Source organism: Pempheris klunzingeri, chromosome 16, assembly GCF_042242105.1.
Source record: "Pempheris klunzingeri isolate RE-2024b chromosome 16, fPemKlu1.hap1, whole genome shotgun sequence".
Lineage (NCBI taxonomy): Eukaryota > Metazoa > Chordata > Actinopteri > Acropomatiformes > Pempheridae > Pempheris > Pempheris klunzingeri.
In genome coordinates this window covers 17,356,185-17,486,220 of record NC_092027.1, presented here as the reverse complement: position 1 = coordinate 17,486,220, position 130,036 = coordinate 17,356,185, and the positions used below count along the sequence as shown (strand labels likewise).

Genomic DNA, 130,036 nt, shown 5'->3' with positions numbered 1-130,036 from the left:
CCCCCACATAAATGATATTGCATTTCTTGCACTTTATTCCATAGACCAGGTTGGATGTGTTTAGGTCCATGATTTGCCATACCGGGGATCCCGTCCCTGTTCTATTATTAAAAACAAATTTGGGCTTTGAAAGGTATGCGTGATGGGCCTGCAACCGTTCACTCCCCCTAGTTAGGCTGGAGTGCACCAGGATATCCTTTAGATTTTTATTTCTCCTGAAGGCTGAGATTATTTTGTATCTCTCCAGGTCCCCATTATCCGCCTGGGCCTCACGGAAGTGGGACTTTATTTTGGAGCTGAGCCTCACCAGGTCCTGTGAAAAAGTGGCTACGAATGGTATAATGGTTTTGTGATCCGGTACCCTGATATATTGTCCCTCCCCTTGAAATATTTGCCTGACCTCCCCTTTTATGGTCCTCAGGAATCGTTTGGAGTATCCCTGGGGCCTGAGCGCTGTAAATAGTGTGGATGTTGCCACCTCCACGTCCTCTGGGAAGCTACAGATTCTATGGAAACGGATGAGTTGAGATTTGATGAGTCCTCTGTAAGTGTGTTTGGGGTGAAAACTGGATTTATGTAATAGTGCGTGTCTGTCTGTATCCTTAAAGTGTATTCTAGTAGCCAGTTTATTGTGTGTTTCGTTGTGTGGAGTGAAAAAAACCTGTGTGTCCAGAAATTCTATTTTTTCGGTGTGTGTATTGTGAGTAGTGGTGATGGATGGGTGGTGTGTGTTCAGGATCTGGAGGAACCCCTCGAACTCTGTCTTGGAGCCCCCCCAGATCCCAAATATATCGTCAAGGTATCTGTAATATGTGAGTGGTAAATGTATGCATTTGGTGAAGGCTGTAGCTTCCCAGAGGCACATGTAGAGGTTGGCATAGGCCGGGGAGAATTTTTTGCCCATGGCCGTCCCGTGTATTTGTAGGTAGTGTTTATTGTTGAACTGGAAATCGTTCCTGGTGAGGCTCAGCTCCAACAGCTCCAGAATATCCCCATCCGGGCGTTTAGGGTCAGGGAATTTATTAAAAATTTCCCATATGGCTTGGAGGCCCAGGGTCGTGTCGATGTTTGTGTAGAGGGAATTGATGTCTATTGAGAATAAAAATGCATGATGTGGTACCTGGATTCCTTTGAGTTTATTAACGAAGTCATATGTATCCTGAATGTAACTGTTATGTTTTTGAGAAAGTGGATTGAGGTAGAAGTCGATGTATTCTGCTACTCGACACGACTGAGCCACAATCGCTCACTACGGGTCTGCCGCACGGGACCTCGGAGGGGATCGTCCAACTCACAGGAGGCTTATGGATCTTGGGTAACAGGTAGAATGCTCTGGCTCGGGGGATGTCCGGGCCTGAGAGATAATGTAGTTGTTTTGTTGTTATAAATTTATTGTTATGTAATCTGAATAAAATGTTATGAATAAGTTTCTGAGTTAATGGGATGTAATGTTTGTTATTGTTTAATTGTCTGTGTGCTTCATAAAGATATTGATATTTGTCCATTATAACTATTTGTGATCCTTTATCGGCCGATTTGATGACTATATCCTGATTGTTGCTAAGTGATTTAATTGCCTGTAATTGTGCCGGAGAAAGGTTATACTGGGTGGGTGGTCTGGGTCTATAGTGGCTGAAACTATCTAGGTCCTTGTGGATGAGTAATTGAATGGAATCTGAAACTGAATCTAGCCTAATACAGTTAACCCCCCTCACATGTTTAAATCCGCCAGCCACCTTTTCAGGATTTTGGTTGCTGTGCCCGGTGTCCAGTGGACCGGGTCGTGTGGCTGCGTTCTGAAAATGAGGGGGTTAATTTCAGGTAAGAATTTGCATTTCCTGCTGATATTCTCATTAAGAGCCTCCAGGAGGGTCCGCTGCTGCACATCCAGCCTGGGGGAGAAGTTAATGACAGGGACATACACGCATGCATTAGGGAACCTGCTCGCAGCCGTCCTCAGCAGTTGTAGTAACTGCTTCCAGGTGGTTGATTCCTGCTGTTTTTGCAGGCAATTATTAAGGCCTGCTGAAATGACCAACTTTCGGACGTCAGGATTTGGACCGAGCTTTTCCAGGACCCCATTCAGGTGGTAGAACGTGGCCCCTGGAAAGCTGTCGATTTGGACCTCCTCGTCTTTAAAAGAAGGTATTCGTGCCAGATTAGAATCTCCCAGAATAAGTATTGGTTTGTGCACCATGAGGGACCATTCTTGGATTTTCCTATGCGTGCGTGGGTGTATGAACGGTACCCGGTGCGCAGGTGGAGCGGTCATTTCCGGTGAGCCAATTTAGCTTGTGTTCGAGGAGGACTCAGATTGGGTTTTATTCAGACACGAGTTATTGTCTTTTGTATAGCCCATCATCATTTTTGAGTGTCCTCCCGACGTCATTATGGCTATTTCGGGTGACCGCTCCACTGCTGGCCGGGGTCCCTCTGGTGCGGGGTCTGGAAGAGAGGCAGGCAAGATGGAGTCGTTATCCATGGCAATAACGTTGGAGAATGAAGTAAGTACTGTTCTATTATTGTTGTTCTTGTTTATTGGAGTGCTATTACAGGTGAGGGTTTGAGGTAAGTGGATTATCTGGTGTGGGGGGAGGTGGATGCTAGCCGGTGGGCTAATTGCTAGGGCCGGTACCGAGGCAGCAATCGGTCCAGGTGTTAGCTCGGTCCCAATTACTGGATCGGCGGACATTTTGTTTCCGATCGCTGCGTCGGTAGCCGGGCCAGTCTCCAAACTAGTAGCTGAGCTAACCCCGGCTGATGTTGTGTTCCCCCGCAGGGCTAACGGGAGGTCCCTGGGTCTCACTATTTCCACCGAGGCTTGGACCAAGAGCGACCTCCTGGAGGTACGCTGTGGCCTGGGGGAGGGAAAGCCGGTGCCATTTTCTGGTCCAGGAGAGTTTACGGGGCTTCGAGGACCAGGCGACCGGCTTGGGTTCACTAGTGGTGAGTGAGTATGGGGGAGAGGTTTGCCTATTGGGTGGTTCTGTATGGTGGTCCTAGTAGGTGAGGGTTTCCTCAGGGCCTGTGCATATGATAACTGCCCAGTCGGTAGGTTGTTCCGGGGCAACACCGGGGCCTCTGTTGGGGTATGAACCGTGGGGGGAGTGTGAGTGGGTGGGGGGCCCTGTGGTGGTGATAACAGAGACCTGAGAGTGCTGATGGAGGTGAGGGTGAGTTTTCTTTTGTACCGGTTTTTGCCCCAGGTTATAGCTTTATTAAAGGCTTCTGGGTGAAATGGGAGTGATTTACTGAGTGCTGTGGCTATAATAGTGTCGTAGTGAGTGGTGAGGATATGGAGGTTGTTAGATAACCACTGGTTGGTATTCTGCTTGACCTTTGCCAGGGTATCTTCCGAGGGTGATGAAGGCTTGATGAAGGCCGCGAGTCTGTCCGCCTGCCTCTGCATGCCCACCGGTAGGGAACCTGTGCTGAGTACATTATTCAAAATCTCAGCATGATGAACCGCTCGTAGTAATTTGAAATAACCCTTGCACGTGGCCAGGTCACTGGGGGACAGAGGTGGTCGATGGTTGATTTTACTCCTGGACTCACCCCTGTTTGAGAGTTGGGTTAGTATCCCGTATCTATTTTGTAGTGGGATAGCCATTGTGACGTTTTCTGGCTGTTAAAAGCCGGTAAAAGGCAATAAAAAAGGTTCTGTGCAGGAGTGGCTGGACGGCCGGGAGCAGGTCCCCTGTTAAAAAACCAAATAAAAGACCTGGGGATGAAGGGAAGGGGGGAAGAGGAGAGATAAAAGAGACACACAGGGGTAATAAAACACAATTAAAAATACAGGATAAGACAAACCATAAAACCAAAATATAAAAATAAAAGACAATAAAAAACACAGTGCTTAAGGATCGGTTATGGTGGAGTAAGATGGGTTATTTTGTGGCCTAGTGGACCCACCAGAGGCTCCTTCCAGGCTTGTGTCCTCCCGGAGTAGGTGGTTGGATCCCCTAATCATCCAGGTAAGTTGATCTTCATGTGTACACACTCTTTGATCCTGATTTGGTAGATGCCTTACCTGGAGTTCTTGTTGTTTGTAGAAGTTTTATTGGGAGGATCCAGTTGGAGGGGAGGAATGAAGCAGTCCTGGATCTTAGTCCTCAGTAAGTCTTATTCCTTGGCCGTTAAAGGGCCACATAAGAACAATAAAAGAGGAAGCTAGGCCATTCCATAGAAAAACTCACTCATAAAAGAACCATTAAAAACCGTGTAAAAACAATTTAAAAGAAAGATAAAAAAGGTTTTCTGACGTTTCGCCTACATCGGCTTCTTCAGAGAAAACACACAAGGGAGAGCCCCAGCACCACTGGGGGTTTAAATTTTAAAATTGGAGGGAATGCTTCTGATAGGTCAGCTTTCCCATTGGTCCTTTTTTCCCCTCCCATTTTGTTGTTATTTCCTTTGTAGGATACCACAGCCTGTGCCCCCTTCCGCCCCCTATTGGTGCGGAGTTCCTATGGCCTCTCAGGTGTGTATATATTTTATGGAACATAAGTTTTCACTTATGTTTATATATTTTTTTATATATGGATGGGAATTTATAGTGGTGCTGGTGCTTGTGCCTCTCTCAGTCCTCTCCCCCAGGAAGGAAGTCGTGCCCGGGGGGATGGCAGGAGGGGAGCAGCTGGAGGCCGCCCTGGGCACGGGCTGAGGTTAGGTTCTGGGTCTTCACAGGGGTGGGGGGTGGGGGGAGGGGTTAGGAGGGGTTGAGGTTAGGCATAGAGGGGGGATTGGGTTAGGGTTAGGGTTAGGGTTAGGTAAGGGGGGTAATAACCACGATCATCAATTTGATGGTCCTCTTGTTGGGTGATAACTGAAGAACCTTTTGAGCTAGAGAGTTGAAGTTTTTCCTACCCCCCCCATTTTCATTGGCTGTCTTTCAATGGGTGGGACCCCCGAGTCGCTGTGACGTCGGGAAGTGGGCGTAAGTAGCGAAAAAAACGTTATTTTTGTTGTATCTCCGGAACGGAAGGTCGTAGAGAGACGGGACCAAGCCTGGCGTGTTCAGAAGGGCCGAATTATGGCAGGCGGAAGTGGTTTGCAGGTTGTAAAGTTATAGGCGTTTGAAAATTCCCCATAGAGTTGAGTGAGGTAAAAATTTTTTTTTTTGAAAAAAGTTCCCCCAGAAAGTGTTTAGGAGCGTGTTTCAGGCCATTTGGAGTTGATTGGAGGCCTGGAAAAGTAAATAAACACTACCTTTGGAAAAGTGAGTGACCAGTAGTTGGCACTATGGAGCTGAAATTAGAGAGTCAAGTAGCTTGGGTTAGGGTGAGTCTAGGCATACTTGAATGGTGTCTGTGTGACATTCCTAGCCAAAGTTATGAACTTAAGATGGATTGATTTTAAGTGAAAAGTGTTTTTTGTAAAAAAGAGTGTCCAGAAAGTGTTCAGGAGCATGTTTTAGGCCATTTGGAGTGGATTGGTGCCTACTCTAACCTGAGTGTTTTGAAAAGTGAGTGACCAGTAGCTCAGCAGTATTAGGTGCTATGGAGCTGAAATTATAGAGTCATGTAGCTTGAGTTAGAGGGATTCTAGGCATAATTGAATGGTGTCTGTGGGACATTCCTAGGCCGAGTTATGAACTTAAGATGGATAAATTTTGATGAGTGAAAATTTGACCATGTTTTTTGGAAAAAGGTGTTTCCAGAAAGTGTTTAGGAGCACATTTGAGGCCATTTGGAGTGGATAGGAGCCTATTCTGGAGAGTGTTTTTTGGCAAGTGAGGAGGGGGTTAGGCATGCATTAAAGGAGCGTGGTTAAGGTAAGGGTAATGGAGAGGGAGAGCTTAGGGTACAGGTACAGGTGTGCACTGGTCACAGGGCTGCCCTGTCCATAGGCTGCCCTCTGGGGGCCTGGATTTAAAAGAAAGGAAAATAGTTCACAGACAAACATGGGGAGGGGGGGCTGGCCAGACAGGGATGAGAGACAGACATAGAGGGAGGGGGAAGGGGGGGCAGGCTGCCTCAGAGGGGCCTGTCTCACAGGGGAGGGGGGTGGGGGGAGGGGTTAGGTGGGGTTATAGTTAGACGTAAGGAGAAAGTGGTTAAAATTAGGGGTGGGTGGGGTTAGGGGATAGGGGTGTGGTTTAGGATTAAGGATGGAGGTGAGGGTTGAAAGTGGAGGAGACAGTGGTTAAGGTTAGAATAGGATGAGGTTAGGGATAGCGATGAAAGGTTAGGGTTAGGGTTGGGTTGGGTTGGGGATTCTTATGCAATCCTAATAAAAGGAATGATAAAAAGTACAGGCACAGGACAGTGTTAAATTATGTTTTGCTCTCACTTGTTTGGTTATATACAGTTCCACAAAATATAAGGGAGAAAGGGGGGGAAAAAAGGAGGAGGGAAAAATTAAGAGAAAGGAATCATAAAAAAACTTGTTTAGGAGTAACAAAAGATACTTAATTAATGTGTATCCCTCCTTCCTCCTCCTTCACCGTACCTCCCTAAACAAAAGAATTATTATTTTAGGTGAGAGAGGGTGTGAATAGAGTTTAAACAAAAAGGAGGGAATTCATAAAGAGAAGTTTTATTGATGGACCAGCAAGGTGTCTGAAAAGGAAAATTGTGATTATGATTATGAGCAGGTGCAATGGTTATGTTTAGAAAAAAGAAACCGGTCAGATATACAACAACAGATGGTGACTGGGTGAGATTAGTTAAATCTCTGGTTGGATGGCACATAATGGGGAAAAAATTTAGGAAAAGTTGGTTAAAAGTTGGAAAAAAAGGGGGGGGTAAGAAAGAGGGTTCTGATTAAGGTTAGAATAGAGGGAAGGGGGGGAAGGAAGAGAGGAGTTAAGGTAAGGGTTGGGGGAGAGGGATAAATTAGATGAAGAAGAAGAAGAAAGGAAGAAAGGGGGGGGTTAAATTAGGTTAAGGTTGGGTTAAATCAGAGATGAAACAAGGGAGGGAGAAGGTTAAGGTAAGGGTTAGGGAAGAGGGATAGATTAGATAAGAAAGAGGGAAAAAAAGGGGGGGGGGGATGGTTAAGGTTAGGATAAAGAACAGATGAAATCAGGAAGAGAGGAGGTTAAGGTAAGGGTCAGGGGAGAAAAATAGATGTAATAAGAAGACCAAAACTAACAAATAGAAAGAATGGATAAAAGGAAGGGAAAGGAATATGAGGGAGAAAGGAAAAAAGAACTGAGCCTAAGAAAATAAAGTAGAATCCAGCCATCATGTCACATCATAGTCGAGCTCAAGCAGAATCTGCATAGAAAGATGGACAGTGAGGGAGGTGGGGCCCTGGGAGGGGACGGGTTAGAGTCAGCAATAGTGACATTAGGCCGTGTAAACGTTCCTGTGCTTTTGTGGCCCCAAGTCCCACCAAACGACAGTAGCACAGCTAGCAATGTCGAAGTCTCTTAAGAGGGTCTGGACTGTTACATAACTTGTGATGTGCTGATGTGAGGGAGAGCAAAAAAAGAAGGGGGGAGGGGGAGAAAAAAGGGGGAAAAAAAGGAGAGAGAGGATGGGAAAAAAAGGGGGGGAAACTAATATGCGCCCGCCAGGTAGTATGATTTGACATGATTATTAAAAGGCAAATACTCCATCCCATCATAATTAAAAGACAATAGCAATGTAAATCCATACACTCTGTGAAATAAATTAAGTTAGAAAAGTAAAAGGTTAAAAAGGTATAGAATTATAGTCATGCTACATGAAAATTGAGTAAAATTAAGTGCTGCGCTGATAAGTGTTGGTAATTCATTGTACAGTAATCAGCTTAAAAAGTGGTAAAACCTGATTGAGAAAACAATTCATGCAATTATTTAAAAAACAGGGGGGGGTTAAATAGAGCATGCAAAATTCATAATTAAAGTACAAAATTGATACAAGCAGATAATTTAATCATGTAGGTTATATAGACAGTTCATAATTCTTTAAAAAGGAGAGAAAAGGAAGGGGAAAATTTCATAGAGTGTTAAAATTGGCCAAGTCTTCCTATAGAGGGGATAAAAAATTGGGAGAGTAAAAAGTCTGTTCAATAAAATCAGGTCATCAGTCATCAGTTAAAATATCTCATTCAGTCCTGTTGGTTCTATTGTTTGTAATAAATTAATCCAGTATCGTTCTTTCTTCTGTCTCTGTGTTTTTGTCGCTTTCCAATCCCATACAGACCAGATCATTGAGACTATGTTCTTGAAAGTGATCATAAAGCGCTGTAGATTTATTATGTTTCCTTATGTGATGTGTGTGTTGATACATTCTCGTGCGTAAACTATTTCCCGTTTCCCCTATATAGATCTTTTTGCAGACAGTGCACAGGATCGCATAAACTATATTACAAGTATCTAACGAAAAGGACTGCCAAATGGGAGTGCCAATTCCTGAATGTATATTTTCAAGGTACTTGTACATGACAAATCGTCTGTGTGACGTAGTCTGGACGGAGTTAAATGACGTGCGCACCAGGAGGTCTTTAAGGTTCTTATTTCTCCTGTTTTGAGCAATACAATAAATAAAACTTGAATTAAAGAAAACTCCTATGTGACATCTCTACTTTTTAATGTGTATGTTGCCTTTATGTTCTATTATACAATATGTTAACACATACTGTATAGTTGCACCATGTGGTTGTCAGTTAACTAAAACCATGAATGCATTTATCTCTAATGGTCTGAAGCTCCTTCTGAAAGCCTCTGGAGTGCAGACAAATCCCAAACTCAGCACTAGATGTCAGTATTTTACAGAACATTGTGTTATTATTGCCCAGTGTTACAAATCTGCCCTGTGAGACCTTGCTATTCTGGCACATATTGAAATCACATGATTTAGCGTAACTGAAAGGCAGTGTGCCCTGTGGAGCTTGTGCAGACAGGCAGAAGGAAGAAAGCAGGGGAAGACAGAGTTACAAACTGTGCCGTCAGGTCTGAGTCTCAGGGCACTAACTGGAGTCATGAGATAACACGGCAACAGCTGAGGTGCCAGCAGGACATAAAAACGCTCAGTGTGTGTGTGTGTGTGTGTGTGTGTGTGTGTTTAGTTCACAGAAACAGCTGAGAGACAGTGGAAGAGAAAACGGGTCAGCAGGAGAGGATATTTTCTAAAGATCACTTTGTGGGATTTTTTAGGAACTGGCTGCTAATGGTAATCATGATGCGAGGATCAAATGGAAAAATGTTGATTCTACAGGACTGAATTTAACTGTTTTTGGTTGTTTTGTCACCATTTTGGCTTTTGCAGATGTTGATCTGATAGTATCATATATAATATCGACTGATACTGGACTTGAAAAACGTACTATTATTGATATTTAAACTGATGTTTAAAAAATCTAATAATGATATAAACACCATTATTCATGACATGAACTTGACTTGAATGTTTTTAAGGAGCTGTAACCAGGTTGAGGATGAAGAAGTCTGAAAAAACTGAACAAACTACAGTTTATTTAAAGTGAGGCTGAACCGACAAATTGTTTTACATATGCATAAACTTTAAAGCTGTCCCTTCCTTATCTGTAGCTGTTATTGTGCACCTTGCAGTGCATCACTTTGAATATGTGATCTTGAGTTTCAGACTTTGAACCGACCTTTTTCCACAACAGCAAATAATATATCATGTTTTCACAGGTTTAGGCCTCTAATTCCTTCAGCTGCAGCCATTCTGATTCAGCAAAACTGGTTGTTGAGACTGTGTGATATCAATGCTAACAAGATCTTTCTGCAGTCTGTTAGTTTAACTTTAAAGTAGTGTTTTCCAGGCTTCTGAAGAGCTTGATGATGAGCTGATCAGTTGAATCAGGTGTGTTGGAGCAGGGAAACATCTAAAATATGCAGGTCAGTTGGCCCCCAGCACCGGTACTGGGAGGAACATTAACTTCCAGGAGTATAGTTCTTTTCTACACAAGTGCTAACAGGCATTGGCGAAGACTGATATAAAAATAATCTGTTATGTGCGACACGTTTATTGCTTATTTTGTGTTAAACAATAACAACAGTAACCACAAAACATTGTTCATATACAAGAATACAGGGGTATAAATATAGAATATCTGTACTACCGGGTAGTATTTGAACGTTTCTCTAAAACACAACAGACACACACTTAAAAAAATCATTCGCGCATGTATCGCCACCACCTCAGATGGTGTGGGCTGCACTCAAGAATACATTCACTCCCTCATTCAAAAATCCAAATGGAAGACCACTTCTGTCCCCAAAGGTCCAGTCCCGTCTGAAGACAGTCTCTTCTTTAGTTTAGTGCTCAGAGTACTGCTTCCTCCAAACTATTCGCAATCCAACCTCGAAGACACCTCATTTTGTCCCATTTTGATCCTCATGTGGAGATTCAGATCCAAAACAATGTTTACATTAATACAAAATGTCTCTTAGTGATGCCAACTGTAGCATATTAACATGAACAAATGTTTAACTTTGACACGTAACGATAAAGCTGCAGACAAGTTACACCATTGCTGAGAGGAGTGACAGCCTCTTCAATATGTGAAAAGAGAGAAAATTTGCCATACTGCTGTACAACACAAATGTCTTTATGGCACAATGGACGTGGGTGTCTGTTAGCAGAAACAGAGCGAGTGAGATCAGATCAGTGGCAACAAGCAACATCCTCTTTACAACAGGAAGCTAGAAGGTTTATGGGAAATGTAGTCTTTTGTACAACACGAGCACTAATTAGTCTGTCCCTGCTCTCCGTTGTTTACAACACATCCACATGCGTTCACGATTTATTTGACGATGATGTACTGGTGTTCAAATACGCTACGTATAGCACCTTTAATATGACACCATCTGATGCTTAGACAATATGGGGACATAATATCAGGTTGGTTGGAGCGAGTGTTGTGCGCTTCATCCCATCCTGCTCCATACCTCCTGCCACAGAGTCCAGTTTGAGGCTTGAAGCTGGGCACGGTGAGTGTTTAAAGTAAGACAACGTTCATTAGACACTGTTGAGTAGCAGAATGGCAGTGGCCGTGCTGGGAGAGGATATTTCAGGGTTAATGTAATGGGGGTCTTGTTCATCCCCGGAGTCCTCCTCTTGTTTTTGTGCTACAGTCAAGGTTAGCTTGTTCAAACCTGCTTCCAGCGACGCCTCTGCTCCCTCTGCTCTGTCACCTACAAAGCACGCAAGAACAGAAAGCACACAGTGGTGAATTTATCTGCAGGTTCAAGTTAACCAAGGAAACACTAATGTGTCTTTACTGCTTGATAACAAAACACTTTCCAGTCAATGTCATCCACCTCTAATATGATGGATATGGTGCTAGTATGATGATGCTGTGTTTTTCAAATATTACACAATTTAAAAAACCTTATCAGTATTACCCTAGTGGGATATGGGAAGAGTTGATAGAGCGCAGACAAACAAATTATTATTTTTTGTACTAACGGTTGTCATTTCAAGGTTTGCAATGCTGTTGATGACCTTCAAAATATGCAAAATACCATATTCGACAAACCCAGACTAAATCCTGTGAGTAATGTCTTAATGTTACTTAAACCGTTCTTGGCAATGAAAGTTTCTACATCTGAATTTGCAATAAAGACACACCCACTTACAATGACTGAAGTGGAGCATCAATGACTGACAACATATGAACAATAATTATGGAATAAAAGTTAGGAATAAACAATTAGGAATAAAAGTTTGATGAAGAGATCCAGCACTCCAAAGGAATCACGTGATGCAGGAATTAATATAAATTAAAATAAAGTAATTAATAGGAGAATTTAATGTATAGTAACTAGTCTGATCCACATTCCAGTCCAGAGGGTAATGCAGTAATGCACCTAAAAGCTGTTTGCCAACTGCCACTGAATAATAAAAGCAGGAAAAGAAGTAGAAGAAGAAGAAGAAGAACTGTGTGACTGCGTTCCACTCTTGTTCACTGTTGTGTGGATCACAACAATTTCTTTACTATTACATTTAATTCTCCTACAAATTCCTACATTTTATAAAACTATGACAATAGTATCCTACATCTACATCATCTAAGGTCCTCTGCAACATTTGTCTCACATCTAGTGTCATGTGATTCCTTTGGAATGTGATTTTAAATGTCTGTTGAGAAAGACTGTGGATAGCACTGAAACGCTTCATCAAGCTTTTATTCCGAGCATATCTAAAAACATGTTGAAGTATTTCTTTAATACGCCACTTTGCGAATACAAAACTTCAACATATAAGATAAAAGATCACATCAGGAGTTAACACACGTCTGGACATTAATGTGATGAACACACACCTCTCTCCTGGTCACAGTCTGGAGAGGAAGCTCCACTGCACTGGCTACGATGGCCCAGGAGAGGTGAGGCGTGCCCAGAACCGCACACTGAGTCTGGGTCATGAGAGCTACAAGGGCTCACTGACTCCAGGCCACCGGGACAAGAGGTGGAGAGGATGGGGGAGGAGGGAGAGGAGGAGAGGTAGGAACAGGGGGTGCAGAAGGAGGTGGAGGGGTAAGGGCATGGCATGTCCAAGGGGGTGGAGGCAGAGGTGGAAGGATGGGAGGAGGGTGAGGAAGGTGAGGAAGGTGAGGAAGGCGTGGCTCGAGGTGAGGAGGTGGAATGAGTGTCGGCGTCCTCCTCTGAGCTGCTACTGTGACTGCCCTCTTCGTCAATTGATACGGACACCACTGAAACACACACATACACACAGATATGAACATTAAACATGCAGACACGCGGATTCACCAACAAAACTAACAGAAAACACTCATTGTGTGGACGGATGAAGGGGATGACCATTTCTGAGCTTCAGCTGTACTTACTCGACAGACCGTCTGACTCCATCTTGAAGTTGGCGATGTCCTCGTTGCCTCCATCTCCCTCTGCACCAACACCCTGCTCCCTGGTTCCCATGGTGAGGGAGCGTCGCTGGGCATGGATCTCTTCGGAGATGCTCTCTAGGTTGCGTAGCGCTGTGCGGTACTCGGCCTTAGCAATCACAAGTTTGGCCTGACGCTCATCCACAAGACGCTTCAGTTGCTATGAGAAATCAAACATGCTCACAATGACAAACATGCATTGACGAACATGCTAATATTTTGCATGCTAACATTTGTAATTAACACTAAAGAAAGTACAGCTGAGGCTGATGGGAGTGCCATTAGCTTTGCAGGCATTTGGTCATAAACCAAAATATATAATTTGGTTTATGAGAATAACATTTTGGTGTTAAAAGCTACCAAAGTTAGGACCAACTGACTGACCAACCAACATTAGCGTTGCTAAAAATGCATAAACTGCAACTGCTTTGGCTAAAAGTGTGTTATCTTTGAGTAGTTAGCCTGCTTGCAAACATACCTCGAGTTGTAGATAATACTTGGCTTTCAGTTCAAAATACGGCCTACAGGGGGAGAAAAAGAAGGAAAAGTGAGAGAGAGGGAGGGAGAAACTTTGCCATCTGTCACTGGGGAAACTGCTGGAAGAATAACACTCCTCTGTGAGCCGTCACATTCCTTGGCTCTTACAAAGGAGCACACCCCAACACTGCACAACCAACACATGAAACATCTGGATTGCATCAGATGACATAAACGTAGCCCCTCTTTCTCACACACACACACACACACACACACACACTCGCACACAGAGAGGCCCAAGCGGGGGGAGAAGAAAAGGAAACAAAGGCACAGACCTGGATTTGTTGATGGAGCGTTTGAGTTTCTTCTCTAACTGCCTCATGTGGCTGATGCAGGAGTTGTAATTGGCTGCCGTTTTCCGGTGCTCAGCCTCACTGCGTGTCCTCGCCTGCTCGGCCTCCATCACCTGGAACAATCAAGGAAGGTTTATTTTAACGGTAGAAAAGACAAAGATATGTATGTATACATACATACATACTCCCACTTTTTCAATCTCCTCTGTCAGTAGCGGTCTAAACCTCGCCCTCAACCACAAATTACTTGTTAGGATGGAACTTTTCAGTTTTTTTCAGCTGTCTTGCATCATGTTCGTACCCTCTGTGTGGCATGGTTGAGCATTTCCTGCCAGGCGGAGTCAAACTGACGGCTGTCCTCCTCCAGCAGCCTCTCCTCAGCCAGGGCGATGGTCTCCTTGGCTGCCCGCAGGATCTCCACCGCCCGCTGGAACTCCTGAGTGGCCTTTTGGGCTTCAATCTGGGCCTGGAGTTCAGAGAGAGAGGGGTACTTATGATCACCTCAAAGGCAGCTTGAAAACACGACTTACATCGGCTTTCAAGTGGTTAAAATTATAGCTCAGGGTTTTGATATAGACTGGGATTTTGCAAGTGTGAAAAAGCTGATAAAGCTTAAATCATAGCATCATGACAGCTTCAAACTAGTTAACATTCCCTTTTTAGTAATAAATTTTGACTGGCGTTTGTTTTTACATGGCATGAGTGCAGAAGTGGTCCTTGTGCTGCTTTCAGTGTGTGTCAGCGTATATTTCATGACCTATATTTCCTCTGAAGGAGCCACAGTCGATTCCTCCTGACAGCCATAAAGGGACGAAGAGTTTTTGCAACGCACGCACAGAAAGACAATCGCGCCTTGATCCGATGGACAAACTGAAGCTTTGTCACTAAGAAAATCTGACACGTTGTCAGTGGGATCCTCCTGCCCACAGCCACAGTCAATGGGAGGATTATTCCCATCACGCTGAACATATTTGGACCCACTCCCCACTCTGACAGGCGTGACTTAAAGGTCAGGGTACTGGCTGAAGACCAAGACTAAGCAGTTGCAGTAACTAATCAGATTTTGTTCAATAAAAATAATAACAATCAAGGAAAGTAGGTTAGCTGGGTAGTTATGAATGTCATGAAACCCTGTAGTGCAGATTTTCCTTTTAAGAGACACAAGTGGTTGGAGTAAAGGTCACAGCAAACATATCTGTGAACAATTCTGCTCCAAGTTATCTGGCTTAATGATTGTACGTACATCCGAGATATCCAAAATTATGTAACAACAGACTGTCCCACTGATACTTTTCCTCCAGTTTTATGGGGCTAGAGTACATTTTGTTCAGTGCAACAGTTTAACAGCACACATTTCCCTTCAAACTGACGGGAAATCATTTGTGTAACCCTTTGACATGTTATAACATACCCTGTAAGTCTGTCAGTGTGCCCCTTGTCCTGTTTTAACCGTATTGTCCGTTTGTATTGACTGTATGCTACAATGGAAACCAACTTGCTGGCCCAGTTTGTGTTTCTATCCTTGAGCATTTTGAATGGATTATTGTACACCATTGTTGCAGTTAAATGGCCATTTTAAAATATGAAATAAAGCCACCCAATTATAATTATAGAAGGAGAAGAACTATAGAGAATTTCAGTTTTAAACATAAATGCAGCAGTTCCCCAAAATCAATAGATGACAGGAAAGAAGCCTTGACTGAGCTTATTTACTTTACTTTGCTAATGGATGTTTTATTTTTACAAAAGGTGCATATTGAGTTGTTATAATCAATAACGATAAGCCTTTATTCACTGTGTGCATTAGACATCTGAAATCTAAGGGATTTTATACATTATCCACTGGGTAAAAAGAGGGGTTGTGTCAAATGCTCTCTGTCTATAGTAGATATTAGCGCATGCTAATACTTTACTATACTATACTTTCACATATTTAATTAAACCTACATATGATGATTTTTGGCTGCTTATGGACCACAAAAATGCAATAAACGCAACATTGACATAATATCACTTCATAAAGTTATTATAGTGGACGAGTAAAGGAGGGCTACTTTAGCATTTATCTAGAGTCGTATTTTCTGTAAGTCCAATATTCACTCTCCTTTTAGCTCTGTTTTGATCTCCACCAACTCCTGAAGGAAATATCTGACTCTTTACCTGCAAAGTGCTACTATGTTCCATAGTTAGCTGCCAACTGTGATTGCCTAAACAGATGAATTTAGGCTAGTGGGTTCAACGGAGCATTGCTTTTTGCTGCTATGTGCTTTGTCTACAAACGAGTCTACAAATGAGAGCAGTGAGAATGAAGACAGTAAAATTGCAGAATGTAAAACTAAACCACTGAGCTTAAATTGCTAAATTTGCTAAAATGCTCCGAGAGTTGAGGTGAACAGCAGAGCTGGGTGAGCATTCTTGTTCATCACATTTTACAGCTTTAACACAACATGCCTCTAATAGGTCAGTGTAGTTCCCTCAGCTGTTACACATTTTTTCTCACAGGCTTCCCTGACTTTCTGTTACATTAACCCCTGTAACATGACCCCCCTGGCACTGGCAGCCATGTTTATGATAAAGGCTCCTGACAGTGACGTGAGCAAGCAGAGGTCTGCTTCGTCTCACAGAACTTGCAGAAAAATCTAGATCCACGTTTTGTGTGGGTGCTGTCTGAGCGTTGCAGCCGTTCAATACGGTATCTCGGGACGTCAAGGCCCTTCGAGAAGGTGAAGAGATAGGGGAAGGGAGTGGGAAGATTGCAGTCGCTCTTCGCGTGTAATCTGTTAGTTTGACTGTCTGAGATGAAGCCCTCCGCTTTGTCCCTCATCGTGACCCATTTCCCAGGCTTGGAGGAGGGGGTGGGGGGGGGGGGTGGGGTGCAGGCAGAGCAGAAGGAAGATGAAGGATATTTGATGAGGAGAAACCATGAGCGAGAAACAGACGAGGAACTGAGACTTTACCCATCAATGGTCCTTATCAAGCTGGAGATAAGAAGCCATCCTTCACAGCACTTCCTGGAACCACCAACAGCACACTTCCTTTCTCATGCAGGCTTAGCATCTATTCATAGTGTTGTCAGTATATAAGCTCACTAAACAAAGTGACTACGTGAGGCTCTGCATTTCTTTACTTTTGCAAAAAAGACTTGAACAAATGGCTAATCTTCAGCACCCTGGTGAGCAACATGCAGCAAAAGTGGAGGATACAATTTGAGCTATCTTCAAGGCACAAAAGCCTGCTGAGCACGGGAAAGCACACAAATGATGAGCATTGTTATCAGTTAATTAACTTGATGCCACGGAGCCCACAATATCCGACTGTCTGTAAGGCAAACAATACAGCGGTTTTGCTCTGAAATACCATGACATGCTGTCACCTCGTGTATGCATGATGCCTGTTAATATCATCCTACTAAAGGGCGGGGTTTTTTGTCATGTGCGTGTACTGTATGTGTGTGTGTGTGTGTGTTTGTGTAACTGTGCACATGACTCGTGTATAATTCATGTGTCAGACACTGTCATCACGTCTGACACCTTTGTCTTCCACATCCCACTTACAGCTTTTGGGATGTGCAAGATAGAGGGTGAAGCGGTAGACAGAGGTGACTGGAACAGAGAGGGAGAGAGGCGTACGGGAGACAGACAGCCAGATAGACAGGCAGTGGTGCAGAAGAGAATGCTGGGTAAAAAGGACAAAAGATAGGACAGTACAGGCAAATTCCTATACACCGCCCCCCAGTCTGCTGGAATGTAGTGGGGAAAACATGGGGGGTTGGGGGCTGAAGCTGACTTATAGGAGGGGGTAGGTGCATTATCGTGTGTGTGTGTGTTTTCCAGTAGGGAGGGTCAGTGAGGGTAAGCATGTGAATCCCTCTAAAATAGGTCATGTATTAAATATTAAATATTCATCCATAAATCATTACCAGACAACACGCTAGTTTAACCCGAGGCCTTCATCGGCTTTGGCTATTGAATCCTCTTGATCATACAAACACACACACACACACACACACACACACACACACACACACACACACACACACACACACACACACACACACACACACACATACATACATACACATACACAAAGCTAGGAAGGTCCTCTGCTCCTTCCACGTGAACACAGGTCCCATCAAAATTCAAAACCTCCCAGTAATCCCTGACTCTCACGTGTTCCTGTCATAGGCAGATGCCACTGGCAGGTAGTTTGTCATTTTGCAGCAGAGATAAGCAAGGACACACACACACACACACACACACACAGTCTATTTCAGTTTGACAGCTCAGCTCTGACACACAAACGTCAGCCTGCTGATGAATGACTCATAAGCTTCTTCTGTACTGGTTGAGAGGAGGACTGCGCTGGACTCTAAATTTCTGGTGCTATCCAATCAAATGAAAGCCTCAACAGGCGAGAGCAATTAGACAGTAAAGGACACGACCCCCTGGAGAGGGAACAGCACAAATCAGTGCGCTAGCCATCGGGGAGGACAGCCTACTTAGGATCTATTTGCATCAAGCATGAAAACACAGAGACCTCTAAGATGCAGCAAAGGGAGTAAACAAGATTAGCAAAATTATGGCAAGTCTAGCAGTTTCAGTGCAGCTCAGAATTTCATTACTGAGCTGTGTGTGTGTGTGCGTGCGTGTGTGTGCGCACGACAAGTTTAAAAATAGAATTCACGTGACCGTGCTCCTTTAAGTAGATATAAGCTGAGCTCTTTAAACTTCTCATCACTAATCCGCAGTAAACCTGCCCTCACACTCTCTGTTTGCCGATCTCGGAGTCAGTCCAGCTCTCTTCTGTGAGTGTGTGTGTGTGTGTGTGCGTGAATAGTGTGTGTGTACCTGTCTTGCTACTTTGCGAGCTTCCCAGTATGGTTTTGAGTCATCCACAGCTCGTCCAATCCTCTTCACCTGCTCATCCAGTTTCACTGTTGCTTCCACCAGCACCGCACGAAACCGCTGACGACAGTCCTACACATACAAACGCACACACACACACACACACACACACACACACACACACTCTTTTAAACTTGACAATCACAGTGAGACATTGCCATGAGGATGCAGAACAATTTTTAGCCATGACTGCAGTGTGGTATTCTTGCGGTATTGAATGAATGACACTCTCATCAGCCTCAGATGTGTGTTGAGTGCTAATTTGCAAATCTTTGCATGCTAAATTAGCATTCCTGCGAAACATCACATTACAGCTGCGTCCAAGTGCAGCTTCACAGAGATGCTGACATGGCTGTAGACTCTGTGTTGTTATAGTCTATAGCTCGAGGCACTTCGACAATGTCAAGGTCAAACCATTTAAATAGAAGCTGAAAATCAGTTTTTTAGTTTAAGCACGTGCATTCATGTACACTGCAGCTGTATGTCAGTTTTGTCCTTTGTTCCAATTGCTCCTTATGTACATTCTTTGGTGGTGAAATCGTGACTGTTTGTGTGCAATGATATAACATGCGTGACAACAGCTGTGTGTGTGTGTCTGTGTGCACCTTCTTGCATAAGGCCAAAGGTGGGACTGTGACAGTAGACTTGTTATTCCTAGATGAGGTCTGTCATCAGCTAATCTATAAAACAGAATTACTGAGGCAGGCCACCTGTCTGTGTGTGTGTGTGTGTGTGTGCAGTTGTGTCTCTTGTGTGGGAGTTTGAGAGGCAGCCACACCTGCATCCTGTTCATAAAACTGATGTTAGGGTAAAAAAGAGAAAAGGGAGAGGGCGCTACAGGAAACCTGATTCCTGTGACATCATTATGCTTCCTGACTTCCTGTTCCTGCAGAGAAATAGTGACACAGCACGCAGCCAGTGAGGTATAAGGTAAATCACAATCTTATATCTCTGCCAGGCCATGAGAGGTTTACAGTTACGCTGGCAGAGTAGAGAACCTTGTATCTGAGCCTGGATTTAACCTCGCTGCCTCAGCTCCTCCCGAATCCTCTGAATCTACCGCACATCGTCCTTAATCAACTCCAGACTGTGCAGGAAAGCCGCCTGCAGCCTGCCTGTGGCACTTTTCACATTCTTCAGCTCCCGACTTTCATTCTGCCTCACGATGAATGGCCTTCTTTCTTTTTATCTGTTTGCTTATGTCTATGTATATATTTGTATCAGGAACTCTACTGACACAACTGTTGCGTGAAAATATTGCCAAAGGAGTGGAAAAAATTTACATTTTCCCAAAAAGTCCCTTCATCCCAGATGTGCAAAAATAACCAGGATCTATAATGATTACCTTTAGCTTGAAACGATGATTTAAGCAGTATATAACGACGGTTCCAACACTTAGATGTGTGTATACACAGCCCTGGCTTCTCCCTCAGCCTCTCTGCCTGTTGTTATAATCATTCCAGCACTGGCTCTCGGTGTTCGGACGTGAATGAAGGTCTAATGAGAAGCAGAAGAGGCCTACTTTGAGGAAAAGAAAAACTGTGGCCTGTCTCTGGAATGTTTTTACTTTTGCTGAGCAGTAACCCTCCAAGCACACATTTAAAACCATTTACCTACCATCCGTCTTTGTTCTGTTCCTCGCTGCTTTTTACTGCCTTTTTCCTTTTTAAAAGTGTTTGGTGTGTTTGTTAAAAGGAAGGCTGAGGAAAGGAGGAGAGCACCTCACTTGGGATTTAGATTGCTCCAAATGTGCCATTCAAATATTATATTTAAACACTCAGTTCATTTTTGCCTCTTGTAGCACAAAGACTTCATACGGTGTTATTAAATGGGAGTGACAGCTGCTGCTTCAGTTTTTCCACATTTTCCCTCAAAAGCAGCTCCTGCTACTGTTTTCTGTGCCTTGTTGCTAGGAAAAATTCCTGGAACACATGAAACTGTACTGGAGATGAGATGAATTGTCTCACGGTGCAGATAGTTCAGAGTAAAACATTAGATTTTAAGTGTGAAGACTTAACGGCTCCTTGAGCTGGGTGTGTTTTTGCAGCTCAGCCACGGCTGGTGACGGGTCTCACCTCCAGCTCGCTCTCCCAGCGGTTAATGTCATCCGTGGACTGGTTTAACTTCTCCAGTTCTCCCTGTTTACAGAAAACATGGCATGCATGAAGAGACAGAGAGAGAGAGGGAGAGACAGAGTGAGGGGAGGAGTAGGCTTAACACAGATTGTGTATCTGGAGGCTAAACTGTGACTTCTGTTGACCAAATTACTGAGCATGCAGCCCTCTCTCTCTCTCTCTCTCTGTGTGTGTGTGTGTGTGTGTGTGTGTGTTCTGAGAAAGCCTTAAAGGGACAAATACTCTTAAATCTATTTATGAGCACCATGATGACCACAATTGATGGCATGCCTAGAAAGCCCATTCAGTTAACACTTATTTAAAGAGGACCTGCAATTGCTAAATAGCAGCATTATAATAAACGAAGTAGTGCCATTCCACATGTGACTGGATTTTACTGGCTATGCGTGTTTTTACACTGTATGTGAGGTCAACATGTTTTTATGCCACACAACCTGACAGTTCTTGTCATTGGGCTCCCCAGTGTCACCTCAATGTCACTTTCACTGGTGATAACATCTGGATCTATTAAAATATGGATTCAAAATCTCACCTGGATTCTTGGATCCACCTCCTCTTCCTCCTCAGCACATTGAGAGTCTTCCTCACAATTATTCCCATTTTGTAAAGGATCCATTTTCAGGATATCTGGAGATTTTCTGGGTCTTCACCGCAAACAAAGCGCGACCGACCCCGGGGTGCTGGACAGCAGGGGAGTCGGGCAGTGATCCGCCCTCACTAACCTTTACGCAGAGCACGTTTCATGCTTCGGGCTCTCTGAGGTTTCCGGCTGAGGGGTGAAGCGCGTCTGACCGCGGGGACGATCCTCCACACACTGTAGAGGACCACAACCCCAGGGACCGACGGCAGACGGACTGTGGAAGAGAAAGTGTTAAACTCACCAGAGTGGCCAATAAGACTACTTCTGGTTTTGACTTTCAAAATAAAGCCCACTCGGTGGAGCAGTCTGCTTTAAGTTTATATCATATCAAAGAACCTTATCAAACAATTAATGCTTTGAGGAACATTTTTTTGCTGGCGTCTTACTTTACAAGGCGTGTTTTTATCGGCTATCTTCCATCTAATGTAATCAAGCTGATTTTATGTGATCCTTTATACAACATGAGTGACTTTAGCCCACATTTATCCTGTTGGTCTAAAACTGTAATGAGCTTAATCTGGCTTTTATGACACGTTTTTTTTTATTTTGATCTCCGATTCAACCCATTTTACCAAAATGATGCCTTTATTTTTAGCTTTTTATATTACATTTTCCGGTCTTATTAGAGCTACTTATTGCGAGCTTGACTGAGCTCCAGACGGAGATTGAGAGTTGGTGTCATCTGCCCTCTGGTGGTGAGGCCTCCGGGGAGCAGGGGGGGGAGGGGGCAGACTTGGGGGGGGGTGTTGACCAGTGGTTGACCAGTGGTTTTACAGCCCCAGGTGAAGTGATATTATGGGCATTTAAACAGTGATGATGATGATGATGATGATGACGATTATTATTATCATTATAATTAATATTATTATTACCATCATCATCATCATCATTATTATTGCCGTTATTATCATTATTCAAGTTGTTGCTATTATTAAACTACTGCAGTTTAAAGTTTAGACCTACTCATTCTCAGACAGTAAGACCAGCACTACCCAATGAGGATTATGTTTAACCCAATGAGGATTTCTGTATAACATGTTTTTTTACTTGTGTGATTTGGGTGAACTAATACTTGAATGACTCATTCGTGTACAAATATATTTCATAGCAGTATTTGTCCTTAGGCTTCATTTGTAGTTCATGATGACCATTGTGTGGTCCTCACATATGTACTGTGTGCAAACCCACATAAACATTCCCACACAGTGATTCTCCATGGCAGCTTATATATTGCCCTGCATGCTGTCAGCAGGCTGAAATGATACAGTAGTTTTGCCTTGGGAGTGGGCCCACACAGAGCCTCAGATATGGACGGCTGCCCGGCTTCACTGTTCGTCATCGCGTTTTTTCCAGCGTCCTCCTGCGTATGCATGCATGCGACCGACGGGCTGATTTCATAACGTGGGGAGGAAGAGAGGAATGGGGCTTTGAGAGCGGATGAGCAGCAGACCCGGTAGGCTCTATGCACCAGCAGCGTTATCTCTCTTCCCGGGCCATGCACACGGTGCTCTAGAGGAGATGCGGTAGTGGAGGCTGCTGATGCTGCTGTCCGATCAGCTGTTTTTTGTGTCTTGAGCATCATCGCCGCGACGGCCACAGAGATCGACATCAAGCTCCGGAGCCAGGGACACCGCAGACCGGATAACAGAGGATGGAGTTCAAGCATCTGGTGGAGGCGGCGGAGAAGTGGTGCTCCGGTAACCCGTTCGACCTCATCTTCGCCGAGGAGGACGACGAGAGGCGGCTGGACTTTTACGCAGAGCCCGGCGTCTCCTTCTACGTGCTGTGTCCCGGCGGCACCGACAGTTTCGTGAGTGAGCCTCTGCAGGGCCTTACACTGTGTATGTGTGTGTGTGTGTGTGTGTGTGTGTGTGTGTGTGTGTGTGTGTGCGCTCTAGTAGGTGTGTCGAGGCTGGGTTGGAGGTGGGTGTGCCCCGGTTGGTCCCGGTTTTCCAGCTGATGGACACAGGAGAGGAGTGGAGGGGGTGACGTCATTTCAGTTTGGGTGCACACTCCCAACCCCCTTTGTCGATGGTCCTCTCCCCCCTCCACCATAATCAACTGCTATAACCCTCTGAACCACAGCACCATCAGGCTGGCCATGTTGAATACATGAGGCCTATAACTTTCAAAATAAAAGCCCTGCAGGCCACTGTGCTGCACTTGGAACACAAAGCATTAAATGAACAATAGGAAATACATTTGTGGACATACGTGGACAACTAACAAGTGACAAGTTCCATGACATTGTCTTTTTTTGTAGCCATGAAGGCCAGAGCTTTCTGCCAAAAAGCTTGAACCCAGATTTTACACCAGACAAGTGTGCAAATAAATCTCTCTAGTTTATCCACTTACTTATTTGATTGGTGAGGTCGATGTTCTGCAGTACATACAGTACATAATTAACAAAAGACTTGTGCATTTTAAAAGGCCCATCAAAGGCTGGGCGTTCCGAATTAACATAGGCTATAAATGCTGTGGTGTGAGGCACTGTCGTATGCTACAAACGTCCCTATACAAATAACCATTAAATATATAAAGGCATTTTTATGTCTTTGTTTTAAAGGGTTTATTGACCAGTTTTCTGCTCAGATCCAGGGTTGAGTACAATTTATACCCCAGTGTTATAAAAATATTTGCAGAGACACAAATAAAGTCTGCAAATTTAAATAGACATCTGCTCACATGATGTCTAAATGACATTTTGGAGAATTCTCCAGACTGGATGGTGGAGGAATACCACATCTCTTCATGTTACTTTTATCAAATAGAATTTCTCCCTAAAACAGCCACATTTAAAGGTCCTAAGCAACGCCAGAATCTCACTATGTGTAATTTTTCTATAACTGTTAAACTGAAATCCCCCAAACCCCAGGCACAATAGATGATATGAGCTTAGGGTCTTCAGTGGTACTATCACTGATTATTTGTAAGCTGATCAACTAGAGACTAGAGACAGGAGTCTTTCCACAGCTCACCATCTCTATCCTGAACCAGTGTGGTGCGGTGGTGCTGTTGTGATCCCTGCAGCTCCTGAGGCCAGACCCGCCCTGCTCCCTCCTCCTGCTCAGTGACAGGGGCTAACGGGGCGGGGAGCAGATGGAGATGACCCAGGAGCCAGGGCGTCTGTTCAGTCAATAACACGTTATGTCACAATGACCGTGCCTGTGTGTGTGTGTGTGTGTGTGTGTGTGTGATTGTGTGTGTGTTAGCAGGCCTCGCCTGGTCTGTCCCACAGACAGCAGAGCAGCACCGCTGAAGCAGGGGCTTTCTGTGGCCGCTGGTGGAAGATGAATACAAATCCAGCTCCTTGCATGATCAAATCATCTTACTGAGAACATGTTTGCAGAGAAAGAGAATAGCAGCAGGTTAAATACAGAAAAGATACAGTAACATAAATACATCATGTGGTTAGTTGTCATCTCTCAGTGCCAACTCCCATTTCAGGCTAATGCATGTGAGCTGCTGCAGACAGAACACCCACGGACACACACACACACACACACACACACACACACTTCTCTGTCGGCTTTGCACTCTCAAATCAGCAAGAATAACCCTCTCTCTGCAGGACTCCTGAGATCTAGTTACCCTTGCTCGATCAATACAGCTATCAGCAGGGTGTCTCACATTCTCTCTCTCTCTCTCTCTCTCTCTCTCACACTCACACACACTGACACACACACTGACACACTCACACACACTGACACACACACTGACACACTGACACACACACACACACACACACACACACACACACACACACACACACACACACACACACACACACACACACACACACACACACACACACTTCTCTCCTCAGTTTATCTTGTTTTTTCTTCAGAACTGAGCATCATTGGCCCGTCATTTCACTAGAGGGCACTGTGAGATCAGTTCCACCATAATAACAGTGCAGCTGAACATCACTGTCTCCAGCTCAGTAATTTCCCTCAGGCTTCATTTTAGCAGCTTTCTGTTATATCGGTTATATGATACAGTGTACAGCTGCTGCGAAACAAGAGCGAGTGGATTTGCTGGTTGAGATCTGCTGAAAAATGAGGTTTTTACGGGTGCAGAGGAGGCACACCCTCAAGTGAGAGCCCATCCATCAGTGTCAAACTGGAACGACCATCTTTGAGCAGTTTTAGCCAGAGGACTCAATATTAGACCCATCTACCACTTTGTCATTTTATTTTTTCTCCCCAGCCTGATTCACTTGATTCTCACCCTCTTAAAATGCTTAAATGAAGCCGTGTCCCCAGTGCACATTATGAAACCTGCAGCCCGTTGCTTTTTCCTTCAACATTTCATTGATTCATGTATTGATAATGATGAAAGTAAGCTGCTTTTAATGACATTTTCAAGGCGACAATTGATAAATTAATACATAGATTGTAATATATCAAAGCATTTTTAAGAGGTCCTTAATTTTTCAATTAAGATGAAAATTCTGAGATGGTTTTTATGCCACTGAGTTAAATTGTGCATATATTAAAATTACCTTGTTACAAAACATTGATTTTCCCATTTATCCATGTTGACCTTCAGGGTATACGGTAAAAACTAGCCTGTAAGGTATAAATTAGCCTGTAAGGTATAAATTAGGGGATGGTTTTTATGGTTTTGTGGTCAATTTTAACCACAGAAAAAGTCCTTAAATTGTCCATATTGTATAATTGACTGAAAAATAATCAAATACATAAATGCTGGACAATCCAACTTGAGCAGACAAAGACTCTTGCCTGCACATTAAGATGATCTACTTTTGTTTAACACCCGCTGGCTTTTCCCTCCAGGTCATTCTGCACACTTGGCCAGACGCCCCTAATAGCATTGCCTAATACATAACCTAACAACACGGCCTTTCGACTCCAATTAAACAACACTAACAGTAAGTGAAGCAGAATTGCTCAATGGCCATCCCCAAGCAGTGGTGTTGATCTAACAATCCAGGGAGTCGACAAGTCGACAAGTGGCACTCATGAGGAAGTTGATCTTGATCTAACTTGAAATCTTATGTCTAATGTCAAGGAATTACAATTTACTGCTCCTTAACATGGTTTTATTGGCCATAAGTGCACTAAGTGGTATGCACCAGACAAGTAGAGTGTAAACCAGGTTGTACATTAATCGATGCCCACAGACTAGACAGGCTCTCTGGTGAGAAAGAGCCATCTTGGCAGCAAAACGACGTGTACACAGAGCTCCTGAATAACGGCGCTTACTTGAGGCCAATGAAAAACAGACCGTGTGTAACCAATATTGTTCTGTAAAAAGAGAGTAATGGTAACTTATTGATTATAATATGACACTAATCCATGAATATATTAGGTAGCACACTGCTCTCAAGAATTCATCATTATCTCCTATATAACCTTGGACTACTTGCCCAGCATTTCATAATGAGCTGGTGTACAGTCATGCGATGTCTGACTGTCCGTAGTGAATATTCAGGACTTTGTGTATTTTATTATCCAGTGTCTCTCCTGTTGTCTGTCTCATGTTCGTGAAGATACAGTAAGTCTCTTTATCTGGTTTAATTGCTTTTTTCTGTGCGGCGCTGCCCCTGACCCAGCTTTACTTATTTACTTGATCATTCCTGAGAGTTGAATGTCAGTATACGGCCCACACGAGGCCACACCGGTGGAGGAAGTGTGACAGTATTACATCGCCTGGTACAGAGGGCGAGCTGCCAACTTGCATGACTATTTGCTGATCTTTGTCTGTGTGTGTGTGTGTAGCACGTGTGGAGCGAGAGTGAGGACTGCCTTCCTTTCCTCCAGCTGGCCCAGGACTACATCTCCTCCTGCGGGAAGAAGACTCTGCTGGAGGTGCTGGAGAAGGTCTTCACGTCCTTCAGGCCTGTGAGGGAACAAAAGAGTGACACTCTTGGGAGTCACAGTTTTCTTTTTAACACACCGCATTAACCACAGTGCAATGACCTCTGCTTGTGTCTGTCTGGGTTTATTACAACCCTGATACATTCTGTTCTTTCGCGTGCGGACAAAACACGCCGAACTCCACCCACAGTTCTGACATTTTAATGCTGGCTTGCTTATCGGCAAATGACACAAAACATGAGAAGGATACAGAACATGATTCAAGGCCTGTTGCCTATTTGACATGTAAGAGTAGTTTTAATTTCACAAAACCTCTATTCAAAGAACTTAATGTACTGCTAATGTAATTTTAAAAGGATACTTAATGGAGAAATTAATGGATTGTTATATGTAGGTTATATATGGATTATCAGCATGGCTTAAAAGCTCTTTAAGGGGCAAAACTCCCTGAAGAAACAACCAAATTATCCATTACTTAATTTACTAGAAAAGACATGCATTTTTCATTAACTTGAAAATTCAGGCTTGCAGGCTATTTGATGGAAATGTGTGGGTTTTACCCTTTAAACCATGCTTAATCTATTAAAATCCATTGATGTGTCCAATGAATTTGCACCTCAATCAAGAAACTGTGGAAATTTTAGGATACGTGCATTCAGATGTAGGGTTAACCTTTTAGCTTAGCTGAGCATAAAGACATAAAGAGAACAAAGGCAAACAGCTAGCTTTAAGTGTCAAAATCTACCTACCTGATCACTAACTTTAAGATAAGATGGACTTTATTGATTCCCCATCGGGGGAAATTTACATGTTACAGCAGCAACAAAGGCAGGGGCAAGATAAGCAATAACAGAAAAAATAAGGGGCTGTAACTTCCTGCAGGCTCACAGTGGCAACACTCCGGCACATTACTCGCCATAAAATCACAGGATGTCAATTTTTTGACCTAATTTTTTAACACCGGCTGAACAAACAAGGTATAACGTGCTCATCAGTGACATCCAGAGGTGCCGTTGGGTGGAGTTTATTACTGTACGACCCAGGCCAGCTGTTTCCCCAACCCCTTGTTGCCAATCTTTATGCAACAGCCTACTGGCTATAACCGTATATTTACTATACTTTAGTGTTTCTAGTAAATTAAGGATTAATCAAGGGAATTTGCAGGGATTGTTATTGGTGGGAGAACTCCACTCCAGAAAGTATCAATACCACAGTGTAGTAATACTCTGGTACCGTGTTCAGAATTTTACTGAAGTGAAAGTACACAAGTATTAACACAAAGCATGCTCAAAGTAACACACTATGTGAGTAAATGTAAATGTAAATGTACCAACTCTTCAGTACAATATACTATACATCCAGTACAGTATATTGTACTGAAGAGTTGAACCTAATCATTGATATGAGGCCTTGGATCATGGTCCACCTGCTACCGAATGTTTGTTTAAACGAGACATTAACTCATGTTGTTAACACACATACACACGTCTTTATGTCACAGCCTCTAACACAACCCTCTCCGTCTCCCCCTGTCAGCTGCTGGGTCTTCCAGACTTAGAAGACGACAGTTTTGAGCATTACCACGCTGACATGGAGGGGGAACCAGGGCCTGACCACCAGCAGATGGGGGTCAGCCAGCAGTGATGAGCCCCTAGGACGGGGCCTGCAGCTGGGGCAGAGCTGCCCACAACCTCCGGGCCTCAACTCATCCGCCCAACCACCTAACAACACACTCTTATCCAAACACACACACACACAAACGCACACACATACTTACAGTCAACTTGCTAAAATTGCACCACCATGTTCTTGAATGTCTCAGTGGCTTTGCTTCCCAAAGAGTGCACTCCGTTGCACTGTGTCGACCCCCACAACCAAACACACACACACAGACACACTCACACACACACACACACACACACACACACACACACACACACACACAGACAGACACACACACACAGGGCCTACGTGAGCTGTAGCCATGTACAATGCAAGTATCATAATCATTCACCATCTGGTTAGTTAAAGTTCCACAGCACAGCAATATTACATTGGCCTCAGCTGGCTTCATTATGCAGAAATACAGTCAGATGTTACCACAATACACACATTTCCCCCGGTGGCTTTGGAGATGAATGTGACAAGTTACCTACTTTCTCCAAGCGAGAGCTAGAAGTAAGATTAACGAGTAAAAACTGACGGTTTGTGGTTGCGTGGGGCAACCAGAGTGACGCAGACAAAGAGAGGGGAGGAAAGAGGGAGGGCAGGATGTAAAGCGTACTCAGATGTGGATTCAGGTGGGGCAGCTCTCAAACTCTCCTCTTTTAGACAAAATTAAAGTAGTAGTATAGGTTTAAGTCAAAAGCACTTCACACATTGGCTCCTCACGTGGAAATCCAAGTGTGCAGCTTCACGGTAGCATGGACCATCTCTTGAGGTGTGTCGCTTAACGTTTCCAAGGTAGTGCACCTCAAAGAGTTTAAAGTCACTTAAGGAGGATGTTTTTAATCAAAGTTACTATCATTTGACCATGACAACAAAGGCCCATGCAGCAGCTTCAGCCCTTCCCGGCCTGGGTGACTCATGGTCACATGACACCCTAGTTCCTCTGTCCCGTAGTCTTCCTTCCTGGTTGTCGGTGGTTCGCAGTTTGGACCCTTTTCTCTGCACATTCTGATGACATACTTTCCTAAAGCTACAGCCAAAACCTCTTTTCTGCCTGTTCTGACTTCATCGGCTTCTTTCGAGGCTTCTCGTAACCATGAGTTTAATAAGTGCACACCCAAATCCCTGAGTGGTCTCGCAGGGAGGAGAATATATTTGTTAAGAGCCACCCTCTCCCTACCCTGTTATCTCTAATCTCACGGTGTGTTGTTGTATGTCACATCCAGTGCACTGCGATGCTTCAGGCCCCGCCGCCTCCGACCACTTGATCCACATGCGAGACTGTTTCAGAGGTCCATCTTTAGCCCGTTTACTTTGGCTTGTAAATGTTTTGTCTTTTTATTGCCTATTTGAATGTTTCTCATGCAGTGTGTTTTCTGTTTGTCCCCCGATGTGTGTGAAGTTGTTCAATAAACCGTGTGAACAGTGTCCCAGAAGTGTTTTCAGTATGTCTGGTTTTCTCAGTGGCCTCAAGGTAATGGGACTCAAAGCGCCCAACATGGAGGGCTTTCATTTCCCAGAGTGGACTGGTGACCTGCTGCTGTGCCTGCTGCCTGCTGGTGTTACTGGGGTTGACGTCACGCACCAGCTGACGCGCCCACTGGGAGCTGCGTCAGGCTGGAGACTGCATGCAGGAAGCTGTGATTACGCCTTCAAAGTAAAAGAACAAAAGTGTGCCAGTAAAAGGTTTGCGTTGGTAGCTTTTCCTGTTCGACCAGAAGACAGTCACAGGACCACCAAGAACACACATCGCATACATATGTGAATATACACAGTGGTCCTTGAGAATTTAAACTTCAATAAAATTCGATTTTCCTGTTTTTTCTTTTACCTGTAAGCATCTAAGGAAGCCTTTGAGCCTTTAACACAAAACCTTTGAGTGAAACAGCAAAAGTATTCAAGTCCTAGGTAATAATATGACAATAAACTTCACTCATATAATTGTTTTCATTCATTAAACGCAACTCAAATTGAACAAATTTGAAATCATCAATCACAAACCATAAATATAAGGACAACGCTACACGTGTTGTTCAGCTGTGTTGAACATATTCATCTACTTAAGTTAAAGTAGCAAAAAGTGCTATAATATTATTATACTATTGGACAAAATGCACGAACAGCTTATAAAATATGATGCTTTGTTATAAATTAAACTACCCAAAACTACATACATGATGAGACAGATTAGTTTATTTAGTGATTGACAGAAAATTAATTGGAATCATAATTTTGATAATTGTTTAAATAATTTTCCTTGTAAATCATGCCTTCGTTCCAACTCCTTAAATGTGGGGATTTGCTGTTTTTCCTTTGAATCGTTTCAATTAATCAATTCATTTTAGATCATTTTGAAGTTTTGTTCTTCTGGTTGTTGTCACTTTGGTTTCTGGGTAATTGTGATGGCATTTACACTATTTTCTGACTAGACAATAAATTGATTGATGGAGAAATTAATCTGTGGATGAACCCATCATGAAAATACACATTACATGCAGTTCCATATAAAGTGGTTATATTGAGCCAACTCCAGCGGTAAGATCCTTTACTTTGAAGGCGAACTTTTCTCATCCTGGTGAACTCTGGGTAGTTTGACGGAGCTGCCTCGCAGGGGGGAGGAGGGCAATCCCTGCTTTTATTTTTCTTTCCAGACGCCACAGTTGAGCACAAAAACAAACTTGAACCAGATGGGCTGTGGGTCAACACTTGCGCCAATGTCCTCATCTGAAGTGGAAGAACTGCAGACTTTTAACTGAAGAGACTTTGTCTCTTTAGTTTTTCCATTGTTGGAAAGAAAGAAGAGCTCTGCCAAGAAAAAAAAGCTACCATTTGGAAATAAACTTATGCGTAGGCGAGTGCGCACTTTACGCACAGAGCGCACCATGAAACTTTAGGATGTTGGATGGCCTCGCCTGTACTGTTGTTCACACGTTAGGCTTTATTTCCTCAGTCGGTGTCACTGCTTCAGAACTCACTGCAACCATGTGTCGTGGCTAAAAACTTTAAAGCGCACACAAAACCAGAGGAGGTAAGCCCGAGGCGGCATGGGGGCCAAACAGAGCAGCCCAGCGTTTGATGGCAGAACTCGGGCTTATTCCAGCTCCGATCTCCCATCTGGAAACTCAAGCGGAGGGGAAAGGATCGCGGGGTTTAGGTACACAAATGGACCAGAAGGCCCCCGGATCCGGTACACGGGTGGAGGACCAACCAGCTCCGGGCTCAGTATACCAACCGGCACCAGGTCAGGGTCACACGCACTCAATCAGAGCCTCGATGGCACGGATGGTGACGACGACGGCCAGCTGCCTCCTGACGGCCATAGGTTGCTTATAGGCTCCTTACCGGCTCACCTGTCCCCTCACCTGCTGGGAGGTAAGATTGTCACGCACGGGTTAAGCTACTACAAATTCACAGCTACCATATAAATGATGTGGAGGGAAGGCAGTGACATTATGACACCTTTTAGTTTCCTGATTTCCTTATTGTTCCTGAAGTGCTCTTTGTCTGTTACTCAGTAGTGAGAACAGACATAATGGTGAATTGTGCTATTTCCATCTATCTCTTGTAATATTTATGGAGAGAGCATTGTTTTTAGTACACTGTATGTTGTCATTATCTTACCAAAGGGCCAATTTGTTATCTCATGTTGCATAACTGCAATATTAACACTGTGTTAGTGGAACAACACGAGTCAACATGTTAGTTCATGTTGGACACTGTATGTGTTTGATACTCCTACAGCTTTGCACAGTAGAGTTATCGTCAAAGTTGCCGAGTATTTTTCCATTTGACATGTGACACCTGGTATATGATAATAGCAGTATGATGACTGAGCCCTTTGTTTAGCACTTCTGCACTTTTATTGTAGCCACAGGTGCCTCTGCTGTACGGAACTGCCGCCTGCCTTCGCTTGCTTCTCCTCTGTCTTGCAAAACTGGCTTGTTTTTCACTCCGTCTGAGAGGGAAGAGTGCATTATGTAGGTCAGCAGATAAGAGCTTCCTGCTGGTTACACATTGCCTGACACACACACACACACACACACAAACTTCCTGAATCTGCAAGTCTGGCTGCATCTCAACTGGTGGGTGTCTCCAGACCACAACAAAAGAGGCCTCAAAGTGCTACAACAGGACTGTTGCGGTCTAACATCCATGTCACTGAAAAAGAAAAGCGACCAAACGAACAATCCAAACAATATTTGATAGCATTTCTTGAATCCTTGTTGTTGTTGGAGTTGTCCCAGTTTCCTCATCTATCCTAATGTGATCAATAAAAACAGGGAGGAGTTTTGGTCTGCCCTTCAGAGGTAATTTCCCTGATGAGGAAGTCCAGGCATGAATAACGTCATTGATACTTTTTGCCAATCAGATCCATGCAATTGTGACTTTGCAGGCCTGACAGTGTCACCTCCCTCACAAACACGAGGTTCACAGCAGACACAGAGATAATTCCCGCCTGTGTTCTTTATATGAAGCCTTTGTGCTCCTTTCCTTGACTTAAACACGTGGTTAGCTTATCTCAGGTCAAGCAGCGCCTGGCCTGTTTGTGCAGGTGAGAAGATGCGCGGGGTCAGGAGGCCACGTGCATGTGGAGTGTAAATATGTGTAAATATGAAGGCATCTCAGCTTAAGGATTTGTTTGCAGTTAGTTTGTGTCGAGCAATGACACCTAAAGGTTGTATGTTAGATTGTAACAGATTGTTTACAGCAGGCAGAGGGCTAGAAAGTGCATGCATCAAGCTCTCAGAAACTGCCCCACACCTTCTGTTGTGTACATATCAATAAAAGGTTATGAGAGAGACGTTGGCACATCCGAGTCCTCATGTTCTTGTCTTTGTGTTTCTCATTCCAGGCTTTCACTGTCCTGTTTGCTCCAAGTTTATGGCATCAGCAGAAATAGAGAAGCACCTCCTCATGTGTTTCAGCAAAACGCGCCTCACCTACAACAGTAAGTTATCAGGGATGAAAGTGCCAGAGGACCATGGAAGATTGCACAGCTATCATGTGTCTGTTATTTCGCAGTTTTACTTGTTCATTTTTGGTCAAAAACGACATGCATGCATCATGTGACACTGACAATGACAATGCTTGTGCATGGGAAGGCTGAGACCAGACAAATGTTATTCAGTTCTCATGAAGCTGAAATCTCAAGAACGCCTTGAGGGAATTTCTTCAAATTTGGCGCCAGTGTCCACTTGGACTCAAGGATGAACTGAGTAGATTTTGCTGGTCAAAGGTCAAAGGTCCCTGTGACCTCACTAAAAATGTTTTTGGCCATAACTCATAGACTAATTATACTAATTTATAGTTACTTATTATACATTTCATACAAATGTCTAATAGGATAAAATGATGAAGCGAGGACATTTTACATCCAAGAGGTCAAAGGTCAACTTCACTGTGGCATCATAATGTTCTGCTAAAACAATTTTCTGGTCGCTATTCAACACGATGATCAGGAACAGAAGGGGACCATATTTCCCCTTTGGTTGGATACTGAACTGGTGGCACCAGTCTTTGAATGGAAAGGTCATGAATGTAAACTGCAATTTGACTGCTTGGCGGAGGCGGTAATTCTATTTGTCAAGGGGTCCTATGATGAATCTGTTTGTCCATATGACGTGATCCAATCACAAGATGTTTACATGGACAATTCTACTTATCACACGACTCCACCGCTGAAATATTTTATTATATCATAGCACTTGATTATTACCTCTAATGTTACTTTGTAAGTCACATTTTAATGGTGGTTTTAACTGCTTTATTTATTGGTGGGTAGTTTAATCAATAATCCCCATAGGTTTTTATTCAAAGCCTTAATCTGTAAACTGTCACCTAAATGTAATACAAGGTACAGTATTTGCATCTGTAATCTGTAAGTATAGTGTAGCATAGAATGGAAGTAATCAAGTGCAAGTACCTCTGTCCGCCCTTCCTTGCATGAAATGATTCACAGTCAGACGAATATTTTTTTTTTTGTCAAGAACACAGAAATACACCTGTACTAGACGTTATACAGTGCAGCATGAAGAGATGTGCAGCTGCACATTTACACAGCCATCCATGCGAGTCCAGACTAACTGTATCTGAGCACCTGTGTTGTGCACACACACCTACATGTGCACACACAGGAAAGACAAACACATCTTTGCTGTAGACACACACACACACACACACACACACACACACACTTCCTGCAAACAGAGACTCCCCTGGCTTGACGGTGCAATCTTAAAGTGTCTGTGCATGTGGGGAGACGTGCACACACACAGAGTTTTCAGCTGGCACACACCCACAGCAGTGTGCATGTTGCTGATAAATATATATTTCGTACACAGCTCACAGTGCCTGCACAGTGTGTATTAGCTTATCACAGGCAGACAGATATGAAACACACACACAATCATCACTTTATCCTTCACTTAGCACATGCAAATATCGTACATTTTGTACATATAAGTACATTTGGATGTACTGCTCCTGTACTGCTCCTGCAGGATTCAATTTCATTGTCATCAGAGCTACAAACAGTCCTTCGCCTCAGGTATTGACACTAGGGCCTGTCATAGCTCAATATGCAGGTAAACAGCATTACCTGACCTCAGGTTATTGAAATACATGATCAAACTATTGTCCAAAGGAAAGGATGATAACGGGTGAAACTATGTTCAACAAAAATCAACCTATTCCCACTGGAGACTGCGTATTTACTGAACACTGTGGAGGAGCAGCAGCTCTCATCTGGGCTCAGGTGACCACAGGGACTCTGGTACCAATGGTTTAACAGATGGCTGCGATGATGGCTATGATGGTTCAACAGATTCAGTGACCGGACTGAGCATGTGATGCATGGTTTGGTGTGCTCCTCTCTCAGTCTGTCTCTGTATTGTCTTTCTCAGAGGACATCCTATCCAGAGACTCTGGGGAATGTGCCATCTGTTTAGAAGAGCTAGAGCAGGGGGACACCATCGCCAGGCTGCCCTGCCTCTGCATCTACCATAAAGGGTAACTAACTAACACACACACACACACACACAAATAAACTGATTGTAGCTGGAAAAAGTTTGGCAAATGCAGGAAATGCACCAAGTGTAACCAGTCATGACTTCCAGGAAATCTGAAATGCAGACTCAGAAGTCCTGATGAATAATTTACAGGAATAGTTTGATATTTTGGGAAATGCTTTTTTTTTTCCCCCAGAGTAGATGACAAGATTGACACCTCTCTCATGTCCACATGGTAAATATGAAGCTAAAGTCAACCACCAAGTAGCTTAGCTTAGCAAAAAGACTGGAAACAGGTAGTAGCTTCATATTAAGCATATAAATCGAGAGTGGACCAGTATCAGTTTTCAAGAGGGTGAATAAGCAAATTACCTAGTGGCAAACTTTTCCGGTAACACTGACGTCATTAGATTTTCACTCGATATGACAGAGCACACTGTGCAAGAGACAACTTGAAACTTTGCGCAAGGCACTGAGCTGGCTTCTGGCGTCTTTTGTAGAAATTATAAAACAGTAATTAAACTTTATAATTATTACAATGACGAAGAAATACCCCTCGCATGACGTCTCAAAGGCTGGAACACCTTGAACAATGAAAAAAAACTCTTGCATACTGTCTCACTCACTACCAGTTTATTTACTTAAAAGAACAGACTGGGACCCTCTAAATGGGACCATAATTTACTAAATGAGCATCACGCTGTGTTGAAGAAGATTAGAAACTAGCGACTGAGAGCATAAATGCATTAGGAAAACATTTATTGAGGTAATAAATCAAGTTAGAGTCAGGGTCATTTTCTCATAGACTTCTATACAATCTGACTTATTTTTTGTAGCCAGTGGAGTCACCCTTGCTGGCCAATAGAAACAATGCAGGTTAAAGGCACTTCCGCACTGGCTTCATTTTTCACACCTGGAAGACACGTCCACTTCTTGTATACAGTCTATGCTGAAAATATGAGGGAAACAGCTAGCTAACAAAAGCAACAAAAGAAGATACAGTGTGATAGTCGGTGAGTTCAAGAGTTGCTCGTGGGCAGATTCTGTTACCTCAGGACCGAGTCAGGATAGCAGTTTCCCTGTTTTGGTGTATGAACAAGAGGTTTTATGCTGTTTTATCAGAGGAGCATAAACATTCAGTCAGTTGGTGAATGAAACACATTGAGGAAACACACACATCCAGCTAATTTAGATATCTTATAGTGTGATTAGTAGTGCTAAATGTAATTCAGCTTCCCTTTGATCACAAGAGACAAACTCCCCCTTCGTCCTCCTCTTACTGTTCCAGGTGCATAGATGAGTGGTTCGAGGTGAATCGCTCGTGCCCGGAGCATCCATCCGACTAGGAGCTGAAGAGTACAGTCTACTGTACTCACCGTGGTCGACCTCGTCCTTACACCGACCGCTCCGGCCAAGCATCAGCGCTCCTCAGGGATTGTAAGACATTATTGTGTACAGGACTTTTCACATTGCCTCATGGAATAGCGACGGCCCGAGGATATGTTTATTTAGACGTCTTGGGATGTTCAAAGAACCACTGGTGGAGCCATTTTGTCTCCAGTAAATATGTGAATGTTTCTCATGCCACCTGCTGGCCTGAAGTGGTTTCATGCAACCTGGGATCTGGATTGTTTTGCTGAGCAGTGTGTGGTTTTATAGCAGGGGACTTGTATAACCAACATGGTGGGAGAGTAACGTCTCCTCGGCAAAACCTCAGCTGTTCAGACAGTCCATCAGAAGGCTGAAGGCTGATGCTGCGCAATGTGAAAAACAGCCATTCAGAATTCAAAATGCCTCTATCAGCTTTAAGGGAAGATTACAGTGTTGATGGTAGTTAGGAAATAGATCCTCATTTTATTGTGACGTTGGCTATCATTGTTTGTTAAACAATCATGTGTCCTAGACCAAATAGTCTATTGTGAAATTGTCAGACTTTGCTAATCACACGGCCATTCAGAACCACAGTAATGTGATTGTGTAGTTTAGTGGTGGAATTAAAGATAAAAGCCAAGACATATCTAAAGATGATTCATGCTCTCTCAAAGGAGTGCCATAATATGCTGCTATGTCATAGACTGGAAAAAAATCCTATAACCTTTGAACCATTTTCTGTTTGTACTGTAATGAATTGCACAACAATAAATGTTTTTTTTCTTTGTGTCTCTTAAATGCAGACAGACTAGTAAACTTTTATTGTAAAAGCTTGTTTTGCATACTTATCTTATACTTATATGTTTTTGTACAAGAAATAAGATGGAGACAGGAGGAACATAGATAGACTCTATGCAGTCTGGCCTGGATGTGAAACCTCCCAAGAAGGCACAGAAGAAATGGCATCATCTATTAAAGAATTTCTCCTTTAACAATCCTAAAACAAGACAGCCGATTCCTAAAGTTTCACAAGCCAAGAGCTGGCACCGACAATGAACAGTGTTCCCCTGAGAGTGGGCATGCAGGGACATGGATCAAGCGTTCTTTCTGTTTGTTGCTAAATGAGCAGTCTGAGGAGATATCAGCTCTCAATTTGCTCAAGGTGTTGCAGAGATAATACCTGTGCATTTCTTTGACTATATTTGCTTCTAAAAATATCACAGAAGAAACAGCAAATGGAGTGAAGTTTCTCCAGGAGTGAATTCTTTATGTTTAGATTCTTGGATGTTGTATCCAGATAGGACTATGCCACTTTGATAGACATAAAAACATTTCTTTTCACTAAACGGGCCTCATGGAGATTGTATGTGTTTTATGAGCCTTTTGTAAAGGCTATTGTATTGATTGGATAAATGCTGGAAACATAGATAAATAAAGCAAATAAGTGAAAAATAAAGTCCATCTTCATACCAATTTTAAATAAAGATGGTCTTGGTTTAATGAAGTATATCTTAACTGTTTCATAAGAAGTTTTTGGTTTGCTTCTTGTTGATAAAAGATTCTTCTTGATTCCTCAAACAGTCCTGATTTTGCATGAAATCATATACCATGTGAACTGGTGTTTTTTTTTTATTTTACTTTGTTAGTGATAAAAATAATTTGGTGAATAATGTTGTATTCAACATATTTAATCTTATTTACCTGACTGACTTATCACTGAGTATGTTTTTGAAGTGTCCCATAAGTTAAACGCTTTATCACTGATATAATTTTGTATCTTGAAATGTTCCAGTTACAACAAAGAAACAAACAAATAAAAAAGCAAAAATAAACAAATGTATACATACCATGCACGTGACGTAAACTCGTCGTCCGCACGCTGGTTTGATGACGTCGTACGTACAGAAACGTAACATTTTCAAGAAGGTACACAGTTTCAACTGCAGCCGGCAAAAAGCGAGGCTTTTACACCACAGAGCTTTTATTTCGACATATAATAAGCAGCCCATTGTATTTTAAGGTGAGTGTTTCCGCACGAATTATTTATTTCTACCCTTTAAGGTTTAATTGTTTTCTAGACTTTCTTTGAGCGCTAGCTAACGTCAGTTCAAGCTCACTAGCTAGCTATCGGTAGTTCAGGCTAACAGCACATTTCTCCTCAAACTACGAGCACAAGTCCCGTTTTTACTCAATGTTAACTAAATGTTACTCTTACCGCCTCTGAAGTTACGTGAAGCTACAGTCAGCTGTGCTGTTTTTCAGCTAGGGAGTCGATAGCCCGGGATCAAGATGTCGTACATGCTACCACATCTCCACAACGGCTGGCAGGTCGACCAAGCCATCCTGTCCGAGGAGGACCGAGTCCTCGTGATCCGCTTTGGACACGACTGGGACCCGACGTGTATGAAGATGGACGAGGTTCTTTACAGCATCGCGGAAAAGGTTTGCATCCAGCCTGTGAACCGTGTGTGTATTTATAACATTAGCACCAGTAGCTACGTCCTGCTATGTGAACATGCTGAACAGCACCACCTGCTGGTCTGGCGGGATAAACGTATAACAGCTTCCCAGAGAGAAAGCACGAGACTATAAAGTACAAACTATCCTAAAATCTTGGTGAAATGACAGACTGTTATTGTCATTCACTCCTCCAGCCAATGGTCATGTTTCACATCAATGGGTGTGATAAATAGGAAACACGTTGATCACAAGCTGTAGTGTTCATAGAGGTTAGTTTAGGTTCAAAAGGCTGCTGACACACAGTCCCTCTGTCAGACTGAGCATTACATGCACCTGCTCATTCACACTCAATTGGGGTGTATACATTATTAATAGCCTTGATTATCCTTTGTGAGCAGGGATAAATGTTGCCACTGCGACTAAATGCCATGTGTTGCATTCATTTATAAATGCTAAATTATTAATATTGATTTGCAAGCTTATTTTATGCTTACAAATAATAACACTTCATATCTACTGCAGCATTACTACACTTGCAGCAAAAATGCTTTACTCAAATTCACACATTGAACTGTGAGGACCAATAGGAGCATTACAGTTTAGTTTTTTATCTTAGCTGAAAATCACATGGATTTTGAAGGGTCTGTTTCTGGGATGCTGTAGATTTTTTTTCTAGTGCAGATTTATTTTGTCTGCTAAAGGGATGCGAGGCTTCATCACTATTTTCATCACTGTGTTTGCTGCTGTTGACACTTTTATTGCTGCTTTAACAGCAGTTTGGCCACCAACTTCAGGACAAAGAAGTTAAAGCTAAAGCTATTAAGGCTGTTAAAACGATAAGGCATTGCAATAATTTTTAAGGATATTACTTAGATTCTTTTTGAAGCTTATCTCAGCATGCCCATTTTTATACCAGTACACTAAACAGTTGAGGTGTTGCCGGTTAGGCAGTTAAATGTAAATCATCTAGAAAATGACCTCTCCCTGTTGTGTTGCTCTGCCTGTAATGTTCAATGCTTTGCTGCTCACAATGATCCCACGATGGTTCAGTGATTGATTAATGTTCTACCTTCGTACATCCCGACAGGTAAAGAATTTTGCAGTCATTTACCTGGTGGACATCACAGAAGTGCCTGACTTCAACAAGATGTACGAGTTGTACGACCCCTGCACGGTCATGTTCTTTTTCAGGTGAGGCTCTCATCATCTAGATTTAAAAATATCAGCGTAAACATTATTTAACAGGTGATTATTATGATTGAAATGAACCAAGTTGCTGCATGAGGACCTACTCGTGACATTGTTTAGGAATCTCTGTAAAACCTCGGAACTTCATACTCTTCTTGCTGCTCTTTAGGAACAAACACATCATGATTGATTTGGGCACCGGCAACAACAACAAGATCAACTGGACAATGGAGGACAAGCAGGAGATGATAGACATTGTTGAGACAGTTTACCGAGGAGCAAGAAAAGGCCGAGGTCTGGTGGTCTCTCCAAAGGATTATTCCACTAAATACAGATATTGATTTTTCTTTTTTCCTCCCATTTTCTTTTTGTGATGAGAGACTACAAGAAGATCTTTTTTTTTTTTTTTTTTTTTAACATTTTTGTCTTTGCCAGTGAAACAGGACAATATTCTTATTAATGTGCATAATTGTGTCACTTTGTGCCATTTGTGTTTCTTCTGTGTAGATTGATGTGTTTTTCAGTTTCTTCAACAAGGCTTTGACACAGTGTCTGGTGCTTTAGAAACTGGACACAGTGTAAAGTCCTGATGAATAAATGTTGTAATAAACGTGGATGGATTTTTACATATGAACTTTTTTGCTAAAGGCCATTTTTAGTTGTTCCAAACTGTCTTTTCACAATCACTTACACAGTATAGTTACTTGTAATAGTGGAAAACTTAACTAAAGTGCAGTTTCTGAACACAAGATGATAGATTAATGAGGTGGGTCTGCTCAGTACAGCGCGGAGCCATTCTATAGTGACTGTTGTTGAGTAGATGCTGCTGCTGTCCCCATTTTTACTCATGTGGTTTTGCTGCACCTGCGTGGCACAGGAAACCTGAGATGTTGAATGTGTATTTCATAGATGCTGTGAACACAGCCACCCACAAAAAGAGAGTCTTTGCCCACAGTGGTTAAATAATATAACAAGCACCTTAAACTGCGGCTCTATAGTAAAAGCAGGTGACTCATGATGTTCATTTATTGCTCCAGTCTCAGACATGTAGATTCAAGTTGAGTTTTATTGGGTTGACTTAAGTTGTTAGCTTTGATAATCAGGGTTGAGAAATGTTAGGAATGTCCAAAACAGCCTCGGAGCTTTTACTCAGCTGGCAGACAAAAGTCTCAAACTCCTTTTGTCACCGTCATTAAACAAACAGGCGTTCCCATTGTCAAAACACACCTAATAACCCCCAAATCAAAATGTAACTCAAGCAATTCATAATCTTCAAGCATTCTTCTTCTCCAAACTTAATACTCAATGAAAACAACAGGAATATTTATTACATTTAGTCATTTAATTTCATAAGAATATTCAGATTTATTGAAATAGGTTGTACCCATGTTCATCTGGAAAGAAGAAAGAAAGTATTAAGAATGCAGAAATTTGATTTTTGGTTTTGCAAATGAAGGCCTGACTTCAGCGTCTTGAAGCAGAGAGCGCAGTTCCCAAAAATGTCCATGAGGTGGAGCCAGAGATATTTGGCAGGTTTTACAGCATCAGGCTGCTGATACAGTTAGTGTGCTACCAAAGATACAGATTGCTTTATTTACCACTTAATTAGATCAGTTTCAATGTACTGAATTTATCAGTCAGGGACTACATACAAAAAACATTATCAAAGATGTGCCAGGTTTAGCCACTAGCTGATTTGAGAGTCAATACGCAGTCAATACGAATACAAGTTCAAATACAATGAATACTAAACTCAAACACACCTACAAACTTCAGCCATTACATCCAAATTTAGGCAACACAAACACTCCAATACAGTCCCCCACTTCTGCCAATAATACCCTGTGGATTAGAGGCAAGTTTAAAAAACCCAACAGAGGAATTTAAAGCAGATAAACACACTGTGTGTATGATAAATAAAGAAAGCAAAAATAAAATGTTAAATCAGTTAAAGTAATACAAGCAAACGTAACCAAATACAGGCTCTGGTTGGTCACTGTATGTACAAAGAGTGTGTGGATGAATGGTAGCACAAAAAACATTAAATAGCGGATCAGACTAGGAGAGTACGTAGAATATAGAGGTGGCAATATGTACAGCCGTCACACAATTCAGGCCATACATGCAGTGTTGTGAGTGAAGATGGTGTAATTTGGGATCATGTAGTGCACAGCGCAGACATACCCTGCACCATCGGGTATTGTACAGACGCTGTAGGGAGGCATTCCCAAAGCTGAGGTAGCTGTTCATGAGTGCGATGTCCTGTGGGAAGAAACAGTTCCTCTGTCTGCTTGCTTTGGCTTCCAGCATCCCGCAGTGCCTGCCAGAGGGGAGAAACTCGCATACGTTTTGGCTGGGGTGTGAAGTGTGTGTGATGAACAGTGAACGGAAAACTAATGGAGTTTTTCTTCTTGTTTTCTTTCCTGACATATTCCTGCCTGACATATGTGTTTGTTGCCTTCTACTCTCTCCACAGCAACATCAGATGTTTGGGATACATGCTGTGTCTTCAACATATAGGAACTGGGTTTAAATGTATACCTTCTTATTTTTTTAAATTTTTTTAGAGATTTCAAGATGATTTAACATTTATTTTCATAAATTTAAGACTTAATCTAAAATCAGAATCACTGAATTTTAATCCCGTGTTTGAATCTTCTTCTGCATGGATGAGCAAGTATGTGTTTTCCTAAGAAATATGGTGCCAAATCACGAGGCTCTGTCTGTCCACACTATTTACACACTCTCAAAACAGTACAAATCCTGTGGAAAACAGTCCCACGTGGGTTAACAAAGCAGGGTGATTAATACCGGCCTTAATTCTTCCACTGGGTCTTTGATTTCTTCACAAATTTCAGCATCAGCCCGCAACCCCGCCAGCCATCATCCATCAATGGGAGAATGATAGAAATACTGGGAGAAATGAGCAGGACAAAGAAAGAAGAAGTGAGAAAATGGAGTGTGAAAGAGCTGGAGAGAGTGAGAGAATATATCAGCCGATGAGTCTCATTCATATCGGTCAGCTGTCGGCTCCATCTCTTGCAGCTCCTTAAAACCAGACACCGCATACTGCATGGGAGACAGAGTCCAATTTGTTGAGTGATAGATGAGGTGAAAGGGGACAAACTCTGTCTCTGAGTGTGTGTGTGTTTGGACCAAAGGCAGAGAGGGATCCTCTCCAGAGTAAATAGCCTGACCTCTTCACCTCTCCTTAGTGAGACAAGTGGGGAGCCACTTGGGATAAAACCTCCAATCTTAGAGTCAGTGTGTGTGTTCTCTTAGGTCCTTTAAGTCATTTCACTGCACTGTGTATGTCTCTAAACACCCCTGCTCCACCGCAAAGCTCACCCCCCAACCCTGCTCCCAACTGATCGCCGTCTGGTTGTAACTGGCCCAGAGCTCTGGCCAAAGAGAGGGACGGAGGGGAGGACGGGGACGGCTGAACAACAGCTGGCTATCGGAAAGGAGGTGAGGGAGGAGGAGAGAGGAGGCCAAGGCACTGCTGTGGCTGCTGCAAAAACAAAACGCTGTGACCACACTTGGCAGCTCTTGAGCAAAAACCACATAATCTCTAAAATGCCAACTTCTCAGGAACCAGAGGACGCTGTGTTTTTAGGTTGAGTGCCATTCTTTTTTGAAGCATAACAATATGAACGTGGGAGCTGCAGGATGACCTCATTGTGCTAGTGTGTGTACACTGGCAGGCACGAGCATATTTACAGTTCAAAATAAACTCATTTCCTCATCTTTATGAGTATAGACCATGTTGAGGGTACAAACCCCCCCAGGCCTCCCCTGTCCTTTCCACTTATATTAACCTATAGTCTGACATGCTTTTGTCTTTGTCTAGCCTGTCCCTGCAGGGCCCATGTTCACCATTACTGTGCCATTGCCCTCATATGGAGCGTGGGGGCCAAAGACCGCCTCCACTGGTCCATTATAATTCACATTATCATGCATTGTTGTTCCCTATTACTGTTAATCAGCTCAGCCTCAGGGGGAGAGGAGAGGCCTGGACGACTAAGGGTTAGTGGGAAACTCCAGTCTAGACACATATGGAGACATGGCGGGATGAACAGTACAGTGAGTGTCTGTGTGCGAAGAGACAGAGCGGGAGGTGGAGTTGTTCTTCCTATGGATGTATAGGGAATATGCACACTCATCCCCAGAGCTGTGGTAATCCAGGATCTGTTTTCAACTGATAGTGTTTAAATGGATCTGCACAAAGAGGGTGCAGCAGGCAGGCAGGGCATGAGGATCATCTAGGTGCCAGGGGGAAGACATGCTGGCATCCCTCCATCCTCTCTCTGGCTCTCCTCCCTCCTCTTTCACTAGTCTGTCGCTGTCCATGTGCGCGCCCAACATGGGGGAAGGGCCAGGGTTAGGTCGTTATTATGTGCTTTTATCCTTTGGTTTTATCCTTGTCCCTGGTTTTACTTTGTTTTGTAAAGCACGTTGTAACTTTGTTAAGAAAATATATATAAATAAAGTTATTATTATTATTATTATTATTATTATTATTATTAGGGGCAATGGCCAATTTCTGGGGCACCCCACCCCCACCCCTGCAGCTTGCCCTATTGGCACTGACGCACACACATACGCAAATAATGTGTGAACCTGTTCTTTTTACCCAGTAACTGTGCGACTGTGGTCACTGTGCCTCATCTGACTGTGCGTCACATTTCACTTTGGACCAATGGAAAACTTGTTGTTGCCATACAGTAATGTGGCGTTGCACAAACTTTTTGACTTGTGACCCATAAAACGAAGGTTTTGGTTTCGCATTCGTCCATATGTTGGTGGCCAGATGTAAAATCATCCGGTAATTCACAAACCAAAAGGGTCTCGCTTTAGTTTACAGGATTAAAGGAGCCAAGCTGTGTGTGACATTATAAGAAACAACTTTACTAGAAACTTTAGCATTATATATGATATATTGTGCACAACTTCACAATGAAAAGGACCATAGTAGCTGCAGAAATAATCTCTGTGTATCTCATTAAAAACTATGCTGCCCAAAATACCATATTTGATTTAGTAGATGAGGACAGGCTCAAAGGCCTGTTGCTTGAAAAGTGTTGCATTCTAGGTATGAGGATCTTTATATGGTTGCTGTCTGTCTAAGTGTAATTTTGTGTGGGAGAAATGTCCTTTTCAACTTTTCTGGATCTTGGGAAAAGAAGATATGGTGTTTTAATGTCACCACATTTTAAACTACAGCCTCCGTCCCACAGAGGAACGCTCCCTGTTCATATGCAGGCGTACACTCCTCCTGTCAGCGAATCTCCATCAGTGTAAATCTGTGACCTCGTTCTTGCACGTCCTTCAACTTACTCATCCCACAAACTCCATCTCTCCTCTTGGGTTATATCACAGCCGCTTTACATAACCGGCACACCAGGGAGAGCTATCAAGACTCATCTCCCTCTCAACAGTTTTCATTTCCTAATTCCTTCAAAGGGAATGCCGATTGAGAGACGCGATGGAGAGATAGGAGGAGACGCTTCACTGTTATATAGTCTTGAGAGCAGAGATGGTGAGAAAAGGCTTATCTCCAAACTCCCTCCGAATCAAGATGATATTTATTCATCTGATCTATTTTCTAAGATCTACTCAGCTGCGCCTGCCTTAGGGGGGGTTGAGTTTTTGTCCCTATGGGGGAATTACTCACAGTGAATGAAGTATTGCCTACAGGTTGGTAAAGATTATCAAGAGCAGATGTTTTATACTGATAATACGCCGAAACAAACACACACCCCACACCATTACCGACGCCCCCGCCTCCTTTCGTAGATGCTGACACACTTAGCAGCCGGCTGCTATGTTGGTTTAATTCCCTTTTCTTCCCCTTCTGCCTTTTACTCCACTTAGGGACCTGTGACTAAATGGATTTGCATCTCTCTTCCTGCATCACTCCCAGAGGGGTGTCATCTCTCCGTGTGCGACAAAGTGAGGGGTCTATTTAACTTAAGTAAGAGAGATACACAGAGGAGGTGTGTTTATGCAATCTGTGGCGCTGCTGACGCTGGTGTGTCGTGCACACACTGAGCAAACACACATGGATCACATGGGGCCCCTCTACACATTCACCTCCATTCATGGCAGGCGCCTCCATTCAGAAGCTTCAGGCCCAATTAGCACCTGCCCAGTCCTCACAGACAGACCAGGCCTCCTGCTACACAGGAGGTGTGACGCTGAGAAATCCTCCAGCTGAACCAACAGAACCAGCACACACACACACACACACACACACACACACACAGCGGGGAAAAACTAAACACTCTACCACACTCCAAAAGATACTGAACTTTGTAACTGGGCTTGATTGAAAGTCTGTTGCACCAGAAGCACCACTACAAATGTGAATACTGCTGTATAAAGCCTTTTGTGGCTCCAGACGGAGCTGTGCAAAATGATCACCCGAGTCATTTCAAGCTCGAAAATGAAGGAAAGTCTGTAGGTGTGGGGTTAGGAAGAAGTGAGCTAATTAGACATCTGTAGCCGGTGCCTCAGGCTAGAGATTCAAGGCTACATTAGCTGCTACTAGCATTACCATTGTGCAGTTGCACTGTGGGTAATGTAGGCGGTAGATTTTGACCAGGAAGAACAATGTGTGGAATAAAAAAAGAACTATATAGTTCTGCTGCATTGATTCTGATATATTTTTCAATCTGTCCATCATAAATTCCGTGATACTATAGGAGAACAATGCTAAATCGCTGGGGTACTCTTTTCAGTAAATTTGATTGGCAGGAGGAGTTCCTGAAGTCGGTTACTAATTATGCTTCATTTTTGTGGAGTTTGAAAGATGTAGGCCGGGCAAATTAAAATAAATGTTCAAGTTGCATTACGGGAAGTGTGGTACCCAGCGTTTTTGGAGATTTACCCATATTATTACTGTACGGATTACATTGATTTTCGCCATTTGTTTTTCATGTGTCTTTTGAAATGCTAAAATGCTGGTATGCCCCTTTAATGTTTCAGGTCAATATTGGCCTTTTATTAGAAAATGCATATTGATCATTTCTGATTTTAATGGATACAAAATGTTTTGTTTGATTGCATCTTGTATAGCTGATCGATACTTTATTGGTGGTGAGTGAAGCAGCGTATAACCTTAATTGATTGTAAAGTAACACATGTTCACACTCACACACACACATTTATTTATGTGAAATATGATGACGATTAGGCCATATGATCAATGTGATGATTATGATGAGGAGGAGAAGGTGGTGATTAAAGGAGGTGATTAAATAACGATGATGCTGATAACAGTCATTGTTGCCACGACGCAGGCAAAGCTCAAAGTTGCTGTATAGCCAACACGCTTTTCTGTAAATGAAATGAAATTCAGGGAGAAAAACTAGATCTTGAAATATCTTTTTCTGTGAGACTGAAAAATTGATTGACACAGGCCGCAACAAAAAAATTTGCTGTTTGCTTTCGAAAGCCACAAAGCTTCAGTCGAACCCTTCTTCTTAGCACACAATCCCCATCAGCCTCTCTCCTTTTCCATCTTCATCCCTCCTCCTCCTCCCTGCTCACTGTTTCCCAATCTCTGCTTCTCTCTCTCTCTCTCTCTCTCTTTCCTCCTCCTGTCATAGCCACTGTCCCCCTACCTGCCTGCATGTGCTGGTACAGCCCCCTCTCTCTGCCTCTGTCAATGTATTTTGCCCTTATAAGGAGAGAGCACAGGCAGACTGTACTAACCACGCGAGCTCGGCGGGGGTGTTGCAGGGGCAGGGAGACCACAGCGACAGTAACAGCAGGGTGAGATGGGAGGAGGATAGAGGAGGACAGAGGATGGAGGTTGTGGTGGTGGTGGCGTTGGGGGGGGAGGTTTGTCGAGCTACCACACTTCTGTCAATGAGTCCAAATAAGAAGACAGAAATAGGCACGGGGGGAGGGAGAGGTGGGGCGAGGGAGGAGAGGCTGGAGATTGGAGAGAGGATGGCGAGGAGAGGCACATGAATGCATCTGTGATTGGGGATGCTTGTATGTCAGGTTAAGGTAATGTTACCAAGAGACAGAACACTTTCCAACAACATTTACTTTCCATGTCAAAAGCCAAGGCTGGTCCACACTGATAACACTCATTTTCTCGATCCTGACACTGTGAGTAGTGTCTGCATGATGCCAGCTCACCAGCTGCCCACGTACTCATCGATATAGAAGTCTAACATTTAGCCAGTGAGAGTCATGGAGGGAGTGTGTGGGCTTCAGTGCGGACGTCTGTAGTGCAACGTGACTGGTCCAGGCTTCAGATATTCTGTGCTTTGATTAGAGGAATAAGGCGTCCTTTGACTGAGTGAAACACACAAAATAATGATTGATTTCAGATCACTGAGCATGTTCACAGTGATTATCTTTAAAGGTACAGTGTGCATAATTTACAGGGATCTATAGGCAGAAATGGAATATTATATTCAGAAATATGCTTACAGCAGTGTATAATCACCTAAACATCGTCTTCCACACGGCCCGCCATGTTGTACCATCATGTTTCTACAGCAGCCCGGATGGACAAGCTAGGGCCTTTGCAGTTTTTACACTGAAGTGGAGTACAAGAAAATCCTTGTCGGCCACTGTAGCTTCTCCAACACACTCAGCTAGGAATGGGTAAGCTAAAGGGTTTTCAGTTGGTTGCAATTGGCAATCTCACCGTTAGATACCATTAAATCCTACGCACTGCACCTTTAGTGCAGACTACCAGATCAAAATCGATGCAGCAGAACCTGAGATATTCCACACAGTCATCTTCTGTGTCAAAACCCACAATGCAACTTGTCCGCTAATGTAGCCTCGAGTGGAGATGAGCAGCAGGCTGGTGAGCTCACTTTGACTAACACCACATCTCCACATTTGTTTGATTTTCACGCTTGTTGTCTTCAGCCCCATACTACGCTGCCTCACGTGACATCACATGAGGCGGTTCATCAGACTTCACACTGCTCCCCCTGAAGCCACAAGATGTTTTATACAATTTTTCTCACATGGTCAATTTTTTTAAACAACTTGAATGATTGGAGCATGTTAACAATGTGGCTATAACACTTTTGGCCTGAAATGGTTGACGGCAGATGTCAATAAGCAACTGATTAGTTATTGTAAGCAATAAGATGGATCCTTTCTCAGTCTGGTATGACCAGTAGCTTATGGTGGCTAATGTTTGCTAATGTTAGCAACATTTAGGCAGGTGTTGCTGTGTTATGACTTTACTGACATTAGTGACTTCACTGACTTAATGATTCGTCCTTTCTACTATTACACGATTCATTTCGGCATTTATAATGATTTCTGTTCAGCAAATAGTCTCACTTTAATGCAAAGCTATGCATTATAGGAATGCTGTTCTATGAAACCACTATACTGTTCTAATCCAAATATTCCTTAAAACTGAACACTCAGAGTCATCTTAATTAAAGACCACCCCATGTTCTTTTGTTAGATCCGTGCAGATATGTGCTTCTTTTGGCTCATGACATTCCTGTAGAAATTCCTCTTGAAATAAGTGTCCTCGCTTTGATTTTTTTTTCGCAACTTGCTCTTTCACTGTGTTTCACCTCATTGAAGCAAGTGCACTTTACTTCTCCACATAATTCATAAAGCGTGGCTTCATAAAGACTCAACTCATCCGGGGACTGGCTCACACACCACAGGCGGCCTCTGCCATTCACTGCAACGGCAAGCAGGATGGGACAACTGACCTAAAAAATAATAGACACTGTATAAATAATCCAAGGTGCTCCACCTTATACTGGTTGGCAATAATGCTCAGGTATTAATATTTCAGCTAAAAAAGACCTCCATACCTCTCTACCACTTTCCCATATTTAAGGCTGGGTCTGAATAGACAGCTTGTCCCCTTTTTCACCGACACGGGCAATCAAACTGAAAAAGCTTTTGATTTCACAGCTGATATGAAATTTAGAGTTTAGAGAATTTAGAGTATTATGGTATCAGACAAAGAGAATGAAACAGAAACCTCAATTAAACTTAATGAATGGTTTAGCAATCATTAATTCATATTTATGTACTAAGAGACTGCATACAGTAGGTTTTTCTGGAGGCAAACTTTCCCTAGAAGCTTATGCAAATTGACTTAACTCACCATCCTGCCTCAGTATCCTTGGATACGAGTTATTTATTCATTTTAGTCTCCTTCACTGCAGAGCCGTCGTCTTTCAGAGCAACGCACCAAGATCAGGTGATGATCATGTGTCTCAGCTGGGGTCTGCAGTATGTGCTGTTCAATCTGGCAGACACACACACACACACACACGCACGGAAAGATACTGGCGTGAATTTCACAGTGTGGTGAGATGTGACCAATTTATCTGTTGGCTAGGATTCAGCTGGTCAGGAGGGTACAGTACAAGGCCTCACATCAAAGTAATGTTTATTCACAGAGAATAGGAGCAACTCACCACCCTCCCTCTTGTTTCACAGAGAACATCTGGTCCTGTGCATATTTGAGTTATTAGGGGTGGTGCATTTGCTACAACTGTGGAACTGGAGTATTTCATTGTTTGAAACCCTTCCAGATTCTGATGCACTGACTTAATAAGTGATCTCAGTCCATGTTGGAGGCCCTTTCAAAAGAGGAAATTAGGATGGCAACACTGATCATATGGGTAAGATGAGACAATGAGTCGATGTGTGAAACGCCCTGTGGAAAGCTCAGGCCATCATGTTTGAACTGCTGCGCACCAAATCCAACAGATGCCACCATTCATGTGTTGCTCAAGCCTCAAATTTCAGGATAAATCCTCAGGGCCTGCAGCAGCACCTGAACAGACAGGACAAACCTACCGGCCTACTGACTTTTTAAAAGACCTTTTCCACAGTGATGCTACATAAGACAAGCAGGCTAAATCCACTGTATAACTCGTTAGTGTGCAGGAAATGGGTGCAAACGTTGCTTTCAGGAGATGATATCTAATGATAATGTCAGGTACACATGTCTACCTGACCTGCTCCACACTCCACATATAGTAACTTACAATTGTACAACATCATAACAGACTGAGGTTGTTATAATGAGAGTCACACTAGTTTTATAATAACCTCCCACTCAGTGAGCTTCAGCGACTTATGAAAAACTAACAGTCTCTGGTTCTCCTCTATTCCTCTGCCTCATCTGACATCCCTGTGGAGGCAAACTCGTGTCCCAGCGTGTGTTAAATAAAAACCCGAAGCGCTCTCAAACACAGTCACGCAACTCCAAAACGAAGTGCTCCCTATTCTGTCTATTCTGCCTCTCCCGTCATTATCTTTTACCGCCCTTTCATCTTTGTGGCGCTCAGCTGGCAGCTAACAGGAGGGTGTCAACCACTGCAGCACCTCTTCCATGTTTCTATGCATCTTTTCCTCTGTGATGGACTATGGATGGCACAGGTGCATTCTGGTATATGTAGTTCTACCCTTAACTCAGACTTTCTTTGAATGTGTGTCTATGTATGTGGTTTAAATATATTGCACCTAAATGTCTTTTTCTCACTCAACTGTAAGTTTCCAGACATATTAAGTTCATTATAAGCTTAGTACATTCTGTATACTTTTCTAATGTTTCTAACAAGATGTTAATAGTATTCTATCACAGGGAAGTTGAGGTGAAAACAAAACTATTTCTAACTATAACTATTGTTTGCATCCGATTACAAGCCGCCTATCTGAAGTCTGTTTAGCAATGCTGGACAATGTTTTTAGTGATGTGAAAATAGCAGTCAGAAGATCCACTTCTCAGACGCAACCACAAAAACAGGAAGGCTCATATTTATTGTTAGACAATAAACTCTTCCTCTGCTTTTCATTTTGGTTTAGCAAACACCACAGAGCCTGTGTTTCTGATAATCTACACCATATGTAAGCCTTTGATGCATCTGAACTGAATTAATTGATAAATTAACTTTACATGACATTAATGATATGAGCATTTCAAACTTTAGAGGAATAAGGCATCCGTCCTCAAACAAGTGTCAAACCACTACTCAGATGTGCTACATACAACTACCCTGCTATTCAGCTATATAGCAAGTCGTTATACACAGGTAATTGTACCCTCATGACCAACCATGGCCGCATAGCAGCTCATCCACTCCGTGCAGTGTTGCTGACAGACACATTGGATGATGTTTTTTTTTTTTTCAGAGGCCAACAAACAACCTTTCTTTTGAGTGGCCAAATTAGAGTTCAGCGCACATGAACTTTGTGTGAACCTTCAATTGGTATTTCATGCACAAATGTGTAACTTTTGGCACGGTCTTCCATAGAAGCGACGAGAGTCGAAAAATCTCAATCTCAGACTTTGGAGTCTGATTGCATCTTTAAGTTACCAAACAACCTGTTCAAATATTAACAATGTCTCCAGTGGTTCATCAACCGGACTCCTCTCAGTTGGACTCCAGGTCTTCCTAACCTGAGTCTACATTTGGCTGTCATACAAACGGTGGTTGAGCATTGCATGGCAGCATTTTGGCCTTCAGCTCTTTAACTCTGTTCCAGTCCCCTGGGTGGGCTGCCATAAGGACTGGTCTGGGTGCAAGACCACTGGACAATAGACATTCTGTAACCCCCACCACACACACACACACACACACACATATCCCTACACACAAATGTACACAGAGTGACAATTTATCCACGGCTCATTTAACCATGCCCTTTCATTCAGGCTGCGACCCTTAACTGAAGTGAAGTGCAGTGAAGTGAAGTGAGGGTCCTAATGGGAGTTTTCACCACATCAGATTCATACTGAGTGACCAGCACAGAGCGTGAACGCAAACAAACACAAAGAAGTTGCCAGTTATAGTGAACATGTCGTACATGTCGGCTCATTTCTGCTCATAGATGCTCTGCTCTGTTTGTATAAACAGCCTCACACTGCCTATAACCACAAATAATGTGAGTTTCCTTCCCCTCTGCAGCACAGTGGCAAATGATGCTCGGCAGTCACCCACACAGTTTGCAAAAATACCCTGCTGCACATCCTTACTCACCATGATTCACTTTCACACCGTGTGGACAGAAAAAGTCACTCTGCTGCTGAAACAATGTCAAACACAATACAGCTCTGCAACACACACGCACACACAAATGCACAGCAGCACACACACACACACACACACACACACACAGTAGTGCCCCCTCCTCTTATTGCCAGCAGGCTAGTGGGAGATGTTAGTCAAAGGGGGAGGGGGTGTTGTGAGAACATGCTGAATGTGTGTGTGTGTGTGTGTGTGTGTGTGTGTGTGATGGGGGTCTTTGTGAGCGAGCGAGGTAGGAGGAGAAGGGGAGAGGGAGGGGGACATAGCGTTCTATTTCCCATAGACCAACAGCTGCTGTCTTTAGTGCGGAGAGAGAGAGAGGAAGAGGGAGGGCTGTGTGGCGTGAGGCAGTGCGTGTGCTCAGTGTTTAGGTGAATCCACAGCCCTCTGGCTCACAAGGATAAAGGAGTCTCTCCAAGGAAGACAGAGAAAAGCAGCCAAAGGACTTTTTCCCTCCTTTTTTTTTGCATCCTCTGTCGCCTCTTTCCTCGCTTCATTCTCTCACTAGCCACCAGCCGCCGGTGTCTGCATTTTGTCTCTTTACTGTCCTTCTCTTTTGTTCCCTGCATCCATCTGTGTTTCACCTCGGTCCAGAGAGAAGGAAGGAAGAGCAGAGTCAGAGGCATCACCCTCCCCTCCTGCACGCCCAGCCGGTAAGCTGAGCCAAGACTCTCTTCATTTTTTCTCTTCATTTTATCTCTCACCATCGCTCCATCCTTTTAGGTGCGAGAGTAGGAAGGGAGCCTCACAGTCCCACCCTGCACCCAAAAGAGAGGCTGCGAGCTGGGTTTGCTGGAAGAGGAGAAGGAGGCTGGGGCTGGAGGATGGATGTGGGTTAGACTGTAGACTGAGGCTGGTGGCTGACTGGTGCTTGGTTTTAGAGGGGGCAGAGGGATGGTGATAGTGCCTGTGGGAAGAAGGAGTGGATGTAGAGGACTAGCTTGGGTCAGCATCCTAAGGGCAGGGAGGGAGCGCTGAATTTGGCCCGACCACATTGAACCCCATGGGGCTGGTCAACTGGGGCTTGTCCTCTTTCACTGCAGTGCTTAGCCAGAGCGGCATGGTCACTGCCACAGTCACACACACACACACACACACACACACACACACACACACACACACTCAGCAAAGATCTATTCTTCCTCTGTGTATCAGCAGGATTGCATCAGGAGAATATGGAGTCCACATATGCTTGTGTGTGTTAATGTGTGTATATTTCCGGTGATGGATGATGGTTTGGTCACAGGACATATGCGACCTAGAACCATCACAGCACATGCATCATACATCAAATTGATGGACTGGAGTGTTCTGTGAACAATGTGGGTTCACTGCACGTCAAGCATGCCTCCTTTGGCTTTTTCAGCTCCATTATCACACACGCACTGTATCAGGAATTGTTGGCGTCTCTACAAAAGGCCCTCAGTTTTATACAGTGAGGCAGGTGTTTGAGGTGTGTGTGTGTGCTTGTGTGAGCCGTCTCTGCATACAGACTGCTAAAAACAATAGCTCCAGATTGCACTGCTGATCAGAAGGGGTGGGTGCATGCGACTAGAGCAGAAAACAGATAGGAGGGAAGGAAGGAGGGAGGGAGGAAGGAAAAAACTGAATGGATGGATGAATGAATGAGGGCTAAGGGTTTTCAGGAGGGTTTCGTTCTTTCAAATGTGAAAAAAAAAAACTGTGGTGGAGGAGAGGTTGTGCATGAGGATGGTAGACGGAGAGGGAGAGCAGACAGGGTGAAGCTACCTACCGTGTGACTCTGCGGGTCTTCTTTGTGTGTGCGGGGGGGGGTTGAGAGAGCGACGCTGTGGATGGAGAAATGGTTAAATAGTTAGATAGAAAGAGAAAGCATGATGAAGTACTGTGTTTGAGTGTGTCTGTAAGCAGATAAGAGAGGTGTGTAATTAAGACATCTGTCCCCGTCTATCCCTCTGTAATCTACTGACTCTGCTTATAATCCATATGAGTAGATTAAATGATGATTTACTGCCATGTTGACTTTCATGACACACACACACAAATAATAATTTAGTTTAAGAGGAGGTCATATTTCAGTGTCAGTGTGTATGTCTTCTCCTCTCTTTTGATACAACATAGCTATACATATACTATGTATATACTATATCAGACATATGTGCATATACAGTATAAATGTGCACACATATGTAATTACATACATATAGTCAACATATTTACAAATTCCACATACAGTTTCATGTACGGTATACTCAGACACATGTTTCATGTACTGTCACTTCTTATATGTATTTCATATGCATAACCATCTAAATTATACACACCACACATCTTTTAAATGTCCAAATGTGTGTTTGGTATTTGTCAGAATTCGTTACTGTCATTTGAAACATGCTTACATACAGTTTTGTTGTACACTGTACAGTCATGAATCAAAATATGCCGATAATAGCACATTTACATGTATGAACAAACAGCAATGTGCACTGGGCACAGGAGTGTGTTAATCAATGTGTGTGTGTGTGTGTGCATGTGTGTGTGTGTGTGTGTGTGTGTGTGTGTTTTTCGGTCTAAGATGGAATGGTGGCTGCTATGGTATTTACTCCGCTGTTGCTAGGACACTCCCTTTGAACATTTTAACCGAGCCTTTTCATTGGCCTGCCGTGATGATGCAAGATTCCCTCACCCCAAATCTTTCCTGAGCGCCCATAGAAACATGCCCGTCTGCATTTCCTCCTCTCTCCTCGCTCCTTCTCTGTCACTCTTTGTCTCACACCCCCACCCGCCCCTTTCTCTGTTAGTATTCCTCCTTGTGCATTCTCTCTGTGCACCTCTCTCTCTCTCTCTCTCTCTCTCTCGCTCCATCATTAGCTTGTTAATTGGTCCCTGCTCTCAATATTTCCTTCCTTCCAAGCCTCTCCAATCAGTCCTCACCACCTCGGTACATTCTGTCACTTCTTTCGCCCTCATCTTGTGAAAATGCCCACAGTAAAATGGTGTTGACAGCATGTGTCCGTGTCTTCCAGCGCTGTACAATCATTCTGTCCCGCTGTCTTGCAGAGGATTAGTGCTCTGTGTGTCTCACAATGTCCCATTTCCTCTGTCCATGTGAGGTGCACTATCTTATTAGGTTGCCTTAGCTTGTGTCAGGATTATCAGGTTTGACAAGGCGGAAGACAGGAATGGGGGTTGGGGTGTCACGGTGTAGGAGGCTCTCTTCATATTTCTCTTAATGCACATCACGTCACGGATTTCAACCTTTTCTCTCTACAATATGCACTGTTATTTGAGCCAGACATTCATGTTATCACTGCAATTACCCAAAGTTCATGGCTACATAACGTTTCCCATGATGACATGTATCCCACACCACAGAAGTGTGTAATCTTATGGCTCCAGCATGTCGGTTATTACATGTTGTGAATAGACCGTGGGGGTATGTAAGGTTAGGATGAGTGAAAAAACTCAGAGCAAGAGGAAAAGGGGGTAAAGCTCGTCTTGTTTGCTTCGTCACCTCCGAAGCACTGTCAACACAGCCCATCAGGTGTAATGATCTCCTCCAGCCCTCACTGAACCAGACACGGCTGAGGTCGCAGCATAACCCTGACTGACAGCCTACGAATACGGCAGATCAGTGACACGCACAATGACACGGAAATGTGCGCAGCTACTCCAAAGTGTCATGGTTCACGCCTCAAAAAGTGTTTTGTAAAAACATTTTGACAGTGAATGGATGCTAATAGGACAACTTGAAAGAGCATTTTAAAGCCTGAAGTGTCAGGTCAAAATCAGAGCTAACGACAGAAGAGTATTTCCTGCTACCTGCATCGTTTCAGATCTGTTTCTACAGCTTTTACTTGCAAATGTGGCCGTGTCATAATTTCATTTTGTGAATGATTTTGGTTTTTTCAAAACCAAGCCCATCCTTGAACATCCTGTACTTGCCCACATCAAAAGAGCAACAATGATTCGAAGTTGGATTATTGCTCTTTTTTTACTTAGAAAATCTGATCACACAGACTCCCGTGACGTATTACGATATCAGGAACAAGTGGATGAACAACCATGTTGCATCCAATCCTTTGATTAAAATACACCATTCACCCATATGTTTGTCTACACAGCTCACCCGATTTCCTAAAAAAATGCCTGACAATCCACGTTTTACCAAAACACTCCTAATCTTGTTGTCTGGCCGACCCATCTGTCCAGCAGTAACATCTGCCATTCAAACATCTGTCACTTGAGCTTTCATGCTCGCTGTTGATGTGCCTTTTGTTTTCACTGCTGCTATTATAGCCAGGGCTGAGATTGTTTCACAATCTGAGATTTGATACTTCTCCACCTGGTAATCTTTTGGTTTTTAAACCCGTATTGTCAGGAATCAGGGATTACTCCCTCAGAGCGAAGATGATCCTGTTAAAGGGGAATGAGAGAGGGTCTGGATATAGCATGCAGAGGGTTATATAGAAGTTTACTCTGTATATACTACTTGGGTCAGAGAGCAGCAGGGAAAAGAGAAATTGGGGATGTAGCTATTTCGTCCTGAAATCTAAGGTTTCGCTCAATGGTGCGACGTTTTTTGAAATACGCTTAACCACTTTCTTGCTAAGAGTTAGATGAAAAAATCAATTCCACCCTCATATCTGTCCATTAAACATAAGGTTTAAGTCAGCAGCCAGTTAGCTTAGCTTCATACATAAACCAGAAAGAGGGGGAAACAGCCAGCCTGGCTCTGTCCAAAGTGAGCTAAATCTGACTACCATCACCTCTAAAGCTCACTAATCAATATGTTATAATGTTCATCTGTACAGAAAAGTAAGTGTAAAATCAACAAGCTGTGGTCTCAGAGCAACTATATCTGTGTTAGGAACAATAACTTCCTGAATCTCCACTGGTTGCCTGGTAACCTCATGGTGAGGGCCAGACTCACTTTTTTGTGCAAGATAAACAAACAAGATGTAATGTGTTAATTAGAGAGCTTTCAAGGTGCTGGTAGTTTTTTGTACTATTTAAACACAGCCAGACTAACTGTTTCCCCAACCTCCAGTCTCTATGCTAACCAGCTGCTGTCTATAGCTTCATATTCACTATACAGATGTGACAATGGCATCTTTCTTCTCATCAAACTCTCAGCGAGAAGGCATGTGTCCAAAATGTCAACCTATTGCTTTCACACAAATAGTAGGAATAGTTTTGCTTGGTGCGGTAAAGTCACTTCAGGTTTCACAACGCTCCGTCACCCGTTTCAGGAATTTTCTTCAAGTGTCGGTATCTCGAAACAAAGAGGAACAAGGATTCTCTAAAGATGAATATCAAACACTAGGTTCAAGTAAAAGGTGATTTAACACAAAACTAACTTCTCTAATTATCCATTCCACTTTTTTTGTATTAGAGAAATGAGATGAAAGAGTCAACTCTTGATTACAAAACTTTGCTAACAAGCTTCTAAATGAGGGATCTTTTAATTTAACACACAACTATGAAGTAACCCTCTGAATCAGAGAGGAAATAGATTTAGAAGACGGTGAGATTTAATTCATCGTGACAAGGGAGCCAAGATCTGATAACTCTTAGATCATATTACTTAACTCTCAATGTTGGGTGGCACTTGTGGAGACTGCTGAAAAGTCTTATTAAGCTCTGTTATCATCCTCGACAGGGGTGTCCTGCTGAAACCCTGTTTGAAATGTGTGATATTACATCCAGTAAGACGCAGAGAGGGGCCACAGTGAATCCTCTCCTGCTCTGAGAGTCTTCTTCAATCAGACATGACTTGGCTTGTCTAACTCTCTCTTTCTATGCCGATAAAAGAGGAGATGGTGAATTTCTGGATGTAATCAGATTACTTCAGATCTGCTCTTTGAGGACTTCCTACAGTATCGTGGCCTGTTGTCCGGTGATCAGATCAATTTCTGTCCACTAACGTCAATGAACAGCCCAAACGCCTGCCCTCCAGTCATATTTAAGATCAATATCCCTAAACCCAACTCAGTGAGCAGGTGAAGCCAATCCAGGCCGACAGGCTGAGGAGAGCAGAGTGAGGGAGAGGAAGCCAGCCAGTGTTGCAATTAGTGTGTAATAACTAAAGAGGCAAATTATCTACTTTGCGATGGTATCTCAATCAAGGCCCGTGCTCTTTTAATAAGTTTTGTTGGACAATATAGGCAAATGTTTGCTTGTTGAGACTCGAGGTAGATACACTTAACGCGTTAGACTGTCTGGGATGATTCTATGACATTTAGTTCCTTTAGTGTCTGCAGTGTGTGTGTCTTGTCTGCTAAATCTTTTCTCGCTAACACCCTGAAATCACAGCCGCCGTAACCAGACACATCAGGTCTGTGAAGCTGTAGTAAGATCAATACTTGGTATCCAAAGAGTTTGGAGGATGGTGTCATTTTTATGCCTTTCCTAAACCAAAAGCACAACATAGAAAGTGTGAGGAATGAATGACATCAAGTGTTTATCTGCTAACATAAACTACAAGCGGTAGCATGTTCGCTCAACTATCCATCCATCCATCCATCCATTGTCTATACCGCTTATCCGTCAGGGTTGCGGGAGAGCTGGCAGCTTTTCATTAACAAAAACCAGTGTTTTGGTTCCAGGTTATGTCAGAAAAGCACCTTCAGGACTGGGATATCCACTGTGTGGTGTTTACCTACAGTTTGGGAGTCCTGAATGACGCTATATCAGACTTTAGGCTAAACGTTAGCAGCTCTTAATTGGATTTGGGGACGTTTCCACTCCAGCAACCGCAGCCAACATTACCCAAGATAGCATTACGTTTGCCAAACACAGCAATTAGTCCTCATCTTCAAAGCCTCTTGGTTTGTTACATAAAAAATTAGACATATTTTTTGAAAATGCTGCCAATAAAGCACAGCTATAACCACCATATCATCTGTGCTAGTTGTTGTAATTTTTCTCACTATCATACTGTTCTGTATGTAACCCATAGGGCTAAAGCTTTACTCTGCAGTACAATGCCGCTCCTTTATTTTCTTGTCTTCTTCATGGATGCTGACTGTTTTGCTGGATCATATAAGTCTAGCTCATAATTTAGTCTGATACCATCAATGTGGCCATCAAGAGCATATTTAAGACCCTTTAACGCTGCTTTACCTCAAGTCATACATCTGAGAATTCAATCAATTCATGTCACCATAATACAATAAAATATGCTATCAACAATTGTCATTCTGGCCTGCAAAATGGATGTTGGCAGCAAAAACTGAAAACCCAACTTTTGTCTATCTTTGTGTGAAATCAAGGACCCATAGTTTCAAAAATGTACAAAAAAGTTTGAATGATATGCTATAAAAGAACGCCTAGCTTGACAGGTGTGGCAGCAGGAACCAAGGGTCGGTTCTCATTTCAGTATGATCACTGTATGTCTTTGTAAGTTGCTATCTGTGCCCGTGTGTGTGTGTGAGTTCACATGTGTGTATGCCAGATTAGCCGTGAGCACACTGGGATGCTGGCAACTATGCTTGTGTTCAATGTTTGATCAGGCTTATGAGACTACACACATAAATGCTCTCTATCTTTCTCCCTTTCTGTGCACATGAACACACACACACACACACACACACGCGCGCGCTCACTAATTAGAGCAGCTTGAGTCAGTGAGGATTTATTTACTGTATATATCGTTCTTGTACATCAAACGGCAAAGAGAGCACAGGAACGTAACGTGAAAATAAAACACTTAAAATTAAAAAAACACAAAAAACAGCCAAAATCTCAAACTTTCACACCAGGGATCCACCAACACATCTCAAATCGCTTTTGTTTCATTTTCAGTTTATCTTATCCTGTTCCATCAATTATTTTTTTCTCTGCGTCAGCTTGAGCCCGTACCTCGCAACTCAGCCAATTTCCTATATTTGAGAGCTGCTGCTGCTATTCTGCCCCTCCCAGTGGGACAGGGAGTAGTGTAACACTGCATCCTCTGCCATGTGAGACACACTGCAGCACAGTGTGATTGAGCATCGCCTCCGTCAAGGACACGCCGGCTCTTCCCAATAGGTAGTGGGTGGACGACTTCGACGCACTGATCTTAATATAGATTCTAGGTCACGCTGAGGTCAGAGGTCATCCCATTCATTCATTCTCTGAGGTCATGTGCTGCAGCTGTGTCCCACTTCCACACTACATAGTAATAGTATACAGTGTGTACAAAGTACACGTTTCTGCAATTTAATGATTTTGCTGTTAATATACTAAACTCGACTGTACTGTGAGCCTGATAATCAGACTTACCAGTCGTTTAGTATTTTACTTTTTTAACTCTGACATTGACTTTGTCTTTAGTTTTTAGCTTGCTCATGTCAGCTGTTTTCTGTTGTCATTTTCAGTCAACATGGAAGCAGCAATACTGGTTGCAAGGAGCAGATAACTTAACGTCTTTCACACTTAAGAACTAGGCCGATTTAAGGGTTACTGATTAACAGCCTGCCATTTTGTGGCCATTTCTCCGTCACCATTTTTCTGGCTCTGGCGCAGGTTGATGATGTCACATCCTACCTCCACAGCTCTGTTTGGGTCTGTTGTTTCTCCAACGAGGGAAACAGCCGTTAGTGAGCATCAAACTGAATGCAATTGTTGCCTGGAATGAGACTACTTTATGGAATTATGCAAGAGAAAACAAAATGTTTTTGTAAAGATTTGAAACTCTAATTGTTTCCACGGTTGCTCTGCAGCTTTTTGACTGTTCTTACTATTCACTATTTCCATTCTGTGCAGGCTACAAGTGTGCAGCAGCACCACAAGTATGCATTTCAAATTCTTTTAGTTTCTTTTTAGATAGAGATAGATACTTTATTGATCCCAGGAGAAGTTTAGGAAATTTAGTGGGTCATTATTTCAGTGTGTATTAAACCACAAATCAAAACCAGCCAATAATATGCAAGTATTATGTATATAAGGGTGGCTTGGTGCTTTAGGCACATATCACAATGCTCCTGGTTTGATCCTGGCTGCAGAATTGTTGCATCTCATCCCCTTCTCTTTTATGCCATGTCTTCTGTCTATGTTTGCTACTGTTCAATTAAGGTAAAAAAAAAAAAAAAAGTCAAAAATGTAAAGGGACTAAGTGAGAGAGAGAAAGAGAGAGAGAGAGAGAGAGAGAGAGAGAGAGAGAAAGAGAGAGCAGTGTCAGAAACAGGGAAGAGGACAGACAAAAAGACAGGCTGACGGACAGACAGTGAATGAACTGAAAGAGTGAAGGAGAGTTGAAGGAGAGAGGAGAATCACGAGACAGCGAGACACCAGGGAGTTGAGTTCAAACTGCCTTTATGTACTGTTTTATAGTAGTCCTTGTCGCTCACGCTCTGTTTTATGCTCTCTCTCTCGTTCTCTCTCTCTTTCTCTCTCTCACACACAGACACACACAAGCTCAATGAAATTCAGTTCAATTTCAGGTGAATAAGCATACACAAACATACTGTATGTACACGCAGCTACACATCCCACATACAATAGAATTCAACTCCAGTTGAACTCAATTAGATTTATTTTTCATCCAAATGAAATTAACGTCATATGTAAAACACACACACACTCACACGCTCACTGTCCTGACCTACATAAAGCAGTGTGTAAGCAGTCCATCAGGGACAAAGAGTGGCTGGCTATACAGACACATATCGCCTCTGTCTTTGTTTACAGATAGCAGGAGGTCGGGGAAGGACAAGGAAATGGGGGGGGGGGACAATAACACACACATATGCATGCATGTATAACGCATCAAGAGCCCGTGTCCATGTAGACCCCTTGGAGCCTATGACGGTTCTCTTTGATAGCAACTAATTGGCATCCCACATCCCAAATAAAGACAACAAGAGCTTACTGTGCACGTTTCCATCCGCTCACAGCCAAAGCTCAGAAAGGAAACTGCTCTTCAAACTGAAATTTTTCCAAGTCTCAAGGTTCAAAACGCCCCTGAGCAGAATTATGATACTCAAATATTAATGGCTACATTAAATATAAGGCCTTTATTAATCTCTGTGATAGAGAAATGAAAAAAACAGAGCAGTGAAAGTGAATTACATTACCAAGAATCTCGCATGTTAGAGACTTTGACAAACACGATACTGCATGTAGCAAATATAGCCAACTTAATGCATATAAAGCTGCATAAATACACAATAGAGACATTAGAGCTCGTTTTTATGCACTCTGTGCAAATAAGCCATGAAATCCCTCAGTTGCTGCCCCAGTTCTTTATTTCAATCGAAAAAATGATCACACTGAAGCATGTTACACAATGAAAATGGATTTGAGTACAGCTTAAACATGCCGTGCCCTCTCTCTCTCTGTCAGTTCTTCTGTTCCTCTATCCTCCCCTTTTTCTTTGTCAGCCTCGCAGCACAGAATCACAATGCTCATTTGCAATCGCCCTTTCATGAGGCACCATGCGCTGCGCTGGACTCACACTCAGCCTGTGTGTGTGTGTGTGTGTGTGTGTGTGTGTGTGTGTGAGAGAAAGAGAGAGAGAGTGAGAGTGAGTGAGGGAGAAGGGGGAGGGGTGATGCTGAAGAATCATGCCCTCCTCCTTCCATTTCCATCTCTCTTTTGCTCTCTGGCGCTCCATCCTTCGTTCTCACGTTCAGCTCTTGTTCTCCCCTTTTATTGTCCTTCCCTCCTCACCTCAGCGAGGGACGGAAGTATCTATAATTGTGTGTGTGTGTGTGTGTGCATGCTGGCCTGAGGCAAATTGGCTGTAGCATTCCATCGGCGGTCAATCTTGAGCGACGGTCTAGCTGGGTCTGACACCGCCACCTCCCATCATACTCCTGAAAGTAGTTCTTTGTCAATGCATCTTTCCTTTCCTTTCCTTTCCTCCAAGCCTTTTCTGTCCTGTCCTTCTCATTTCTCTCATCTCTCCTCCTACAAAACTGACCTCCAGTATTTGATCATCACCCATTTTCCTCCCACCCCACCACCTGCATCAGCATGACAGTATGCACAGTATGAAACAAAGCACAGACAGTACAGACAGAGTGCTCAAACACAAAACAGAGGACTAACTGAGTTGAGGTGGGTGTTTAGTTCACTCTGCAGCCTCCTGTTTTTCCCTCCTTTCTCTCAAAACACGCACATGGTTTAAGCGCGGCCTCCTGCACTTGTCTCCTACCTTTAGGGAGAATATGCTGAGAACAAAGAAGGGAAGGAGAGAGGGAGGATATAAAAGGCACACGAACAGAGGAAGAGGTCAAAAGGCTGTGCGGTGAGATGAGATGAGTGAATGGATAGCACCATAAAAGAGGGGCTTGGGGTGAACAGGGGGCGGAGGGAGGGGTGTGCCGAGAGAGTTGGCGAAAGGTTGAGAAAGAGTGAAAGAGATGGAGAGGCAGCGAGAATAGGAATAATCATCAGTGGGATTTTTTTTTTCAAGAAGAACCTGTTCAGTGAGCAGAACTAACATGAGCTGAGTACCACGGACTCTCAACAAAACAGACAGATGTCTGCAAACAATGACTTTGTGATCTCTCCCTCAGACCCTCAGACTTTCTCACCACCTCTTTCTGAATACTTATCAGCTCTGAAATTGCTGAAAAAGCAACTATATTTAAAGACTCTCTCTCTCTGGTTGGCTAGACCTCTCTCTCAGTGTCTGCTCTCTGGAGACTACAGAGTAGTCTGATATTTGATTAGTGTGACACTGATTCATGATGGGGCTCATTAAGTGGCAGCGCCAATATCAAAGTCTTCCAGGAATCTGATTGATTAGTTTTGACTTTCAATATTTCAAACAAGCATTCACACAGATAAGTAACAAATTAAAGGTCTCATTTTTGGCTAAATGCACTTTTCAGTGCAAACGTCACTTCTGGTTCCAAAAAAACCAAGATGGCGATGCCTGCAAAGTGAAACTCGAGGCCTTGGGTGACATGAAACGGTGGTTACGCCCACTTCTTATACACAGTCTATGCCTCATCCAGCCCTTAAGCAGGCTGACTGTCCCCACTCACTGAAAACCTCCTGAATCCACCTCGCTGTCTGCCATTGTTCTTTCCTCACTAACGCCAACTCCCCATAACACGAAGATGTTGAAGGCGTGAGCAAAGTACGCAGATTGTTGTGTTCTTCTAAAATGAAGTGTGTAGAAAGAGGCTGAAAACAGCAGCGGCCATGTTATGAGAAAAATAATGTAAACCTGTTTTAGTAGGACCTCCAAATACAAGTTTGAACTTGAAACTGATCAGAATATGGGACCATTAAAGGAAAAAAACCTACCAGAATTATTTTCAACAGCAAATTCATGTGCTACCATGCAGGGCACTCAATGACAAAAAATCCTATGCTTTGACCTTAACAGCCACCAGATCTTTGATCAGCTGAACATCAATGGGAGATTTAGAGTAGATTTGTAGAGTGATGTGTCAGACTGCACTCTCATCTCCCATCATCAAAACAGCAAATGAGGGAATGTTTCCAGAAGAAGCATGTTCGTCCCTCCACTAACACTCCACAGACTTGGAGAATCTTTGCAAAGCAGCACTGAAGATGATCGGCCAAACAAAAAAATCTAAATCCTCTGAAGCTTTCGACCACACATTGTGGCCTTCATCCACAGATTGAGTTGCTAATAGTCATGGAAATGGTTTAGCTGTTACCACATAACCATAGCATGAAGTATATAATTTTGGTCATGTGGTAACAGAGACAGGAAGTAATTTAGAGTGTGTGATGGGAATTGATTTGGATTTTTTTTTTGCTCTGCTCCAAAGTTATGAGTGAAGTTTCAAGTCTGGTCTGGAGCCTTGTGGTGGACCAGGTCGACTGTAGAGATGACAGGAAAAGGGGTCCCAGGCCAAATTCAAACCAGGGATTTTGCGGTCCATGCTCTCAGCCCCTGAGCCACAGGAGCACCCCCTTACTGAGACACCTCATGGTGCTTCCTTTCATTTGTCACCCATCTAAATTTGTCAATGTATCGCGCATTAAACCATCACATGTATCATAAACACCTCCTACTATAGTACTAACCATCCTGTTTTGATTGAACAGCAGAATCAAAGTTTAAATGTGTTTGAGACTAAATCTGATCAAACTCCATGCTGATGTATCCCACATGCTGTAGAGTAAGTCGACATGAAAATGGACATTTCTGTATGGATCACTTTAAGCATTGCTGAGAAAGCAAACAGGTGACATGGACTAAAGCACTCAACTAATTAGCAGAATTGAAAATAGTAATCCATCAAAAAGTGTGGACGGGGCCCTGAAGCTGGAGTGAACTGCAGAGAGCTGGTTTCTTAAACAACATGCAAGACTCAGTTTAGGTACAGATTCATGGAGCCTAAAAGGCAAAGCCGGAGTCCGGTTGAAAGAGCAATCTCACTTTACCATAAGTCGTTCCACAAGTATTACCTCAACGTCTTAGTTCAAGTTGTCACCTCGCCTGACCTCTGCATCCTGTGCAGGACTTGACCTTTGCTCTTTCACTGAGAGGAGAGATCAATAAGCATCAGTCGATTTACTTGAAGGGAACACACAGTCAAAAAAAAAAGGTCCCTGTGTAAGGTAGAGGACATGTAATTCCAGAAGTGGACGGTGTAGTTTACAACCCCCACAAGTAGGAAAGTCAATGCTTTGGTGTCCCACACACTCTGGAGATTAAGGAGAGTGTAGTCTATCCGTCCAATCCACCTGATTGATAACACTGAACAGAACCCAACTGTGTGTTGCCATGAGAATAAGAGGCTGTGTTTCCCTGGCAACTATTCTTCAAAGGCCCCCGCCTCTCTCCCGTCTGCACTCTCTCCTGATGAGATTCGATGATGCAAGGGCAGCAGCAGTAGTGTTAATAGTTACACCAGTCAGCGGGTAAGACGGCGTCAGACCTGTGAGAGACGCACAATGAATGAGATAAGCTTAACGAGCTCAGTCTGTTATCAAAATGCAGAAATGGGAAAGAAAGTAGCACCTTCCAGGTTCTTAGATTAGGCTGAATGAGCTTTTGGATGGGCAATAATGATGATTTTGGATTGAAGCTACACATCTTTTGTTTCTGACCATCATCCATCAGTGGAGTCTTTTTATGTGTTGTTATCATTCTATCTAAACCACCATGGGACACTTACAGCGGCCATAATAATCTTTGTTTTATTCATAATAACATTAGATCAAATGATTACATATAACATGAACGGGATCACTTGCAGATACAAGCTCTCGGGGAGCTATCGCACGACTTGAGCTCTTTAGCTTGTTTCAGTTCACTGTTTTTAGTTTTCTGGCCACCAAAAACAGCAAACTGCTGTTTTGATTGGGGTTTCACTGTTTTGTTCACACATCATTTAATTTTCGGCCACAGCAGGCAGCTGTGTGTGTGAAAAAGCTCTGAGGAACCAATGCACATCACTGACAAAGTTATTGGATATATTAACCTCAGGGGTTAGCAAAGATCAAAACAGAATTAAAGGAGAGTTAATATTAAGATTTACAGTCATTGGCTCGGCACAAACACAAAGGCAAATGAATGCTAACGTTGCTCTGCTATTTGCTATTTGTGTCATGGGGTAACTGTATGCTAACATGTCAGTGTTGTTGCTAATATGCTAATGTTGTGATTACAGCTTATTTCAGGTTTAAACTATAGACTAACAACATTTTTAGATGTAGTAGCAGTTTAAATCTGTGTATCAATTTTCAATGTAAAGCCAGTGATGTAAAATCATATCCTAATGTAAAAGGCCAGTAAAGGCAAACCAGTACATCAGCCTAATTCCATAATAATTGCTTTATTGTTTGCCCTTGTGTTTATTTGCCCTTTACGGCTCCTTCTTTGTTCCAGCTTTTCTCTGTCCTTGTTGACTCAGTGCTTCTTGAAACCAAAATCAAGACTTCTAGTTCCTGCTTTTCCCGTCACTGCAGTACACGTGATGTTGAATGTGAATGTTAATTTCTCTTCCTCTCGGTCTCTTTGTCAGGTGGTGGGTGCTGATGCTGTAACCACTGTGTGGAGCTGACAAGCCCTGGTTGATGCAGTGAATTGTTCCAGAGGGATAAACACAAGCGAAGGTAGGAATGAAAAATGAGGAGTGGAAAAAAGCAGAGAAAAGAACAAAAAAAAAAAAGAAAGAAATAGAACAACAGCTGAAGAATAAGGACACGGCAGAGAAACACCATATGGGCGAGTTAGAGATTGGGGGGGTGGATAGTTTAGGAATAAGGAAACAGTGACAGGCAGAGAGGAAAGATGAGAGCTGGGAGAGTACAGTCGCTGCATCCACTGTATACAGTACAGTACAGCTGCTGAATGGGTTTGATTCACAGGCCACTGAATACCCAGTCAGCCAGTGTGTGACAGAAAGAGAGATCATTGCGGTTAGAGGCGGAGAGAAAGAGCCTCGGATGGTGTTCAGATGGTATTATCGGTGAGTTAATAGAGGTTAGACTTGGCAGAGACGAGCAGCGCTGCTCATACGCTCAGTAAATCCACAGTGATGAAGCTCCTGGTCTGTAACAGGAGGGATCTTTCAGAAAAAGCTGAAAGGAAGCTGGGAGGCCTCGCTCTGCCGCTTGGCTTCCAGTCTGGACCAGGTTTGCTTTTCAGACGGCCATGTGCGAGCCGATCCGTGTCTCTATTAAGGCTTGAGGAGCCCCCCTCGGTTTGGTTTCTCTTGCCGGACTACAGATGAGAGCTGTGTGCTGTGCGGTTGCATAAGAGAGGCACTTTGCTCCACTTTCATGCTGGCTGACTGCAAACATTGTGTGTGTTTGCGTGTCAGACAAAACTGCAACCAGTGGCCACCAAATACACTTCCTAATTCACAAAATGCCATGTCTGGAAGTTCAAACAAGGCTCCTGTGATACATTCAATGGCTTTTATGTAATGTAGCCTACATTATGGACGCCAGTTTGTTTGCGTAGCCCGATCGCCATTCCCATTCTGCCACTTAGATTTGTTTGCACCTTAGGGCCACCAGTGAGACTGAATGGCACCATGACAGAGATGTGCTGTGACAAGACGAGGCCAGAGGAGCTGGGAGAGTGCTGCCGAGTGGTGAAATGGAGAAGTGAGGCAGAGGGGAGAGCTGCAGGGGATATTTTTGAGGAACCCATGCTGACGTCAGAAACACAAAGAGAGAAAAGGATGTGTCTCTGTTTGCTCATGAACTGAAAAGATACAGACACACATCACGGCGATACAGCCACAGCCAGAGGGCAAAAACAGAAATGTGAACAACATGAACTTATCTTGTGCTCTTTATACCGACAACCTCACCCAGCAGATTGTCCTCTTCTGCAAGCAGCTTGAAAATAACAAAACGAAGAGAAGCGTCTAGCACACAGACCAAAGAGAAAACCACGGGCCTTTAAATAGATGGTTGAAAAAGAGAAGTGTGAAGTGGACAGAGATACAGAGAGAGAGAGAGACAGAGAGATGGAGGGAGAAAGAGAAGTTTATATCAGTCTTAGAAGAGCAGCGGCAACCAGCGCCGCTGTGGGACTGCAGTCATCGCTCTGAGCCGCACTAACCTGGGATTTACTGGCAGCAACGGTTTCACAAAGCAGGGAGGACAAAATCAGGACGGGGGAGAAGAAACTGAGGGCCAAAGATAAAGGAAGAGGCGATTCACTCGTAGGAAAAGAGGGTAAGAAGAGAGAGAGGTGTGAGAAGCTGTTGGTAAAAATGTCCTGTTTCTTGGTGAATTTTTCTGTTTGCCGGATGAGTCCTGCAGTGAATACGAAGACTGATTTCTGCTGAAGTAGTAAAGACCGATGGATTTCATTGTAAGCAACTGAGTGAGTGAGCAAGCTGGATATAGGACGATATCACCAGGCCAACAGTATCCTGGCAACCATCAGCCGAGCTCTGCTCTCGGGATGGACCACATGCTGCTCCAGACTTGGTTTGTGTGTGTGTGTATGTGTTAGGTCTGGTGTGTGGCTACCTCTAACACACACACACACACACACACACAAACTCCCGTATTCATGTGAGAAGCTTTCATTGTTTTATATGAGGCTCCGATGTAAATCTCAGCTTGACTTCGCCTTTGCAGTCACCTTGCTGGGCTGAAGCTGTGAATCAGTTATTCATATATTCATTGCGTCCTGCCGTCTTGGAGCAGGTGGTCTAAAAGTCAGGAGGAGACGGGGTGCGTTTCACACGTTTGGACTGATGCTCACAGGTTACAGCAGTGACTCAGCATATTGGTCTCTCCCTCTGCCTCCCAACAGATTTTGCAGATTGAGTCAACATACAATACAGTCTGTATGAGAAATCACTCGGTCGGAGGATGTCAGGCTGTCTCAGCGACTGGACAGTGTAACTCCATCCCCTCTCTATCTGTACCTCAGTGCTGCATTGCAACATCCATTCTTGCTGAGTAACAGCGAAAAGGCCGGGCTTTTTTGCAGGATGGTGGCATCTCGTAAACATGCTAATGCTGGCCATAAATCACTCTTGCAGGGGGGAAACTGATAGGCCTCTGCTGTGTGCTAACATAGCAAATAAACACAGAGGGTACGGCAGAGGAAGTGAAACTTGGCAGCTCCTTACCTTCTGAAGTCTCTCTGTGATTGACAAGAGGCTTTGATACTTGTTTTTTTAATGTTGGATTGTTTCTTGGTTTTGTGCGCTTTTTATGCCACAAGTCCACACATGGCCTCTCCTTCTTTGATTCCATAACATCCATTTTCCTTACATTTCCTCTAGAATTTGCTTTAAGGCTGTTAAAATCACATTATTCTGCACCGTCTAAAAATATATATATGCATGCCTGTTCAGCTTGTTCCAGCTCTTTATTGAAGCTGTGTGATGTTTACAGTGAGTTTAATATTCAAACCGAAAGTTTGGGATCTCCACTAATTCAAAAAGAAGTTTTTTTTTAACATTTTTATTACGACAGAGTGATAAGTAATAGTTAAAATAAATGCCTGATATTTTTGTTTGTCATATGTAGTCCACTAATAGTGTATTCACCTCATAAATCATGACACATGGCTTTTCACTACATGACAGAACACAAGCTGTTTTTTATTTTAATTGGTGGCTCTGGCCTTGGTTTTACTTGATGTTGGATCAGAACCAAACGCTGTGTCATGGCCCGCACCTATTTCGAACAATATTGGACCCCACCTCGTAGGGGCTGAAACCAGGGACCACTGTCACAGTCTTAAAACAGCTGACATCTGTTGTTTAGTCTGGTGCCGTATATCAACATACTGTATATCCTGCCTGCCTGACCTGCAGTATAATCTGATGAGGTTTGCATCATTGGTTTCATAAAGCGCCGGCATCTGGCCTTTGGGTATGGAGTATAAAGAGCTTGCCATAAAGTATCTATAGACTGCTGTACAGGAGGAGCATTAGGAGAAAGTAGCTCGTACATAGCAGGCTTTTATTAGGTTACTATAGTAATGTAAATGGATTAAATCCACTGCTCAGCTCTAGTGACTTGCAATGAGTGAGCTAAATGATTCACTACTGGATTTAGGCCCCCCTCTAATCAAATGCAGCATACTCTGTGTATGGCAAACTGTGATCAGTGTCATTTATGACTGGAACGTCTGGACATATTGCTTAGACAGAAGGATGGAGGAGGAGAGGAAGAAGGGGTAATTAGAAAAGTGCAGATGGGTAAAAAAAACAAAACAGACACAACCTGCTGTGTTCTCCATGTGCATGTTTTGTATTTTCGTACGGGTTGCCAGGTTCTGCGTACTGTATGCATTTTGTTGTTTCCTCCCGTCCAGGTCGCCAGCCATGGGGAACCTCATTAAGGTCCTTGGCAAGGATTTAGAGAACTGTCCACATTTTTTCCTGGACTTTGAAAGTAAGTGAGCGCTGGGGTGTGTGCACGTGTCTGTGTGCTTGAAATGTGAGTGCACATGTGTGCAGCAGAGGTGTTCAGTGGGAGGTCGCTGGGTGGGGTCAGGGGAGGTATATTTGGATGAGAGCTGCTGAGTTGTTGATGGTGTGATGGAGTGCTGTTGTGGGTGTGGTTTGTCATTATCAGGCGCTCTCTAGTCCCACTCTCGGTGCCCTCCGATGCTAAAAGCTGTTCTGTCCAATGATGGTATAAATATGCGGTGCTAAGGTATAAATAAAACGCTGCATAGGTAATTACAGTGAGGCAAACAAGCATAATTTTCATGGTTACATTCTAGGAGAGGAGTTCATTTATCCTGTTAAGTGTGTGCTGTTATAGAAAGTGTTTTTATGGGATTAGATTTGTATCAATATTACTCTGCAAAATCTCCCAAGAATGGAAAAAATACATAAATTGAGAATGAATAAAAACAATTGAAGGTTAAAAAAATAAAAATACGCAAGAGTGCTACATATATTCACAATATTTTTCCATTTTTATGTCATAGAAAATCAGCAGTTACACAGAGCACTCATTACAGGGCTAACACGTCCCCAGATATGGGCATGCTAGTCAAACACTCTTGTTTAGTTTTATGACTATATCTTTTTTTTTTTTGTGGTTTCAAATTATTTTTATTCTCCCTCAATTAATTTTTTCTGTAATTTTTCCCTATTGGAACACATACAATCCCATCTATTTCTGCCAGAACATGAGGAATAAATTCTGATGTTTATAGTTTTTAAATAAAATTGTTTTAATTGGGCTGCTGTGTCCCGCTCACACACACATTCGCCTTGGCATCTGACTTTTAAACTCGACCGTCAGTGCCACCAAATCAATGAGTTTTCTGATCTAAACCCAACTATAAATGACACCATACGAGTGGGATTAAAGAAGCTCTGTGTCCACGTTGCCATGCTTCACCCAGGACATACTTCCACCGTGTCATACCAACAACCTCCTCTCATCCAGTCCCCCACCCCGACACCTTCACCTCTCACACACCACACACACACATACAACTCACACACACACACACGCATGTACACGCGCACAACCCCGACACCCGTCCCATCATCACCCACAGACTTCTCCCCTCTCTCTGTTCCAGGGGGCTCATGGGAAACCTCCTGAAAGTGCTGGCTTGCGCCGAACTTGAGCATGGCCCAATAGTTTTCCTTGACTTTGAACGTGAGACCATCCGCTTCTTATTTTTTTGAGTTATCCCTTTCTCTTTGTTGCTATTTGCTTTGTTTTCCTCATTCCATCGATCTTAGCCGACCATTGTGTCATCTCTACGTCCTTATTTACCCCTTTCCCCCCTCCTCGGCTCTTCCTCTTTATCTTTTGATTTCTGCTCCAGGGACTGGCATTTGAAAGTCATTTGGCTTCTTTTTAAAGGGTCTTATTCACACATGCCACATCGTTTTAGATGCAGACAGATGCACAATGGCATGGTGACGCTGCAGACAAATAACAATAATGCTTTGATCTAGGCTCCTGAGATACAATAAGTGAGGAGAAGTAACCGGCGAATGCCAGTCCTGTGTGGGTTTCTGTTGCTCAGGGATGACGATGGCTGACTAAAAGCCTATCGTTATTCCTCCACCTCCTCATCCCCTCATCCCCTGTTGTGTGACCTTTGATTATATGTCTGACCTATCTGTGTGTGAGTGTACCTGTGTATATTTCACTGAATAATGAGAGAAAGATTGTGAAAGAGGTTGGTAAATAGCCACCTCCACCCCCCCACCCTCTTTTCTCATTTTCCCAGTCAGTGAATTCTAAACTATGCCGTGTGAAAATGTCCATCTCAACAAGTCTTTGCATTTTAGCGCTCAGTGTTAAAATTGTCTGCAGTTTTTGCTGCAAATAAAACATTTTTTCATCTAGAAACAGTCATGTTTGGCAAAAAGAGACTGACTGTGAGCTGAGATGAATTGTTAAGAGGTATTTTGTAGTGCATCCTAATGTATTCTGTCCCTCCTCAACAATTTCCCCCCCTTTAACAGCTGGCTTCCATCTCCTCCTCCTCCTCCTCCTCCTGCTCCTCCTCTAGTGACTGTATGTTACAGTGGGAGAAGGAGAGCTCACTGCTGGCAAGAGATGTCAGCTGTCAAACAGGCTGAATTTACCCTTCATTTATTATGCCCGTGATTCACTTTACTTCAAAAGCAAGTGGAATGAGTCAGACTCAGGCATGGCAGCTTTAGATACCCCCCCACCCCCCTCCTCCCCCCAGCCAACCCTGTGCCATCTGTGAGCGCTCCTTCTCAGCCCAGAGACACAGTCACCTCTGTCACACAGCTCAAAGTTTGGTTTGAACTCTGTACTGAGCTCTCATTAAGCTATTCATGGCTCAATGCTAATTATCATACCGTGTTTAAGCCTTTTGGAGGATCAGGAGCAAATCTGATGACAAATTACAGAAACGTGGATGATTTCTCATTTAAAATTTCCATCTCTCACATGTAGAATTGATACTGAATTGACATAATAAGTAAACTGTACCTCTCCTGCAAAATTAAAGCAAACCTAGATTCCTTAAAGGTGATTTTGGGAAGTGTGCTTAGTTGCTTTCTTTTTTTCATTTTACCTTTTAAAATGTCCCTTTTGAAGCTACAGACACAAGCTGGTTAGCTTAGCTTAGCTTAACTTAGCAAAAAGACTGGAAACAAGGGAGAAACAGCGAGCCTGGCTCTGTCCAAAGAGAGCAAGATCCACCTACTCCTACATCTAAACCTCACTTTACGTGTTGCACCAAAAAAGAGCAGTAGCTGTGCCCGTCCATTCTTTAGGCTCAGCTAACCTAGCTGCCTCCTGGTGCATATTTAGAGTACAGGTACAAGAGTTGTGTCGACCTCCTCATTTAACTTAGCAAGACAGCGAATTATTCCTTTAATGCTATGAGCATATGCTCTGCTCATTACTTCTTACATAATGAATAAAATCTGTTGTTGTTTACCAGTGAAATACAGGAGCACATTAGTGAGAAGACGTCTCTAAAATAGCAGCGCTTGCTCTGCTTATTATGATAGCCGATGTTCACACAGGAAAGCATATATTCCATGATTACTATTTCTCTGCAGGGAGACAATGCCTGAGGGTGCAAAAATAATCAGCGGTGCTACCGCATGTAGAGAGCTGCCTGGGCACACTCCCACTCTCACTTTATACCTGAGTCACACGTTGCGACAGGTAGCTCGAAGAAAAGAAAACCAAACACAGTGATGACTCAAGAGGACACGTCCTAAATTGTGTGTCCCAAACACTTAATAGTTCCAGTGTGCATGCAGCACGCCACATGGACAAACAAAGCAGAACAGTGACTGGGAGGTGCCCTGCGGCAAAAACACTGAGTTTACAGTATGCTTCCTGCTCAGTGTGTATGTGTGAAAGTGAGAAAGAGAAAGAACGAGCATGCCCACAGGCCGTCATTCCTGCTGCTTGTTTGCTTTAACATTTCTCACAATTAAACCTCAAGGGCAACAAAAAAAGAAGTCTCCCCATTCATAGATGTGGAGAGGGAAATAGAAAATGAGAAAAAGAATATTACATTGATCTGATGGGACAATTACACCTATCCACTCCTGTATAAATCTCCACTGAATGAACATCTAAGGCAGTTAACAGTTCATGAGTCAGACGAATTGTCCAAATGGTGCAATCCACTTTTACGGAGCCTGAAAACCTTCATAATGTTAAACTGTCACTTGTAACATCCTCATCCGAAGAGTTCCCTGAAGTGAAATTGACTTGTCATCCTCTGGTCCTTATTGGGTGACTGCTGTAATCAAACCTCACTGTGTGACAGAGCGTGGCTTGTTGGTCTCTTGTTATAATTCTATGGTGAGTAAATTGGATCATCTATTTACTGGCCAGGTTTTGACCTTAGAAGAGTAGAGCTGCGATGAGCCCGATGCAGTAATTTCCACCTGTAGGAAGATTTCACTTTTATTGCAGCCATGTAGTGGGTGATAAGTTATCTCTGGTTTTTATCTGGCCTTCCAGGATATCATTTCTTCAGCACTAACCTTCCTCTCTCCTCAAATTTTCTCCCTCCCCGCCATCTTCCCTTCCCTCTTTTTCTGCCTCTGTCTCTCAATACTGTCATCCCTACCCGTACCTTACATCACACTTTCACTTCTCACCTCCCCTCTCTTCCTCTTTCCTTCCCTTCCTCCTTCTTCCCTCTTCACTTTCCTTCCTTCCTCCCCTCCCAGATGCCCAGCCCACGGAGGCAGAGACAGCCGTGTGGAACCAGGTCAGCGCTGTGCTGGAGGAGGCTCATGGGATCCTAGCCGAGCTGCAGTCCTATAATGGCGCGGGACAGGAGATACGAGAAGTGAGCGCGAAGCACTTGATGAGTGCTGAACATCAATAAACTGTCGAGCCGCAGCTAAGCGTGGAGAAAAAAAAATGACACTCGTGTGATTCACATGGCTGGCCAGGGTGGCATTCTGACATGTCTCGTACCATGCAGTGCGCAGTAAATATAGACAGCAACAGCAATGTGTGAAAGCATTTTCCAAACAAACATTTCTTGCCATATGATGGTTTCTCTTTTTTTGGCAATGTTATGGTAGAGGCATAAACATCATCCGCTAGAAAGCTGGTACTCTGGTCTTGATGAGCACCAGCTTCACTGTGCTCAGATTCAGCCGCAAACCAGTTCCCCCGCAGTATGAACGACTGCTGCTGATTGCTCAGCTGTTGGCGTTGCTCTACTTGTTAACAAGTAGTGCTGAATTGTTTCCTCTCCTTGCTTCCTAACCTTGAGGACGTGGCAGCGCTTCTTAAGAACAGACACTCACAGACTTTAAATTACATTTCACTAAGCTTGATCATTTTTTCTTTTAACACATGCACCCGCAGAAACGCTCTGAAGTCAGTGTTAAACTTCAGTTGCCGTAGGATGTGAGGCCACTCCTGACATTTAGGAATATTTTATGTTGAATAAACCCACCAGGGAGACTGTGGCACTAGCATACGCAAATGCACCTTTTTAAAAGAATGTTATTATCAGAGGAGCATTAAAGGACAAGTTTGGCAATATATTCTTATTGTTGTCAATAAATCCCGTTAAAAGATTGAAGAATTGATCCCACTAAAAAGTATTGCCACATCATTGCACTGGGTGATATGTTTCTACGTATCAATTGACACGAGCACTGTAATTTATCTTGAGTAAATCCCACATACACCAGTAAAACCTCACTGGCAAATGTATATCAATCCGCCGCTGGAAATAGTCCCCAGCAAATGCACAGTTTACTCCTGTTTAAGTAATATGTCCCAAAAATGGCAGTGCCCAGCTGTTTTAGGAAATTAATGAGCCTTTTGCAAAAGTGAAACTCTGCATTTGAGTCCCGTGTTTTTAATGTACAGCTTCAATAGGAACAGATGGGCTCGGAGTGCCGCAGAAGTAGAAAGTTGGAAAGTATTGAGAAACAAAGTAATGTATTTTTGATTTTAGTCTATTCATGGAATTCGGTGACAAGAAAAATATAAAACAGCAATTTTATCCTTTAAAGAATCATGTTCCTACTTTGTTGTATATGCCTGCTTTGTTCGCTGTGTCTAATCATTTATCACAATAACCAAATAACACACTGATACCTCACTAAATGGGTATCATGTGTCACATCAATAAATCTAAATTAAGTTTTGCTGGTAAACAACATTTGATTTGACTTTTTGATACCTCAGTTTTTGCTGATCTGAAATCACTCTAGTGAGGGAGAACTCTCAAAGTTGGAAGTGAAAATGTTTTGCTGAAGTGAAGCATTGCTTCAAGGAAGACAGGATAGAGGAGATGTGGCGGTCTTTCAGTCCGTTCTGGAAAGTAACATCTGTGTTTCTTGCCCACAGGCCATCCAGAACCCAGGCGACCTCGCTCTTCAGGAGAAGGCCTGGAACGCAGTTTGCCCTCTGGTGGCCAAACTTAAGCGCTTCTACGAGTTTTCCCTCCGACTGGGTGAGAATGGCTGTTATATACAGTCTAGGTGCATGTGATGTAACACACTCTCTGGTGACCACATTTGAGGTCAAATAAGAACTGGAATTATAGCTCCAAGCAGCTATTTCCTAAATCTAAACTTAGATCATTTGCTGTCAGTTGTCAAAGAAGCAAGGCCTATAGGCAGCATTACATTACCTCAGTAGGTGAAGGTGGTGTAGGGCTATAGAGCCAGAGGAAGGGAGGAGGATTACAAAAAATGATCACTCACACTCACGCTCTAAGGTCAGTCTTTGGTGTCCATTTGTCACATTTTTGAATTACAAATATGTGTGAAATGGCTGTTTTGGAGTGTTATTTAGCATTTGTGGAGCATAGAAGTGTACAGGATCACTAACATGTTCAACGCTGGTCTCAGAGATTACTACTGCATGGTAGCACCAGCTGTTGTTTTGTCTTTTTGACGGCTATTACAGGATGTTAGAGGATGTGAGACACATGACATGTATTGTATGTGACAGTCACTGTACTAATACATCGTGACCCTGACAAATACACAGTGAACACGCTGTATGTGTTTCACTGAACCTTAAATAAGAGGCAGATTAATTTTAAGGGAGACACTTATCATTACTTGCAATGGGGAGAAGCTCATCTTGTTCTGTCAGTGCGGCTTCACAGCTCCACTTCATGGTGCCGTGTACCACCATCGTGATATAACATGCAATTGCAATTTCAGCCTGGTAGCATTCCTTAACACACACACACACACACACACACACACACACACACACACTATAATGTCCTCTCAGCCATCTCTGCAGCATCCTGGCCTAGCAGCCAGGCAGCCGTTGCTACGGAAACAGTGCTACATGGTCGTCCAGCAGAGACGGGGAGAGTACAGAGAGAGTATGAGCAGAGGAATAGAGTTCGGCTGCCGCCTCTGCTCTGCCTTCCAATAATACTTGGATCTCATGGACATTGTGTTCTACCACGGACAGAGCTAACTAATAATTAATGATAATGTTTCAGCGCTAATGTATCTATGCAATACATTACAACCGATACCTTGTAGATATCTGCCCTCCTAATGGAGAGGAAGGGATCGAATCAGGGTACAAACTAGAAAGATCACCTATGCGCTCTTTTTGGATTTCTGTATTTGATCAAAGTGGACGATAAGAGGTTAAGAGGTCCCATGTCCAGTAAACAAACAGCTGCTGTGTCTCTCTATCCAATCTGTCAGTATATACCCTCAGGAGTTAGCACTGAGGATAGGGCACCATGTGCTCTGTGCTAACAGCAGGAGGCAGACTGGGGTTTCTGCCCAGGCCCTTTAGATGAAACACTTCAGTGCTGTATTTATAGAAGGCCCTTTTGCATTTTTAATGCAGAGGAAGGGATGAGGCCTCAGGAGACTTTGCTTCTGACAGCATTACTACAACTTGCAGCCTCTGAGGTCCAAGCTCTGGTGTCGGATTTGAGGCAGCAAAGCAGTGAAAAGGCTTAAGTTCAATAGCATAAGTGACACTGGGGATATGTATGGTCACTGATACAAAGTCCACGAGGATGCTCAGGCTGTATTATCAGTCACAGTGTGATCCCTGTGGAGTACCACTTCCAGTGAATGTTCATTTAGTTTGTCTTGGAGGCAAAAAGAGAGCTGTTGAACTGCTGAACGGTAGAAAAGGTCAAAACTAGTCTCCGGGCAGGCACAGCTCAGTTTGTCAAAAACAGTGTACAGTCATGTTTGTGGGTGTGTGATTCTTCTTATTGCACTAATGTGTGTAAAGACTGAGAAAGAAAGAGAGAAAGAAAAAGATTGTGAAAGAAGTTGGCGACTGAAACCACTGCTATTTCCACTTTTCTCATAATCTCAGTCAGCAAATTCTGGCTAGTAAAATGTATGTCTAATCAAGTCATTTAATTTTCAAAGTCTTCTCCTGTCCAACAGATATGATATTTACCCTGTTGAGTTGCATTGTGGGTAATGTAGGCACATGCAGGTGTGGCGTAAAAGAATGAAATCTCTGTGTCTGCTTTTTAACTGTCCGTCATGAGTTTGACGATGTTATGAGAGTGCAGTGCTAAAGTCAAAGAGTTTGACCTCCACATGTAGAGTTAAACAGACATATTGTTCCAAAACCTTATAGCCTGAGGAGAAATTTCCAGTCACATTAAATGTTAAATCCCAGCCTAAAGGGATCTGTTGGGGGACCTGAGCCCTGTTCTCAGAGGGCATCCAAAGGTCCGTCATACTGCCTGAGGCCAGATCCCTCTGTGCTTTAAAAGTGCTGGGTACATTTCTGAACGCCCTACAGATATCCACTGATATCCAGTGAGGAGGTGACAGAAGTGAAGTGAAGTGATTTCAGCTGTTTGAACCAGCTGAAATCCCGCTGCTGCATTTTGTGGTTTAAATCTGGTGACATGAAAGAAACATCAGATCCAGGTCCGATGAGAAGCAACTGCAGCGGTCTGAAGCGGCAGATGTACGGCATGACATGCAGATTCCAGCTCATGCGCGCACATGTCTGACATTTAAGTATCTGTGCAGAGAATGCCCTGCGCAGCCTGCTGGAGGCGCTGACCAGCCCGCCGTACGCTCCCATGCAGCACCTGGAGAGAGAGCAGGCCCTGGCCAAACAGTTTGCTGAGATCCTTCATTTTACGCTCAGCTTTGATGAGCTAAAGGTGAGGGGAATCATTCTTGGTCTAATTACAGCCCCCAGAGACTGACCTTCACGGTACTGAAAAAATCAATATCTTCCTTCTCCATGCAGATGACAAATCCAGCCATTCAGAATGACTTCAGCTACTACAGGAGGACTATAAGCAGGAACAGGCTGAACAACCAGCAGGTGAGGCCTTGGAGACGGGATCTGGCTCAGGCTGTTCATGTTGCATGGCCTCACTTTCTCTCTTTAATCATTTTTGATTGAAATGGAGGTGCTCCTTTCCTCCCAACAACACAAAGAGACACACAAGCAATATCACTCAAATTAGAGCCAGGATTGGACTGGGTGCGGCTGATGATTAATGCTTTTTATAGAGACAATATCTGTTTTGTGTTGGCACACAGCTGGAAGCGGAGAACGAGGTTAACAATGAGATGGCCAACAGGATGTCCCTGTTCTACGCCGAAGCAACACCAATGCTGAAGACTCTGAGTAACGCCACCACCAAGTTTGTTTCAGAGGTAGATTTCCCAAGTTAGATCCACATTTGAGCCTTCTGTATGAACACCTGGTTAACACAAAGAGTGGGCTTTGTCAGAGCTGAGCTGGAATCAAGATTTAACTCTCATAGTTTTTATAATGTCACTGAAACCGTCAAGCATCAAAGTCACACAAAAAGGGATTTAGGAAGCATCCAAAAAATGAATCAAGGATGCTGAGGTGAGTTTTCCCTGTTTGCTGATGGTTTAGAGACCTAAAGTCAGTGGTAGAGGAGGTATTCAAATCAGGTACTCAAGTAAAAGTAGCAAATACTCCATTACAGATGAAAATCTTGTATTGAAAGTGTTACATAAGTATTATTTTCAGCAAAAACTTCCCTGTCAATGTTTGACAATTATATATTATATTATTGGATTATTACTGACACCCTTATATCTAGGTAAGATTGTATCATTCTAGTTGATTACAGTGAAGTTACTTTTATTTTTACTTTTAACTATTTATAACAATGCATCACATCTTAAATGTTCATCCTATGTTTTAGATGTAAAACCTGGAAGTGCAATGCTAACGTAGTAGATTCCTCTTGTAATATGTAAAGTAACTAATACTCTAATAGGGGTGTAAAGCAGCACATAATAGAAATAAAGTAAAATCAAAAAGTACCTCAAATTTGTAATAAAGTGCAGTACTTGACTGTTCAGTCAGTTTCCATAATTCACTTTCCATCTTTCCATACTCTGTGTTTACACACAGATTTCATACTTTATCAAAACTGGAGGGTTTCTACTTTACAGTTTCTAAATTCCATTTCTAAAATCTGTGTCACAAGGCAAAGACACTAAATGAAACATCAAACAGGGACTAACCGATAACTGCGAGACTCTGCATGCACTCTTGTTTGCTCTTCACACAGTGGTGGTCAGTGTCGAGACGTCCTGTGCTGAGAGAAGAGAATAAAACCATGAGAACACAGAATATAGTAGAAAATACTGTAGCATGTGAATAATGAATACAAGAACTGATCAAATCACCATATAACCATTTGAAATGAGTGTTATATATATCTTGATTACTTCCACAAGTGATCCATATCAGTGGTCGTGACATGAGGCGTGTTGTGTAGTCAGTGGAACACGTGAGTCTTCACCTCAAGTGCCCATTTTGGACTTTGAAGCTGTGAAAACTTCCCTCTTTTTCTTTTACTTTGCTGTCAAAACAGTATTTTGGTGTTGAAGAAGCTTTTTCCAGCTTAACACCTCAATACTTTTGAGACTCATGCAAAATTTAGGGGACAAGCTGGTCATGATTTCCTTTTAGCAGAGCTGCTTCACCCTCCTCACACTTTTACAACACTCAGGACTGCAGGACTCTGTCTCCACCTTGTGGTGGAACATTTTGTTCCTTCAATACTTGAACTACAGAGGAGTGTGTCAGAGCGTTTGACAGGGACACTCTCAGTGTTTGCAAATCATTCTGTTTGTTTCTGTGCTGATTTCCCTTCCCTGTCTGTCCCTCAGAATAAGACCTTGCCCATCGAGGACACCACAGACTGTCTGAGCACCATGGCCTGTGTGTGCCGTGTCATGCTGGAGACTCCGTGAGTACTTTCCACACTTTCCCTCATCTCCATCATCCCTTCTTCAGTCCACCCTCTTCTCTCCCCGTCCTTCTCTCCAAAAGACCAGAAGCCTGGATTTTAATTAGCAAGCCCTTTCAAAGTGAACACAAAAGAGGTCATCACAAGTTTGAGCCACTAATTCAAGAGACTGAATGACACTAATTCAGTGAGTGAATCATTCGTACAGCCCTTCATGCTCAATTTAAAATGCTGAGTCTTTTTTTATTAGATGTCTTCATGTGAATAAAAAGTCGTCAGCAAAGTTGCCGAGCCGATCAAGTGCTCCACATAACAGCAGCGATGTCCCTGTGTGGTCACCCTGACTCTACGTCCCGCCCTGTCCTGTCCTCTGGTCGTGTTTAATTAACGATCCTCTTTCCCCCCATAACTGTCTCTGTGGCAGGGAGTACCGCTGTCGGTTCACAAACACAGACACCATGCTGTTCTGCATGAGGGTGATGGTCGGAGTCATCATTCTCTATGACCACGTTCACCCAGTCGGGGCTTTTGCCAAGACCTCCAAAATAGATGTGAGTACATGCAAATGATCATCTCTGTGATTTCTGCCTCCCAAGGACTGAAAACACCATCCTCGTTACTTCTGTATGCAGTGGTGTACTTCTCCTAATGAAGTAAAGGAGACATTTTATTGGCTGCTCATGTCATCCACCTGTAATGCAAAGGAGGCTAGTCTACGTCAGTGTAGTACACCAGTTTTTGTTGTTTGTTTTGTTATAAGGCATTGTGAGGAGGTTGCACACAGGTATGCATGATGTGCTTCCATCAGTATTTGATTAGTATTTGGTATTTGGATTACATCATGGCAACGTAGTGGGAGGTGGCTCTACTTTACAGTCAGTGAAATGTGCCTTTAGAAGCTGCTAATAAGTTTTCCAACTTGTGTTTTAAATGTCGTACAGTCGCAACGAGACTAAGATTAGAGGGGCGAAAAATAAAAAGTGAAGCTGGCTGAGAGTGACGCTGTAAACGACTTTATCACTACAAGCCCTGATATTGATCCAGTGGGCTGAGAGTCTCAAAGGGTCCCAAGATGATTCAAGAAAGAAAAAAAAAAACATTTCTGTTCATGTTTTCTCCCACTGTTGCCTGTTCTTCTTAAATACGGAACACGCTGACCTTTCCAAGCATTTTCAAGCAGCTCATGTCCGGCAACAAGTCGAGGAGGTTAGAAACAACAGGTGTAACATCATGAAGACACGCGTTTGCTTATATATTCAACGTTATACTGGCAGATTGTGATGCTCACGCTTTAATAATTGTGTTTTTGAGTCAGTGTGTGGCTACAGCAGCAGCAGCAGCAGCAGGAGATGAGGTGGATCTGAGGCTGCTGACCTTTCTCTAACTCCCTCTGTTGTCTTTGTGCCGGGCAGATGAAGGGCTGCATCAAGGTGCTGAAAGAGCAGCCGTCCAACAGCGTGGAGGGACTTCTGAACGCACTGAGGTGTGTATGAACGTGTGTGTGTGTGTGTGTGTGTGTCAGTGACAGAGAGAGAGAGAGATGCACACTGACACGATGCACAAGGATTAACTAACAGCGTTCCGGTTTCAACATACCTGTTTGTGTCACTTCAGGTACACGACACGGCATCTAAACGATGACAGCACCTCCAAACAAATCAGGGCCCTCCTGCAATGAGAGAGAGGAGAGTGGTGGAGAGAGGGAGGAGAGGAAGAGTGCACTTGAAGGAGGCGAAAAGAAAGAGGAAGAGGGGGGAAAGAAACGCCAGTGGCTGATAAACCTGTTTGTTTACAACGAACAAAGCAAATCATCCCCAGGTTAACAGAAACCTGATGATAATAAGAAGAGGAAAATAATTATATATATTGTCAGCTGTCCATCATTCTGTCTCTCATTTTGTAAAGTAAGAAAAGAGAAAAAAAAAAAGCCAGAAAAGAAAATATAGATATATATTAAAACAAGTGAAACACAAGCAGCAGATGAAAAATAAGTAGGATTAAAGAGGAAGCTATATTGCAAAACTTAAAGTCAGAACCGAAGCAAAGTGAAAATGTACAAAAAAGAAAAAAAAGAAAGGGGGTTGATGTTCCAGCAGTAGTCTGACAAGTATTTTTGCACACACTTTGAAAACAATGCCATCTCCTTTCCCCTGAAATCTGACCCCAATCGGATCCCAGAGACCTCCCCGTGCCCCCTCACACACTCAGTTTAAGCGGAGGAGGTTTAAAGCTCTCGAGGTTGCGGATGTAGTGGCGTGGCCGACCCCTTCCTCTGCACCGATCTCCACCTGCAGGTGATTTGTGAAGCAATGTGATGGATGCACTCCGGAGATTTGCTTCTACCTGTTTTGTTTCTTCTCTGCATCGGTGCAGCCGAAGGAAAGGAGGCGAGGACATGAGTGGTCTTTTTTTTTCGGATGCCTCCATTTTTCGCCCTGATTTCTTCCTCATTGCCCATCACCTTCACCCCTGTTCCCACCCACCCATACATGGGATATGTGGTTTTTCCTCGGCACAAAACAAGAAAAACATCCACGCTGTGTGCCCTTACGCTGTAAATGTTCCAGCACAAAACATCTTGTGAGTTGTCTGGCTTTACTTGAACTATGTGGTTCACTCTCTCTCTCTCTCTCTCTTTCTCCATGGTGCTAATGTGGTTTAGATATCACAGTACAAGCTTGTTAGCCAACATTAAAAAAAAAAAAAAAAAGGTTTCTTCATCCCTTTGTTTGCGCTAGTATGTTGAACCTCAAATTCTGAGAGCAGCAGATCTGCTTCCAAACATTGTGCGGCTCCACATTAGTGCACAAACAGGGACGAGCGGCCTGCAAGATCCAAGGAAGGCATTCTAGGAAACCACAGCACACTTACTTCTTCACCCAGTGCCAAAGCTGATTGGTTTTTTACTTTTATTACATCATCAAGCTGGAGGAGGAAGAGGAGGAGGAGGAGGATTTGCAGGTGGTGGTGGTGGGGGGGGGCTAGAGCATCACTGATGGTCAGAGAAACGACATAAAATGACACACGCAAGTTGAAGGGCGGTCGAATTTACACATGTGCGTTTTACGGGAGAGATCTGAGCGTTCTGGTGTAAATAGGCTTTTTCTCTGTAGGCATCCACGTGGTCAGCTCGGGTCCTCGAGGAAAAACACATCGACATCTGCATACAACTAGAGTTTTTTTCTTTTAGCGCGAGGTTGTACAAGAACTAAGTAACTGAATAAGTGGGAAATAAACATGAAAATAAAAAAGATCCACAAGGAGATTAAAAAGAAGTGCTGTACTTTGGATGTCTATAGCCCTTAGTCTAATTTAATTTGATCTTAATAATATATTTTCTATACAGGGGTATGTGCACAAGCATATTCTGTATAAATATATAGATGGCATGTTGTAAAAGTTCTGACAGAAATGTGTAAATAAGGTGTTTTTATTCATTTTTAATTGTTCAGTGATGCTGAAATTGGGTATGTGTTGTCTCTCAGAATTACCATGCGTTTGGCTTGGACCATCGGACTTGCCGTAATCATAGGTTTCAGAAATTCAGCTTCATTATGGCGAATGAACCAGAGGGAGGGGAGGGACACTGTGGGGGGGATAGGGGCTGTCCATTTGCTTGTTATTTTGTACATTTTGTGCAACAATAAACTTGTCATTTATTACATTCAACCACTGAGGTTCTGTGTCTGTAGAGCTCCATTTGTTTATTCATTGAGTTTATTAGGAGGTCAACACTGACTCAAGGTTCATGTTAACCATGAAATTAGCAGTAAGCTCGTTGTTCCACTGACACTGCATCACTCAGTCACATGGCTGGTCAGCTTGAGCTGCCTTCATCTCAGTATGGCTTAACTATACTGTATTTAGTTACCTAAATGTTATTCTGACAAGAGAAAACACGATGCCAGCACAATATTTCAAGGTCAGGTGCCCATATGAACATTAAAAGAAGTCTTTCGTCCTGCTGTCATTCCTGTGGATTTGGTTCCCCATCACTTCCACTGGAATCGCATTAGGAGGGGGGTCTCCTGCTGGTCAGCATGAACAGGAAAAGCATCAGGGTGCGACACGCACGTCCAAACACTATTTGCAGCTGCTCGGTAACAATAAGCTGCTGAAATAAAACAAAAAAGGCAACCACGTGCAGGTATCTGTCCACGTGGAGTTAGAGAAGAACTGATGCAGAGCTTTTCTCATTCAGTATGAACCTGAGGAAAAATAACAGCAGGCTAAACCTGTTTCAGTGGTCATGTGGGCACCCGATATTCAGGGTTTTGTGAACCACTAAGAATTTCTTATAATTAAAAAACAATACAGAAAATGATGTTGTGGAGTTTTATAAAGGTGATACTGTGAGTGCTGGTGAGCTGTAAAGTATAAAAAGTAGTTCCCAATCTGTGGGTAGAGATCCCCAAAGTGGTCTGACGGTGAATGTAAGAGAGTAGAACTTATGCTACTTTAGTCCTGCAAAGAACTGAACACTGTGCAGTTTCACTGACCTTTGAAATTCATTCAGAAGAAACAATGAGCAGAAGGTCGTCCTTTAACTGAGGGCTCTACCTCAGTCACGTTCTCCATCTTAGCACAAGGGGGCAGCAAAAGATCAGTTTATGAAAGAGTGAAAACAACCCAATTACAGTTTTTCCTCAATATTTTCCACACTATCATTGCTACTTGAGGCACAATGGCTGCAACCTGTAACTCACATACCAAACCCCTGAACTGATTCTGCTAAAACACAGGATCAACTCCAGCTTTACACTCAGACTGCAGTCCTAAATCACACAACCACAACACTACACCACATTCTCTACACTTGGCACAATCTCCTTGACTAAAACCTCTCGTCTTCACATGGAACAAACTGCCGCGCAAAATGCTAAACTTAAACTTCCTGTGTCACACGACCAAACACATGTTGCTCAAATAGCGGTGAAATCTTTAGTGTCAAAAGGGCCACAGGTTTTGGAGGCATGAAGGAAGAGGAAGAGGACGGAGATGATGATGATGATGACGAGATTCAGGCTGTTCTGGTGGACCGCACGGTCAACCACGGAGGACGAGCAAAACAGAACATAAAGAGCATTTTCCAATTAGTTGTTGTGCATGTAGAACACTTTACATATCCAACCCTGTGTGTGTGTGTGTGTTTGTGTGTACACAGTATTTGCATTTATATTACAGTATATTTGATTATACAAATACTTTTATCCAGTTAGTGTAACACTAAAGATGCACGAGGTATCACTGAAAAGGCATTCACACCAGTGTTTTCTCTTCAGTCATCTTTTATCTTCATTTTGCATGAGAAGAGTAGAGTTTTGCCCTGTGTGTGTGTGTGTGTGTGTGTGTGTGTGTCTGTGTGTGTGTGTTTGAGAGAGTATGAAGTATGCTTTCAGAAACGTGCACAACCATTGAGACAAACTGTTATGAGTGACCGGCTTTATTGGGATCAAACAGAAGAGGTCTACTCCATGTGAGCTAAGACGACCTTCTGACACTCCAATAATAAACCGATAATCAATGATGGAATTGATCAGCTGCTCCAAATAAGCAGCGGCGGTGGTTTTTAAAATAATGAGCTTCAGTCACACAGTCCAGTCAGTTGTAAGGCCCAATCCTGCTGTACTGTACAGTGTGAGCGCTGGAAGGTGTAAAGTAGGGCAGGGGGACACAGGAGAGCCTGGCGGAAGTTATATATGGAAAAGCAAAAGAGAGCAGCAGGCTGATACTGTACTGTCTTATGGGGCAAAATGCAACAGCAGCTTATACACAAAAAGAGAAGCAGCAGTAAGGAAGAGAGACACAGAATTAAACCCGAACTGGTTGTAGAAATAATAAGATAGTAGGCAAATACAGTATCTCATGGAGATGGGAGGGGGGAGTGTGTGTGCTGGGGCCCAGTATCTACAGTCTGGCTTTGGCTTTGTGCCCCAACTGTCATGTAATAAATACGGAACCACTGTCTCACCTTACTTCCCTCATGGCATGCATTCAAATTCAAAATAACAAGTCAGTTATTTACTGCCTTTCAACAGACAGTATGGGCACAAAACAATGGCATGTTAAGTCAGACAGTGACAGAAACTGAAAGGCACCAAAGCTGCTGAAGAATTTATAAGGAAATTAACTGTTTTTCACTTTTCACTTGTTGCCAAGTTTTCACTTTGGTGCCAAAAACTCTCCATGTTAGAAGTGTTTTCTCTGGATCTTTATTCTTGCCAGGGTGGTTAAGCCGCCATCATGGGACATTAAAACTCATTAAAACCCAGACTAGTGGAATTATTTAAGGGTTAGCACCTTATCCACACCTTTCCAATAGCCTGGGACACACTGGGCCTTTCAAGAAAGAAAGAAAGTCATTTATAATGAAATGAGGACGTGAAATATGCAAATACAAAACGCTGTTATAATGTAGGTGAAAACTCCACCACGGCACTAGTGGAAAAGTGATGAGACAGGATTTATTAGAATATTGATTCTGATCTGTTTAGCTCGAGGTGTGAGCATAGAACAAAACACCTGCAGAGCAAACGGGGTCACAAGTGGGAACATTTTCATTTCCTTCTTCCAACTGCTGAAGGTATCTCAGATCATTAAAACGTTTTGCAAATTTCCCTCTTAAAGCCACAATGGATCAGCTATTAACAGTTAACTGCCGCAACGAAGGAACACCTTATCAGCCAAACCGTGTGAGTGATACACACTCAGTGGTTTCCCTCCGTTGGCTTCCCCTCCCGCCTTTCACAGAACTCTGAGTCCCCCCCCCCCCCCCCCCCCCCCAAACACACACACACACACACACACACACACACAGCATAAAGAGTAAACAGTCTCTTTTTCCCTCTTTGTCTCCCTCCCTAACTGATGAACACACCAGCCCTAACAAACTCCATATCAGCGGACTGTCATTGTCCTCACCAGCCGCAATGTAAATCAGCCCGGGTGTCGTTACAGCCGGTTACCAACTGCTGCTCTGCACAAATGTGCCAACCAACTGTGCTGGGCAGCCTTTCTGTGTGCATGTAACACACGTCCGAATGCGTCTGTGTACGTCTGTGTCCTCTAATAACTTCACACGAAGACTTCTGGGGTGAATTCATGCACTTTGCCACTTTTTTCTTCGAAAGTCAGCTGTTTAGTGGCTTTAGAGAAAGAGAGCAAATTCAGTAAAGAAAAGGTTTTTAAACACTTCAGTCCAGTCTGAAAGCACAACAGAGGTCAAAACTCCAGCAACACTTTTAGTGTGAACAACAACTTTCAGGTGTGATCCAGAGAAAGGTTTATTCTCTACTTTATACTAAAAGTTACTGAAGTTTTGACCTCTCCTTCTTTCTCCACGCACCTTGGAAGTAGGTGAAGCTGAGTCAGAAATCCCTGATCGTATGCAGCTCTGCAGCACGCTCACATGTGGACCATGCCAAAAAAGACGGCTTTAAAAGGTCAATAAAGTGTCTCTAGAAATGATTAAGTGTATGCATGTAATACGTTGTTACAGAGGGAACAACAGGTATATCTGTAACAGTGTGTTAGTTATAAAATGATCCACTTATTATTAGCTCTGCTGATGTTGGTGAGGTGATGCGCCCTCATTCTTTCTCAATGAGTGTTAGTTTAAATGCTGCATGCCAAAAGTGATCCATTCATAAACTCATGCTCTTTGAATTTATGAGAGAAAAAGTCAATTCCCTGACTTTTTCAAAAGAAAAAACAAAACGGAAATTGAATGTCACAGAATTTAATTCAAAAAAGACACAGATCAACAATGTACAAGCTTTTTCATTTTCAGATAAGTTTCTCTCAGGCCTTGGCTAACAGGAGAAAAAGATCCCAACATTCTAACACAAACACAACCAAAAAATATTTACATTTTTACATTTTTTCTCCACTCGTTTTTCCCCTCACTTCCTCAGTCACTTGTGCCACTCCTTGAAACAGTTTCTGTCTGGAACAAGACAGAGGGCTACATCACACAGCTCACACTTCCAGGGGGTGGACTGTTGGACCTGCCTGTTCTTTCTGCAGAGGATGCACTTTTTTCTCCCAGCTGTGGCCTTCTTGCCCTTATCCTCTACATGGGAGACTGGCACGGGGATGTGTGAGCCCTGTGCTCTTTGAGGAGGGACATTCACCACGACACCACAGAGCTGAGCTGCCAACTCTTCCAGGAAGTCTCTGTGGCTCATGGGTTCCTGTTGCTTCTGCTTGCAGAAATCCTTGTGAAGGAGATAGCTGTTGGTGGCAGCAATGTCCATGAAATGGTAGAAGAGGGTGCGGTACCATCTGTTGGATCTGTGTTGCACAGAATAGTACTGGATCAGCTGGTCTGATAAATCAACACCTCCCATGTGCTTGTTGTACTCCACAACAGGTGTTGGGCATGGGACAGATGTTGTGATCCAGCTGCCATCCTGACTTTTCATCCTCCTCTTTACAGTGGCTCCATCAAATGCTCGGTGGATTGTGGAGCAAACAGAGACCTCTCGTGTATCCATCCACTTGACGAAGATGAGCTGGCCTTGGCGTATCCACCTGATGGAGCCTCTTGGGACTTTTTTGTTCAGGGCATTTTCAGATGTCTGGGGACACTCTTTCCTGTTGTCTCTGTAGGTGCCACATGCTCCAATGTTACCATTATACAGTGCCCTGAAAAGCTTTGGGCTTGTATAAAAATTGTCCATGTACACATGGAAGCCAGTGCCCAGGTATTCTGGCTTGATCAGGGACATCACTGCGTCGTAGGCTAGTCCAACTCCTGATGGAAACTGGGTCTTGCCTGTGTACACAGTAAAATCAACTGTGTAGCCGTTGCTGCTGTCTGCCAGCACAAAAAGCTTGAAACCCCATTTAGTAGGTTTTGCCTTCATGTACTGAGTCATGCCAGTATGAGCCTTGGTCGCCACCATCCGGGTGCACCATCGCCAGGTTCTGGTGGGGGTGGTAGTGGGCCTTACAGGCGTCCTGGACGGAGACCATAAGGGGCTTCAGGCAAAACAGGCGGTCATGCTCTGGTGTCCCCTTCTTCTTGTCATTCTCCACATCTTGGTCAGGATCACTCATGTGGACATTCCAGGAGATTACCAGGTACCTGTTCCGTGGCATGACACTGGCTGGGAAGGTCAGGCTGAAAATGGAACCAGTTTTCCAGTAATTCTGGACTGTGTTCAGCCTCACCAGGGAAAAATAAAAGTTCAGTCCCAAAAACTTCTGGAACTCCTGGGTGGTGATGTCCGTCCATGAATATTTTTTTCAGCCTGTTTGTTGGCGTTCTGACACAGTCAGAACACCAACAACCTTCTGGTTGCTGAGGGGGTTCTCTTCCTCCCAGGACCTCCAACTGATGGCTGCAGCACAACAGAGGTTGATGGCTCTTCCTCCTCTTCTTCAGAAGAAAGAGCATAGCTCACTTTTCCTCGTCCCCTTCTGGAAAGTGGCAGAGCAGCCACAACAGCAGAGGGAGTGTAAGGGAGAACTGATGTATCAGGAGGGCCTGCCTGTTGTTGATAATCAACACTGTAATACAAAAAATATGAGGAAAAAAGAAAAAAAACCATTAGATCATATAAAGCCTATGAGATTATTTTTCATTTCACTTCTCACACAATGTAATGTTTGAGTAAACCCCACACATTCACATTCTTTGCAGCTAACATGAGACTATTGAGCTCCATTCCCACCCAGTAAACAGCCAACCTAACACAGGTGTACTAAAAAAAAAATGTGTACATTTTATTTTATTTATTTTGTTATTTCAAATAAGGCCACTTGCTCTTCAACAGGGTCAAGTCCCTCCTGGTAGGCCACCTCCTCATCTGTCAGGAATGACTCTGCTCCTGACTCAGAGTCGCTAGTTAGCATTAGCTCCAGTTCGTCACCACCACCATTCAAAACTAAATCCATTGCTTCAGCAACAGTGAACCGCCTTTTTGTACTCGCCATAGTTCTGAAAAGAACTTTCCCCTCTCCAAGTAGTTCTTAGAAGAACTTTTTGTTTGTCTGTCTAACTCTATCAATAAAACTCACTACTCTCAAACTCACTAACCTATCTCTCCGACTCTCTCCTCTCCCACCACAAACACTGCGAAATTAACCGTCCTTTCCTCAATGTTCTGTGCTTTAGAGGACAGACGAAGAGCAACAAGGAACACACACTCTGGCATAGTGATGTGTCGGTTGCAAACGATCCAGTTCATAGAGCCGGCTCTTTGAAGTGAACGACGGGAGCCGGCTCCTGAATGGGTTTTTACCTCGTTCACAGAAATAATAAAAACGCTCGGTCTTTGTTTCCGGGGTTTTAAAAACGGCGGGTTTGATAGTCGCTCTCATGACTCATCAAGTGACGAGGGCAGAGTGCAGACTTTGCAAAATTAAAATTTCATATCAGGCAGACTCCACAAACAACCTGCACAGACGTGTGTACTGTTCACCCATCAATTCAGTTAGAGGAGAAAAGACAAGCAAGGGAAGCTGCTGTTAATGAAGGTGCCAGTGTGTCTACTGCTCCTACAATGTCTACAGCATTATCCAGGACAACACCACAGCCACCAAGACCTGCAGCCCAGAGCTCTATGACCCCAGTAAAATTAAATAATTTCAAATTAATAAGGCAATATAAACAATAAATATTCTATAGCCTATAATGTGTTTTTTACATTAGTAATTCATTTTACACATAATTTGGTAATATATTTATTGAAGTAACAAAAAAATCTGAGGAGCCACTTGGGAGCCTAAAGAGCCGGCTCTTTTTAGGGAGCCGAGCCGAAAGAGCCGGCTCTCTAAAAAGAGCCGAAATTCCCATCACTAGTCTGGCAGTGAAAGCGTTAAGTGCTGCAGTGGAGGCGGCTCCCTGCCACGCCCACTCCCAGACGATTTACATATCGGGCGGGAAGCTCTGGCTCTTTGTTGCTGCTGAGCCCAGTCAAAACCCCTCCCACAAAACACCGCACTGGCGGGAAAAAGCCGGCTCCAGCGCTTAAGCCACTGACAATGGAGAAACACACACACTCTCTCTCTTTGTCTCACATAACTGTATGCGAGAGACACTGCAGAGAGAACATTGTTTCCTGTGCACACACACATGCAATAAAAAGAACACATACATACACACACACACACACACACACACACACACAGCAGGCAGTCAGGCCGCATTGCTGGTCCTTGATGGGCTGGTACACCCATTTCCTGCCTGAGAGCAAAGGTGAAAACAAGTGGACAGGCAGATAAATGAGAAAAGAAATGGATAGAGGAGAGGGGTTTATTATGATGTGAAGGCAGATGAGACACAGACACACACACACACACACACACACACACAGTGTGAGGAGTGATACAATGACATTTATGTAGCCCACCAGACACAATACATCAAGGGTAAGCAGCTTTGCCTAAAATAAGCACATTACTTACAATACGTGACAACAGTATGTGCTCTGTGTGTGTGTGTGTGTGTGCCCTCCTAAGTGTTGCCCTGGGAAAAGAGTTCACTGGGTTGCTGGAAAAACAGGAAGGCATGTCATGCTCTGGATTGGGGAGGGTAGAAGAAGAAGGGAAAAAAAGTACCGTGCGGCCCCCGCATTACATAACTAAGCAGGAAATATGCAGCAGAGAGAGAGAGAGAGAGAGAGAGAGAGAGAGAGAGAGAGAGAGAGAGACTATATGAATCCATGCATACACTGCACCTATGACACTTTCCTTAGAGGCTTTTCACATCTAATCACATCTCTTCCTCTCTTCGTCCTTCTGTCACTTTTGCGTACACGGCGGCCACTACAGGAGCCAGACAGCATGACAAAAAGAGAGACAGAGAGGAGGCTGCATAAACTCAATGAACCTTGTTTGTCCCTACAGTACAGACACACACACACACACACACACACACACACATATCAATAAATGATGGTCTGCACTTGACTCTGGATGCATACATCAGATCGCATTGAAACACTATAAAACATCTGGATTAGGCTGCAACATGCTCATCCCTCATTGTGAAGCCCTGGCTGTGTGTGTGTGTGTGTGTGTGTGTGTGTGTGTGTGTGTGTGTGTGTGGTGTGGGTGTGGGTGTGGGTGTGTGATCCATAATGCATTTAGGTGCGAGCCTACAAACACACAGCAATTACACAACAAACTAATAAAAACACACACAGGCACTAGAGCGGGCATTTGGGTTGTTGTGTGTGTGTTTCTTATTATATTGCTAATATATATAAAAAAACAGACCTCTATTTCTCTCTCACACAAAAACACAATGCTCTTTTATCTGATTGAGTCATACCTGACAGTGTTGTGTTTCTCACTTGGTTATGCAATGCCGAAAGTTTTGAATTGTCTTTGTCCTCTTCCTGATAGACAGCAAAACACTGACTCTCATGCAGGGACACACACACACACACACACACACACACACACACACACACACACACACACAGAATATAATGTTAGAGGTCACGCTGAACTCAGGAAAAAGCTCAAATAAATTCAGGCACACAACAGCTGGCAGCCTGATAGTTGATCTTTAGTTGCACTTCAAAAAGTTTGACATTCTTAACCAAGTCCTTCACGTTCCCAACGCTTCTCCTCTGAGATTATGAGACTCTGTGGTGTCTAGTATTCTGCCACTGCCTAAGATTTGGCCTTCTGTACAATCTATAAACACGCTTACACTTCACATTAGCAGAGCTGATATTTCTCATAAATAAAAAGGTCCGTCTCGGGAGTCACGTCAACAGTGTCTTCGACACTACAGCTGCTGCTCTATCTGATTAGCTGCTTGCATGTCTGTCTGCGTGTGTGTAGGTGTGTGTGTGAGTGTGGTTTTTTTTGGCGCGCCAGGGCCAGATGGCAGAGAATGTTTAGTCAAATGGGATTAGAGATTAGGATTAAGTGGACTTCAAATTAGCTAGATGCACAGTCACTGGATGACACACTACTACAGCAGAGCTCTGAGGCGGAGGGGCCTGACGTGAACAACAACACCGACTCTGTTAAGCATCATCAGCGTACAAACCTGGGGAAGTGTTTGGTCAAGTTTTTCTCATGGATAACTAGCGTTGTGTTGATCTTTGATTCTTAAAGGAATATCTTGACATTTTGGGAATACATTAATTTTCTTTCTTGAGGGTTAAACGAGAATATTCCTTCAACTCTCATACCTGTACACTAAATATGAAGCTAATTAGCTTAGCATAAAGACTGAAAACAATTAGCAAATCATAGGTCATTTTACACTTTTGTACAGATTAAACAGACGAGCAATAGAGTGTAATGTCTGAGCTTTAGAGATGTTGGTAAGTGGTTTTTGTTACCTTCGGACAGAGCCAGGCTTCCCATTTCCCCATTTTTAGTCTTTATGCTAAGCTAAGCTAACCTGCTGCTAGCTGTAGCTACACAACATACACAGATGATTGGTATAAATCCTCTTATCTAACTCAAGAAAGCAATTAAGCGTATTCCTTTAATAGAAGTGAAAATCAAATCAGAGCTGAAACTAAAGATGTTTTTTATCATCTTGAATCTGTTGTGTTTCCAATGAATCATTCATTGCATAAAATCTCATATATATAAAATATAGAGGACAGTGTGTGCTCAGTGAACATATACAGCTACTGATCTGCTGCAGGGCAGGACAAGACATCAAAGACTGGACTGGAGCGACTGAATTTCTCTCCATAAATGTTTAAACAATCGGCTAAATTCCTGGTGACTCACCTATTCAGTGCTAACTCACACAAACATCATGATCATATCAGCAAACCAGGTGAGATCTCACAAGGCAATGTCAAAGTGCTGAATAGGAAACTGATGTCTAGTCAAAACGCAGGAATTTGCAGCGTGCATTAGATGCATCAAAGCTGGTACCAGAGGCCAAAACTCCACGGCAAACAGGCCAGACACAGACAACACGCATCTATAGGCTGCAGCACGTGTTACATAAGCTTGCAGTTCCCCCACGGAGGGCCTCATGTATAGGACAGTGTGTGCTCTGTGAACATATACAGCTACTCTGAGCCGCTATTGGGCAGACTGGACTGAGAGAGCGAGAGACAGAAATGGAGCGCTAAAAGTGGGTGAATTATTGTGCGGCTCGCTGACTGATGCAGCTATACATACTAACACGCACACACATACACAACAGGAGTGCAGTCATCAAATCAACCACTCAAGAAAGCAGAAAACTCTTATTTGTATGTGTGTGTGTGTGTGTGTGTGTGTGTGTGTGTGCGCAGACCATAGTAACAGGTTTCTCATTTCAAAGCTGGTTCTGTGTGTTGGTTCTTTGTGCTCTCTGTCTGCAGCTAATGAGTTCACTCAGTGCATGTCTCCGTCTATGTGTGAGTGTGTGTGTGTGTGTGTCCATAGATGATCCACTGCAACGTGGTGCGTAAATCACTAATTAGCCTTGTGACCGTGGACGCTGCCCTACTTCTCCACATCTAACGGTGTTGTGTGTGCGCGGTTCAGGGGGCTGAAGCCTTATGTCATTGAATTGCGCAAGCTTTCGTCTTTAAATGTGAAGTGATTCAGCAGTGCCTGGAGGTGCCAGGCCGAGCTCGCTGAGGCCCTCCAGATAAGAACATACCACACATAAAGTTGCCTCAGAAAAAGTGTGTCAGATGACTGATGATAACATTTTCATCTAATTCAAAGAACTCTCTTTGTTTCCATGTTTGTAATTACAGGAAAAAAAATCACTGGGGGGAAAAGAAAACAGTTGTAAGTCCGATTCAAAAATGTACAACAGAAGGAAAGAAAAACAAGCCATCCAAACAGACAAAGGGTTATAAAAACCAGACACCAGTTGCACAGTGACCTTTGCTATCAGTGTGACTCTCATACTGTATGGTAAGCTCCCAGTAAGCTTGAGGCCTGACCCAGTTTGGAAAGAGAGAATGTGGGACACACAGACACGCATTTCCAGCTATTATATGGCTGGAAATATTTTTAGTCATGTGGATGAGGTCAAACACTGGGAGCCTGTGAACTGAACTTGTACTGAAAGAATACGTCTTAGACTCAGACTGAAGGCTTAAAGAAAGAGATGATGGAGTGTTTTAGCCGGCAATGTGGAGCAATTGTCTGACTCTAAGTAATGGGTGGTGGTGGTGGTGGTGGGGGGTGTTGTCCATGTGTGTAAGTCCTGGTGAGAAGAAAAAGTGGCAGGTGAGGAGAGGGAAAGGGAGCGCCAAAAGAAGCCTTTGGAGCCATGCCAGGGATTGTGTAAGTGGTTTTACAGCACGCAGGTACGCCTTGGTTTGAAAGGGGTAAGACACACAGCTGGATTAACAAAGACCTGCAATCACCGCTGTGAAAACACACTCTCTCCTGACAGCCTGGACCCGTGGTTTGTGCCACAGTCAGAGCAGAAGTGAGCTCAGTTTAGCTTAGCTGAAAGACAACACCACCAGGTGACTAGTCATTGTCAAACAAAGGGCTAGAAAATGGAAGATGATTTTTTTCCCTTTTGTGATGAAAAAAAACAAACAAAAAAAACACATCGTCCTCCACTGGCTGAAACACTTTAAGATCCTTTGGTTTATTTTTCATTTCCAAAACTGATTGAATGAAGTTAAAAGTGCATGGTGTTTAGGCTAAAAACAAGGCAAAAAACACAAATGAAATGACGATCTTTCCTAGTTACTTCAGAAATTAAGGCATATTCTGCAAAAATAGAACATTTTAATTCTCTAAAAATCTAAATTTGATTTTCAAGCAGTAGAAAAAAAAGGAGCCTTAAAAACTATAGTCTTTTGGCTGCAGCTGCCATAAAAATGTCCACAATGTTGAATTGTCCTGATCTACAACGAAAATAAGCTGCGTTTAGGATCCATATTCGGACTGTGACACATCTACGAATGAATGTGAGCACATATTTTGCAGTATTTCAAGTATGTTCCCTGTTATCCACATTCAGCGAGGATCAGTGTTATTAATTCCTCAATCTGCAGGGCTGAGAAGGTCTGTCATCCCATTCAAAAGGAAATACTTTGACAAATAAGGAGACTGAGCTGCAAGATCAAAGAGACAATCAAGTTCATTGCGACTCTATGGGAAGTAAGACAGTAGCCCTATAAGGACTGTAAAGGAATCATCCAGCTGTTGGTGCAGAACAGTGGTGGAAACCTGAGTGAAGATGTAGTCCGGAGTCTGCACAACTCTTAAGATGTCCCAGCTACTTCCTCGTGTGCTGTCCTGGTGTCTTGGGAAGAGTCCTGAGGGGTTTCACTGCAGTCCGGAGCAACAGTGGCAAGACAAGAGTCCTCTGAGAGGCTCTCCACAATCTCTGCTGCAGAAGTAGCAGTGGGAACCTGGGATTGGTCACATGATGGGTCAGACTTCATCTTTTTCTTCACATGATAGTGATGCTTTTTGGACTTCAGGTGAGCTGCAGGTAAAGAAGATAAACAGACTTGACTGCCGGATACAGTTTCATCTCAGTGATACTTGTCGATTATGCTCCCAAATGAGCGTCAACAATAAACACTCACAGATATCTGACAGAGCTTTCAGCGTGTATTTAACACCGTATGCCTTTTGATGACTCAACACAAACACAAATGAACAGCATGTGAAGTTGGTTGTCATATTGTGACACCCGACTAGGGGCGACGGCCTCACCTGTCCACTCCAGGTCGCCGATGATCACTTTGTCACACACGTCGCATGAATGGCGGCTCCGTTTGTTTCTCAGCTCCGCCCCCTGTACTCTGACTGGTGCAATAGGCGGTTCCTCACCCTAATTGATGGAGTACAAAATGAAACTAAGTCATACTCACCAGAGGGCATGGTGTGTGTCTCTGAGGTCTGACCTACGTGTTGAATGCATTTCCTTTCCGTTGCACCACTATGTTTGTTGATACGTTCCTACCGCAAACCTTCAATAGGCAGAATTGTGTAAATCTGGCAGCAGGATGTGAATAATGCACGAGCACCAGTGCTGTTGTGTGCATAATACAAACAAAAAACAAAGGTGCATTTGTAAAAACCTTGCTCATACTAGTGGTCAAAAACTCCACAGGGTTCCTTAATTCAAGAGACTATGAAATACTGATTTTACATCCTCAGTAGTAACTACATAGCAGGATATAAGTGGAGCAATGCAAGATTCGCGTGAGACAGGAGGAAAGGAAGGGAGGAAAAGAAGGAAGAAAGGAAGTTGTGAGAATAACCAAATGAGAGGAAGAACAAAAAAATTTAAAGAAGAACAATAAGAATGGAAAGAAAAAGTTGGAAGAGTTGAAGGTTGCATGGGATAGAGATGGAAATGGGAGAAAAAAAAGAAGGAAACAGAAAAATTGAGAGGAGGAAGGAATTAACGCAAAGTACAGAGGTACAAAAGAAAAAGTGACAGCAGAGAAAAGAAGAAGGAGATAAAAGAAGTGGAAGAAGTACAATTGCAAGAAATCAAGAAAACAAGGATGGGAAGCAAATTAGGAAGTAGAAAGGAACAAATGGAGGTAAAATAAGCAGGTAAAGTGATGGAAAAGGGGAGAGTGATGGAGAAAACAACAACGAAAGCAATGAAAAGAGTGGAATAATAAAGGAGGGGAAGTAGGGGAGGAGTTGGGCCTATTGTTTCATCCCAACAGCAGACTGACGGGCGGCGCCCACTTCAGACCACGAGGCCCCACCTTTCTGAGACTGTCCAGTATCTGCAGTGCAGGGTTCAGCACCATCTCCTCCCATCTCGACACGTCCGTCACATCCAGGCCATACACCACTGGCACGTTGTTTCCTGGTCCTACACACACACACACACACACACACACACACACACACACACACACACACACACACACACACACACACACACACACACACACACACACACACACACACACACACACACACACACACACACACACACACAATGCATTTTACTAGGCCAACACAGGCTGCTAATAAATGTAATGCAGGTTTTTCAACCACAGTATTTTGATTCAGTGTTTCCATCATTTATTTCTATTGGACTCCAACAACAACAAAGTGCTAGTGACAACTCACAGGTGCCTAGTGTAGTGATCACAAATATCATCAATAAAAACTACAGCATCCATCACACTGAAGTTTGGTGCTGACATACATGTTTGACTCTTCATACCGTGACATATGCTGACTTGCTGAATATTTTAGGTGGACTTCAGGATGGATCCTGAGCAAACCGGGAAATTTACAGTAGAAGTGATGTACTGGAGCCGCACCCTGAAGCTCTGTCAACCTGCTGACTCACACTGGCTCGATAATGTCTCTCCCTCCTTCCTCCCACCCTTCTCTCTTGTGTACTCCTCGCTCCCTCTCTCTAGCCATCAGTCTCGCTTCAGCTTTCACTCTCTCCCTCCCTCTAACTGTTCCACCCCCGTGTGTCTATTTTGCATCAGTCAGCAGTCTCCAGGCCAGGCCTCAGCACTAAACAGCAGCACCAGTCCCCACAGTGTTTGTCTGTCTGTGTATCTGTCTGTCTGTCTGTCTGTCTGTCTTTCTGTCTATATCACGAGCTGCTGCTCTGCACTGACAGAAGTCACACGGACGCACAGGAAATGGAGCGGTGTGTAACGTGTGGAGAAAGTGAAACGACTGCAAGTGTATGTAAACAAAGCGACATTTATACCTACAAGAGCTATAGATCGAGAATTATAAACAGATACAATATGAGGGCAGAAAATGCAGAGAAGAAGAAAAAAAGCAAATACACAAAACAATTTCAAAGAAAGGTGGAAGGTGTGCTTTCACATGATTTGAGCTGCTTATGCTGGATTTAGAATTTCTTTGTTAAGGTGTTACTCCCCAGGCTATGGCGTGTGACATCATGTATGATACACCCGTTTAGTGTTACCGTGGTTATATAAATGTGTGAAATGCAACGCTGAGCTATAATTCAAAGCCTATTCCATAATTATCTATGTCAGGCTTCCTGTTAACCCCTTGAGTCAAGCATACATAAAGCTTAAGAGTCTACAGCCACGCTTAGCAGCTTTGTGAGGCCGTACTTCTGCACAGCGGCGCTCTCTGCTAAATGCTAAGATTAGCATGCTAAATTGCTAGGAATGACTAAGGTTCATCTAGCAGGTATAATGTTTACCATGTTCACCACCTTAGTTTACAATTTAGCATAAAAAACAAAGAAGGGATTTTGTTATGAACCGAAAGTACCGAAGAACTAAAAATGTTGAGCTGATGGTGGCGCTTGAGGAAAAGTCAGAGGATCACCAAAGTCATTAGGAACCATCCTTTAGGGGCCATGAACATGTGTACAAAGCAACACAGCAATCCATCCAGTGGTTGCTGAGATATTTCAGTCACTGTCATCCATAGAACCAAGCTGCTGGCAAGGCTAAAAATGAATAATAGGAAAAAAATGACACAAGGCTGGATCTACTCATGTGCATTTTTTTTCCCCATAAAATATAAACGTGTGACGCTCATACACTCATGTAAATGAATCCCATTAACCTGTAAGGCACAGTTAGCCAACTCAATTATGGCTTAATCCTTTCACCACACAGACTGAATGGTGGAGTTGAGGGCAGCAGACACCCTGTAGACTGGAGATACCAACTCTGCTGTGAACTGTTTGAGACTCCATTAATACGGAGGAACACAAAGTGGTGAGTGTTAAACTGCATAACTGGTCATCTGTACCACACACTGTATGGACTCTGTCAGGGGAACGAGTGCGTGTGTGGGAACAATGAGTCTTCACAGCCCCGCCTGAGAACTATAAACTTTAACTTTGGCCTGGGTCTTGGCACAAGCCACATTTCAACTCCTTCTGCTCGGAATTTGCATACTGCCAGCCACTTAAACATGTGATGCATTTCATTCAATTCCTGTCGAGGCCAGCTTCGCTTCACGGAACAGCTGAAAAAGGGTGTAAAAGCAAAATAAACACAAAGTCCTTAATGGCCCTCCTGCACCTGCATCATTTGGCTTCCCAGTGTGTGTTTTCTCTGTTTTATCTGTGCACCCGACTAATCGACTGTGTTTATACTGTCAGACCGTAGGTTAATTTGTTAGTTTGTGTTTTTTTTTAAAAAACAGCAGTGACTGTTAAGCAAAGCCTCGGGTTTCACCGGCATTGTTAATGTGTGTGTGTGTGTCAGAGGGGAAGTCTTTTGTGTTTGTGGCACAATAGCAGGCAGGTGGTGGCAGCGAGTGTCACCTGGCATACCTATACCAGATGCAGAGTTGGAGCTCTCTCCCTTAGGTGCTCTATTAAATATTCCAACCTTGCCGGCCGCCCTCCTGTGCCCTCCTGTTGCTGCCATCTTTCTCCTCACTTTGTTCTTTTATCTCTCTCTCTCAACACCACCCCCCTCCCACAATTCCCTTGTGCAACCACCGGCCTCCCACAGGGCAGAGTGGAGTGGTGGTAAATAAAAGGGAGATAGAGTATGGTAGGCTGCCAGATGCTGGATGGAAACCCCCCCCTCCCCTCCTCTCCAGGATTCTTGTTTGAGGTCTGGTGAAATTTAACTCTGCTAATCCACTCTGTAGTGAATGAGGATTGATAAGAAATGCTGGGGAGACAAAGAGCAGGGTGGTCGACGCACGCACACACACACACACCACAAACTGTGAGCAATACCTTTCAAGTGCACAGGGGAGCTTTGCCAACAAGAAAGAGCATCTCCTGTCGCTGGGCAGCTGCTTGCCAGTGCTGTGTGTGTGTGTGTGTGTGTGTGTGTGTGTGTTGAAACAGTAGTCCACCTGTTGCACTAAACGGGCCAGAGGAGTCATTTGCTGCGTTATTCTCCTATTTGCTGAGTGAGGATGTGCGCGTGTGTGTGCTTTGCTATAAAAACTCACCCACCAGTCTGAGAGCAGCGCCCCCCCACCCCCCCACCGGCCCAGCTGTGCTTCTTTGGCTGTCGTCTACACTGGAACACGACAGCTGCCTCTATTCACTCGTCGGCCTCCTTCCTCTTTCCTATAGTTCCTCTTCCACTTTTTATCTCCCTTATCTCCTTCTGTTGTTCGTGTTTGACGTTTCTGCAGCAGGTTAAGTATCTCGGGTGATCTGTTATTTCAGCCAAATTAACTAATTTTATTTTATCGTTTTATTATTAATTTTAACTGAAGCAAGCCACTCTCCATCTCTATGAGAGAGTCCGTAACAGATAACTTTTTGAGTTTCCTCTCGTTCACTCTAGCTCTATTAAAGCTGCTATAATCAATATTTCTACATAAACAATTGTAGTGATATAGTAGTGATAGTGATAATAGTGATAAAGAGACTGATCATCCAACTCTGCAGTTCCATTCAGCTCTTTGGAGCATTTGAGCATCTTTGAGCTCAAATGGTTCAGAGCCTGCAACATTACTGTTTTGGTTCACGCTCGTCGCTCTCTCACAGCAGACAAAGTTAGCAACTAGCTAACACGGCTGAGCATTTAGCAGTTAAAGAGCAAGAAAGAGAGTGAATAATGGACAAGCATGGGCGCTCCTGGTTACTGCTGGATATGTAAATAAATAACTTGCTAACAAGTTCACAATATTAATCTAAAAGGGAATAATATGTCAATGACATGTTCACAGCTTCTTTCTGCTGCCCCCAAGTGGCCAAAAAAATCAGTTACTGCAGGTGTGAGTTTCCATTATAATGCTGTGCATGTATTACGTAGATATCTGACAATATGGCTCACTGAAATATGAATCGATGTGTTTCCATCCGAGAGAATCTGACAAAATTGCATAAGTAGTAGAGCAGTAGTAACTCTGATCAATCATGCTGCTTTTCACAAGATGGCGGTTGTGAATCAGAAGAGAAAGTTGTTCACTAAAGAAACGCACATGTAACCTGTGGTGTTTTAATCAGCTGCTATGGTGATAGAGAGGAGGGGGGCATGCCATCGGGGCCCCGGTCTGGACTCGACCGCTCAAGGACGTTGCAGTTGCATACCCCTACGACACCCCTGCTATTCTTCTTCTTTCCTTATATGGGTTTTTCATATGCCAACTTTTCCATCTCAGCCTACGAAAAGCTTTCTGAATTCAATTTCTGGCTTTTGCACTCACTGCATTGGATGGAAATACACCAACTACCGTATCTCCTCTGAATGGTCAGTGCCATCCACGTCTTCGGCAGCCCTCTCTAGTCCCTCACCACCTAGCGGAGGTGGCACAGAGGTCTTTGTGGCGGCAACAGCCCTGGCTTGACTTTGTGTGTTTGTGTGTGTGCATACATGAAAGCTTCACACTTGCAAGAAGATGAGGGTGTAAACTCGCCCCACACCTGTTGCCCCAGCTGGATCAGATTACCCTCACTCTCCATCCACCCGGCTACCCATGTGTTGTTTCTGTCTCTCTCCGCCTCCCTCTATCCATCTTTCACTCACTCTCCCTGTCTCTTTCTCTCTCTCTCTCTCGTGGGACTAAAAGATACCTACACCCCTGTTACTTAACACTCACGGGGCCTCAGTCAAACTACACCTGAGTATCCTGGTTACAGGTAGAGTGTGCGTGCTTGTGTGCATGTCTTCAGGGAATTAAAAAAAAAAATGCTGAGGACATTGGCATCCTGCACATACAATGTGGCACTTATTAAAATTAATATAACCTCGCATCACCATTTTCTTTATGGGTAATTAAATCTACTAATTAAACATTCCCGTATAACCACACAGACACACATACATCCTATAAGCGTACACCCACATACCGGCGCACTTGAAGGCAAAGACAAATTAAGCTTGATTTAATTTGAGCAGACTGACCTGGTGTTTAAATCCCCACAGCTACCAAAGTCGAGTCCATCAAGAACCACATATGCTGCTCAACGGTATTTAAGACACTGAACGCTCACCTGCTCCCTCAATGACAGTCGCTGCTAAAAGCTGTTAAACTGGGTTAAACTTGTACCTTTGAGGCATGTGATTCCGCATCTTTCTGTATTTTTGCATGTACGGTCGACATTCAGGTCGTTTTCTAGCTCCTCTAACTGATTTCACTGTGTTTGCCTGACTGCGGCTCTCTGTCATTTCCAATTCGTCTTTCCCTTTGACCCACTAGTCTCTGTGTGCTTGGGTTGGTCTGCGTGGCCCCCGATGACCCTGCTGCCCGAGTTTGTGTGGTCGGGGCAAATTCCCGGCAGCTCTGTAATGCTTCAAGAGATTAGCCTGCTCAGCTGAGGCCTGCAGGCATCTGTGGGAGTGTGTGTGTGTGTGTGTGTGTGTGTGTGTGTGGAGGGGGGGGCTCGGACGAAACAGAAAAGAGGTCAGCAGTCAAAGCGAGCGAGTGAGGTGAACGATGAGACGATGTAGACAGAGGTGAGAGGAGGGGGTTTAGAGAAAATCCAAGTCAAGGGTGGATACAAGGACAAGGCTGTCCTATAGGCAAATGCAACAAGAAAAAACCTGAAATAGATATCAACACAGTGGGACTATGATCCTGGTGAGCTCCATTTGTGTGTGAACATAAACAAGATCTTTTACAGGAAAAATTACCATATTTGACTAACATTTTTCTCACCTACTGAGATGTAGAGACCGGAAATATGTAAGCAAAGGAGCAGGTCGCTTTCCAAAAAAAACCCACTACCGTATCTACATGGATTTCCAGGGCACTACTTTGCAAATTTACTTTCAGTTTCAGCTCATGCTTTTTGCCCAGATCAACAGCATCCTTGCTAGAATACCGTTTTCTGGGCAGGTGTCACGATGGAAAATAGAAGTATTGCTCCAGTGATACATTTTCAGAGCAGAAAACTCATCCATCATGATATCTAAAATCATTGCACAGTGTTTTGGTAGCTGCAGTCAAACACAGAAATCTATAAATCAAGCTGAACTTCCTGGATTATATTTCATTGTCTCACTGGTACCTGAAGTAACACACCCCACATGCCTTGCTTTTATTCTTTTTTTAATGCAGGGCTGATTTCAGTCCTAACACCAACTAATACCCAGGTTGACAAATATCAGGAATTCCCATGAAGACTTTTGCAGACTCTGCTAACACAATAAGACCGACACGAACACTTTCGTAGTACTTTGGGTGATCTTTGAGGAGTGTCAGCACAAACCATCTCATAACAAATAGCTGTGGCCAGTACTTTGCCACTGAGGAGACTTCATGGGATGGGAAAGTTTCAGACTTTTAAGAGAGCTGATCTCATCTGCTGCCTGTTGTTCTGTCAGGCCTGGTGTTGCAGTAGACTGCCCTGCAAATTGTTCTCAATTGAGTCCAAGCAGGGTCTTCAAGGGAAGTTAAAAAAAAGACTGTCCCGAGGTGATGCACACAGACACAAACACATGCATGTGCAAAAACACAGACAATGTCAGGCAGATTACTGCATATGTGAAAACGCAGGAACAGGGATACACATGTGATGAAGACCATATGGTGTGTGCAGCGAGTAGGCAGGCGGTTAGAAAGAGGGGTATTGAGGTTTAGGGCCTGGCATGGCCTAAGCCATTTGGGCCTAACAGGATTAGGAGGCAGGGTTACTACAGGGCAGACTGATGGTGGGACACAGAGGCCAGGTTTCCGCCTGGGACACAGAAGCACACTCAGCCTTTATATGCGATTAAAACGCGTCTAACTTCCAGGGATTGCGACCAGGGTGGGAAACAACCACCTGCCAAATGCTGGTTGATTTGGGCGGTGGTGGGTGCATTTAACCAACCTCTACAGTTCATCTACATTCATTTGGTGCCACAACGGAGCATTCAAGGGTCTTAGCTGCAGGTGTACACATGGGTTGGATCTTGTAACATTATCCCCTCTTTAGCCTCACAGCAATTCTTACACGCTGCATAAAATCAAATCCAATTTTGTGCGAGTAGATAAATTAATCTTGTGATTTCCACAATTTAAATATATGGTTTCTATCAAAAGCTCTTGTATTTGTGAAGAAACATGCTATTTTTTTTCAATCCAACATGCCATTCTATGCGTGAAAGTTCCTGCTGCAAGAAAATGTATTAAAATAATAGCTCGTATTGGCTTTCCTATCGAGTGTCAGGTGAAAAGTTTTGTCAGCACTCTCATGTGAACGCTAAATATGAAGTTACAGCCAGCAGAAGGTTAGCTTAGCATATAGTCTGGAAGCAGTTTAGGAAGCAACAATTAGCCCGGCTCTATGGGCACATAATCCCCATAAGTGACAGCAACTTGGTGCTTTTACACTTTAGTTTTTGTATAGATCAAACAAGGTGCTGGCCCAACTGCTCCCAAAAGCTAACCGTCTTCATATCAGGCATATAGACATGAGAGTCAATCTTCAGATCTTTAAGACAGACTTTAAGGCAAGAATGCAAAATTATTTCTTTAACGAGACTAACATAATTCAGGGACGTTCAATGTTTTGTGCAAAATGACCCCTTAAGAAAGTGAGGAAGAAAAATGTACTTTTCAAGTAAAAGTGATAAATTCAGATGTTCCTAAAAGTAAAAAACTAAAATTGTTGTGATGTGTAACTGAAATTAAACTATTTTAAGGTTATACAAAAAAACATGCTGATGTTTTTCTTTGTACAAAAAAAAAGTCATGTGTTTTCTGATTGGTTTGAAGGTGAAAAACCCCCTAATCCTGCACACAGACACATGAATACAAAAACACACACACACTCCCTCTCTCTCTCTCTCTCTCACACACACACAAACACACACACACACACACACATACCCTACACAGTGTCTGAGAGGCTTATTGTGTGTCTAATGGAGTGCATGAATCTCATCTTGTTAAAGAGAGTGCTGATTGCTGAGAAACTGGACTGCGGAGGACAAACACACACACACACACACACACACACACACACACACACGCCCATAGACATGGCGCAGGAGGTGGCTGAAGGGTACTCACGTTTAAGAAAGCGGTTACGGACCCATTTATTCTGTTTGCGGGCGTAACGCTTCGTAGCAATCTTCAGAGCTTCTATACCTGGACAGAGTTAAAAGAAGGCTGCTATAGAAAACTCAAAAATAGATTCTTTCTGGCTGATTAGTCAACCAGTACACCGGCCGGTGAATCTAAACCTGTGAGTTCGATCTAGGTATTTCTCTGACCTTTGTCTCGCAGTGTGTCTTTCTCCTGCTGGGTGCTGCTTTCAGGGGCAGTCAGGTAATCATGAAACTCTTTAAAACCGATCGACTGGAAAATCCCATGTTGATAGTCCTGACTGGCAAGGAGAGGAGAGGAGAGGAGAGGAGAGGAGAGGAGAGGAGAGGAGAGGAGAGGAAACATTATCCATCAATAAAAAAGAAAAAAGTTTCCGTCTCCAACTTGACATTTCTAGACGCCCGGTGGTGACTCACTTCACCTTCTCCTCTATCTTTCCTCCCCTCCCTAAACAAAGAATATCAGTCTGAGCAGATGTGAGGCCCCTCGGGGGACAAAGTGACAGAATGACATTAAAAAAACTGAACGGCACTGGCAGAGGGACCCACGGGTGCCGGGACTCAGTAGCCTGACCGCAGTGACATCAGGCTGGGGCAGAAGCCCACTGGTTACCTCGCCAAACAGTGGAGACAGAGCATTTCCATCAATGTCAGACCATATCACCCCAATCTGAGCGCTGCTGCCTGTTCTAACCCAGGCTGTACCTTTTCAGATTTTAGCAAATAGCTCCACAATCAGTATGCATGTTCAGTTCAATGACAACAACCTGAGCCATTTCTGAATATGAAGCAAGTGCCAAAACAGTAGAGGTCATCTGTGGCGCCAGTTTTTCTGTCTACCACTAGAGGAAATTTTTTTTGTTTCCCTTTCATAACAGGTGACTTGACAGATGAAAAAGAAAAAAAAAAATCAGGTCTGCAGCTATTAAATGGAATACAGTAGTGCTGAATTTACAGTGTGGTGATTTAACGCAAAGCTACTATCTGTTACGTTTTAATTTCCAGGCTAGTTAATGAGGGTGAACCACGCCGACAGACGACAGAGTGCCAAACTGACTTCACTACTGGAGGAAAGTTCAAGGAGTTATAAGGAGCTGATGGATGCAGATCACAAATCAAGGGTGCCGTTTGTGCATCTTCACAGCACATTATCTCTTCATATGCAAATACTGCATTCATTGTGACATTGTATTTGTTTACATCCTTAATAAAACATAAAACAAGCACGACTGAACTGCAGCCTTCTCTGCCGTGTTCCCCGAGGCCAGATTTAAAGAAAGCAGCACACTTTAAAACTGTAATTTAATTGCATTCCATCAGATACCTTTACAGAACTCACAGTTTTATAACGGTCTGAACGCTTTATGATTATTCTGTTAATGATTCTGATCCTGTCATGGGCAGGATGCAATGCTTGCTAATGATCTATTCAGGTCAAGACACTGAACTGAAAATCTGGATTTATCTATTTTACTTTCCTTTGAACTGACTTTGATTTATACCTTTGCTTTTATCTAATCTTTTTACCCTCTCCGCTTTATGGTTTTACTTATAATTCACCAGTCTTGCTGTCAATTTTCTCTCTTTGTAAAGAACCTGAATTTCCCTTTTAACACATTCTAGCGCAAACATTAGACTAAAATCAATGACTATTTTCAGTTCATAACTTACACTTGTAACAGAAACAAGAAGAGGAAATAACAAAAATAAATCCGGCTAGACGGGCAGAGACAGAAATTTGAGAGCAGCGACAGAGCACAGGAAATGTAGAGCCAATGAAGGGAGAAAAAGAAAGACAGGGGAAGAGAGGGAGGGAGGGAGAGATTTGACCTTGATGTCTGGCCACAGCAGCCAGCCGGAGATGGAGACATGAGGGTAAAGGAGAGAAAGACAGACAGACACAGGGGGAGGGGGGTAAAGTGCTTGGGTGATCAGATTGCTGAGAGGGCAATAGTGGCAGAGATGGAGAGAGAGGGAGAGGGAGAGAGGAGGAGGCTGCGGCTGGTTGATGAGGCGGGATGGGGTGATGGGGTGATGAAAGAAAGGAGGGACGAAAGAACGAAAGAAAGGAATTGGCAGCTTCCTGGGCACCGTTCCACCAATGCATCAACTCCCCGCAGCCACACCCAATCACACACATACAATATCAACATCCGCTGCCAGTGAGAGACCCACAGCAGTGTTCACAGACTGGATCTGCTTCAGCCATTAGAACATATTTATACATCTTTCGTGTCGCATACAGAACATTGAGATTTCTTCTTCAAGTAGGGCTGCTCTTACTGTAAATTTGGTCCCGTGGTTGTATTTGCTAAGCAAGCTGCATTTTATGCATCATGGTAACCCAGACACACCACTCACAGAGCAGCAAACTGTGGATCCATACCACTGAAAGAGTGACGCAGCTCCTGTACGCTCACTGGTCATGAGGTTACTGTTAAGCAAATGTCAAGGACAACTTGGTAATTGTGTGACTTGTGAGAAGACATCAATCTTGAGCATATTAACGTCATCTTCAAATAGCATCTTTACCAGACAACAAGGCTCTGACGGAGGGCGCCTGTCTCTGAAATTACTGACAATCACTGCACATCCTACAGAAATATCAGTCTATTTGAGCTAAACTCTCAACAGTGTGGTGCTGTATCTAAATTGGTCTCCAGGCCTTTGGGAAACCACAGCATACAGAGCAGAGTGACCTGTCAGACTGGGAAGGAGAAATAAATAACTGGATAACTGCTTGACCGAGTTCACTTCACTCCTATCGCCCTGGTTACAAGGAAGAGAGGAGTTAAGTCAGAACCCAGACTCAATGTCTGGATCATTAATTTAGATAGGAGGATGAGAACGTGGTCTTGAATTTGTTGCACAGACACTGAACCCTCTGACCACAGTGTAATGTTCAACAGTAATGATGACAGGGATAAAGCCAAGTGCGCCAAGTTTTTGGCCTAAATAACAAATTCCAAATCCCTGTCTGTGTCTTTTAGGTGGAAAACCTAGAACACAAGCCACATGTATGCAGCTTATCTTTGGGATAATGCAACATGTACCATAGGTGTTAAAGGAGAACTGTGCTGATTTTAGAGCCTGACAATGTTACAAAAGTATAAAGCTAAATCTCTTCAGTGCTAGTAACAGAATACCTCCAACATCAAATGTATGCAATTCCTGCATCATACAGCCCTTTTCCTTGCTATGATTCACCTTATTACAAGAACAGAACTGCCAATGTTTTTATTTTGCACAGTATCCCCACAGAATCTGAGCGATCTATAAGACCTGGCAGCACTAAGACAAACTGAAATTAATTCAGGATGAACAGGATCTGGTTGATTCAGTACAGCGGACATGTTTTGGTGCAGACGTGTTACCTGTCATCCTGGACCTTCTGCTGATTGTAGCGGACATGGAAGTCTCTGAGCTCCTCCAACAGTCCAGCAGACAGCATCTCATCTACACGGGCATCCAAACGCTTGTCTAGAGCTGGATGGGAGCAGAGAGGGCAAAATGTAGAAAAATGAGACATGCACACATAAACAGTTATTTCATGCTGCACTGAAGCTGCAACATCAATGTGGCCATTATTGTTGTTTTATACAATGATCTGGGTGAATATTTGATTCTGGTTGGCTGCCGGGTGTCCGTTAGAAAGTGGTAATGGACGTCTATTAAGTAGTTTCAGTGAAACTGTCTCTTCACCGTTCTAAATTAATGCGCTGAAATCGACATAAGCGATCTCTCACATCTCACACTCAGCGGGCGGCTTCAGGCTGCAGCCAACAGTAACGTTACAAACCGCCATTCACTCGTCTGTGAAAATCTTGATATTGAATTGGGGACATAGCTGGTTAGCTAGCTAGTCTTGTTGTTAAACATACTATTGCATAAGAACCTAATGGGATGGTAATGATTGATCCACCCATTAGTCAGACCCTCAGGCGTTACCTCAGCAATGGAGTTATGGCTTGTTAAAAACTTTAGATTTTGGTTGCAAAACACATGAAAATATAAACAAAAGTTCAATTTTTTTTCTTTGGCAAATGATCATGGTATAAGCGGGACAGTGCCCTTCAAGGTGTCCATTGTCAGGAATTAAGAGACGACACGGACGCAGAGAAGCTCCCTTGCCTCCCTTACTTGATAAATAGCAATAATGTTAAAATGGAAAATTCTCCGGCCTTACCGTCCATGTCAGCGTGCAGCCAGAAGATGCAGGGCTCTGGGTATCTCAGCGGCCCCCCCAGTCCGTCGCCTCCGTCCTGCTCCCTCTGCTCCTCCAGCCAGTGACTATGGGGGACACCCGTCTCCTCATGGATTTGAAGGCTCCTGCAGGTAACAAACATAAAAGCGCACATGCTGTGGTTGATTTTCTTTCTTAGTTTCATATAAGTTCCTATGATTTCCAGCAAACTGTGAGTTTACACCCCAGTCCCTGTAGGTCAGGCCTCTGAGTCAACCATTCACTCATCTGTTAAATCCAGTGTTAATGAAAAATCTCAAACTCCCCTTCTGAGGCACAACTTTAGAGTCTAGTTTGAGTGTAGTCTAAATGATTACCGAACACGAAGGCAGAAGACAAGACAGGGATTAAAAAAAAAAGGCTTGAACAAACTTTTGGCATGTTGAGATTCAATCCAAACCAGACTCTTTAGCCATGCCTCGCCGCACTCTGAGGTTATGAAGAAAAGGTGATTCCTGTCGTCTCCTGTCATCCAGAAGAACAGGGTAACCTAACCGGCTCACACAAAGGACCAGAGTGCAAAGACTGCTACTCATCAAGCCGAGTGTGTGTGTGTGTGTGTGTGTGTGTAAACAGACACTCTGTCAGCATAGATTGGGTGGAGGCCATATACTGTGACTGTCAGCCTGAGACGGACCAAGAGCCCTTCAGGACCTCACACAAAACACGAGAAGGAGTTTAATTTTAAATCTATCTAACACACCACAAAAACGTAATAAATGTGTCACTAGATGCTCGGTACAACGCATACACCAATGAAGACATTACAGGCTGTATCACCTGGATATCTTGCGTTTGTCATTGGGGTGCAACATGGCGGCCATTTTGGGGTCCACCTCCACCAGGCGTTTGTGTAACTCAGCTCCGCCCAGCTTCTCCAGCTCCAGCTTCCTGTCTGGAGCGCCATCTCCTTCGCCCCCCGGCTCCGTGTTCTCCTGCTGTGAGACACAATTCATTTAATATTTTAACCAATGCTGCCTTTAAATGCTCCTAAATTAAAACTTCTCATTTCAAATCTATGTGTTAGAACAGAGCTTTGGGTGACAAACGTCAAATAGAAATTCTTTAAAACATCTTTATTGACACAGTGACACAAGTACAGCCATTTCAACATTTTGTGTGCAGTGTACGGCATGAGTAAACTCTATGAAATATTACTAAAGTCACCCTTTTTTATTACAATATCACTAAGCACTGAGAGCAGCATGCATTGCCTTATGTGGCGCTTGTTTTCGCATATAAAAAACAAATAAAGATGAATAAAAAATGAACATGTGAATGAGATAAACAGTGTCAAGAGGCAAAGAGGATGAAAGGGGGGGTGTGTTTGCTTTCAACAAGTACGACACTCACCCCCGTATCCAGCAAGACTCTCCACAGCAGAGACTCGATGTAATAGTTTGTTCCTCCGACAATGACTGGCAGCCTGTTTGTCCTGTGCATGTCATCGATGTTGGAGGGTGTTAAGGAGGAAACTGATCTGTGCACCCTATTACCAAGATGGACAATTCCAGTATGAACTCACCTGTTGCTAATTTTGACAGTTTTGCGTGACTGCACAACAATTAAACCCACTTTGATACGACCTGTGGAGCTCATTTAGTGGCGCTCACACTATAATGGCATAAAAATAGCTCCAACTGGTTCTAATTTAATCCGCCAGTTGCTTTTTGCTAAATTGGATGAAACTCCTCCGCAAATTAACGTTTTCAGAATCTTTGCTGAATGGCTTTATATTACACACAGATAATTGTGCTTTGTGCCTCTTTGATCTCAGACGGTTCCTACTGGAAACAAAGCGCTCAAGTAATAGCAAACATTCAAGTGTGCAACCAGAACTTGAAAAAAAATGAAAACCAAATAATACTCCTTGATGAGAGTGCTGCAAAACAGCGTGAAAGGGGTTAAACAAAAGGAAAAGCAGGAAATCGGCAAGAATCCTCAACATGCTTAATGACTCCTTACATGAACACTGAATGTGGCCCGTAAGAGAAAAACCTGATACTTGGTACACAAGGACAACACCACTTGATGTCAACTATAGCCTCGTAAAGAGGTCTGGAACAGAAGCATTAAGATCGCCGTGTTGTCTCTCAGTGGATTTCTTCTTCATGTCAGCGTTTACAGTAACTGAGCCCACTGTGGCTGATATAATGGCACTCTGATTTAATAGAACGTGTGTATGAAGTACACACTCAGCCGTACAGTGGGCGTCAGATACATACAATACATCTGGCAAGTTACAACGAAAACTATTAATCAATTGATTGGACCGTGACAGTGGCTCTCGCTTTTTTTTTTTTTTGGGCTTGTGACCAAAAAAAGAGCTTAAAATAAAGCTTCATCTTCCTGTGACTCCTCTTCAGTTGTCAGAAGTGCGTCAGCTGAGAGTTCTTACCTCTTCACCTATCAGACTGTGTCATTTGAATTAGTGTTTCAGACCTAAAGAGGTCAAACTATCCAACATCTCACTAACAACGCAAAGACTACACATAAGAGAAACTCAAGCTGAACTTTGCTTGTTGTTCTTTCCTCTGATTTATCCTGTGACCCATCAGAGGGCCCTGATCCACAGGTTTATCCACACCATTCTGTGATTGCAACCTGAATACCTTTTGGTTTTGAGCTGCCGACTGCAACTGGGAAATGTGCCTTTCATTACATGTGTCACATTATTTAGACCACATTATTGTCCGATTAATTGATGATTAATCAACAATGATAACAATCATTACCTGCAGCAGATGAGTCAGTGCTGTCCTTTCACAACAAAGTCAATATCAGCCAGTCACACAAGCATCGCTACAAATTTTAAAAGCCCTCACTGGCCGCACAGACAGAGCCACACCTTACTTCCCTTCCTCTCTCCTTTTCTGTCGCATCTTCTCTCATCTTGCACCTTTCCTTCCCTCTCCTCCTCCCTCGCCCACCTTCTCCTCTCAGAGATAATCTAATAACCGCTCAAACAAGATAAAGGCCCATCAGCCATCGTCGCTCACCTCCCCCCTCCCCTCCCCTCCCCTCCACAGACACACACACACACACACACACACACACACACACACACACACACACACACACACACACACACACACACACACACACACACACACACACACACACACACACACACACACACACACACACACACACACACACACACACACACACACACACACACACACACACACACACACACACACACACCACAGAGGGCTGCATAACTATGTTTGCAGGGGAAAGGAGCAGGAAAGAGAGTGAGCCCGACAAGCAGCGAGGGATGACAAAAAAATCGAAGGAGGGAGAACAGACAGAGGGCTGGAGGATTGAGAGCAATAAAAGAGAAAACAGAAGGAGGGGTTTGGATCGACGGAGTTTATGTAAATGTCGTGTTGAGCGAAGGATTGATAGCTGACGATGTCATTAGGTCCTTCGCCAGCTTGTCAGCTTTCGCCAGCTACCTCACACACACACACACACACACACACCTTTTTCCTCCCTCCATCCTTTCTCCATCTTGCTTTCCAGTTTAAAATCCTCCACACCACTTCTATCTCTTCTAATCTGTATTCATCGCTTTCCACTTCTCCCTCTTCCCACCAGCAGGCTCTCGCTGCACCGAGCCTATTCTTGGAGCTACCGCATCCCCTCGCCGCACTGTGTGTGTGTGTGTGTGTGTGTGTGTGTGTGTGTGTGTCTATTAATACCGTCTCTAGTTATCGCCTCCTCTCTCCACATCTGTGTGACGGCCGGTGTCTGCAGGAGGGTGTGACTGCCCAGAGTGTGTTTCTTTGTGTGCATATGTGTGTGTGTGTGTGTGTGTGTGTGTGTAGATGCATTACAGACAGACTCGTCTATAAATATCATCTCTAGTGATCTCTCTCTTCTCATTTTCAGTGCAACATCTGCAGCCAGACACACTGACAAAACGAGGACATAGCAGATCTTCTACACACACAAATTAGTAAAAGTCAAAATGACTGAATTCTTTCCCCACAGCTACCGCTTAATTATCTGAGAGGAAGACAAGGTGAAAGCAAAATGTGGAATAAGGTGCCTCCTCTGCTTTTCTCATGTTTCCAGGAAAGGATATCAGAGCCAGGGCTTTGTTCCTGAAGTCCACCACCGTGTAGCTGCTCACCAACGGGTCCACAAAGCTGATCATGTGATGTCTGCACTGGGCACACTCCTCGTCTGTCACCTTATTGGTGATGATGTCCAGGCCCTGGTACACCTGAGGGGGATGCAAAAGAAGCAATAAAGTAAATGAGAGCCATCACAGAAAATAAATGCTTTCAACAAATGCTTTGCAGGCAGGTGTAATTACAATAATATGAGAGCATATATGGAGGGGCTTAAAATAGAAATTGTAACAGCAAGTCAAAAATGGAGGTTTTTGTCCTAGAAAGCATAAAACGCAGAACAACACTGAAAAAAACAGGGGAAAAAAAGAGTCCATTAAACAAATAGGGCAGGTGACTGAAATCTATGCCAGAGGTAGGGTGTGTGTTTGTCAGTGTCTGAAGCTGGAAGTGGGCCGTTATGGAGGAAGCAATGAGGGGCGCTGTCCGTCGCCCATATGAAACGGCTCCTACAAATTATGATATACACCTCCTCTGTCCATTTTACATCACCCGGCGAGGGGGCTCCCTCATGGAATTTGACAGCTGGGTGCCACACAGTAGTCCACTTCACTCTCTGACACAGAGTCCAGAGTGGAGAGTTTTGAAAAGGAAGCGCTCGCATGGAGGGAACTTGGGAACTGGGCTTTTTCCATCCTTTAGACTTCAAGGTTTTCCTTTGTCCCGTGCCCTCGATTATTCTGAACTCTGATAAGGTTGACTGTGGAGGTTACGAGCACTTCCTGAATGGATCTGCACTCTGAGATTTATGTCCGTTTTTGCATTTGTTACGTGAACTGGACAAACATTTACACTTTGTTCTTATTGTGGGCAAATGTGTTCTTCACATTTGGTTTGGGCAATCAAAATATCACAACATATTGACAGTATTTACACTTTCAAACTACAGTCACACTGCAGTTACACCAATCACTTGGGTTTTGTGAATAACATAAATATGTGAACATATTGTTGAAACTATATTTGCTTATATTGTAATGATGTATGACTTATTCATGCACATTATGATTTATTATTATGATTTTGTTTTCTATAAGCACAGCTTGGCAGCATAGCGTGATGGTATGGCTCCCCACTGAGGGCTGTTATCACCATGAACTGACTGGATCAAAACGTTAAATGACTCGCTACTGTCAGCTTTTAGTAGATTTGCAGCTCCTGCATAATGTAGGAGTCGCTGTGGTTTGGACTTTTGTTTCTCTGTTAATTTATGGTTAAAGCTGGCAAACCACTAAAGGCTTTTATTGTGAAGCAGCTGACAGAGGTTAGTGACCAGCTGCTAACATCTTTTTAAAAATGTGTGTTTGATGCCATTTGATTGGTGGATCAGTTTTAAATAATGTAAGGGATAAAAATAAACAGAAGATGCAGAAATAGTGACGCTGGGGGGTTTAAACTGAACCATGGGGCCACGTTGCTCCAACCAAGGATCATGGGTCAAAAGTAAAAGAGCAGCTCAGAAACATTGAACTGGTGCATTTACCGTACTGCAACGTAACAAATGCAAAAGGAAATGCTTTTTGCTGTTCTTGGGTGCTGTAGCAGTATGAAAGATAAACTCCAATCTGAGCCTCGTGTCATTCTGCCGTTTACAATACCAATAATCAGGGTGAAGATGGAATAACATCAACATTTCCCCTCATTTATCACGTAAATACACGTCTAAGGCCTCGCCCTCTGTACTGCACAGCATCTGTGTGTAGTCTACCATCAAACCATTCAAAGTATGTCTGTGCGGCTCAGAAAGAGAATCCATCTGAAGTTGCCAGGAAAACTTTATGAAAGCCCATCGAGTCAAAACCTTCCTAAACAATTTTACCAGTAGGCTGAAACTTCTGGTTGGATTCAGCCTTGATTTGCGTAAAAACAAAAAAAAAAAAGCTTGGTGAAGTGCTCTATTATTCAGAGTAGGATTCAGAGTAATTCAAAGTAGGAAAATACAGCCTTTAATCATAGGCAGTCAGTCGGCAATAGAGCATGCGAGTACTATATTCACAGCATGAAAGAATGGATGAATGAAGTAACTCTTGCCTTTGAACTTGTGAACTTATTTTTCCCTCTGCGAAAACGACGCACTGTAAGTTACGATTTTTTACTTTTCAGACATTTCACGGAGCAGAATCTTTGTGAAGTTGGGTCACCGGGGACGTGGTGAAGTGGGGAGAGTAGTGCATAGACAGAGAGAGCTGGGGAGGGTTTTTTTTTTTCTTTCGTAGGGATGCCAATATTAGAGGGCTACGATTTGAAAGCTCACCTACCTGCAATCTAGAAGTGTCATGACTGTGATAGGAATTGACCATCCCCCCAAACAGAGTCTGTGCAGTTACAGCTTTAGCAGCCATAACTAGGCATAGCGGGCCTGACAAGCCTTGGATTTCCCCACCTTTGGTTTGCACAGGGCACTTTGACACTTTGCATTAAAACCTTTGAGAGTGGCGTTTTAGCCTTTCCAAGAAACAAACAAGAGCAAGGGAGTGAGGAATGGATTATAAACAGTGAGGTTTATCTGCTCCAAACTAAGCTGCAGTCCTCAGCATGTCGGCCTGCCTAGCATACTGCTAGCAGCGGCAACAGATCAAGAGTAAGCTTAACTTACATTAACTTACTAATGCTACATTAGCCCCATTGATGATTAGCACACGTTGAAGCCGGTCGTGGATGTTTGTCTACCTCTGCCTGAAATCAATTACCATTACTATTACTAAGAGTCTCGAGTGGTAAATCTGCCACTGTTATCCTTGTAAAAGGCATGCCCAACTTCATTAAAATGCTTTTTTAAATTTTCATTTCTCTCCATTTCTTGATTTCAGCACTTTTTAAATTGAGTGTAGTTGCATTGTTTTGGTTTTAGGTGTTTTTAATGCTGACGGTTTCAGTTTTATTCTATTCCTTTAGGCCAAATAGTGGCAAATAGTGGCATCGTTGTTAAGGGACTTTTTACAACATATTTTTGTGTCGTTTTTGTCCTGTCAGAGTAAGGCAGAAGATGCAAACAAGAGTCAGGCAATATAATTTTATTTTTCAACTTTGTTTTCCTGTTAAGGAAGTATTTTGTAGTGCAAGGTGTGCCCACATCCTCTTGAATACCTCCTAACTTTGTTACCAAGCATCTTATCTTCCAGTAGTCTAAGTCTGATATTTCAAGGCAACATTACACATTGTTTTAACGACATACATGCAATGGGTAATCAATACAGCGGTGCAAATTATCGACCATATCCTCGGTAAAAGTGCATGTGTGGGTTGCGTGCACTTCACCAAATCAGTACGGCGGTAAGCCAAAAGTAGGGAGCAGGGCAGGGCAGAACAACCCAGCCTGATAAATTATTCACGGCCTCTCTGCACGACACCCCCATCAGCCAAGGCAGGGATGGATGCATGGATGGATGGACAGATAGATATGAAGGAGATGGAGAGCAAATGATGGAGGATGACGGTTTGAAGGGGTTTTTGGAGAGGAAAAGAGCGTCGGAGAGGACGAGAGAGAAGAGGAGACGCACAGGCAGAACAGACAGAAGAGACAGAAGAGCGCTGTGTACTTGTTACAGAGAACAGGATGCTCCCTGACAAATTTGCACACATTATCCACTACCACCCTTCCTCTGCCTTCACTGCACACTGTCTCTCTCTCTCTCACACACACACACACACACACACACACACACACACACACACACACACACACTCCCTCTCTCTCTCACACAGACTGCACAGAATAAAGACAGAACGATAGGTAGCAGAGCAATGGCTTAATGATGCTGATAGAAAGACAGACACAGATGCTCACAGATACAGGTTGGCATCAGGTTGGTGTGTCTGTGTGTGTGAGTGTAGAGAGAGAGAGAGGGGAGGGGAGGGGAGGGGAGGGTGGGTCATGTGGCTCTCATTTTGAGCCACACACCTCCCAGATTAACAAACTTTTGTTTCACACATGGTGAAAAGACAAAAGCTTATTTTAAATACACACAAACACACACACAGTATAAATACACAATAGTTTCTCAGTGTAGTTTTTTTTCCCAGCGCTTGACTAGTCGTTCTGGCTTCAGTGTAGATTTCATGACAAATGGGCGTCTGCAGAGGAAGATCATGTGATATGACTGATAGCTATACAACAGCTACTAAATGGGCCTTATGCTGAGATTTTAACTGTTTCCAAGACTGGAGCTTAATTCTTCTATCATCCGAGTAGATGTTTAGCATTTTGCACCAAAAAGTACCCTAATGTCTCAGTATTTTGTGGTTTAAATCTCCACTCTTTCTTCGACACTTTGGCCCTGGTTCTCTCTTCCATCCGTCCTCCTCCTCCTCCTCAGCAACCCTTTCCTTTCGTCCATTCTTAACCTCCACTGAGAGGACGCAGCTAATCATTGTGTAACCGCTCCTCAATTTACATTTGCGTGTTCTCGTGCGAGAGTGTTGCAAAAACAGATTGCGATGATTTTAATTTCGCCTTAACGAGGACGAGGAGACCCGAGAGTGAAGGCAGGCGGAGGTAGACCGGAGTGTGAAGCAGAAAAATGAAAAGAGCCACTTGAGTGGAAGATATGAGGAGAAAAACGCTTTGAGGGGGGAGCTGCAAATGAAAGAGAAAATGAGAAAGAAATGAAGACTTCAAGTCGAGGCGGAGGAAATGAGCTGCAAATTGCGGCAACGTTTGAGCTCAGAGTCGCAGAGGAATCAGCGATAAAAAATCAACGCGGCTAATCGTGTTTAAAAGGGCGATAAAAGGAGGAGACTGAGCGACTGTCAAGGTTGTTTTTTTTTTTTTAACAAAAGATTTTATAGGATTCACAAAAAGTGAAGAAGAAGAATTGATTAGTGCTGAGCAAGTCGTTGTTCTTCAGTTTCAGCCAATGCTGGTCATATTTCACCCCATGTGAGGGAGCAAACAAGAAAATGCACTTAGCAGTTTTCTAACAATGATCAGCATATTCATGGAAATGCCAGCATGCAGGTGGTACATGGATTTTCTAAAGCCACCTCGAAGAGATGAAACAATTCATCAAGGCTGATAAACTGCGTTGTTTGTTTTCCACAAATGTTAATAGGCTTTTAATGTGTCCTGTCATTTCTTTATCAAAAAAATAACTGAAGAAAGTGTAAAGGGGGTTTAGTGGGAAGTTGCTGTGGAAAAGTTTGTGCCCCTCACATTCAACTTTTCTAATTCCAAACGTCATAATTCACACTGATGTCCTTCAAAGGAAACCCAGCTAATGTGGCTTCAGCTGCCTGCTCCTTCCTGCCTCCCTTTTAAATGGATGTGAATGGATGTGACCGTGCGGCTTGTGTGTGAGCGAGGGAGGAATATGTGTGTGTGTGTGTGTGTGTGTGTGTGTGTGTGTGTGTGTGACAATGAGCTCAGTGTTTGAGCTCTGCAGAGCCTGCAGCCAGCCTGCCTGGCCAACCTTACGCCCTGCACGAGACAGCTGTTCCTCTGCCACATAAATAAGGAGGGAGCGTGGCCAAATGAAAGAAAGAGGGCAAGCGAGACATAGAAGGGGTGAAGAAAGAAGAAAGAGACGGAGAGAACAAACCGTCATTGAGACATTAAATAAGATTCAGAGGAAGCCAAAAGAGGATAAGGGACGGATGAAGCAGACCTTTTAGAGTAGAGTTCAACCAATGTTTCGCTTTGGCACTATGGGTATTTTATTAGCTTAAGACAAATGTAACATACATGATTAAACATTAAAAAATGTAAAACAACTAAAACGTCAACTTTATTTTATGTGGACACAGATACTGACTAACAACCGGTCGTTTTTACCTGCATTCACCTTTGTTTTGCCGAGATTAGCTAACGTAAGGCTTACTCCATCGCGCTCTTTTCTCAGACTGGATCTAGACATTTCCTGCATTTCCGAGAGTGCAAAGCTTGAAACAAAGAGCGCCTCAGAGAACAAGACGATACATCTAATTAACAGCAGCGCTTTCGCAAACGTAATTAAAACAACACTATGGGGGTTTCCACAGTTCAGCGGGTCGGGTTTTGGTTTACGGAGGAAAACGTGAAGTCCGAGAGGAACTCGAAGCTAAATATTTGCATGGACGCCACAAGCTAACTCCACTAATTGCAGCGATTACAATGGAGCAAACTTAATTTCACCTTTAACTGCTGGTGTGACCGGGCCTTTTAGACCGGTTCGTGTGTGTTGTTATGCAGAGTAATGCACAATTTCAAAAGCTGTGGGCAATAATTAAAATATCGACAAGAACAATCTAACCAAAAGGACATTGATGTTCTGATTTGAGTTGCACAAACAGGGGTTAACACATTTTAAATTTGGGAGAAAAAGATCACTCGGTTTTAGATCTGTACTCAGCTTTGGCCGACACCCAAAGTTTGAGTATTGGAATCAGTATTGGGGGAGAAAAACTCAGTACGTTCCTATAATTATTCATCATTTATAGAAGTCAGGTCTTTGCCAAAGGCCTAATATGTGCTGCAATTTTCATTTCAGAAAAAAAGCTGGGGTAAATTCTTGTCCTTGACATATTTTTGCATGAAAATTGTAGCTTAAGAGAAAAAAAAAGTGCTGCCATAAACTGCCAAAATGTTGAAGGCTTTGATCAAAGACACCAGTAGGGTCAGTTGTGATCAGTCTGCTCTGGTCCGGAGAGGAAGACGGCACAATTCGTCCTTACTCTGACCCCTGGACGAGGCCTTGTATACATTCAGCAGCCAAACTGTAAGCTGCACTGCTTTATTTTTATCCTTCTCTCAGAATCCCTTCCTGCGTTACACCAGAATACCTATCTGCTTATTTTCTCCCTTCATTCGTCTCTCCTTCCCCCTCAAGGCAGCATCCTACAACAATTCATCCCTCCATCTCCTCTCTCTGTCTCTCTGTGGGGAATGGCCCAGTAATGCCAGACTAATAAATCATTCATGGCGTTGTCCCTCCTCCTCCTCCTCCTCCTCCTCCTCCTCCTCCTCTTCCCCATCTCCCTCCTCCATCCTGCCATCCTCCTCTCCCTCAGTTCTTTACTGTAGCAGTGACCACATCACCACACCCGCAGACTGCAATTCACACACACACACACACACACACACAATGAAAATAAGAGTTAATCAGCTCTGTTCTCGCTCCAACACAGGCTTAGATTACTTAAAAAGATGCATCATAAAACGGATGTGGGAGGCAGCTTCGCCTGAGTTACAATACAAACAGATACGTCAAAGCCCAGACAGGTCATAGCCACACCAGACAGATAGAGACACAGTGGGAGGGGGAGAGAGAGAGAGATAGAGAGACATGCACGGAGAAGGACAGAGAGAGGAGGGATGACTGCGAGCAAATTTGAGGGATATAACACATAGCTCCACAGTTTTTGAGAGTAGGATGTGTTTAATGCGTAGATAAGCAGTTGGCATTGGGTAATGTGTGCATGTGCAGAGGCATAACCTTTGAAAGGAAAAGCAACCTTCGCTGCGGTCAAATCAGTTGACTACATGACAAAAATTTTCAAAATTACGGCTCAAAGGGCGAATCAGTCCTCTGTGTTTTCACCAAGAAAGACCTCCTTCATTCCACTTTTATGGGACTATAAGGGCCAAGATGACACATGACGGCTTTCCTGCTGTTCAGGCCCATTTCTCACATTCAACCAGAAAACCACAAGCCTGACAAATTATCGTCCTTTGTCACAATTTCCACTGCTCATTTTGTCTTTGTTAGAATACGGCGGCTCCTCCTTTCATACACGCATAAAGGAAAAGGTCACCGGCCACCAATACTTCCAATAGACCCACAAACTGAAGTAATGGTGCATGCATGTGCATGACCTGTTAAATTGGCCTTTGGGACCTCTCATGGCCCTTTGGTAGGATACCCCCCACACACACCCTTTTTTTACACACTTGCAGTGAAACAATTTATTTTGTGGTAACAATGTGTTATTGGTTAATGCATTTGACAGCTGTGAGTAAGCATGGGAAATCTGCTGAGCATTCCAAATCTTTGGTGAAGTTTTATCTATTTTTCTTAGTGTGATTTAGCCCAGCTACTCTTTGCTTTGCTAATGATCATGTCCTACCTTCAGGGCTGCAACGGTTTTCCATTCATTTCACTATTCAGCGTCAATAAACTTCACTTCTCTTTATTTTTGTCAGAATTCAGTAAGAGTTACATAGCAGCTCCAAGCAGAGACTGTTTAATAACTCTTCCTTGCTGGTGCATTCACGTGTTCCTGAGAAACTAAAATATCTAAAGCATTTATTAACAATATTACAGAATCTGGAGTGCTGTTTATCATCTAAAATTAAAGCATGCAATCAAAATCAAAATGTTTTTCTCGGATCCTTCAAATGACTACATAAGTAAAACTTTAATTATTTAGATTTAGGTTAAATAAGTAAAACTTTAATTATTTAGTCGTTACAAAGACGATGAATAAAAACATGCACACTGGCGGTGACGTAATCCAGTAGCTGCCAATATCCTTCAAATGAAGAGTGAAACAGGGAACTCCACAGTATATTTCACTGGTGTGATGTGCAGCAGAGAATAAACAAGGCAGCGTTTTAATGATGATCGCAGCTCAGGTCTAATGTTTCCGTCCGAGCGCTCCTCCCATGAATCACCTCTGAAGTGCGCTCACTCTATCCCCTTACTGTCACTGTCCATGTCAAATGTTTCTTATTACCAATAACGCCTTGCAGAGTGCTGTCAGCGGGCCGTGCCTGGATGAATCACCCTCTCCCCTGAGGAGGCATTTGATGAACAGACGTCTATCCATTACAGCTCATCACAGGCCTGATACAACCAATTAAACCCTACAACTTGTGCATATCAAACAATCAGAGCAACAGCAACACCACACTTGGATGTAGTATCATGATATGAGCAGTTCTCTTGTAAAAGTTCGATCTGTTCTAACTTTAAAGTTGCCCACGAGTGGCTTTAAAATGTTTTGATATCAAGAAACCCATCCACATCACACAGCCCGGACATTCGTTTAACACCTTTCCCCAGAGTATTCCACGGATGCAGCTTATCGCGACGACAGTGTGCATCTTTAAGAGCTCTAATTGGGATCCTTGACACTTCCAGACGATTTTAAACCAGCCAAATCTAAGCTTCTCAAGACCTCCTTAATGCTACCTGCATGTTAATTAAAGACTAATTTACTGTAAACAGCTAAATAAGCAGAGAAAATCTGAAAGCCCTATCTATTGTAAACTATTAAAGTATGCAGAACAGGAAAAGGAACCCATTCAAGGGTTAATGAGTCCAGTTAAATTTAGTACAGAATATAATGTGCTGTACTACTAACTCAGTCCTGGGTTCATATAATTGTGAGTATGGTGCACAGAAGCTGCCTATCCTCTGTGTGAAACAAAGACTTGGCTAATTTCACCCTCACAAGACACCCAGTGCTACATGTATAGGTGAGGTAATGGGTACAGTGAGCTCTGTAAAACCTCACATACACACTCACACATTTTCCCATCAGCCCAGCTTCTCAGGAGTGAGAGAACAGCGACATTTTTTTATCTATTTTTTTTTACTAGAAGCCTCTGACGGACCCCCGCTGGTCCCTGGACCCCCACTTTGGGAACCACGGGTCTGCACTATTTGGCAGCGCCTCATTCACTGACAGTACAGCCGAGCGCTTGTGTGTGTGCCATAGATAGCATGTTCATTTAATGAGTGAATAATATCCCCCTGCATGGCCAATGAACTGTGGGCTGGGGGCATGGGCCAGGGGCAGGAGGGGGTGATAATAACACAATAGGAGTGTTAGGGAGTGTGGGAACCAATTCTCCCCAGGACAATAGACACTTCCCAGTGGCCACAGCGTGCCCATTCACCATCAGCTGCTGGGCCGGCGTAGCACAGCGCTGAATATGCACCAGCTCAGCACAATGCTGCTTTCTCCCAAACAAGACCAGACTGTTTCCTATCCCAAAGACAACACAGTCCAGCTCTAGCCTATACACAGCCTCATTCTCACATAAGCAGTCTCTCTCTCTCTCTCTCTCTCTCTCTCTCTCTGCATGTCTGCACGTCTCTCTCTCTCTCTCTCTCGCTTTCTCTCGCCGTCACACACACCAACAGGAGGGTGGCAACAAGGCCGGGGATTGTGGAGATGGGCTGGGGCTGCCATGCTGAAACTAGGCCACTGTTTCTCTCCACCAGAGCTGCTGGTCGGTGAGATATTCTGGGCTGAACTGTTATTAGCGTAACCCAGTTTACCCAGTACCAGGTGACTGCTGGAAGAGGCGCGCCCCGCTGGGACACACACTCTCAAGGACAATGCGCACCAAGAGGCGGGGAGGAGGGGGAAGAGAGGTGGTGCTGGAACAACAGGAGAGAGGTGATGAAAGAGTGAACACGGTGCGATTACCAAGTGAATTCTGCTGTCGGAGGAATCACTGCTGGACCAAGTGGAGTTACTGTGTGTGTGTGTGTGTGTCCACGCTGGTGTGACCCAGACCCAAACCTGTACCCAACCTTTTACTTTTGTGTGCGTGCCCTCTGGTTGCTGTGGCAACCGAGCCTGAGAACCAGAAGGGAGGGCGGGGCCACGGGAGAGAAGACGCTAGCCTGAGAGTTTTTTTAAATGTCGCTGCATTCTCACACACACACACACACACACACACACACACACACAGCTCTAAGATGTTACTGCTCGTCATATAAACCTTTAACTACTTCCTGTTGTATATGATTGTTTTTACTGTGACTGGATTAGCAATAAAAGACACAGTGATGAACGAACCACTAATTATCCGATCTCCATTCATTTTCACTTTACTTTAACTAAGCCAGAGCCACTCGGATATATTACAGTTAAACAAATGTCTGTTACAATCTGACCTTTTAAATATATGTAAATAAGTGATCATGTGACCCGAATAGTATACAAATTTATTTTGAAGCTGTGAAAAGTTCTGCCTGTATCGTCCTGTGAATATTGTCTCTGCAGTAACTGCGTTTCATGTTGCTGAATAAAAGCACCTTACCCACCTGATTCCATTCATCATAGAGCAATTTTTGTTTAAAGCAATTTACTGCAAACTATTTCCTCACTTTATGAATGACTATTTGTCTCGTCAGTGCACTTCGCAGGTGCTACTTTAACATTTATTATTCATGCGTTATATTGTCTGCAGTAGATGCTCATACTGTGAACAGTATTCTGCTTTTTAGTTACTCTCTCGCTTCCTTTTTCTTCCTCCTGCTGTGACAATCCACTTTCAGGTGAATGTTATCTTCTTGTTGTTTTCTTTTAGTAGTAGTTGAGATGAATTTCAGGATTTCACTGTACTAACTCTCATGGAAGTAAAATTCCCCCACAGAATTGTAATGTTGTCATCATGTACCAGGACCCCATCTGTTGTTATGGAGGTGTTCAAATGGAGCAAAAGTGTCCAGCTCACATGAGGCAGGAGGACAGGAGCGGACAGCTGTCACACATAACCTGACAGCAGTTGTTTTGTCCTGATCCTCTCTCTCTTTTCTTTGAGCATTTCTGAAAGAGTCAAAATAGGACCTTGACTTTCCTTGAAATGACTTCAGTGTATCCAAACAGGCCTCCCAGGAAAGACGAGCCGTGCTGCATGTGTGCATGTTTGTGAGGTGCTGTTCTCCTGCAGGACTGTCCCAGCACATCTGAGGTCAGGTTTAGTGCTGGATACGAGCCACTGCAGACCATTACCTCCTCACGATGGCGGAATGGTCGGATCATAATGAATATTTATTGTGTTTTGACACTCCTTTCACACATATCCTACCGCCTGCTCCCCTGCGCAGCGACACATAGCTAAACACGGACTCCACATGGACGAACACCGAGCTGGAGGACAGTCTACCGGCTTGTAGTCGGATCTGCGTTCATTTGGCCAGACAGCAGACGTTTTATTCTGCTTTTTCTTCTGCTTTACTCGGGCGTTATGGCTGCCATGTCAAGGACTCCCTGCACATTTCCTCGTGTCAACAGTCTTCCTACCTGCATGGAGTCGGCGCTGATTATTTCTGCCTGGAGCCGTTTTCCGATCTCGATCGCCAGCTTGGACTTGCCGGTGCCGGTAGCTCCCAAAATCACCACCAACGACGGAGCCATTGCTCTCCGCAAGGCACCCTGCACGCTGCGAGCGGACGCCGCCATGATGCTGCTTCCTCGGCGCCCAGCTGACGGCTCCGCGCATGCGCTGTGAGCACGGAGAGGAGAGGTGGGCTCTGTTACCAGGCAACAAGCAGCCGTTACTGTGACAATATTGATTGATAGGGAGGGAGGGGGTCACGTCGGGGGTCTTTCGTCTTTAAACATAATCTTTAAACATTTCAGGCATGCTGCTGTGTATTAAACTCTATCTGCAGCTTTAGTGGTTATTAAACCGGT

At 43.5% G+C, this 130,036-nt stretch overlaps 7 protein-coding genes across 11 annotated transcripts; 4 read left to right on the top strand and 3 right to left on the bottom strand.

Moving 5' to 3' along the window:
- Positions 1-9,916: 9,916 nt before the first annotated feature.
- Positions 9,917-21,514, bottom strand: sh3bp5a (SH3-domain binding protein 5a (BTK-associated)). The gene is made up of 9 exons (XM_070846229.1): positions 21,206-21,514; positions 20,614-20,676; positions 18,482-18,610; positions 13,936-14,100; positions 13,617-13,747; positions 13,283-13,325; positions 12,748-12,964; positions 12,223-12,612; positions 9,917-11,092 (listed from the first exon to the last, which is right to left on the bottom strand). The coding sequence occupies exons 1-9, from the start codon at positions 21,287-21,289 to the stop codon at positions 10,917-10,919; spliced, it is 1,398 nt and encodes a 465-aa protein (XP_070702330.1). The 5' UTR covers positions 21,290-21,514; the 3' UTR covers positions 9,917-10,916.
- Positions 21,515-22,722: 1,208 nt separating this feature from the next.
- Positions 22,723-30,238, top strand: mturn (maturin, neural progenitor differentiation regulator homolog (Xenopus)). 2 transcript variants are annotated; one of them, XM_070846695.1, is made up of 4 exons: positions 22,723-22,766; positions 22,890-23,123; positions 27,058-27,180; positions 28,693-30,238. In XM_070846695.1, the coding sequence occupies exons 2-4, from the start codon at positions 22,965-22,967 to the stop codon at positions 28,798-28,800; spliced, it is 390 nt and encodes a 129-aa protein (XP_070702796.1). In that variant the 5' UTR covers positions 22,723-22,766; positions 22,890-22,964; the 3' UTR covers positions 28,801-30,238. The 2 variants fall into 2 exon arrangements, with proteins under 2 accessions (XP_070702796.1, XP_070702795.1); XM_070846694.1 differs by having other exon boundaries at positions 22,728-23,123.
- Positions 30,239-31,473: 1,235 nt separating this feature from the next.
- On the top strand, positions 31,474-37,988 carry LOC139215879 (E3 ubiquitin-protein ligase ZNRF2-like). Its single transcript, XM_070846916.1, has 4 exons — positions 31,474-32,196; positions 33,677-33,772; positions 35,727-35,832; positions 37,120-37,988. The coding sequence occupies exons 1-4, from the start codon at positions 31,869-31,871 to the stop codon at positions 37,175-37,177; spliced, it is 588 nt and encodes a 195-aa protein (XP_070703017.1). The 5' UTR covers positions 31,474-31,868; the 3' UTR covers positions 37,178-37,988.
- A 1,116-nt stretch (positions 37,989-39,104) lies between these two features.
- Positions 39,105-41,484, top strand: txnl4a (thioredoxin-like 4A). Its single transcript, XM_070846637.1, has 4 exons — positions 39,105-39,222; positions 39,465-39,644; positions 40,750-40,853; positions 41,020-41,484. The coding sequence occupies exons 2-4, from the start codon at positions 39,492-39,494 to the stop codon at positions 41,189-41,191; spliced, it is 429 nt and encodes a 142-aa protein (XP_070702738.1). The 5' UTR covers positions 39,105-39,222; positions 39,465-39,491; the 3' UTR covers positions 41,192-41,484.
- Positions 41,485-54,438: 12,954 nt separating this feature from the next.
- On the top strand, positions 54,439-86,390 carry fam49al (family with sequence similarity 49 member A, like). 4 transcript variants are annotated; one of them, XM_070846212.1, is made up of 12 exons: positions 54,439-54,555; positions 68,824-68,914; positions 72,600-72,679; positions 76,942-77,063; positions 78,590-78,695; positions 81,235-81,371; positions 81,461-81,538; positions 81,760-81,876; positions 83,377-83,456; positions 83,881-84,007; positions 84,869-84,939; positions 85,071-86,390. In XM_070846212.1, exons 3-12 carry the CDS (start codon positions 72,610-72,612, stop codon positions 85,132-85,134), a joined length of 972 nt encoding a protein of 323 aa, XP_070702313.1. In that variant the 5' UTR covers positions 54,439-54,555; positions 68,824-68,914; positions 72,600-72,609; the 3' UTR covers positions 85,135-86,390. The 4 variants fall into 4 exon arrangements, with proteins under 4 accessions (XP_070702313.1, XP_070702311.1, XP_070702310.1 ...); XM_070846210.1 differs by lacking the exon at positions 72,600-72,679 and adding an exon at positions 73,830-73,909 and having other exon boundaries at positions 54,440-54,555; XM_070846209.1 differs by lacking the exons at positions 54,439-54,555; positions 68,824-68,914; positions 72,600-72,679 and adding exons at positions 70,173-70,492; positions 73,830-73,909.
- A 4,824-nt stretch (positions 86,391-91,214) lies between these two features.
- LOC139215970 (piggyBac transposable element-derived protein 4-like) lies at positions 91,215-95,826 on the bottom strand. Its single transcript, XM_070847017.1, has 2 exons — positions 95,737-95,826; positions 91,215-92,969 (listed from the first exon to the last, which is right to left on the bottom strand). The coding sequence occupies exon 2, from the start codon at positions 92,360-92,362 to the stop codon at positions 91,370-91,372; it is 993 nt and encodes a 330-aa protein (XP_070703118.1). The 5' UTR covers positions 92,363-92,969; positions 95,737-95,826; the 3' UTR covers positions 91,215-91,369.
- Positions 95,827-99,013: 3,187 nt separating this feature from the next.
- trit1 (tRNA isopentenyltransferase 1) lies at positions 99,014-129,808 on the bottom strand. The gene is made up of 11 exons (XM_070846627.1): positions 129,644-129,808; positions 117,637-117,777; positions 114,897-114,995; positions 114,324-114,481; positions 113,487-113,629; positions 112,675-112,786; positions 109,469-109,581; positions 109,266-109,343; positions 101,090-101,199; positions 100,077-100,194; positions 99,014-99,843 (listed from the first exon to the last, which is right to left on the bottom strand). The coding sequence occupies exons 1-11, from the start codon at positions 129,800-129,802 to the stop codon at positions 99,617-99,619; spliced, it is 1,458 nt and encodes a 485-aa protein (XP_070702728.1). The 5' UTR covers positions 129,803-129,808; the 3' UTR covers positions 99,014-99,616.
- Between the last annotated feature and the right edge of the window lie 228 nt (positions 129,809-130,036).

Coding starts and splice junctions, on each gene's coding strand:
- LOC139215970 (XM_070847017.1), bottom strand. CDS start 92,362: ATGGTGGCGACCAAGGCTCATACTGGCATGACTCAGTACATGAAGGCA.
- LOC139215879 (XM_070846916.1), top strand. CDS start 31,869: ATGGGGGCCAAACAGAGCAGCCCAGCGTTTGATGGCAGAACTCGGGCT. Junction 33,773..35,726: donor AACGCGCCTCACCTACAACA/GTAAGTTATCAG, acceptor TGTCTTTCTCAG/AGGACATCCTATCCAGAGAC. Junction 35,833..37,119: donor CTCTGCATCTACCATAAAGG/GTAACTAACTAA, acceptor TTACTGTTCCAG/GTGCATAGATGAGTGGTTCG.
- fam49al (XM_070846210.1), top strand. CDS start 73,837: ATGGGAAACCTCCTGAAAGTGCTGGCTTGCGCCGAACTTGAGCATGGC. Junction 81,877..83,376: donor CCACCAAGTTTGTTTCAGAG/GTAGATTTCCCA, acceptor TCTGTCCCTCAG/AATAAGACCTTGCCCATCGA. Junction 84,008..84,868: donor CCAAGACCTCCAAAATAGAT/GTGAGTACATGC, acceptor TGTGCCGGGCAG/ATGAAGGGCTGCATCAAGGT.
- trit1 (XM_070846627.1), bottom strand. CDS start 129,802: ATGGCGGCGTCCGCTCGCAGCGTGCAGGGTGCCTTGCGGAGAGCAATG. Junction 112,787..113,486: donor GCTGCACGCTGACATGGACG/GTAAGGCCGGAG, acceptor GCTCCCATCCAG/CTCTAGACAAGCGTTTGGAT. Junction 109,582..112,674: donor CAGAAGGTCCAGGATGACAG/GTAACACGTCTG, acceptor TCTCCTTGCCAG/TCAGGACTATCAACATGGGA.
- sh3bp5a (XM_070846229.1), bottom strand. CDS start 21,289: ATGGATCCTTTACAAAATGGGAATAATTGTGAGGAAGACTCTCAATGT. Junction 13,326..13,616: donor CGCTCCATCAACAAATCCAG/GTCTGTGCCTTT, acceptor CTCCCCCTGTAG/GCCGTATTTTGAACTGAAAG. Junction 11,093..12,222: donor AGACTGTGACCAGGAGAGAG/GTGTGTGTTCAT, acceptor CGTGCTTTGTAG/GTGACAGAGCAGAGGGAGCA.
- txnl4a (XM_070846637.1), top strand. CDS start 39,492: ATGTCGTACATGCTACCACATCTCCACAACGGCTGGCAGGTCGACCAA. Junction 39,645..40,749: donor TTTACAGCATCGCGGAAAAG/GTTTGCATCCAG, acceptor ACATCCCGACAG/GTAAAGAATTTTGCAGTCAT. Junction 40,854..41,019: donor ACGGTCATGTTCTTTTTCAG/GTGAGGCTCTCA, acceptor GCTGCTCTTTAG/GAACAAACACATCATGATTG.
- mturn (XM_070846695.1), top strand. CDS start 22,965: ATGGAGTTCAAGCATCTGGTGGAGGCGGCGGAGAAGTGGTGCTCCGGT. Junction 23,124..27,057: donor CCGGCGGCACCGACAGTTTC/GTGAGTGAGCCT, acceptor GTGTGTGTGTAG/CACGTGTGGAGCGAGAGTGA. Junction 27,181..28,692: donor TCTTCACGTCCTTCAGGCCT/GTGAGGGAACAA, acceptor TCCCCCTGTCAG/CTGCTGGGTCTTCCAGACTT.